This window comes from Ciona robusta, chromosome 8 (assembly GCF_009617815.1).
Source record: "Ciona robusta chromosome 8, ASM961781v2".
NCBI classification, from domain to species: Eukaryota; Metazoa; Chordata; class Ascidiacea; order Phlebobranchia; family Cionidae; genus Ciona; species Ciona robusta.
Window position 1 is genome coordinate 73,668 of NC_143242.1, and position 144,179 is coordinate 217,846.

At 36.0% G+C, this 144,179-nt stretch overlaps 3 protein-coding genes and 2 long non-coding RNA genes across 14 annotated transcripts; 3 read left to right on the forward strand and 2 right to left on the reverse strand.

Annotated features, from left to right (window-relative positions):
* Positions 1 to 18,025: 18,025 nt before the first annotated feature.
* LOC149731960 (uncharacterized) lies at positions 18,026 to 63,084 on the forward strand. The gene is made up of 2 exons (XR_016385496.1): positions 18,026 to 18,211; positions 63,040 to 63,084. It is a non-coding gene; the product is annotated as an uncharacterized LOC149731960 (long non-coding RNA).
* On the reverse strand, positions 18,378 to 24,627 carry LOC149731961 (uncharacterized). Its single transcript, XM_089882269.1, has one exon. It carries the CDS (start codon positions 23,402 to 23,404, stop codon positions 22,136 to 22,138), a length of 1,269 nt encoding a protein of 422 aa, XP_089738395.1. The 5' UTR covers positions 23,405 to 24,627; the 3' UTR covers positions 18,378 to 22,135.
* LOC149731962 (uncharacterized) lies at positions 45,022 to 45,659 on the forward strand. The gene is made up of 2 exons (XR_016385499.1): positions 45,022 to 45,581; positions 45,624 to 45,659. It is a non-coding gene; the product is annotated as an uncharacterized LOC149731962 (long non-coding RNA).
* Positions 63,085 to 73,546: 10,462 nt separating the features above from the next.
* On the forward strand, positions 73,547 to 85,346 carry LOC149731963 (uncharacterized). 10 transcript variants are annotated; one of them, XM_089883807.1, is made up of 12 exons: positions 73,561 to 74,040; positions 74,189 to 74,239; positions 74,545 to 74,601; positions 75,594 to 75,635; positions 77,737 to 77,802; positions 79,297 to 80,267; positions 80,713 to 82,041; positions 82,522 to 82,617; positions 83,037 to 83,132; positions 83,242 to 83,433; positions 83,592 to 83,681; positions 83,842 to 85,346. In XM_089883807.1, exons 1-12 carry the CDS (start codon positions 74,000 to 74,002, stop codon positions 83,868 to 83,870), a joined length of 3,060 nt encoding a protein of 1,019 aa, XP_089739933.1. In that variant the 5' UTR covers positions 73,561 to 73,999; the 3' UTR covers positions 83,871 to 85,346. The 10 variants fall into 10 exon arrangements, 9 of the variants coding, with proteins under 9 accessions (XP_089739938.1, XP_089739940.1, XP_089739939.1 ...); XM_089883810.1 differs by lacking the exon at positions 77,737 to 77,802 and having other exon boundaries at positions 73,553 to 74,040; XM_089883809.1 differs by lacking the exon at positions 74,545 to 74,601 and having other exon boundaries at positions 73,556 to 74,040.
* A 28,638-nt stretch (positions 85,347 to 113,984) lies between these two features.
* LOC149731964 (uncharacterized) lies at positions 113,985 to 116,040 on the reverse strand. Its single transcript, XM_089882974.1, has one exon. The coding sequence runs from the start codon at positions 115,254 to 115,256 to the stop codon at positions 113,985 to 113,987; it is 1,272 nt and encodes a 423-aa protein (XP_089739100.1). The 5' UTR covers positions 115,257 to 116,040.
* Between the last annotated feature and the right edge of the window lie 28,139 nt (positions 116,041 to 144,179).

A 144,179-nucleotide genomic window follows, 5' to 3' on the forward strand; every position in this document is an offset into this window, starting at 1 on the left:
TTCGAATTGAAGCACCCAACTCAGACATTTTAAGGCATTCTATTTGAATAAGGTAAGCATCTGAGCTTTGGCTCAACTATATATAAATAAAAGAGTTCTGGACCTAAAATAGTTGTTTGACCATTTATCGCGCTACACCGCACCACGTAAGAGCTATCAGACTTCACCATTATTACATACCGTTATCACATTTGTCAGACTAACACATCGGCTACATTTGCACCGGATTGGGTTCAACGTGTTTTCTTTATACGGAGACTAGTTTTCGAATTGAAGCACCCAACTCAGACATTTTAAGGCATTCTATTTGAATAAGGTAAGCATCTGAGCTTTGGCTCAACTATATATAAATAAAAGAGTTCTGGACCTAAAATACTTGTTTGACCATTTATCGCGCTACACCGCGCAACGTAAGAGCTATCGGACTTTACCATTATTACATACCGTTATCACATTTGTAAGATTAACACATCGGCTACATTTGCACAGAATTGGGTTCAAGGTGTTTTTTTTATACAAAGACCACTTTTTGAATTGAAGCACCCAACTCAGACATTTTAAGGCATTCTATTTGAATAAGGTAAGCACCTGAGCTTTGGCTCAACTATATATAAATAAAAGTGTTCTGGACCTAAAATACTTGTTTGACCATTTATCGCGCTACACCACATCGGCTACATTTGCACCGAATTGGGTTCAAAGTGTTTTCTTTATACGGAGACTACTTTTCAAATTAAAGCACCCAACTCAGACTTTTTATGGCATTCTATTTGAATAAGGTAAGCATCTGAGCTTTGGCTCAACTATATATAAATAAAAGAGTTCTGGACCTAAAATACTTGTTTGACCATTTATCGCGCTACACCGCACAACGTAAGAGCTATCGGACTTCACCATTATTACATACCGTTATCACATTTGTCAGACTAACACATCGGCTACATTTGCACCGAATTGGGTTCAAAGTGTTTTCTTTATACGGAGACTACTTTTCGAATTGAAGCACCCAACTCAGACATTTTAAGGCATTCTATTTGAATAAGGTAAGCATCTGAGCTTTGGCTCAACTATATAAAAATAAAAGAGTTCGGGACCTAAAATACTTGTTTGACCATTTATCGCGCTACACCGCACAACGTAAGAGCTATCAGACTTCACCATTATTACATACCGTTATCACATTTGTCAGACTAACACATCGGCTACATTTGCACCGAATTGGGTTCAACGTGTTTTCTTTATACGGAGACTACTTTTCGAATTAAAGGACCTAAGTCAGATATTTTAAGGTATTCTATTTAAATAAGGTAAGAATCTGAGCTTTGGCTCAACTATATATAAATAAAAGAGTTCTGGACCTAAAATACTTGTTTGACCATTTATCGCGCTACACCACATCGGCTACATTTGCACCGAATTGGGTTCAAAGTGTTTTCTTTATACGGAGACTACTTTTCGAATTGAAGCACCCAACTCAGACATTTTAAGGCATTCTATTTGAATAAGGTAAGCATCTGAGCTTTGGCTCAACTATATATAAATAAAAGAGTTCTGGACCTAAAATAGTTGTTTGACCATTTATCGCGCTACACCGCACCACGTAAGAGCTATCAGACTTCACCATTATTACATACCGTTATCACATTTGTCAGACTAACACATCGGCTACATTTGCACCGAATTGGGTTCAACGTGTTTTCTTTATACGGAGACTAGTTTTCGAATTGAAGCACCCAACTCAGACATTTTAAGGCATTCTATTTGAATAAGGTAAGCATCTGAGCTTTGGCTCAACTATATAAATAAAAGAGTTCTGGACCTAAAATACTATCGCGCTACACCCCATCGGCTACGTTTGCACCGAATTGGGTTCAAAGTGTTTTCTTTATACGGAGACTACTTTTCGAATTAAAGCACCCAACTCAGACATTTTAAGGCATTCTATTTGAATAAGGTAAGAATCTGTATTGTGGCTACTCTACTCTCAGGTTCTCTTACCGAATAGAAACGACGTTCGCTGATATTCCTGTTTTTCTGCACCTTGACAAGTCGATCTACAACACCGGAAGCACCATACAGCTCTACAACACCGGAAGCACCAACAGCTCTACAACACCGGAAGCACCAACAACTCCACAACACCGCCACAACAACAACTCCTCGACACCGGAAGAACGGTCACCTCCACAAAACCGGACGACCTACCCAGTCTGTGGATATCGCCGTTGCGGTTGGATATACTTACTCCGACAATAAAGAAGACGTCGACCGACTTAGTATCGGAACAATACCGACGAACAACCGTCATAGATCCTCTCCACGTCTCTGCACAGATTCTTCGCATTAACTTCGAAGAACGTCGAGGCAACCGAGAACACAACTGGTAGATCATCACCCCTGCATTGAATCCGGTAAATTTGTGTTATTTCCTTGATATATAAATTTAAATAATTATTTTCGGCGAAACGGTAAAAATCGAACAATAACAAACAAACATGACAACCCAACAAACCCCGGAAATTGAAATAAAACTAGAGAGAACAATCATGGTCCAACTTACTGGTACGGTAGAGCAAATGAGTGTATCAGTCTTCATGGAACTCTTTGCCGAAGGAGCTCCACTTTTCCACATCGCAGATTTTGTCGAAGGAGTAATAATGGAAAGCTACAAAGAATGTACATTTCTTCTTACCCTGAAACAAGATGCATTAGGCACATCAATCCCCCAAATTTCGGACATAATTGAATACTTTGAAACCAATAACATCAGCTTCACTTCCGAAAACGGATCTACCATGAGAATTCGGGCAGAACTTCCGAGGGCTGAACTGGAAACAATCACCCTCCACCCAATACCATGTGATGTCCCTATGAAGAAGATTCAAGACCTGATAGCCAAACATAATTGGGGTAAAATTAAATCTCACCAATTTGGTCACCATCGAAATTTTCCGTCGATTAAAAATGGATGGATCAACCTAAGAATGTCCAAAATCAATAAAGGAAACATCCCACCGGTGATTAAGATTGGCGGCAGATGGGTAACTGTAACCCGCCCAGGAGAAGAAAACGCGCCTCTTTGCAACTATTGCAAACATAGAGGCCACCTCCAAAATAAATGCCCGAAAAAGGGATTTTGTACAATTTGTGAGTGTAGTGGCCATACAACACGTAATTGTCGTATGGTTGCGCCAAGGAAAAGGGCAGTCTTCCACTCAAACAAAGGCTCCACCAGAAACCTCGCCACCCAGTCATCAAACAAAACAACACCACAACGAATATTACACCAGGAAATTCAAACATCAACCCCGATCACCCAAACCGAACAACCGGAATGGCATGTGGTCAAACGCAAAAACCAACCACAAGAAAATATTGCAAGCAGCTGGTCTATTCAAACAGAAAATCACTACCGGGTATTGGAGCTATTTGAAAACTCAAGAGATGAGATATTCATAAATTCGGCCCCTGAGATGGAACTAGAAAACATAATCAAAAATGCCCAAATAGAGAGCGGAATCCCAATCTTAAAACAACAACAAAAAATGACGAGCACGACACAAGCAAAGAATACACCGAAAAAGAACAAGACATTAAAAGGCAAAACACAAGATGAGAGTAAATCCAAAACAAACCCAGTTCAATACAAAAAGTCCGATGATGTTCAACAAAAGGCCCAAAGAACCAAAGAAATCTCCACAGATTCAAACCAAAATACAAGCGAAACCATTGACCAGGAACAAGTAGAGAACATGGAACCAAGATCATCTTTAGAAGTGTCCTTAACCCATCCACCAACACCCACTCGTTATGAATGGCCAAGAATCTTGAGCCAACATGTGAACCACCGCACGCCAAAACGCCCCCGACAAGAACATGATGGAGCAAAACTACCCGAAACATGACACAGTTGTCAACATCATAGTACCAAAGTACCCAAAGCAATACCAACGATGACATGGACAAAATGGAAAAAACAGTGAAACAAGAGAACAATCTAGTTATTGGAACATTAAACATCAATGGATTAGAAGCAAAAACATCTAAAGTAGTAAATTATATGAAACATAATAATATTGACATTCTATGCGTGCAGGAAACACATAGGCTGAACCATGAAATTGAATCTAGTTTATTTGAAAATTTCGGGTTGGTTATTTACACGAACACAATAACCTGCGCATCGTCCGATCATCACTTTCGACACGGAACCGCCATAATTGTAAAAACTCACTTGTTAACGACGCACCAGATAACCCATAAAATACTCGCCGAAAACCGTATTCAATGCATAAAAATGCAAAGAAGAAACCAAACTATCGAGCTTTTCAACATATATTTACCCCCGGGCGAAAAACATAGAAGTACACGTAAAGAACTAATCGATAAGATTGAATCCGATTTGCCGGAGGCAAATTCAGGCCCTATCTACATTATGGGGGACTTTAACATGATCCTCTCACCCCTAGATAACATGAAATATTTTGATAAAAGAAATAAGATGGATAGAAAAACATGGAGCCGACTTGCAGACCGCTTTAACATAAAAGATGCTTTTCGATACCATAGAGGTGACCGATTAGAATATACCCGTATTACAGCCAACACGGCGTCGCGTATCGATAGAATTTACGGAAACCCAGAAGGACTAGAGATCCTGACCCACATAGAGCATAAGTTTAATTATATTTCGGATCATAACAACTGTCCTATCATATCTATATTAATCGAAAATAACAAGCGTTGGGGACCTTCGTTATATAAAATGAATAACTTGGTACTACAACATAAGAGCGTGAGCGAACATTTAACAATCATGTGGGAAATATGGAAAACACAGAAACGCAGGATACTTAACGTTCTGGATTGGTGGGAAATGGGAAAAGATATGCTTAAAAATATAGTCCAAACTACTTCGCAACAAATCAAAAAGGGGGAAAAAACAAGATACATAAACGCTGTAAAACAATTGGAGCACGGTACAATAAAAACAAGTCCCATCGACATGACGCTTAGTGAGCTTGAAACTCAACAAAATATAGATCTCTACGAAGCAAAAATTAATAAAGGAGCAATTATTCGGTCTAAAATTAGGGTAATAGGGGACGATGAAAAACCAACAAGAGATTTCTTTAGATTAGAAACAGATGCACAAAAGCGAGACGCAATATATATGGTAATTAACAAAAACGGTCAAGTAACGAAAACACCGCAAGAGACGGTAGACACAATTTTCACCTTTTACAACGAGCTATGGGGTAAAGACGAAATAATCGAAAATCAAGACACCTACCTCGAGAGAATACTGCCAATTAAGATTGATCAATCAGAGATAAAATTAATGACTGCACCCATCGGAGAATTAGAAATTCATAACGCCATACAAGAATTAAATAACGATAGTTCCCCAGGGGAAGATGGAATAACCACCAAGTTTTATAAACTAATGTGGCCTTGTATAAAACAAGACATGATAGAGTTATATAACAATATATTTCCTAAAAAAGTAATGCCCCTATCAATGAGAACAGCCATAATAAAATTAATATACAAAAAGGGACCCAAAAAAAATCTAAAAAATTGGAGACCGATTGCCCTTCTAAATACGGATTACAAAATTCTAAGCAAAATTATCAGTAAGCGTTTGGAATTAGCAATTGACAGAATAATTAGCCCCAACCAAAAATGCGCAATTAAAGGTAGAACTATAGATCATTGTCTGTATAATATCTCGGCTGCCATAAACGCTGCGAAACAAACAAACGGTGCCCTTACAGTAATGGCAATAGATTTTGAAAAAGCTTTCGATCGGGTAAATCACCGCTTTATATTCAAAATCTTGAAAAAACTTAACATACCAGAACAATTAATACAATGGATTAAGATTTTGTACACGCAAATTATTAGCAAAATTGAAATAAATGGAGCACTCACGAAAGACATCTACCTAAACAGAGGCATAAGGCAAGGATGTCCCTGCTCCATGCTTTTATTTCTAATTGGATTGGAAACCCTAACACAGAATATAAATGCGAACGCAAACGTAAAAGGGTACAAAATTGGTAAAATAGAATGTAAACTAGAACAATATGCAGATGACCTGACCCTACTCATTACGGAACCTGGCTCAATAACTCACGCAATGAACGAATTAAAAAAATATGAAAATTTCTCTGGACAACAAATTAACTTGAATAAAACCCAAATTATTACCAACGATAGAGAAATGGAAAGAACGGTGCTAGAAATATTTCCGGGCGAAGCCATACAGAAAACGATAAAAGTTTTAGGAATTCATTTTAGCATTAGCGAAAACTGCACCCAAAGTAACCTGGAAAAAGCAACAAAAACAATCAATTTTTTGTTGAAAAAACATCAACATAGAAAACTTACTCTAAAAGGAAGAGTTACTTTAATTAACGCTCTTATTATGCCACAAATCCTACAAATAAGTAAACACATTGTGATCCCAAAATGCTTTATAAACCAAATTCAAAACTTACTATATAGATTTTTGTGGTATCCAAGCAAGATTGAAAAAATTAAACGAATCAAATTAATTGCCCAACGTGAGGATGGCGGTCTACTCTTCCCGCAAATTAACATAAAAATTCTCGCCGCAAAAACAACCAGAATATACCACATCTCAAGACTAGAGAAAATAGAAAATCTATGGGAAGAATGGTTCCGTTATAATTTTGGACCGACAATGAAAAATCTCAATACACGTATCTATAGCAATTCGGCTCCAAACACAATTTACCCTGATCAAATCCATCAAGAAATTAGAACATCCTTACGTATTTTACAAAGGCATGATTTCGAATTGGTCTCCGGCAAAATTAAACCTATTTATACAGTGCTATTAAAAAACTTACTATTAAAATCCCATGCGAATCGAGAACTAAAATGGGATGTTATAACATTTAATCAGCGAAACAGTAAACATTACTTTACAAACATTGAACGCGACACTAATTACCGCATTGCCCACAACGCATTTTTATATGGAGACTTTTTTCGAACCAATAATTTTAATCCTTACTACGACGGAAAAATACAAATCCGATCATGTAAATTCTGCCGACAACAAACAGATAATATTAATCACGTGATTTTTAATTGCGATAATGCCCAACAAATAATAAAAGAAATGCAAGAACTTCTAGATAAAATTCAAGAAAATCCGCCAACTCTAACAACAGACTTCATTTTTTCGAACATAAACTTAAATAAAAACGACATAGTGGCAGCCAAAATGGTTATCACATATAAAATCACAATAATAAATGAAAAACGGAAACTTGACAAAGAAAACAAAAACATTTGGCATAATGAAAAATTTCAACGTAAAATATTATGGATTGTAAAAAAACGTATTCGTTCGCTTATTCAAACCAACATATTCAAATACGGCGTTGAAAAAACATTAGTAAATTTTGGATTATCGAAAGAGTATCACCAATTACTCACGTAAAGCTCCAGTCGCGGTATGTTACACAACCTCCCCAATCGTATGTAGAGTGCGTCTTGCAGATATCACTAGTATGACTTCATCCAATCACTTCTTGGCATTTAATGCATATTTCTATTTTTAATAGTTAATGTGCTATTCAATGATTAATTATGTTATTCAAAATATGCTTTAGTGTACCATTAGATTGTATTAACACTGCGTTTTTTTTTTTTTTTTTTTTTTTTTTTTTTTCTTTCGAATGACCCTCTGTTTATTCATTCTTTAATGAGTATAGTTTTTCGCCCCACGCTGCAATGATGAGGAAATTGATTAATCCCCAAAACTAGTGTAAACTGTTTGTTACAATCACTTCTGAGCAGCTAAGGAAAGAATAAAAAAAAAAAAAAAAAAAAAAAAAAAAAACTGAGCTTTGGCTCAACTATATATAAATAAAAGAGTTCTGGACCTAAAATAGTTGTTTGACCATTTATCGCGCTACACCGCACAACGTAAGAGCTATCGGACTTTACCATTATTACATACCGTTATCACATTTGTCAGATTAACACATCAGCTACATTTGCACAGAATTGGTTTCAATGTGTTTTTTTTTATTCAAAGACCACTTTTTGAATTGAAGCACCCAACTCAGACATTTTAAGGCATTCTATTTGAATAAGGTAAGCATCTGAGCTTTGGCTCAACTATATATAAATAAAAGTGTTCTGGACCTAAAATACTTGTTTGACCATTTATCGCGCTACACCACATCGGCTACATTTGCACCGAATTGGGTTCAAAGTGTTTTCTTTATACGGAGACTACTTTTCAAATTAAAGCACCCAACTCAGACATTTTATGGCATTCTATTTGAATAAGGTAAGCATCTGAGCTTTGGCTCAACTATATATAAATAAAAGAGTTCTGGACCTAAAATACTTGTTTGACCATTTATCGCGCTACACCGCACAACGTAAGAGCTATCGGACTTCACCATTATTACATACCGTTATCACATTTGTCAGACTAACACATCGGCTACATTTGCACCGAATTGGGTTCAAAGTGTTTTCTTTATACGGAGACTACTTTTCGAATTGAAGCACCCAACTCAGACATTTTAAGGCATTCTATTTGAATAAGGTAAGCATCTGAGCTTTGGCTCAACTATAAAAAAATAAAAGAGTTCGGGACCTAAAATACTTGTTTGACCATTTATCGCGCTACACCGCACAACGTAAGAGCTATCAGACTTCACCATTATTACATACCGTTATCACATTTGTCAGACTAACACATCGGCTACATTTGCACCGAATTGGGTTCAACGTGTTTTCTTTATACGGAGACTACTTTTCGAATTAAAGGACCTAAGTCAGATATTTTAAGGTATTCTATTTAAATAAGGTAAGAATCTGAGCTTTGGCTCAACTATATATAAATAAAAGAGTTCTGGACCTAAAATACTTGTTTGACCATTTATCGCGCAACGTAAGAGCTATCGGACTTTACTATTATTACATACCGTTATCACATTTGTCAGACTAACACATCGGCTACATTTGCACCGAATTGGGTTCAAAGTGTTTTCTTTATACGGAGACGACATTTTAAGGCATTCTATTTGAATAAGGTAAGCATCTGAGCTTTGGCTCAACTATATATAAATAAAAGAGTTCTGGACCTAAAATACTTGTTTGACCATTTATCGCGCTACACCGCACAACGTAAGCATCTGAGCTTTGGCTCAACTATATATAAATAAAAGTGTTCTGGACCTAAAATACTTGTTTGACCATTTATCGCGCTACACCGCACAACGTAAGAGCTATCGGACTTTACTATTATTACATACCGTTATCACATTTTTAAGATTAACACATCGGCTACATTTGCACAGAATTGGGTTCAAGGTGTTTCCTTTATACGGAGACTACTTTTCGAATTGAACCACCCAACTCAGACATTTTAAGGCATTCTATTTGAATAAGGCAAGCATCTGAGCTTTGGCTCAACTATATATAAATAAAAGTGTTCTGGACCTAAAATACTTGTTTGACCATTTATCGCGCTACACCCCGCAACGTAAGAGCTATCGGACTTTACCATTATTACATGCACCGAATTGGGTTCAAGGTGTTTCCTTTATACGAAGACTACTTTTTGAATTAAACCAACCAAGTCAGACATTTGAAGGTATTCTATTTGAATAAGGTAAGAATCTGAGCTTTGGCTCAACTATATGTAAATAAAAGAGTTCTGGACCTAAAATACTTGTTTGACCATTTATCGCGCTACACCGCACAACGTAAGAGCTATCGGACTTCACCATTATTACATACCGTTATCACATTTGTCAGACTAACACATCGGCTACATTTGCACCGAATTGGGTTCACGGTGTTTTCTTTATACGAAGACTACTTTTTGAATTAAACCAACCAAGTCAGACATTTGAAGGTATTCTATTTGAATAAAGTAAAAATCAGAGCTTTGGCTCAACTATATATAAATAAAAGAGTTCTGGACCTAAAATACTTGTTTGACCATTTATCGCACTACACCGCACAACGTAAGAGCTATCGGACTCAGATGCTTACCTTATTCTATTTGAATAAGGTAAGCATCTGAGCTTTGGCTCAACTATATATAAATAAAGGAGTTCTGGACCTAAAATACTTGTTTGACAATTTATCGCGCTACACCGCACAACGTAAGAGCTATCGGACTTCACCATTATTACATACCGTTATCACATTTGTCAGACTAACACATCGGCTACATTTGCACCGAATTGGGTTCAAAGTGTTTTCTTTATACGGAGACTACTTTTTGAATTGAAGCACCCAACTCAGACATTTTAAGGCATTCTATTTGAATAAGGTAAGCATCTGAGCTTTGGCTCAACTATATATAAATAAAAGAGTTCGGGACCAAAAATACTTGTTCGACCATTTATCGCGCTACACCGCACAACGTAAGAGCTATCAGACTTCACCATTATTACATACCGTTATCACATTTGTCAGACTAACACATCGGCTACATTTGCACCGAATTGGGTTCAACGTGTTTTCTTTATACGGAGACTACTTTTCGAATTAAAGGACCTAAGTCAGATATTTTAAGGTATTCTATTTGAATAAGGTAAGAATCTGAGCTTTGGCTCAACTATATATAAATAAAAGAGTTCTGGACCTAAAATACTTGTTTGACCATTTATCGCGCTACACCGCGCAACGTAAGAGCTATCGGACTTTACTATTATTACATACCGTTATCACATTTGTCAGACTAACACATCGACCCCGCAACGTAAGAGCTATCGGACTTTACCATTATTACATACCGTTATCACATTTGTCAGACTAACACATCGGCTACATTTGCACCGAATTGGGTTCAGGGTGTTTTCTTTATACGAAGACTACTTTTATAAGAAAAGGACCTAAGTCAGACATTTGAAGGTATTCTATTTGAATAAGGTAAGCATCTGAGCTTTGGCTCAACTATATATAAATAAAAGTGTTCTGGACCTAAAATACTTGTTTGACCATTTATCGCGCTACACCGCGCAACGTAAGAGCTATCGGACTTTACCATTATTACATACCGTTATCACATTTGTAAGATTAACACATCGGCTACATTTGCACAGAATTGGGTTCAAGGTGTTTTTTTTATACAAAGACCACTTTTTGAATTGAAGCACCCAACTCAGACATTTTAAGGCATTCTATTTGAATAAGGTAAGCATCTGAGCTTTGGCTCAACTGTATATAAATAAAAGAGTTCTGGACCTAAAATACTTGTTTGACCATTTATCGCGCTACACCGCACAACGTAAGAGCTATCGGACTTCACCATTATTACATACCGTTATCACAATTGTCAGACTAACACATCGGCTACATTTGCACCGAATTGGGTTCAAAGTGTTTTCTTTATACGGAGACTACTTTTCGAATTAAAGGACCTAAGTCAGATATTTTAAGGTATTCTATTTGAATAAGGTAAGCATCTGAGCTTTGGCTCAACTATATATAAATAAAAGAGTTCTGGACCTAAAATACTTGTTTGACCATTTATCGCGCTACACCACATCGGCTACATTTGCACCGAATTGGGTTCAAAGTGTTTTCTTTATACGGAGACTACTTTTCGAATTGAAGCACCCAACTCAGACATTTTAAGGCATTCTATTTGAATAAGGTAAGCATCTGAGCTTTGGCTCAACTATATATAAATAAAAGAGTTCTGGACCTAAAATACTTGTTTGACCATTTATCGCGCTACACCGCGCAACGTAAGAGCTATCGGACTTTACTATTATTACATACCGTTATCACATTTGTCAGACTAACACATCGACCCCGCAACGTAAGAGCTATCGGACTTTACCATTATTACATACCGTTATCACATTTGTCAGACTAACACATCGGCTACATTTGCACCGAATTGGGTTCAGGGTGTTTTCTTTATACGAAGACTACTTTTATAAGAAAAGGACCTAAGTCAGACATTTGAAGGTATTCTATTTGAATAAGGTAAGCATCTGAGCTTTGGCTCAACTATATATAAATAAAAGTGTTCTGGACCTAAAATACTTGTTTGACCATTTATCGCGCTACACCGCGCAACGTAAGAGCTATCGGACTTTACCATTATTACATACCGTTATCACATTTGTAAGATTAACACATCGGCTACATTTGCACAGAATTGGGTTCAAGGTGTTTTTTTTATACAAAGACCACTTTTTGAATTGAAGCACCCAACTCAGACATTTTAAGGCATTCTATTTGAATAAGGTAAGCATCTGAGCTTTGGCTCAACTGTATATAAATAAAAGAGTTCTGGACCTAAAATACTTGTTTGACCATTTATCGCGCTACACCGCACAACGTAAGAGCTATCGGACTTCACCATTATTACATACCGTTATCACAATTGTCAGACTAACACATCGGCTACATTTGCACCGAATTGGGTTCAAAGTGTTTTCTTTATACGGAGACTACTTTTCGAATTAAAGGACCTAAGTCAGATATTTTAAGGTATTCTATTTGAATAAGGTAAGCATCTGAGCTTTGGCTCAACTATATATAAATAAAAGAGTTCTGGACCTAAAATACTTGTTTGACCATTTATCGCGCTACACCACATCGGCTACATTTGCACCGAATTGGGTTCAAAGTGTTTTCTTTATACGGAGACTACTTTTCGAATTGAAGCACCCAACTCAGACATTTTAAGGCATTCTATTTGAATAAGGTAAGCATCTGAGCTTTGGCTCAACTATATATAAATAAAAGAGTTCTGGACCTAAAATAGTTGTTTGACCATTTATCGCGCTACACCGCACCACGTAAGAGCTATCAGACTTCACCATTATTACATACCGTTATCACATTTGTCAGACTAACACATCGGCTACATTTGCACCGAATTGGGTTCAACGTGTTTTCTTTCTACGGAGACTAGTTTTCGAATTGAAGCACCCAACTCAGACATTTTAAGGCATTCTATTTGAATAAGGTAAGCATCTGAGCTTTGGCTCAACTATATATAAATAAAAGAGTTCTGGACCTAAAATACTTGTTTGACCATTTATCGCGCTACACCGCGCAACGTAAGAGCTATCGGACTTTACTATTATTACATACCGTTATCACATTTGTCAGACTAACACATCGACCCCGCAACGTAAGAGCTATCGGACTTTACCATTATTACATACCGTTATCACATTTGTCAGACTAACACATCGGCTACATTTGCACCGAATTGGGTTCAGGGTGTTTTCTTTATACGAAGACTACTTTTTTAAGAAAAGGACCTAAGTCAGACATTTGAAGGTATTCTATTTGAATAAGGTAAGCATCTGAGCTTTGGCTCAACTATATATAAATAAAAGTGTTCTGGACCTAAAATACTTGTTTGACCATTTATCGCGCTACACCGCGCAACGTAAGAGCTATCGGACTTTACCATTATTACATACCGTTATCACATTTGTAAGATTAACACATCGGCTACATTTGCACAGAATTGGGTTCAAGGTGTTTTTTTTATACAAAGACCACTTTTTGAATTGAAGCACCCAACTCAGACATTTTAAGGCATTCTATTTGAATAAGGTAAGCATCTGAGCTTTGGCTCAACTATATATAAATAAAAGAGTTCTGGACCTAAAATACTTGTTTGACCATTTATCGCGCTACACCGCACAACGTAAGAGCTATCGGACTTCACCATTATTACATACCGTTATCACATTTGTCAGACTAACACATCGGCTACATTTGCACCGAATTGGGTTCAAAGTGTTTTCTTTATACGGAGACTAGTTTTCGAATTGAAGCACCCAACTCAGACATTTTAAGGCATTCTATTTGAATAAGGTAAGCATCTGAGCTTTGGCTCAACTATATATAAATAAAAGAGTTCTGGACCTAAAATACTTGTTTGACCATTTATCGCGCTACACCACATCGGCTACATTTGCACCGAATTGGGTTCAAAGTGTTTTCTTTATACGGAGACTACTTTTCGAATTGAAGCACCCAACTCAGACATTTTAAGGCATTCTATTTGAATAAGGTAAGCATCTGAGCTTTGGCTCAACTATATATAAATAAAAGAGTTCTGGACCTAAAATAGTTGTTTGACCATTTATCGCGCTACACCGCACCACGTAAGAGCTATCAGACTTCACCATTATTACATACCGTTATCACATTTGTCAGACTAACACATCGGCTACATTTGCACCGAATTGGGTTCAACGTGTTTTCTTTATACGGAGACTAGTTTTCGAATTGAAGCACCCAACTCAGACATTTTAAGGCATTCTATTTGAATAAGGTAAGCATCTGAGCTTTGGCTCAACTATATATAAATAAAAGAGTTCTGGACCTAAAATACTATCGCGCTACACCCCATCGGCTACATTTGCACCGAATTGGGTTCAAAGTGTTTTCTTTATACGGAGACTACTTTTCGAATTGAAGCACCCAACTCAGACATTTTAAGGCATTCTATTTGAATAAGGTAAGCATCTGAGCTTTGGCTCAACTATATATAAATAAAAGAGTTCTGGACCTAAAATAGTTGTTTGACCATTTATCGCGCTACACCGCACAACGTAAGAGCTATCGGACTTTACCATTATTACATACCGTTATCACATTTGTCAGATTAACACATCAGCTACATTTGCACAGAATTGGTTTCAATGTGTTTTTTTTTATACAAAGACCACTTTTTGAATTGAAGCACCCAACTCAGACATTTTAAGGCATTCTATTTGAATAAGGTAAGCATCTGAGCTTTGGCTCAACTATATATAAATAAAAGTGTTCTGGACCTAAAATACTTGTTTGACCATTTATCGCGCTACACCACATCGGCTACATTTGCACCGAATTGGGTTCAACGTGTTTTCTTTATACGGAGACTACTTTTCAAATTAAAGCACCCAACTCAGACATTTTATGGCATTCTATTTGAATAAGGTAAGCATCTGAGCTTTGGCTCAACTATATACAAATAAAAGAGTTCTGGACCTAAAATACTTGTTTGACCATTTATCGCGCTACACCGCACAACGTAAGAGCTATCAGACTTCACCATTATTACATACCGTTATCACATTTGTCAGACTAACACATCGGCTACATTTGCACCGAATTGGGTTCAACGTGTTTTCTTTATACGGAGACTACTTTTCGAATTAAAGGACCTAAGTCAGATATTTTAAGGTATTCTATTTAAATAAGGTAAGAATCTGAGCTTTGGCTGAACTATATATAAATAAAAGAGTTCTGGACCTAAAATACTTGTTTGACCATTTATCGCGCAACGTAAGAGCTATCGGAATTTACTATTATTACATACCGTTATCACATTTGTCAGACTAACACATCGACCCCGCAACGTAAGAGCTATCGGACTTTACCATTATTACATACCGTTATCACATTTGTCAGACTAACACATCGGCTACATTTGCACCGAATTGGGTTCAGGGTGTTTTCTTTATACGAAGACTACTTTTTTAAGAAAAGGACCTAAGTCAGACATTTGAAGGTATTCTATTTGAATAAGGTAAGCATCTGAGCTTTGGCTCAACTATATATAAATAAAAGTTTTCTGGACCTAAAATACTTGTTTGACCATTTATCGCGCTACACCGCGCAACGTAAGAGCTATCGGACTTCACCATTATTACATACCGTTATCACATTTGTAAGATTAACACATCGGCTACATTTGCACAGAATTGGGTTCAAGGTGTTTTTTTTATACAAAGACCACTTTTTGAATTGAAGCACCCAACTCAGACATTTTAAGGCATTCTATTTGAATAAGGTAAGCATCTGAGCTTTGGCTCAACTATATATAAATAAAAGAGTTCTGGACCTAAAATACTTGTTTGACCATTTATCGCGCTACACCGCACAACGTAAGAGCTATCGGACTTCACCATTATTACATACCGTTATCACATTTGTCAGACTAACACATCGGCTACATTTGCACCGAATTGGGTTCAAAGTGTTTTCTTTATACGGAGACTAGTTTTCGAATTGAAGCACCTAACTCAGACATTTTAAGGCATTCTATTTGAATAAGGTAAGCATCTGAGCTTTGGCTCAACTATATATAAATAAAAGAGTTCTGGACCTAAAATACTTGTTTGACCATTTATCGCGCTACACCAGATCGGCTACATTTGCACCGAATTGGGTTCAAAGTGTTTTCTTTATACGGAGACTACTTTTCGAATTGAAGCACCCAACTCAGACATTTTAAGGCATTCTATTTGAATAAGGTAAGCATCTGAGCTTTGGCTCAACTATATATAAATAAAAGAGTTCTGGACCTAAAATACTTGTTTGACCATTTATCGCGCTACACCGCACAACGTAAGAGTTATCGGACTTCACCATTATTACATACCGTTATCACATTTGTCAGACTAACACATCGGCTACATTTGCACCGAATTGGGTTCAACGGCTACATTTGCACCGAATTGGGTTCAAAGTGTTTTCTTTATACGGAGACTAGTTTTCGAATTGAAGCACCCAACTCAGACATTTTAAGGCATTCTATTTGAATAAGGTAAGCATCTGAGCTTTGGCTCAACTATATATGAATAAAAGAGTTCTGGACCTAAAATACTTGTTTGACCATTTATCGCGCTACACCGCACAACGTAAGCATCTGAGCTTTGGCTCAACTATATATAAATATAAGTGTTCTGGACCTAAAATACTTGTTTGACCATTTATCGCGCTACACCGCACAACGTAAGAGCTATCGGACTTTACTATTATTACATACCGTTATCACATTTTTAAGATTAACACATCGGCTACATTTGCACAGAATTGGGTTCAAGGTGTTTCCTTTATACGGAGACTACTTTTCGAATTGAAGCACCCAACTCAGACATTTTAAGGCATTCTATTTGAATAAGGTAAGCATCTGAGCTTTGGCTCAACTATATATAAATAAAAGAGTTCTGGACCTAAAATACTTGTTTGACCATTTATCGCGCTACACCGCACAACGTAAGCATCTGAGCTTTGGCTCAACTATATATAAATAAAAGTGTTCTGGACCTAAAATACTTGTTTGACCATTTATCGCGCTACACCGCACAACGTAAGAGCTACGGCGCAGTGGAGTTGAGAACTTCAGCGGAACGTCGTAGTTGTTCGAAGCAGGTAGTAGAGCTGGTGAAGAGTAGAGGCAGTCGGGTGCTTTAATTCAAAAAGTAGTCTCCGTATAAAGTAAACACTTTGAACCCAATTCGGTGCAAATGTAGCCGATGTGTTAGTCTGACAAATGTGATAACGGTATGTAATAATGGTGAAGTCTGATAGCTCTTACGTTGTGCGGTGTAGCGCGATAAATGGTCAAACAAGTATTTTAGGTCCCGAACTCTTTTATTTATATATAGTTGAGCCAAAGCTCAGATGCTTACCTTATTCAAATAGAATGCCTTAAAATCTCTGAGTTGGGTGCTTCAATTCGAAAAGTAGTCTCCGTATAAAGAAAACACTCTGAACCCAATTCGGTGCAAATGTAGCCGATGTGTTAGTCTGACAAATGTGATAACGGTATGTAATAATGGTGAAGTCCGATAGCTCTTACGTTGTGCGGTGTAGCGCGATAAATGGTCAAACAAGTATTTTAGGTCCAGAACTCTTTTATTTATATATAGTTGAGCCAAAGCTCAGATGCTTACCTTATTCAAATAGAATGCCTTAAAATGTCTGAGTTGGGTGCTTCAATTCGAAAACTAGTCTCCGTATAAAGAAAACACTTTGAACCCAATTCGGTGCAAATGTAGCCGATGTGTTAGTCTGACAAATGTGATAACGGTATGTAATAATGGTGAAGTCCGATAGCTCTTACTTTTTGCGGTGTAGCGCGGTAAATGGTCAAACAAGTATTTTAGGTCCAGAACTCTTTTATTTATATATAGTTGAGCCAAAGCTCAGATGCTTACCTTATTCAAATAGAATGCCTTAAAATGTCTGAGTTGGGTGCTTCAATTCGAAAAGTAGTCTCCGTATAAAGAAAACACTTTGAACCCAATTCGGTGCAAATGTAGCCGATCTGATGTAGCGCGATAAATGGTCAAACAAGTATTTTAGGTCCAGAACTCTTTTATTTATATATAGTTGAGCCAAAGCTCAGATTTTTTTTTTTTTTTTTTTTTTTTTTTTTTTTTAGGTCCAGAACTCTTTTATTTATATATAGTTGAGTCAATTTTTTTTTTTTTTTTTTTTTGCTCAGAGTTTCGATCCTTTTGAATCATAGTTTCAAGTTAGGAGTCGTCATGACCTCATCATTGCAGTACACGAATTGAAAGACACATGCACACAACAATGGGCGAAAATCCTGACAGTATAAAATTAATTTGGCAAGTAGCAATTTGGCAAGTGGATTTAAATAAACTTACATCCATAGATTATATGGGAACAATTAAAATAGTGACCAGGTGAAAAGAATTTAGGTTGGAAATCATGGGATTGATTTGCTAGAGCCCGTTTTTATGGATGCTGTTTCAGTTGGAGGATATTTTTCAGTTGATCGGATGTGACCCCTTTTTGCAGTTTGGACACAAAGGATCCAAATTTGTTTTTAATTATCCATAATTTGTTTCTAACAAACTTTTTATTATTCCAGGTGTATTCATTGTCTTTGTCTAAATTTCTTTTTGCATCCATTATTTCTGATTTTGTTATTGTTAACAGTTTTATTATGCCAATCATTTTGTTTCCATCGGGGATATTGTACATTATTAGCTTTTCAGTTATTTTTGAGTTATATGTAAATATTTTATTTGCGTACATACTTATTTGGAGCATTAGTTCTTTAATTACTGGACATTTTAGTAATATATGTGTTATGTTGTCTTCTGTTGCTCTACAAAACTTGCAGTTTCTTATTTGCACTTGACCTCTGTAATAGTTTGAAGCATAGCCCTTTTTAAAATCGCCAAACCTATATGCCTTATTTGCAATCAGGTAGTTTGAGTTTCGTTCTTTATTTGTAAAAAAAGGTTTTAGTTGTTTCGAAGCACAATTTATTTTTTCCCATGAAAGTGTCGCGCCATCGATAACTATTTTGTTTTCTATTCTGGATCGACTTTGTAGCTGTTCATAGATTGGTTTTAATTTGTCATTTTCCCAAATAAAGTTTGAATTTTTCAGTTTGAATAGATTATGACGTAAAATTTTATAGAGACAGTTTGGATATATTGTGTTTGGGGCCGTATTTGTATGTAAATCCGGATTGATAATTTTAATACTGGATCCCAATTGATATCTGACCCATTCATGCCATAGTTCGGTTATCGCCTCTAATTGTGATATTTCAAAAAACCTGCTGAGTTGAGCGCTTAATACTTTTGTTTTTATGTTTGGGATTCCTCTACCACCTTTTATTTTCGGTAGTTGGAGAGTTGAGCGTTTAATATTTTCTATTTTCGATGGTGCCCAGATAAATTGAAATATTGATTGAGTCATTAGATTTTCGTATTTGGTTGGAAGGGGAATGTGTTTGCCTATATGTAAGAGTTGTGGTACGATTAGTGAATTAATTAGTAGGGCTTTTCCGTTGATTGTTAATTTTCTATGTTTATTCTTGTGCAGTATATATTTTATGGTATTCACAGCTTTTTCCCAATTTTTATCTACCGTCATCCAGCTTAAGCTAAAGAAGATCCCCAAAACTTTTATTTCTTGTTTTAAATTGTTTCCCCAGTCGACCGTTGTTAGGGCGTCTTTTGTTTCGGTATTATTACTTATTATTTGAGTTTTATTCATATTTATCTTGTGTCCTGATGCTATTTCATAGTGACCAAGTTCCTTCCTTATTTCATAGAGTGATGATGCGTTTTCAGTTAATATTGTCAAATCATCAGCATATTGAACGCATTTCGTTTCTATATTCCTTAGTTTATATCCAGTTATTTGATTGTTGCGATTTAGTTTTCTAGTTAAGATTTCCATTCCTATGATAAAGAGAGTCATGCTCAGGGGGCAACCCTGTCTTATACCTCGTTTTATTGGGATATCTTCTGTAAAAGTGCCATTAATCTCTACTTTACTTATTATATTGGTATATATAATTTTTACCCATTTAGTTATATAGGATGGGAAATCCAGTTTTTCCAATATTTTATGTAGAAAACGGTGATCCACTCTATCAAAAGCCTTTTCGAAGTCTATTGCTATTATGGTTAGTGGTTTGTTTAATGCTTGGGCTGAGTCGATCGCACTTTGTATATTATATATTGCTTTATGTATGTCTCTATTGGCAACTCCGCAATTTTGGCTAGTACTTATCAATCTGTTTAGAGTTGGTTTAATTCTGTTATTAATTATTTTGCTGAGTATTTTATAATCGTTATTCAAAAGGGATATTGGGCGCCAATTTTTTAGCTCTTGTTTATTTCCCTTTTTAAAAATTAGTTTTGTTATGGCGGTTCTCATTGAGAGTGGCATGGCTTCTTTGAGATATATATTGTGATATAATTCGGCCAGGTCGTTGGAGAATTCTTTATCCATCATTTTATATAGTTGAGGTGTGAGTCCATCACAACCTGGAGAAGAATCTTTATTTAGGGAGTTTATGGCGTTTTCTATTTCCTCCTCTGTTATTGGTCTGTTTAGGTAATCCGTTTCTTCTTTGTCCCATGTTATTGGTTCAATTTCGTTCAGGTAGTTATTCTGATGTTCTGTTTTATTTTCTATTCCCCATAGGTTGGTATAAAATGCGTGTATGTTATTGATTATTTCAGTTCTATTTTCAGTTAGTAGGCCTTGTTTCGTAACGATACTGTATATACTACATTGGGATTGCGTCGTTTTTTCAAAATGAAAAAAATCTTTTGTTGGTTGTTCTTCATTGTCGTATTTTTTTATCTTCGCCCTGATTAGAGCTCCCTGGTTTCTTTTATCTTCATATGCGTTTATACTATGTTGTAGGTTTATATATTTATGATTATTTTCAAAATTTTTATCGTTTATTTTAATGTCATTTAATCTTTTTACACATTCTATGTAACAAATTCGTTCAACGTGGCTTGTATATTTTGAAAAATCCATAGCTTCGTTTTTTATCATTATTTTCCCTTTTTCCCACCATTCCAAAATATTGAATATACATCGTTTTTGTAACCGCCAATTTTTCCAGTAGGTGTATATAGCATTTTGAAAGTCTTTGTGATTTAGCGTATTGTTATTTATTTTGTAAAAGGAGGGACCCCATTTTTTGCGTAATTCCATTGCAATTTTAACTATTGGGCAGCAGTTGTGGTCCGAAAAGTTGTTTGTCACATGATGGATATCTAAAACTAACGGAAGGATGTTTTGATTAGCATATATTCTATCTATTCTGCTGGCAGAAACAGAAGTCGTGCGGGTATATACAATTTTGTCTTTGTGTATTTTCCGATGTACGTCGTATAGCTTTTTTTCTTTTTTTATTATTCCCCATTTTTTAAGTTGCGTTTCGCCATATATTCGCGTGCTGAACGTATCAATATGTTCGGTGACGAAGTTAAAATCCCCAATTACTAGGTTTTTAGTTGTTAAATTGTGTTCTAATTTTTGTTCCAGTATGTCCAATTGTTGAATTCTCGTATATTCCGCTTTACTACCGGATTGCAAATATAAATTGTATATGCAAAAATAACCATTCTTTTCTTTTATTTTGATTTTCTGGATTCGATTTGGAATGATAATTTCATGAGATATTTCATATTGATCTGTTATATATTTTTTTATTAGACATATAGTACCTGCTCGAAATTGTGGTTCTATTTTGTCAGTTATTGTATTAGAAAAAATGTTTACGTTACAGGTTAGTTCGATTTCTTTAATCATGTGGTGAGTCATACATCGAGTTTCTTGTATGCACAAGATATCGATCTTATTTATTTTGAGGTAATTTTTGATTGCATTTATTTTAGGTTTTATACTGTTTACATTTATCGTTCCAATAATTATATGAGTCCGGGGCATATTTTCGGATGAGGCTGTTTGTTGGATATTTGAATTATTTTTGATACTAGTAGTTAGAGCCATAGTGTCTGTAAAAAGGGATCTATTAGTTTAAGTATAGTATATTAGAATTATAGATATACGGCTATAAGGTTTGGAATGTTTTCCTTCTTTTTGAGGGTGTTGAACTTTGATCGAAGAGTTCCTCCAGGCTGCCGGACGATCTTTGGATCTGGGGTGGTTCAGTTTCAATGATTTCTACCATGTTAGATGCTGTGTCCATAATATTGGAGTGGTAAAGCCTGTGGTAATTTTCAATTATTTGGATATTCGTTTCGGTCTGGTCGTCTGAATGGTCTGTAGTTGGTTCTTGGTCTTTGATTGCAGTTGGTTGATCCGGGGTTGCTGTTTCCAATGTTTCATGCATGTCTAGCTGTTTGTTTGATGCTGTTTCCTCATCAGTTTGTTTTTTTAGCATTGGGATGGGCATTCTTTTTATTTTGGGCGTTCTTTTGGGTTTGGGTGTCTTTGCCTTAAGTGGAGTGGATGTTCTTGTATTTATGGTTGTGTTTGTTCCTGCCTGCATTGAGGGAAAATGCTCCATACTGTCTATGTTTATTGTGTTCTGTAATACGTTAAACCGGTTTCTTATTTCAATTGCTGGAGTAGACTTTGGTGTTGCATGGTATTGATTGGTTTGTTTTCTCCAGGGGGTTATCGGCTGTGTTGAAGGTTTTGATCGGCAGTTTCTTAATATGTGCCCATCTGACTTGCAGAACGTACAGAAACCTTTCTTGTGGCATTTTGTCTGCACGTGACCACGTTCTTTGCAGAATCTGCACAATGGTAAGTGGGATTCTCCGGGTCTTGTTACAGTAACCCATTTTCCGCAGATTTTTGCAGTTTTCGGTATATTGTTCATGTTGATTTTGTCGAAATATATTGTAAGCCATCCATTTTTTATGTTCTTGTAGTTTCGATGATGACCAAATTCCATATTTGAGACTTTTCCCCATCTGTGTTTTTCTAATGTTGCTCTTATTTTAGGTTCGTCAATATAGCATGGAATCGGGTGCAGGGTCACTATTTCCTTTGGTGGTGTTGGTAGGTGTGCCGTAACTTTGGTTTTGTTCCCATTTTGTCCGGTGTAGTAGATGTCTTGGTTGTTATAGTAGTCCAAAATGTTCTTAATGTTTTCTGGGCTGTCGGTTTTTAGAGTGACCAGGAAAGCAGCGTCTTTGAAGGACTCCATTATCACGCCCTCTACCTCCCCGGTCAGTACTTCCAGGGGTCCTCCGTTTCCGAAGAGCTCCATGAATGTGGAGACACTAATGGGTTCTACATTTCCTTTTAACTGAATTACAATTGATCTCTTTATCTCCATTTCCAATTCCACTATTTTAATATTGGACATATTGCCAATTTTGTGGGTTTTCGATTATCAATTACGTATGCTTGAGGTTTTGCACGGGTGTCGGAAGATACGGTTGTACAGTTCAATACTGTACAACAGTATAAATACAGTTAAAACGCAGAAGGAAAAATATTTACAATAACTAAGATTATATTCAGGTTGCTATGGCTCCAAGTACTATCCTATCGGGCTCTAGCACACAAGTGTGCGGATAAACAAAACGAAAAGACAAAAAAAATGCAAAAACACAAGTCACCTGGTCGCAGGGCAGAAAATAAGAGTAGTGTAATTCAATGAACGGGTTGAGATGAGATCCAAATGTCTTGTTGTGGTTAGTCCGTAGAAGGGGTATACACCTTCTGTTGAAGTCTATATTTTGGTGGGAGTTTGAATCCAGTGATTTGATGTAGTTGATCAGAGTAGATTTTCTTTATGCTTCTTTTCGATTCTTGGGTCAAAGGCCGTCCAGTTCAAGATGCTTCGTTGGGAGCGGTGGACACTATAAGGTGGAACAGGGTGTCGATGCTCTACGGCGCAGTGGAGTTGAGAACTTCAGCGGAACGTCGTAGTTGTTCGAAGCAGGTAGTAGAGCTGATGAAGAGTAGAGGCAGGTCGTCACGTCGTGGAGATCGTCGGTCAGTATGAGCAAAAACGGTTCTATTGGGTAAGAAGCTCTGAGAGTAGAGTCGCCACAGCTCAGATGCTTACCTTATTCAAATAGAATGCCTTAAAATGTCTGAGTTGGGTGCTTTAATTCGAAAAGTAGTCTCCGTATAAAGAAAACACTTTGAACCCAATTCGGTGCAAATGTAGCCGATGTGTTAGTCTGACAAATGTGATAACGGTATGTGATAATGGTGAAGTCCGATAGCTCTTACGTTGTGCGGTGTAGCGCGATAAATGGTCAAACAAGTATTTTAGGTCCAGAACTCTTTTATTTATATATAGTTGAGCCAAAGCTCAGATTCTTACCTTATTCAAATAGAATACCTTAAAATATCTGACTTAGGTCCTTTAATTCGAAAAGTAGTCTCCGTATAAAGAAAACACGTTGAACCCAATTCGGTGCAAATGTAGCCGATGTGTTAGTCTGACAAATGTGATAACGGGATGTAATAATGGTGAAGTCTGATAGCTCTTACGTTGTGCGGTGTAGCGCGTTAAATGGTCAAACAAGTATTTTAGGTCCAGAACTCTTTTATTTATATATAGTTGAGCCAAAGCTCAGATTCTTACCTTATTCAAATAGAATGCCTAAAAATGTCTGAGTTGTGTGCTTCAATTCAAAAAGTAGTCTTCGTATAAAGAAAACACCTTTAACCCAATTCGCTGTAAATGTAGCCGATGTGTTAATCTGACATATGCGATAACGGTATGTAATAATGGTAAAGTCCGATAGCTCTTACGTTGTGCGGTGTAGCGCGATAAATAGTCAAACAAGTATTTTAGGTCCAGAACTCTTTTATTTATATATAGTTGAGCCTAAGCTCAGATTCTTACCTTATTCAAATAGAATACCTAAAAATGTCTGAGTTGTGTGCTTTAATTCAAAAAGAAGTCTCCGTATAAAGAAAACAGCTTGAACCCAATTCGGTGTAAATGTAGCCGATGTGTTAATCTGACAATTGTGATAACGGTATGTAATAATGGTAAAGTCCGATGGCTCTTACGTTGTGCGGTGTAACGCGATAATTGATCAAACAAGTATTTTAGGTCCAGAACTCTTTTATTTATATATAGTTGAGCCAAAGCTCAGATTCTTACCTTATTCAACTAGAATGCCTTAAAATGTCTGAGTTGGGTGCTTCAATTCAAAAAGTAGTCTTCGTATAAAGAAAACACCTCGAACCCAATTCGCTGCAAATGTAGCCGATGTGTTAATCTGACAAATGTGATAACGGTATGTAAGAATGGTAAAGTCCGATAGCTCTTACGTTGTGCGGTGTAGCGCGGTAAATAGTCAAACAAAAATTTTAGTTCCAGAACTCTTTTATATATATATAGTTTAGCCAAAGCTCAGATTCTTACCTTATTCAAATAGAATACCTTAAAATGTCTGACTTAGGTGCTTTAATTCAAAAAGAAGTCTTCGTATAAAGAAAACACCTTGAACCCAATTCGATGCAAATGAAGCCGATGTGTTAATCTGACAAATGTGATAACGGTATGTAATAATGGTAAAGTCCGATAGTTCTTACGTTGTGCGGTGTTGCGTGATAAATGATCAAACAAGTATTTTAGGTCCAGGACTCTTTTATTTATATATAGTTGAGCCAAAGCTCAGATTCTTACCTTATTCAAATAGAATACCTTAAAATGTCTGACTTAGGTGCTTTAATTCAAAAAGAAGTCTCCGTATAAAGAAAACACCTTGAACCCAATTCGGTGCAAATGTAGCCGATGTGTTAATCTGACAAATGTGATAACGGTATGTAATAATGGTAAAGTCCGATAGCTCTTTCGTTGTGCGGTGTAGCGCGATAATAGATGAAACAAGTATTTCAGGTCCAGAACTCTTTTATTTATATATAGTTGAGCCAAAGCTCAGATTCTTACCTTATTCAAATAGAATGCCTTAAAATGTCTGAGTTGGGTGCTTCAATTCAAAAAGTAGTCTTCGTAAAAAGAAAACACCTTGAACCCAATTCGCTGTAAATGTAGCCGATGTGTTAATCTGACAAAATGTGATAACGGTATGTAATAATGGTAAAGTCCGATAGCTCTTACGTTGTACGGTGTAGCGCGATAAATGATCAAGCAAGTATTTTAGGTCCAGAACTCTTTTATTTATATATAGTTGAGCTAAAGCTCAGATTCTTACCTTATTCAAATAGAATGCCTAAAAATGTCTGAGTTGTGTGCTTCAATTCAAAAAGTAGTCTTCGTATAAAGAAAACACCTTTAACCCAATTCGCTGTAAATGTAGCCGATGTGTTAGTCTGACAAATGTGATAACGGTATGTAATAATGGTGAAGTCTGATAGCTCTTACGTTGTGCGGTGTAGCGCGATAAATGGTGAAACAAGTATTTTAGGTCCAGGACTCATTTATTTATATATAGTTGAGCCAAAGCTCAGATGCTTACCTTATTCAAATAGAATGCCTTAAAATGTCTGAGTTGGGTGCTTCAATTCAAAAAGTGGTCTTTGTATAAAAAAAACACCTTGAAACCAATTCTGTGCAAATGTAGCCGATGTGTTAGTCTGACAAATGTGATAACGGTATGTAATAATGGTGAAGTCTGATAGCTCTTACGTTGTGCGGTGTAGCGCGATAAATGGTCAAACAAGTATTTTAGATAAATGGTCAAACAAGTATTTTAGGTCCAGAACTCTTTTATTTATATATAGTTGAGCCAATGCTCAGATGCTTACCTTATTCAAATAGAATGCCTTAAAATGTCTGAGTTGGGTGCTTCAATTCAAAAAGTGGTCTTTGTATAAAAAAAACACCTTGAACCCAATTCTGTGCAAATGTAGCCGATGTGTTAATCTTACAAATGTGATAACGGTATGTAATAATAGTAAAGTCCGATTGCTCTAACGTTGTGCGGTGTAGCGCGATAAATGGTCAAACAAGTATTTTAGGTCCAGAACTCTTTTATTTATATATAGTTAACCAAAGCTCAGATGCCAACCTTATTCAAATAGAATGCCTTAAAATATCTGACTTAGGTCCTTTAATTCGAAAAGTAGTCTCCGTATAAAGAAAACACTTTGAACCCAATTCGGTGCAAATGTAGCCGATGTGTTAGTCTGACAAATGTGATAACGGTATGTAATAATGGTGAAGTCCGATAGCTCTTACGTTGTGCGGTGTAGCGCGATAAATGGTCAAACAAGTATTTTAGGTCCAGAACTCTTTTAATTAAATATAGTTGAGCCTAAGCTCAGATTCTTACCTTATTCAAATAGAATGCCTAAAAATGTCTGAGTTGTGTGCTTCAATTCAAAAAGAAGTCTCCGTATAAAGAAAACAGCTTGAACCCAATTCGGTGTAAATGTAGCCGATGTGTTAGTCTGACAAATGTGATAACGGTATGTAATAATGGTGAAGTCTGATAGCTCTTACGTTGTGCGGTGTAGCGCGATAAATGGTCAAACAAGTATTTTAGATAAATGGTCAAACAAGTATTTTAGGTCCAGAACTCTTTTATTTATATATAGTTGAGCCAAAGCTCAGATGCTTACCTTATTCAAATAGAATGCCTTAAAATGTCTGAGTTGGGTGCTTCAATTCAAAAAGTGGTCTTTGTATAAAAAAAACACCTTGAACCCAATTCTGTGCAAATGTAGCCGATGTGTTAATCTTACAAATGTGATAACGGTATGTAATAATAGTAAAGTCCGATTGCTCTAACGTTGTGCGGTGTAGCGCGATAAATGGTCAAACAAGTATTTTAGGTCCAGAACTCTTTTATTTATATATAGTTGAGCCAAAGCTCAGATGCTTACCTTATTCAAATAGAATGCCTTAAAATATCTGACTTAGGTCCTTTAATTCGAAAAGTAGTCTCCGTATAAAGAAAACACTTTGAACCCAATTCGGTGCAAATGTAGCCGATGTGTTAGTCTGACAAATGTGATAACGGTATGTAATAATGGTGAAGTCCGATAGCTCTTACGTTGTGCGGTGTAGCGCGATAAATGGTCAAACAAGTATTTTAGGTCCAGAACTCTTTTATTTATATATAGTTGAGCCAAAGCTCAGATGCTTACCTTATTCAAATAGAATGCCTTAAAATATCTGACTTAGGTCCTTTAATTCAAAAAGAAGTCTCCGTATAAAGAAAACAGCTTGAACCCAATTCGGTGTAAATGTAGCCGATGTGTTAATCTGACAATTTTGATAACGGTATGTAATAATGGTAAAGTCCGATGGCTCTTACGTTGTGCGGTGTAAGGCGATAATTGATCAAACAAGTATTTTAGGTCCAGAACTCTTTTATTTATATATAGTTGAGCCAAAGCTCAGATTCTTACCTTATTCAAATAGAATGCCTAAAAATGTCTGAGTTGTGTGCTTCAATTCAAAAAGTAGTCTTCGTATAAAGAAAACACCTTTAACCCAATTCGCTGTAAATGTAGCCGATGTGTTAATCTGACATATGCGATAACGGTATGTAATAATGGTAAAGTCCGATAGCTCATACGTTGTTTAGTCCGATAGCTCTTACGATGGTGAAGTCCGATAGCTCTTACGTTGTGCGGTGTAGCGCGATAAATGGTCAAACAAGTATTTTAGGTCCAGAACTCTTTTATTTATATATAGTTGAGCCAAAGCTCAGATGCTTACCTTATTCAAATAGAATGCCTTAAAATATCTGACTTAGGTCCTTTAATTCAAAAAGAAGTCTCCGTATAAAGAAAACAGCTTGAACCCAATTCGGTGTAAATGTAGCCGATGTGTTAATCTGACAATTTTGATAACGGTATGTAATAATGGTAAAGTCCGATGGCTCTTACGTTGTGCGGTGTAAGGCGATAATTGATCAAACAAGTATTTTAGGTCCAGAACTCTTTTATTTATATATAGTTGAGCCAAAGCTCAGATTCTTACCTTATTCAAATAGAATGCCTAAAAATGTCTGAGTTGTGTGCTTCAATTCAAAAAGTAGTCTTCGTATAAAGAAAACACCTTTAACCCAATTCGCTGTAAATGTAGCCGATGTGTTAATCTGACATATGCGATAACGGTATGTAATAATGGTAAAGTCCGATAGCTCTTACGTTGTGCGGTGTAGCGCGATAAATAGTCAAACAAGTATTTTAGGTCCAGAACTCTTTTATTTATATATAGTTGAGCCTAAGCTCAGATTCTTACCTTATTCAAATAGAATACCTAAAAATGTCTGAGTTGTGTGCTTTAATTCAAAAAGAAGTCTCTGTATAAAGAAGACAGCTTGAACCCAATTCGGTGTAAATGTAGCCGATGTGTTAATCTGACAATTGTGATAACGGTATGTAATAATGGTAAAGTCCGATGGCTCTTACGTTGTGCGGTGTAACGCGATAATTGATCAAACAAGTATTTTAGGTCCAGAACTCTTTTATTTATATATAGTTGAGCCAAAGCTCAGATTCTTACCTTATTCAACTAGAATGCCTTAAAATGTCTGAGTTGGGTGCTTCAATTCAAAAAGTAGTCTTCGTATAAAGAAAACACCTCGAACCCAATTCGCTGCAAATGTAGCCGATGTGTTAATCTGACAAATGTGATAACGGTATGTAAGAATGGTAAAGTCCGATAGCTCTTACGTTGTGCGGTGTAGCGCGGTAAATAGTCAAACAAAAATTTTAGTTCAAGAACTCTTTTATATATATATAGTTTAGCCAAAGCTCAGATTCTTACCTTATTCAAATAGAATACCTTAAAATGTCTGACTTAGGTGCTTTAATTCAAAAAGAAGTCTTCGTATAAAGAAAACACCTTGAACCCAATTCGATGCAAATGAAGCCGATGTGTTAATCTGACAAATGTGATAACGGTATGTAATAATGGTTAAGTCCGATAGTTCTTACGTTGTGCGGTGTTGCGTGATAAATGATCAAACAAGTATTTTAGGTCCAGAACTTTTTTATTTAAATATAGTTGAGCCTAAGCTCAGATTCTTACCTTATTTAAATAAAATGCCTAAAAATGTCTGAGTTGTGTGCTTTAATTCAAAAAGTAGTCTTCGTATAAAGAAAACACCTTTAACCCAATTCGCTGTAAATGTAGCCGATGTGTTAATCTGACAAATGTGATAACGGTATGTAATAATGGTAAAGTCCGATAGCTCTTACGTTGTGCGGTGTAGCGCGATAAATCATCAAACAAGTATTTTAGGTCCAGAACTCTTTTATTTATATATAGTTGAGCCAAAGCTCAGATTCTTACCTTATTCAAATAGAATGCCTAAAAATGTCTGAGTTGTGTGCTTCAATTCAAAAAGTAGTCTTCGTATAAAGAAAACACCTTTAACCCAATTCGCTGTAAATGTAGCCGATGTGTTAATCTGACAAATGTGATAACGGTATGTAATAATGGTAAAGTCCGATAGCTCTACGTTGTGCGGTGTAGCGCGATAAATGATCAAACAAGCATTTTAGGTCCAGAACTCTTTTATTTATATATAGTTGAGCCAAAGCTCAGATTCTTACCTTATTCAAATAGAATGCCTAAAAATGTCTGAGTTGTGTGCTTCAATTCAAAAAGTAGTCTTCGTATAAAGAAAACACCTTGAACCCAATTCGCTGCAAATGTAGCCGATGTGTTAATCTAACAAATGTGATAACGGTATGTAATAATGGTAAAGTCCGATAGCTCTTACGTTGTGCGGTGTAGCGCGATAAACAGTCAAACAAAAATTTTAGTTCCAGAACTCATTTATTTATATAAAGTTGAGCCAAAGCTCAGATTCTTACCTTATTCAAATAGAATACCTTAAAATGTCTGACTTAGGTGCTTTAATTCAAAAAGAAGTCTCCGTATAAAGAAAACACCTTGAACCCAATTCGGTGCAAATGTAGCCGATGTGTTAATCTGACAAATGTGATAACGGTATGTAATAATGGTAAAGTCCGATAGCTCTTTCGTTGTGCGGTGTAGCGCGATAATAGATGAAAAAAGTATTTCAGGTCCAGAACTCTTTTGATTATATATAGTTGAGCCAAAGCTCAGATTCTTACCTTATTCAAATAGAATGCCTAAAAATGTCTGAGTTGTGTGCTTCAATTCAAAAAGTAGTCTTCGTATAAAGAAAACACCTTTAACCCAATTCGCTGTAAATGTAGCCGATGTGTTAATCTGACAAATGTGATAACGGTATGTAATAAAGGTAAAGTCCGATAGCTCTTACGTTGTGCGGTGTAGCGCGATTAATCATCAAACAAGTATTTTAGGTCCAGAGCTCTTTTATTTATATATAGTTGAGCCAAAGCTCAGATTCTTACCTTATTCAAATAGAATGCCTTAAAATGTCTGAGTTGGGTGCTTCAATTCAAAAAGTAGTCTTCGTATAAAGAAAACACCTTGAACCCAATTCGCTGCAAATGTAGCCGATGTGTTAATCTGACAAATGTGATAACGGTATGTAATAATGGTAAAGTCCGATAGCTCTTACGTTGTGCGGTGTAGCGCGATAAATAGTCAAACAAGTATTTTAGGTCCAGAACTCTTTTATTTATATATAGTTGAGCCAAAGCTCAGATTCTTACCTTATTCAAATAGAATGCCTTAAAATGTCTGAGTTGGGTGCTTCAATTCAAAAAGTAGTCTTCGTAAAAAGAAAACACCTTGAACCCAATTCGCTGTAAATGTAGCCGATGTGTTAATCTGACAAAATGTGATAACGGTATGTAATAATGGTAAAGTCCGATAGCTCTTACGTTGTACGGTGTAGCGCGATAAATGATCAAGCAAGTATTTTAGGTCCAGAACTCTTTTATTTATATATAGTTGAGCTAAAGCTCAGATTCTTACCTTATTCAAATAGAATGCCTAAAAATGTCTGAGTTGTGTGCTTCAATTCAAAAAGTAGTCTTCGTATAAAGAAAACACCTTTAACCCAATTCGCTGTAAATGTAGCCGATGTGTTAATCTGACAAATGTGATAACGGTATGTAATAATGGTGAAGTCTGATAGCTCTTACGTTGTGCGGTGTAGCGCGATAAATGGTGAAACAAGTATTTTAGGTCCAGGACTCATTTATTTATATATAGTTGAGCCAAAGCTCAGATGCTTACCTTATTCAAATAGAATGCCTTAAAATGTCTGAGTTGGGTGCTTCAATTCAAAAAGTGGTCTTTGTATAAAAAAACACCTTGAAACCAATTCTGTGCAAATGTAGCCGATGTGTTAGTCTGACAAATGTGATAACGGTATGTAATAATGGTGAAGTCTGATAGCTCTTACGTTGTGCGGTGTAGCGCGATAAATGGTCAAACAAGTATTTTAGATAAATGGTCAAACAAGTATTTTAGGTCCAGAACTCTTTTATTTATATATAGTTGAGCCAAAGCTCAGATGCTTACCTTATTCAAATAGAATGCCTTAAAATGTCTGAGTTGGGTGCTTCAATTCAAAAAGTGGTCTTTGTATAAAAAAAACACCTTGAACCCAATTCTGTGCAAATGTAGCCGATGTGTTAATCTTACAAATGTGATAACGGTATGTAATAATAGTAAAGTCCGATTGCTCTAACGTTGTGCGGTGTAGCGCGATAAATGGTCAAACAAGTATTTTAGGTCCAGAACTCTTTTATTTATATATAGTTGAGCTAAAGCTCAGATTCTTACCTTATTCAAATAGAATGCCTAAACATGTCTGAGTTGTGTGCTTCAATTCAAAAAGTAGTCTTCGTATAAAGAAAACACCTTTAACCCAATTCGCTGTAAATGTAGCCGATGTGTTAATCTGACAAATGTGATAACGGTATGTAATAATGGTGAAGTCTGATAGCTCTACGTTGTGCGGTGTAGCGCGATAAATGGTGAAACAAGTATTTTAGGTCCAGGACTCATTTATTTATATATAGTTGAGCCAAAGCTCAGATGCTTACCTTATTCAAATAGAATGCCTTAAAATGTCTGAGTTGGGTGCTTCAATTCAAAAAGTGGTCTTTGTATAAAAAAAACACCTTGAAACCAATTCTGTGCAAATGTAGCCGATGTGTTAGTCTGACAAATGTGATAACGGTATGTAATAATGGTGAAGTCTGATAGCTCTTACGTTGTGCGGTGTAGCGCGATAAATGGTCAAACAAGTATTTTAGATAAATGGTCAAACAAGTATTTTAGGTCCAGAACTCTTTTATTTATATATAGTTGAGCCAAAGCTCAGATGCTTACCTTATTCAAATAGAATGCCTTAAAATGTCTGAGTTGGGTGCTTCAATTCAAAAAGTGGTCTTTGTATAAAAAAAACACCTTGAACCCAATTCTGTGCAAATGTAGCCGATGTGTTAATCTTACAAATGTGATAACGGTATGTAATAATAGTAAAGTCCGATTGCTCTAACGTTGTGCGGTGTAGCGCGATAAATGGTCAAACAAGTATTTTAGGTCCAGAACTCTTTTATTTATATATAGTTGAGCCAAAGCTCAGATGCTTACCTTATTCAAATAGAATGCCTTAAAATATCTGACTTAGGTCCTTTAATTCGAAAAGTAGTCTCCGTATAAAGAAAACACTTTGAACCCAATTCGGTGCAAATGTAGCCGATGTGTTAGTCTGACAAATGTGATAACGGTATGTAATAATGGTGAAGTCCGATAGCTCTTACGTTGTGCGGTGTAGCGCGATACATGGTCAAACAAGTATTTTAGGTCCAGAACTCTTTTATTTATATATAGTTGAGCCAAAGCTCAGATGCTTACCTTATTCAAATAGAATGCCTTAAAATATCTGACTTAGGTCCTTTAATTCAAAAAGAAGTCTCCGTATAAAGAAAACAGCTTGAACCCAATTCGGTGTAAATGTAGCCGATGTGTTAATCTGACAATTGTGATAACGGTATGTAATAATGGTAAAGTCCGATGGCTCTTACGTTGTGCGGTGTAACGCGATAATTGATCAAACAAGTATTTTAGGTCCAGAACTCTTTTATTTATATATAGTTGAGCCAAAGCTCAGATTCTTACCTTATTCAACTAGAATGCCTTAAAATGTCTGAGTTGGGTGCTTCAATTCAAAAAGTAGTCTTCGTATAAAGAAAACACCTCGAACCCAATTCGCTGCAAATGTAGCCGATGTGTTAATCTGACAAATGTGATAACGGTATGTAAGAATGGTAAAGTCCGATAGCTCTTACGTTGTGCGGTGTAGCGCGGTAAATAGTCAAACAAAAATTTTAGTTCCAGAACTCTTTTATATATATATAGTTTAGCCAAAGCTCAGATTCTTACCTTATTCAAATAGAATACCTTAAAATGTCTGACTTAGGTGCTTTAATTCAAAAAGAAGTCTTCGTATAAAGAAAACACCTTGAACCCAATTCGATGCAAATGAAGCCGATGTGTTAATCTGACAAATGTGATAACGGTATGTAATAATGGTAAAGTCCGATAGTTCTTACGTTGTGCGGTGTTGCGTGATAAATGATCAAACAAGTATTTTAGGTCCAGAACTTTTTTATTTAAATATAGTTGAGCCTAAGCTCAGATTCTTACCTTATTTAAATAAAATGCCTAAAAATGTCTGAGTTGTGTGCTTTAATTCAAAAAGTAGTCTTCGTATAAAGAAAACACCTTTAACCCAATTCGCTGTAAATGTAGCCGATGTGTTAATCTGACAAATGTGATAACGGTATGTAATAATGGTAAAGTCCGATAGCTCTTACGTTGTGCGGTGTAGCGCGATAAATCATCAAACAAGTATTTTAGGTCCAGAACTCTTTTATTTATATATAGTTGAGCCAAAGCTCAGATTCTTACCTTATTCAAATAGAATGCCTAAAAATGTCTGAGTTGTGTGCTTCAATTCAAAAAGTAGTCTTCGTATAAAGAAAACACCTTTAACCCAATTCGCTGTAAATGTAGCCGATGTGTTAATCTGACAAATGTGATAACGGTATGTAATAATGGTAAAGTCCGATAGCTCTACGTTGTGCGGTGTAGCGCGATAAATGATCAAACAAGCATTTTAGGTCCAGAACTCTTTTATTTATATATAGTTGAGCCAAAGCTCAGATTCTTACCTTATTCAAATAGAATGCCTAAAAATGTCTGAGTTGTGTGCTTCAATTCAAAAAGTAGTCTTCGTATAAAGAAAACACCTTGAACCCAATTCGCTGCAAATGTAGCCGATGTGTTAATCTAACAAATGTGATAACGGTATGTAATAATGGTAAAGTCCGATAGCTCTTACGTTGTGCGGTGTAGCGCGATAAACAGTCAAACAAAAATTTTAGTTCCAGAACTCATTTATTTATATAAAGTTGAGCCAAAGCTCAGATTCTTACCTTATTCAAATAGAATACCTTAAAATGTCTGACTTAGGTGCTTTAATTCAAAAAGAAGTCTCCGTATAAAGAATACACCTTGAACCCAATTCGGTGCAAATGTAGCCGATGTGTTAATCTGACAAATGTGATAACGGTATGTAATAATGGTAAAGTCCGATAGCTCTTTCGTTGTGCGGTGTAGCGCGATAATAGATGAAACAAGTATTTCAGGTCCAGAACTCTTTTGATTATATATAGTTGAGCCAAAGCTCAGATTCTTACCTTATTCAAATAGAATGCCTTAAAATGTCTGAGTTGGGTGCTTCAATTCAAAAAGTAGTCTTCGTATAAAGAAAACACCTCGAACCCAATTCGCTGCAAATGTAGCCGATGTGTTAATCTGACAAATGTGATAACGGTATGTAAGAATGGTAAAGTCCGATAGCTCTTACGTTGTGCGGTGTAGCGCGGTAAATAGTCAAACAAAAATTTTAGTTCCAGAACTCATTTATATATATATAGTTTAGCCAAAGCTCAGATTCTTACCTTATTCAAATAGAATACCTTAAAATGTCTGACTTAGGTGCTTTAATTCAAAAAGAAGTCTTCGTATAAAGAAAACACCTTGAACCCAATTCGATGCAAATGAAGCCGATGTGTTAATCTGACAAATGTGATAACGGTATGTAATAATGGTAAAGTCCGATAGTTCTTACGTTGTGCGGTGTTGCGTGATAAATGATCAAACAAGTATTTTAGGTCCAGAACTTTTTTATTTAAATATAGTTGAGCCTAAGCTCAGATTCTTACCTTATTTAAATAAAATGCCTAAAAATGTCTGAGTTGTGTGCTTTAATTCAAAAAGTAGTCTTCGTATAAAGAAAACACCTTTAACCCAATTCGCTGTAAATGTAGCCGATGTGTTAATCTGACAAATGTGATAACGGTATGTAATAATGGTAAAGTCCGATAGCTCTTACGTTGTGCGGTGTAGCGCGATAAATCATCAAACAAGTATTTTAGGTCCAGAACTCTTTTATTTATATATAGTTGAGCCAAAGCTCAGATTCTTACCTTATTCAAATAGAATGCCTAAAATGTCTGAGTTGTGTGCTTCAATTCAAAAAGTAGTCTTCGTATAAAGAAAACACCTTTAACCCAATTCGCTGTAAATGTAGCCGATGTGTTAATCTGACAAATGTGATAACGGTATGTAATAATGGTAAAGTCCGATAGCTCTACGTTGTGCGGTGTAGCGCGATAAATGATCAAACAAGCATTTTAGGTCCAGAACTCTTTTATTTATATATAGTTGAGCCAAAGCTCAGATTCTTACCTTATTCAAATAGAATGCCTAAAAATGTCTGAGTTGTGTGCTTCAATTCAAAAAGTAGTCTTCGTATAAAGAAAACACCTTGAACCCAATTCGCTGCAAATGTAGCCGATGTGTTAATCTAACAAATGTGATAACGGTATGTAATAATGGTAAAGTCCGATAGCTCTTACGTTGTGCGGTGTAGCGCGAGAAACAGTCAAACAAAAATTTTAGTTCCAGAACTCATTTATTTATATAAAGTTGAGCCAAAGCTCAGATTCTTACCTTATTCAAATAGAATACCTTAAAATGTCTGACTTAGGTGCTTTAATTCAAAAAGAAGTCTCCGTATAAAGAAAACACCTTGAACCCAATTCGGTGCAAATGTAGCCGATGTGTTAATCTGACAAATGTGATAACGGTATGTAATAATGGTAAAGTCCGATAGCTCTTTCGTTGTGCGGTGTAGCGCGATAATAGATGAAACAAGTATTTCAGGTCCAGAACTCTTTTGATTATATATAGTTGAGCCAAAGCTCAGATTCTTACCTTATTCAAATAGAATGCCTAAAAATGTTTGAGTTGTGTGCTTCAATTCAAAAAGTAGTCTTCGTATAAAGAAAACACCTTTAACCCAATTCGCTGTAAATGTAGCCGATGTGTTAATCTGACAAATGTGATAACGGTATGTAATAATGGTAAAGTCCGATAGCTCTTACGTTGTGCGGTGTAGCGCGATTAATCATCAAACAAGTATTTTAGGTCCAGAGCTCTTTTATTTATATATAGTTGAGCCAAGGCTCAGATTCTTACCTTATTCAAATAGAATGCCTTAAAATGTCTGAGTTGGGTGCTTCAATTCAAAAAGTAGTCTTCGTATAAAGAAAACACCTTGAACCCAATTCGCTGCAAATGTAGCCGATGTGTTAATCTTACAAATGTGATAACGGTATGTAATAATGGTAAAGTCCGATAGCTCTTACGTTGTGCGGTGTAGCGCGATAAATAGTCAAACAAGTATTTTAGGTCCAGAACTCTTTTATTTATATATAGTTGAGCCAAAGCTCAGATTCTTACCTTATTCAAATAGAATGCCTTAAAATGTCTGAGTTGGGTGCTTTAATTCAAAAAGTAGTCTTCGTAAAAGAAAACACCTTGAACCCAATTCGCTGTAAATGTAGCCGATGTGTTAATCTGACAAAATGTGATAACGGTATGTAATAATGGTAAAGTCCGATAGCTCTTACGTTGTGCGGTGTAGCGCGATAAATGATCAAACAAGCATTTTAGGTCCAGAACTCTTTTATTTATATATAGTTGAGCCAAAGCTCAGATTCTTACCTTATTCAAATAGAATGCCTAAAAATGTCTGAGTTGTGTGCTTCAATTCAAAAAGTAGTCTTCGTATAAAGAAAACACCTTGAACCCAATTCGCTGCAAATGTAGCCGATGTGTTAATCTAACAAATGTGATAACGGTATGTAATAATGGTAAAGTCCGATAGCTCTTACGTTGTGCGGTGTAGCGCGATAAACAGTCAAACAAAAATTTTAGTCCAGAACTCATTTATTTATATAAAGTTGAGCCAAAGCTCAGATTCTTACCTTATTCAAATAGAATACCTTAAAATGTCTGACTTAGGTGCTTTAATTCAAAAAGAAGTCTCGTATAAAGAAAACACCTTGAACCCAATTCGGTGCAAATGTAGCCGATGTGTTAATCTGACAAATGTGATAACGGTATGTAATAATGGTAAAGTCCGATAGCTCTTTCGTTGTGCGGTGTAGCGCGATAATAGATGAAACAAGTATTTCAGGTCCAGAACTCTTTTGATTATATATAGTTGAGCCAAAGCTCAGATTCTTACCTTATTCAAATAGAATGCCTAAAAATGTCTGAGTTGTGTGCTTCAATTCAAAAAGTAGTCTTCGTATAAAGAAAACACCTTTAACCCAATTCGCTGTAAATGTAGCCGATGTGTTAATCTGACAAATGTGATAACGGTATGTAATAATGGTAAAGTCCGATAGCTCTTACGTTGTGCGGTGTAGCGCGATTAAATCATCAAACAAGTATTTTAGGTCCAGAGCTCTTTTATTTATATATAGTTGAGCCAAAGCTCAGATTCTTACCTTATTCAAATAGAATGCCTTAAAATGTCTGAGTTGGGTGCTTCAATTCAAAAAGTAGTCTTCGTATAAAGAAAACACCTTGAACCCAATTCGCTGCAAATGTAGCCGATGTGTTAATCTGACAAATGTGATAACGGTATGTAATAATGGTAAAGTCCGATAGCTCTTACGTTGTGCGGTGTAGCGCGATAAATAGTCAAACAAGTATTTTAGGTCCAGAACTCTTTTATTTATATATAGTTGAGCCAAAGCTCAGATTCTTACCTTATTCAAATAGAATGCCTTAAAATGTCTGAGTTGGGTGCTTCAATTCAAAAAGTAGTCTTCGTATAAAGAAAACACCTTGAACCCAATTCGCTGTAAATGTAGCCGATGTGTTAATCTGACAAATGTGATAACGGTATGTAATAATGGTGAAGTCTGATAGCTCTTACGTTGTGCGGTGTAGCGCGATAAATGGTGAAACAAGTATTTTAGGTCCAGGACTCATTTATTTATATATAGTTGAGCCAAAGCTCAGATGCTTACCTTATTCAAATAGAATGCCTTAAAATGTCTGAGTTGGTGCTTCAATTCAAAAAGTGGTCTTTGTATAAAAAAACACCTTGAACCAATTCTGTGCAAATGTAGACGATGTGTTAGTCTGACAAATGTGATAACGGTATGTAATAATGGTGAAGTCTGATAGCTCTTACGTTGTGCGGTGTAGCGCGATAAATGGTCAAACAAGTATTTTAGATAAATGGTCAAACAAGTATTTTAGGTCCAGAACTCTTTTATTTATATATAGTTGAGCCAAAGCTCAGATGCTTACCTTATTCAAATAGAATGCCTTAAAATGTCTGAGTTGGGTGCTTCAATTCAAAAAGTGGTCTTTGTATAAAAAAAACACCTTGAACCCAATTCTGTGCAAATGTAGCCGATGTGTTAATCTTACAAATGTGATAACGGTATGTAATAATAGTAAAGTCCGATTGCTCTAACGTTGTGCGGTGTAGCGCGATAAATGGTCAAACAAGTATTTTAGGTCCAGAACTCTTTTATTTATATATAGTTGAGCCAAAGCTCAGATTTTTTTTTTTTTTTTTTTCTTCTTTATTATAATCAACCTCATCATTGCGGTATGCGAAAGAGGGGTAAGCACAAACAACAATGGGTGGGAAAAAGGACAATGAAGAGCACAACTTATTGTGGTAACTTGGATTTTGGTGGTTGAAGGGCACAAATTGTTGTGGTAAGTTGGATTGTGGTAATTGTACAATTGTACTGTAGGTTAAGCAATTAAATCATCGCAAAGTTTATATTCAGTAATTTTGGTCTTGGCGCGATCAGAGCGGTTGAAATGGATTATCCCTGTATTTTATTTATTATTTATTTTATTTTTATTTTTTTTTAAATTAAATGTGTTCAACGTTTTTTCTCTACCGTATTTAAGAATACTGTTTTGTACCATAATCTGCATTTCTTTTTGACTACCCATAAAACCTTTCGTTGGAATTTGGTGTTGTACCAAATGTACTTATTTGCCTTGTCTAGTTTTTCTTTTTCCTTAATCAGTGTCGATTTGTAAGCGTTTATAATTTTAGCGCAAAGAGGGTTATTTATGTCTTGGTTATATAATACGAAGTTTCTATTTAAGCACGTTTGCGTTTCTTGCGCTTTGTTAATGAGGTTTTGCAACTCACGCAAAATAGCCTTTGCGTTCTCACAATCGTACAGCAAATGCGCTATATTATCTACGTTCGCGCGGCAAAATTTACAATTACGAATTTGTATTTCGCCGTTAAAGTACGGGTGAAAGTTATGTTTTTTAAAGAAGTCTCCATATAAGAACGCGTTATGTGCGATTTTAAAGTTTATATCACGTTCTCGGTTATCAAATAACATTTTGCTTGCGGATGAGCTAAAAGTAACGCGATTCCAATTAAAGGGACTAGTTTTCTGGATGTGAACGTTTTCTGGCGCGTTGTTAGACAGGAGGGCCATATAAATGGGTTTAATTTTGCTTGAGGCCAATTCAAAATCTTTTCTGATAAGGGTTTGGAATGTTGCCCTAATTATTTCGTGTGTTTTGTCTGGATATACCGTGTTCGGTGCTGAGTTACTATATAGTTTCGGATTCAGCATTTTCATCGTAGAGCCAAAGTTGTACCTGAACCATTCGTGCCACAATGAGGAGGTCTTTTCCAATTTCGAGATGAAATATATACGCGAGGTTTTTGCAGCCAGTAGTTTTAGTCTCAGATTAGGAAACAGCAGACCCCCCGCCCCTTGTGTAGCGAATAATTTATGTCTATTTATTTTTTCCAATTTACTAGGAAACCATAGGAATTTAAATAACTTATTTTGGGTATTTTTAATAAATTGTTTGGGTACCAGGATGTGTTTAGTAATTTGTAGTATCTGAGGCATGAGCAGTGCGTTTATTAATAGTACGCGGCCTTTCAGGGTTAAATTCCTTTCTTTATGTTTATTGATTAGAAAGTCTATGGCCTTGGTTGCCTTGGACAAGTTTTTTCCGACACATAATTCCGTTAAGCTAAAGTAGATTCCAAGTATTTGGACGGTGGGTTTAATTGTTTCGCTTGGGAATGTTTTTAAAATTATTTTTCGTGAGCTGTCGTCGTTGGTAATAATTTGCGTTTTGTTCTTATTAATTTTTTGCCCTGATGCACTTTCGTATGCTTCCAATTCCTTTAGTACGTGTGGTATCGATTGCGGATCTCTAATATGGATTGTCATATCGTCAGCATATTGTTCTTTGCTTCGATATTATTCAATTTAAATCCGTAAATTTGATCATTGCCATTTATCTTTCGTGTGAGTGTTTCCATGCCGATTAAGAAGAGTAACATTGAACAAGGACACCCTTGCCTTATTCCTCTTCTAATGTGTATTTCTTCAGTATAGGCGCCATTAACCTCAATTTTACTTACCGTGTTTGTGTTTAGGATGCTGATCCACTTAATTATCGCCTCTGGCATACCCAATTTTGTCAAGGTTGCTCGTATGAATTGATGATCGACCCTATCGAAGGCTTTTTCGAAGTCTATCGCCATAAGGGTAAGTTTCATATTCCTGGATTTGGCGGCTTCTATAATGGTAGTGATATTATACAGGCATTGGTCAATTGTCCGGCCCTTTATCGCACATTTTTGATTTAGGCTGATGATTTTATTTATGACTATTTCTAGTCGTTTGCTAATAATTTTGCTTAGTAATTTGTAGTCCGTGTTTAACAGGGATATAGGTCGCCAGTTCTTAATTTCCGTTTTTTCACCCTTTTTGTAAATAAGTTTGATCACTGCTGTTCGCATGGATTTTGGCATGGTCCTTTGCAAGTATATATTATTATAAAGTTCTACGAGTTCGTGTTTTATAAAGGGCCACATTTCTTTGTATAATTTAGCCGTAATACCGTCATATCCGGGTGAGCTATCACTATTCATTTCCTGTAGCGCTGTTTGGGTTTCGAGTTCTGTGATGGTGCAATTAACATTTTGTGTTCTATGTTATCTAATTCAATCGCACTTAGGTTGTTTAAATAGTCGTTTTGATTTCTAGTTATTGGATCTTTACCCCATAAGTTGTTGTAAAAGGAGAAAATTGTGTTCAGGGTGTTCTGCGCAGTTTCAGTTAATTCTCCGGTTTCAGTTTTTACGGTATAAAGCGTGTCTCCTTTTTTTTCATCTGTTTCCAATTTAAAAAAACGTTTAATAAATGTTTCATCATTTTCCATTACTTTTATTTTTGATCGTATTATTGCGCCTCTATTTAACTTGTCCTCGTATTTTTCTATGTTATACCGCAACTCGTGTTCTCTAGAGCTAATTTTATTCGTTGACAAGTTTATTTGGTCCAGTTCTTTCACTGCACTGGCGTATCTTTCTTTTTCTCCCCGCCTTAGCTGTTGCGAGATGCTCTGAACAGCATTTCTTATCATGTTTTTACCTTGTTCCCACCATTCTAAGGGATTATTAACATGTCGTTTTCTAGTTTTCCACATTTCCCATATTATTCTGACATGTTCAATCACTCCCGAATGATTTAGTACCATATTATTTATTTTGTATGCGGAGGGACCCCACCTTTTATTAGTCTCAATATTTATCGTCATTATTGGGCAGTTGTTGTGGTCAGAGATGTAGTTATATCTATGTTCAAAAAACGTCATGAGAAGTAGTGCGCTCGGGTTCGCGTATATTCTATCTAGTCTTGACGCGAAAACCGGTGTTATGCGAGTAAACTCGATACGGTTTCCAAAGCGGTATCGAAAAGTATCCTTTAATTCGTGTTTTGTTTGTAGGCGTAGCCATGCTTTTCGATCTTTCTTTTTTCTGGTATTATATGGGGTCATGGTGTCCAGGGGGCTTAGGATCATGTTAAAATCTCCAGTTATAAAGAGTGGGTTTAACCTGTCATCCAGCGAAGTGGGTACGATTTTGGTTATTAGGCTTTCACGCATCATCATTTGATTGTACCCCGAACCAGACGGAAGGTAAACGTTAATTATATACATTTTTTGGTTTTTACGCTCTAAGGTAATGCTGTGTATGCGGTCTGCGGTTATTATTTGGTGCGATATCTTATGCGACGATAATAGATGTTTTTTAATGAGTATTGCCGTTCCTTGACGAAAATTAGTATCTGCGTTTAGATTATTCTTGGTGTTCCAGTATGCGGTAAACCCCTTATTGTCTACAGCTGTGTTAAGGAATGTCTCGTTTAGCTGTGAGTCTCTTGGATACATAGTATATCAATATCATTAGAGCTAATATAATGTAGGATTTTCACTAACTTGTGTGAAAAACCATTCACATTTAGTGTACCGATCTTTAGCAGTTGGCTAACGCTCTGTATTTCTTCCATTGTTCATTTTAAAGAGGGGTTTTGAACATTTGGGTACCGGGGTACTAGATGGGTGATAGAGGGGATCTTCACTATGTTGTCCTTCGGTTTTCTTCAGATTCTTTTCGAGGTCTCTTGTTTGGGGTTCTGGTTGTTATCTCGCAGGGTTTTGGCCAATTATGTCGGACTGTGTCTGGTGGGTCTGAGAGGAGGAGACAGGCTTCGTCCATATAATGGTTCGTACTATTTGATTCAATTGTTATTCGTGTTCCATTGTTGGGAGCTGGTTTGGGTGTTGACTGACCGGTGCATATGATTCCTTCTGTAGTCGGTGTGGTTTCCCTTATCCTGTAAGATTGTTTGGCATGCGAGGGGCTAGGTTCGGGCGTTTTGTTTCTGATTTGGTTATTGGCTACTTCCTTGTCGAAAATGATCTGTTGGCGGGGTTGTTGTGGGGATCTAGGTGCTCGCTGTTTTTTGGGGGTTTCAACTCGGTTGAGGTCCGGTTCTAGTTCCAATTCTGGGGCGGAAGTCATACAAAGCATGTCTTCTTCCTGGGACGTATCAAACAGTTGTAATATGTTGTAGTGGTTTTCCACCGGAAGTGACCAATTTACCTCGCCTACTTTGCTTTGTCGTGGGATGCCTTTTACAGTTGACCAGTTCAAATGCTCATTTTTTGGGTTGCTGGGTGTCGAAGTTTGACTTTTGGGTGTGAGGCCAGATGTTTGGGGTGATGTCGTATCATGTTGAAATTGATGTAATAGCTCCTTGTTGTTTTTGAGGCTGTTGTAAATACCGCTCGTTTCCGTGGTGCAATTGAGCGACAGTTCCTTGTAGGGTGTCCGCTACAATTACAGTTAGTGCAGTATCCCTTTCTGGGGCATTTGTTTTGTAGGTGCCCGCGATGTTTGCAGTAGTTACATAACGGGGAGTTCTCTTCGCCAGGTCTAGTCACCGTTATCCATCTGCCTCCGATTTTGATAACAGGCGGGATGTTTCTCCTGATGATGGTGCTCATTCGCAAATTAATCCACCCGTTCTTGATGGAAGGGAAGTTGCGATGGTGGCCATATTGGAAAGATTTAATTTCTCCCCATTTGCAGTTGTTGACTATCTCCTTAATTTTTGTTATAGGGATGTCGCACGGTATCGGGTGAAGCGTGATTGATTCCAGTTCCGATCTTGGTAATTCTGCTCTAATTCTCATTGTTGATCCGTTTTCTGAAGTGAAGCTTATATTGTTTTCGTCGAAATATTTGATGATTGCAGGGATGGATGGAATTTGAGAACCTAACGCTTCTTCTTTTAAGGTGAGGAGAAAAGTACACTCCTTGAAGCTCTCCATGATGACTCCTTCGACGGAGTCGGCGATATGTGACAGGGGAGCGCCTCAGCGAACAGCTCCATAAACACTGAAACGCTCATGTGTTCAACAGTTCCGGTGAGTTGCACCATAACGGTTCGTTTCAGCTCGATCTCGAATTCAGGTGTTGTGGTTGCCATTGAAGTCTCAGCAGTAGGTGTACAGGGTTTAAAAAAGGTAATATTATTGGGCGGATTGCGTGTGCGCGGCGGTTTACCGGAGACTCACAGGCTATTTAATGCGCTCTGATCGCGATTTTAGACTAAGGGGCGAAAGTTACATATACTAACACAGAAAGTTAGGGTAAGACTATAACAATGGCAAATAATTTAGTATTTACAATAGAATGGCTAACCCAGTTACTATAGTGATCACAGTCACCTGAGGTTCCAACTTTAAGTTAGAACGTGAAGGATTGCAGTTGTTCAACCGTAGATCAACGCTTTGTTGCGGGTCGGTGGTGTGAGCAGTACGTTGCAGCAGGTCAGGGTTACAGGTGGTTCAGTAGGACAGAGTGGTGCAGAGCAGGTGGTCCAGATGATCAAAGTGGTGTAGAGCAGGTAGTCCAGCGGGTTGTGGTGGTGCAGAGCAGGTGGTGCAGAGCAGGTGGTGCAGGGCAGGTAGTGCAGAGCAGGTGGTGCAGAGCAGGTGATCCAGAGCAGGTAGTAGAATCCAGGCGTTGTTGTCGGTAGAGTGCAGGTTTCGATGATCAGTAGTTGCAGGAACACGTGACGTTTCTATTCGGTAAGAGAACCTGAGAGTAGAGTAGCCACAATACAGATTCTTACCTTATTCAAATAGAATACCTAAAAATGTCTGAGTTGTGTGCTTTAATTCAAAAAGAAGTCTCTGTATAAAGAAGACAGCTTGAACCCAATTCGGTGTAAATGTAGCCGATGTGTTAATCTGACAATTGTGATAACGGTATGTAATAATGGTAAAGTCCGATGGCTCTTACGTTGTGCGGTGTAACGCGATAATTGATCAAACAAGTATTTTAGGTCCAGAACTCTTTTATTTATATATAGTTGAGCCAAAGCTCAGATTCTTACCTTATTCAAATAGAATGCCTTAAAATGTCTGAGTTGTGTGCTTCAATTCAAAAAGTAGTCTTCGTATAAAGAAAACACCTTGAACCCAATTCGCTGCAAATGTAGCCGATGTGTTAATCTAACAAATGTGATAACGGTATGTAATAATGGTAAAGTCCGATAGCTCTTACGTTGTGCGGTGTAGCGCGATAAACAGTCAAACAAATTTTAGTTCCAGAACTCATTTATTTATATAAAGTTGAGCCAAAGCTCAGATTCTTACCTTATTCAAATAGAACCTTAAAATGTCTGACTTAGGTGCTTAATTCAAAAAGAAGTCTCCGTATAAAGAAAACACCTTGAACCCAATTCGGTGCAAATGTAGCCGATGTGTTAATCTGACAAATGTGATAACGGTATGTAATAATGGTAAAGTCCGATAGCTCTTTCGTTGTGCGGTGTAGCGCGATAATAGATGAAACAAGTATTTCAGGTCCAGAACTCTTTTGATTATATATAGTTGAGCCAAAGCTCAGATTCTTACCTTATTCAAATAGAATGCCTAAAAATGTCTGAGTTGTGTGCTTCAATTCAAAAAGTAGTCTTCGTATAAAGAAAACACCTTTAACCCAATTCGCTGTAAATGTAGCCGATGTGTTAATCTGACAAATGTGATAACGGTATGTAATAATGGTAAAGTCCGATAGCTCTTACGTTGTGCGGTGTAGCGCGATAAATAGTCAAACAAGTATTTTAGGTCCAGAACTCTTTTATTTATATATAGTTGAGCCAAAGCTCAGATTTTTACCTTATTCAAATAGAATGCCTTAAAATGTCTGAGTTGGGTGCTTCAATTCAAAAAGTAGTCTTCGTAAAAAGAAAACACCTTGAACCCAATTCGCTGTAAATGTAGCCGATGTGTTAATCTGACAAAATGTGATAACGGTATGTAATAATGGTAAAGTCCGATAGCTCTTACGTTGTACGGTGTAGCGCGATAAATGATCAAGCAAGTATTTTAGGTCCAGAACTCTTTTATTTATATATAGTTGAGCTAAAGCTCAGATTCTTACCTTATTCAAATAGAATGCCTAAAAATGTCTGAGTTGTGTGCTTCAATTCAAAAAGTAGTCTTCGTATAAAGAAAACACCTTTAACCCAATTCGCTGTAAATGTAGCCGATGTGTTAATCTGACAAATGTGATAACGGTATGTAATAATGGTGAAGTCTGATAGCTCTTACGTTGTGCGGTGTAGCGCGATAAATGGTGAAACAAGTATTTTAGGTCCAGGACTCATTTATTTATATATAGTTGAGCCAAAGCTCAGATGCTTACCTTATTCAAATAGAATGCCTTAAAATGTCTGAGTTGGGTGCTTCAATTCAAAAAGTGGTCTTTGTATAAAAAAACACCTTGAAACCAATTCTGTGCAAATGTAGCCGATGTGTTAGTCTGACAAATGTGATAACGGTATGTAATAATGGTGAAGTCTGATAGCTCTTACGTTGTGCGGTGTAGCGCGATAAATGGTCAAACAAGTATTTTAGGTCAAACAAGTATTTTAGGTCCAGAACTCTTTTATTTATATATAGTTGAGCCAAAGCTCAGATGCTTACCTTATTCAAATAGAATGCCTTAAAATGTCTGAGTTGGGTGCTTCAATTCAAAAAGTGGTCTTTGTATAAAAAAAACACCTTGAACCCAATTCTGTGCAAATGTAGCCGATGTGTTAATCTTACAAATGTGATAACGGTATGTAATAATAGTAAAGTCCGATTGCTCTAACGTTGTGCGGTGTAGCGCGATAAATGGTCAAACAAGTATTTTAGGTCCAGAACTCTTTTATTTATATATAGTTGAGCTAAAGCTCAGATTCTTACCTTATTCAAATAGAATGCCTAAAAATGTCTGAGTTGTGTGCTTCAATTCAAAAAGTAGTCTTCGTATAAAGAAAACACCTTTAACCCAATTCGCTGTAAATGTAGCCGATGTGTTAATCTGACAAATGTGATAACGGTATGTAATAATGGTGAAGTCTGATAGCTCTTACGTTGTGCGGTGTAGCGCGATAAATGGTGAAACAAGTATTTTAGGTCCAGGACTCATTTATTTATATATAGTTGAGCCAAAGCTCAGATGCTTACCTTATTCAAATAGAATGCCTTAAAATGTCTGAGTTGGGTGCTTCAATTCAAAAAGTGGTCTTTGTATAAAAAAAACACCTTGAAACCAATTCTGTGCAAATGTAGCCGATGTGTTAGTCTGACAAATGTGATAACGGTATGTAATAATGGTGAAGTCTGATAGCTCTTACGTTGTGCGGTGTAGCGCGATAAATGGTCAAACAAGTATTTTAGATAAATGGTCAAACAAGTATTTTAGGTCCAGAACTCTTTTATTTATATATAGTTGAGCCAAAGCTCAGATGCTTACCTTATTCAAATAGAATGCCTTAAAATGTCTGAGTTGGGTGCTTCAATTCAAAAAGTGGTCTTTGTATAAAAAAAACACCTTGAACCCAATTCTGTGCAAATGTAGCCGATGTGTTAATCTTACAAATGTGATAACGGTATGTAATAATAGTAAAGTCCGATTGCTCTAACGTTGTGCGGTGTAGCGCGATAAATGGTCAAACAAGTATTTTAGGTCCAGAACTCTTTTATTTATATATAGTTGAGCCAAAGCTCAGATGCTTACCTTATTCAAATAGAATGCCTTAAAATATCTGACTTAGGTCCTTTAATTCGAAAAGTAGTCTCCGTATAAAGAAAACACATTGAACCCAATTCGGTGCAAATGTAGCCGATGTGTTAGTCTGACAAATGTGATAACGGTATGTAATAATGGTGAAGTCCGATAGCTCTTACGTTGTGCGGTGTAGCGCGATAAATGGTCAAACAAGTATTTTAGGTCCAGAACTCTTTTATTTATATATAGTTGAGCCAAAGCTCAGATGCTTACCTTATTCAAATAGAATGCCTTAAAATATCTGACTTAGGTCCTTTAATTCAAAAAGAAGTCTCCGTATAAAGAAAACAGCTTGAACCCAATTCGGTGTAAATGTAGCCGATGTGTTAATCTGACAATTGTGATAACGGTATGTAATAATGGTAAAGTCCGATGGCTCTTACGTTGTGCGGTGTAAGGCGATAATTGATCAAACAAGTATTTTAGGTCCAGAACTCTTTTATTTATATATAGTTGAGCCAAAGCTCAGATTCTTACCTTATTCAAATAGAATGCCTAAAAATGTCTGAGTTGTGTGCTTCAATTCAAAAAGTAGTCTTCGTATAAAGAAAACACCTTTAACCCAATTCGCTGTAAATGTAGCCGATGTGTTAATCTGACATATGCGATAACGGTATGTAATAATGGTAAAGTCCGATAGCTCTTACGTTGTGCGGTGTAGCGCGATAAATAGTCAAACAAGTATTTTAGGTCCAGAACTCTTTTATTTATATATAGTTGAGCCTAAGCTCAGATTCTTACCTTATTCAAATAGAATACCTAAAAATGTCTGAGTTGTGTGCTTTAATTCAAAAAGAAGTCTCCGTATAAAGAAAACAGCTTGAACCCAATTCGGTGTAAATGTAGCCGATGTGTTAATCTGACAATTGTGATAACGGTATGTAATAATGGTAAAGTCCGATGGCTCTTACGTTGTGCGGTGTAACGCGATAATTGATCAAACAAGTATTTTAGGACCAGAACTCTTTTATTTATATATAGTTGAGCCAAAGCTCAGATTCTTACCTTATTCAACTAGAATGCCTTAAAATGTCTGAGTTGGGTGCTTCAATTCAAAAAGTAGTCTTCGTATAAAGAAAACACCTCGAACCCAATTCGCTGCAAATGTAGCCGATGTGTTAATCTGACAAATGTGATAACGGTATGTAAGAATGGTAAAGTCCGATAGCTCTTACGTTGTGCGGTGTAGCGCGGTAAATAGTCAAACAAAAATTTTAGTTCCAGAACTCTTTTATATATATATAGTTTAGCCAAAGCTCAGATTCTTACCTTATCCAAATAGAATACCTTAAAATGTCTGACTTAGGTGCTTTAATTCAAAAAGAAGTCTTCGTATAAAGAAAACACCTTGAACCCAATTCGATGCAAATGAAGCCGATGTGTTAATCTGACAAATGTGATAACGGTATGTAATAATGGTAAAGTCCGATAGTTCTTACGTTGTGCGGTGTTGCGTGATAAATGATCAAACAAGTATTTTAGGTCCAGAACTTTTTTATTTAAATATAGTTGAGCCTAAGCTCAGATTCTTACCTTATTTAAATAAAATGCCTAAAAATGTCTGAGTTGTGTGCTTTAATTCAAAAAGTAGTCTTCGTATAAAGAAAACACCTTTAACCCAATTCGCTGTAAATGTAGCCGATGTGTTAATCTGACAAATGTGATAACGGTATGTAATAATGGTAAAGTCCGATAGCTCTTACGTTGTGCGGTGTAGCGCGATAAATCATCAAACAAGTATTTTAGGTCCAGAACTCTTTTATTTATATATAGTTGAGCCAAAGCTCAGATTCTTACCTTATTCAAATAGAATGCCTAAAATGTCTGAGTTGTGTGCTTCAATTCAAAAAGTAGTCTTCGTATAAAGAAAACACCTTTAACCCAATTCGCTGTAAATGTAGCCGATGTGTTAATCTGACAAATGTGATAACGGTATGTAATAATGGTAAAGTCCGATAGCTCTACGTTGTGCGGTGTAGCGCGATAAATGATCAAACAAGCATTTTAGGTCCAGAACTCTTTTATTTATATATAGTTGAGCCAAAGCTCAGATTCTTACCTTATTCAAATAGAATGCCTAAAAATGTCTGAGTTGTGTGCTTCAATTCAAAAAGTAGTCTTCGTATAAAGAAAACACCTTGAACCCAATTCGCTGCAAATGTAGCCGATGTGTTAATCTAACAAATGTGATAACGGTATGTAATAATGGTAAAGTCCGATAGCTCTTACGTTGTGCGGTGTAGCGCGATAAACAGTCAAACAAAAATTTTAGTTCCAGAACTCATTTATTTATATAAAGTTGAGCCAAAGCTCAGATTCTTACCTTATTCAAATAGAATACCTTAAAATGTCTGACTTAGGTGCTTTAATTCAAAAAGAAGTCTCCGTATAAAGAAAACACCTTGAACCCAATTCGGTGCAAATGTAGCCGATGTGTTAATCTGACAAATGTGATAACGGTATGTAATAATGGTAAAGTCCGATAGCTCTTTCGTTGTGCGGTGTAGCGCGATAATAGATGAAACAAGTATTTCAGGTCCAGAACTCTTTTGATTATATATAGTTGAGCCAAAGCTCAGATTCTTACCTTATTCAAATAGAATGCCTAAAAATGTCTGAGTTGTGTGCTTCAATTCAAAAAGTAGTCTTCGTATAAAGAAAACACCTTTAACCCAATTCGCTGTAAATGTAGCCGATGTGTTAATCTGACAAATGTGATAACGGTATGTAATAATGGTAAAGTCCGATAGCTCTTACGTTGTGCGGTGTAGCGCGATAAATCATCAAACAAGTATTTTAGGTCCAGAACTTTTTTATTTAAATATAGTTGAGCCTAAGCTCAGATTCTTACCTTATTTAAATAAAATGCCTAAAAATGTCTGAGTTGTGTGCTTTAATTCAAAAAGTAGTCTTCGTATAAAGAAAACACCTTTAACCCAATTCGCTGTAAATGTAGCCGATGTGTTAATCTGACAAATGTGATAACGGTATGTAATAATGGTAAAGTCCGATAGCTCTTACGTTGTGCGGTGTAGCGCGATAAATCATCAAACAAGTATTTTAGGTCCAGAACTCTTTTATTTATATATAGTTGAGCCAAAGCTCAGATTCTTACCTTATTCAAATAGAATGCCTAAAAATGTCTGAGTTGTGTGCTTCAATTCAAAAAGTAGTCTTCGTATAAAGAAAACACCTTTAACCCAATTCGCTGTAAATGTAGCCGATGTGTTAATCTGACAAATGTGATAACGGTATGTAATAATGGTAAAGTCCGATAGCTCTACGTTGTGCGGTGTAGCGCGATAAATGATCAAACAAGCATTTTAGGTCCAGAACTCTTTTATTTATATATAGTTGAGCCAAAGCTCAGATTCTTACCTTATTCAAATAGAATGCCTAAAAATGTCTGAGTTGTGTGCTTCAATTCAAAAAGTAGTCTTCGTATAAAGAAAACACCTTGAACCCAATTCGCTGCAAATGTAGCCGATGTGTTAATCTAACAAATGTGATAACGGTATGTAATAATGGTAAAGTCCGATAGCTCTTACGTTGTGCGGTGTAGCGCGATAAACAGTCAAACAAAAATTTTAGTTCCAGAACTCATTTATTTATATAAGTTGAGCCAAAGCTCAGATTCTTACCTTATTCAAATAGAATACCTTAAAATGTCTGACTTAGGTGCTTTAATTCAAAAAGAAGTCTCCGTATAAAGAAAACACCTTGAACCCAATTCGGTGCAAATGTAGCCGATGTGTTAATCTGACAAATGTGATAACGGTATGTAATAATGGTAAAGTCCGATAGCTCTTTCGTTGTGCGGTGTAGCGCGATAATAGATGAAACAAGTATTTCAGGTCCAGAACTCTTTTGATTATATATAGTTGAGCCAAAGCTCAGATTCTTACCTTATTCAAATAGAATGCCTAAAAATGTCTGAGTTGTGTGCTTCAATTCAAAAAGTAGTCTTCGTATAAAGAAAACACCTTTAACCCAATTCGCTGTAAATGTAGCCGATGTGTTAATCTGACAAATGTGATAACGGTATGTAATAATGGTAAAGTCCGATAGCTCTTACGTTGTGCGGTGTAGCGCGATTAATCATCAAACAAGTATTTTAGGTCCAGAGCTCTTTTATTTATATATAGTTGAGCCAAAGCTCAGATTCTTACCTTATTCAAATAGAATGCCTTAAAATGTCTGAGTTGGGTGCTTCAATTCAAAAAGTAGTCTTCGTATAAAGAAAACACCTTGAACCCAATTCGCTGCAAATGTAGCCGATGTGTTAATCTGACAAATGTGATAACGGTATGTAATAATGGTAAAGTCCGATAGCTCTTACGTTGTGCGGTGTAGCGCGATAAATAGTCAAACAAGTATTTTAGGTCCAGAACTCTTTTATTTATATATAGTTGAGCCAAAGCTCAGATTCTTACCTTATTCAAATAGAATGCCTTAAAATGTCTGAGTTGGGTGCTTCAATTCAAAAAGTAGTCTTCGTAAAAAGAAAACACCTTGAACCCAATTCGCTGTAAATGTAGCCGATGTGTTAATCTGACAAAATGTGATAACGGTATGTAATAATGGTGAAGTCTGATAGCTCTTACGTTGTGCGGTGTAGCGCGATAAATGGTGAAACAAGTATTTTAGGTCCAGGACTCATTTATTTATATATAGTTGAGCCAAAGCTCAGATGCTTACCTTATTCAAATAGAATGCCTTAAAATGTCTGAGTTGGGTGCTTCAATTCAAAAAGTGGTCTTTGTATAAAAAAAACACCTTGAAACCAATTCTGTGCAAATGTAGCCGATGTGTTAGTCTGACAAATGTGATAACGGTATGTAATAATGGTGAAGTCTGATAGCTCTTACGTTGTGCGGTGTAGCGCGATAAATGGTCAAACAAGTATTTTAGATAAATGGTCAAACAAGTATTTTAGGTCCAGAACTCTTTTATTTATATATAGTTGAGCCAAAGCTCAGATGCTTACCTTATTCAAATAGAATGCCTTAAAATGTCTGAGTTGGGTGCTTCAATTCAAAAAGTGGTCTTTGTATAAAAAAAAACACCTTGAACCCAATTCTGTGCAAATGTAGCCGATGTGTTAATCTTACAAATGTGATAACGGTATGTAATAATAGTAAAGTCCGATTGCTCTAACGTTGTGCGGTGTAGCGCGATAAATGGTCAAACAAGTATTTTAGGTCCAGAACTCTTTTATTTATATATAGTTGAGCCAAAGCTCAGATGCTTACCTTATTCAAATAGAATGCCTTAAAATATCTGACTTAGGTCCTTTAATTCGAAAAGTAGTCTCCGTATAAAGAAAACACTTTGAACCCAATTCGGTGCAAATGTAGCCGATGTGTTAGTCTGACAAATGTGATAACGGTATGTAATAATGGTGAAGTCCGATAGCTCTTACGTTGTGCGGTGTAGCGCGATAAATGGTCAAACAAGTATTTTAGGTCCAGAACTCTTTTATTTATATATAGTTGAGCCAAAGCTCAGATGCTTACCTTATTCAAATAGAATGCCTTAAAATATCTGACTTAGGTCCTTTAATTCAAAAAGAAGTCTCCGTATAAAGAAAACAGCTTGAACCCAATTCGGTGTAAATGTAGCCGATGTGTTAATCTGACAATTGTGATAACGGTATGTAATAATGGTAAAGTCCGATGGCTCTTACGTTGTGCGGTGTAAGGCGATAATTGATCAAACAAGTATTTTAGGTCCAGAACTCTTTTATTTATATATAGTTGAGCCAAAGCTCAGATTCTTACCTTATTCAAATAGAATGCCTAAAAATGTCTGAGTTGTGTGCTTCAATTCAAAAAGTAGTCTTCGTATAAAGAAAACACCTTTAACCCAATTCGCTGTAAATGTAGCCGATGTGTTAATCTGACATATGCGATAACGGTATGTAATAATGGTAAAGTCTGATAGCTCTTTCGTTGTGCGGTGTAGCGCGATAAATGATCAAACAAGCATTTTAGGTCCAGAACTCTTTTATTTATATATAGTTGAGCCTAAGCTCAGATTCTTACCTTATTCAAATAGAATGCCTAAAAATGTCTGAGTTGTGTGCTTCAATTCAAAAAGTAGTCTTCGTATAAAGTAAACACGTTGAACCCAATTCGCTGCAAATGTAGCCGATGTGTTAATCTAACAAATGTGATAACGGTATGTAATAATGGTAAAGTCCGATAGCTCTTACGTTGTGCGGTGTAGCGCGATAAATAGTCAAACAAGTATTTTAGGTCCAGAACTCTTTTATTTATATATAGTTGAGCCTAAGCTCAGATTCTTACCTTATTCAAATAGAATACCTAAAAATGTCTGAGTTGTGTGCTTTAATTCAAAAAGAAGTCTCCGTATAAAGAAAACAGCTTGAACCCAATTCGGTGTAAATGTAGCCGATGTGTTAATCTGACAATTGTGATAACGGTATGTAATAATGGTAAAGTCCGATGGCTCTTACGTTGTGCGGTGTAACGCGATAATTGATCAAACAAGTATTTTAGGTCCAGAACTCTTTTATTTATATATAGTTGAGCCAAAGCTCAGATTCTTACCTTATTCAACTAGAATGCCTTAAAATGTCTGAGTTGGGTGCTTCAATTCAAAAAGTAGTCTTCGTATAAAGAAAACACCTCGAACCCAATTCGCTGCAAATGTAGCCGATGTGTTAATCTGACAAATGTGATAACGGTATGTAAGAATGGTAAAGTCCGATAGCTCTTACGTTGTGCGGTGTAGCGCGGTAAATAGTCAAACAAAAATTTTAGTTCCAGAACTCTTTTATATATATATAGTTTAGCCAAAGCTCAGATTCTTACCTTATTCAAATAGAATACCTTAAAATGTCTGACTTAGGTGCTTTAATTCAAAAAGAAGTCTTCGTATAAAGAAAACACCTTGAACCCAATTCGATGCAAATGAAGCCGATGTGTTAATCTGACAAATGTGATAACGGTATGTAATAATGGTAAAGTCCGATAGTTCTTACGTTGTGCGGTGTTGCGTGATAAATGATCAAACAAGTATTTTAGGTCCAGAACTTTTTTATTTAAATATAGTTGAGCCTAAGCTCAGATTCTTACCTTATTTAAATAAAATGCCTAAAAATGTCTGAGTTGTGTGCTTTAATTCAAAAAGTAGTCTTCGTATAAAGAAAACACCTTTAACCCAATTCGCTGTAAATGTAGCCGATGTGTTAATCTGACAAATGTGATAACGGTATGTAATAATGGTAAAGTCCGATAGCTCTTACGTTGTGCGGTGTAGCGCGATAAATCATCAAACAAGTATTTTAGGTCCAGAACTCTTTTATTTATATATAGTTGAGCCAAAGCTCAGATTCTTACCTTATTCAAATAGAATGCCTAAAAATGTCTGAGTTGTGTGCTTCAATTCAAAAAGTAGTCTTCGTATAAAGAAAACACCTTTAACCCAATTCGCTGTAAATGTAGCCGATGTGTTAATCTGACAAATGTGATAACGGTATGTAATAATGGTTAAGTCCGATAGCTCTACGTTGTGCGGTGTAGCGCGATAAATGATCAAACAAGCATTTTAGGTCCAGAACTCTTTTATTTATATATAGTTGAGCCAAAGCTCAGATTCTTACCTTATTCAAATAGAATGCCTAAAAATGTCTGAGTTGTGTGCTTCAATTCAAAAAGTAGTCTTCGTATAAAGAAAACACCTTTAACCCAATTCGCTGTAAATGTAGCCGATGTGTTAATCTGACAAATGTGATAACGGTATGTAATAATGGTGAAGTCTGATAGCTCTTACGTTGTGCGGTGTAGCGCGATAAATGGTGAAACAAGTATTTTAGGTCCAGGACTCATTTATTTATATATAGTTGAGCCAAAGCTCAGATGCTTACCTTATTCAAATAGAATGCCTTAAAATGTCTGAGTTGGGTGCTTCAATTCAAAAAGTGGTCTTTGTATAAAAAAAACACCTTGGAACCAATTCTGTGCAAATGTAGCCGATGTGTTAGTCTGACAAATGTGATAACGGTATGTAATAATGGTGAAGTCTGATAGCTCTTACGTTGTGCGGTGTAGCGCGATAAATGGTCAAACAAGTATTTTAGATAAATGGTCAAACAAGTATTTTAGGTCCAGAACTCTTTTATTTATATATAGTTGAGCCAAAGCTCAGATGCTTACCTTATTCAAATAGAATGCCTTAAAATGTCTGAGTTGGGTGCTTCAATTCAAAAAGTGGTCTTTGTATAAAAAAAACACCTTGAACCCAATTCTGTGCAAATGTAGCCGATGTGTTAATCTGACATATGCGATAACGGTATGTAATAATGGTAAAGTCCGATAGCTCTTACGTTGTGCGGTGTAGCGCGATAAATAGTCAAACAAGTATTTTAGGTCCAGAACTCTTTTATTTATATATAGTTGAGCCTAAGCTCAGATTCTTACCTTATTCAAATAGAATACCTAAAAATGTCTGAGTTGTGTGCTTTAATTCAAAAAGAAGTCTCCGTATAAAGAAAACAGCTTGAACCCAATTCGGTGTAAATGTAGCCGATGTGTTAATCTGACAATTGTGATAACGGTATGTAATAATGGTAAAGTCCGATGGCTCTTACGTTGTGCGGTGTAACGCGATAATTGATCAAACAAGTATTTTAGGACCAGAACTCTTTTATTTATATATAGTTGAGCCTAAGCTCAGATTCTTACCTTATTTAAATAAAATGCCTAAAAATGTCTGAGTTGTGTGCTTTAATTCAAAAAGTAGTCTTCGTATAAAGAAAACACCTTTAACCCAATTCGCTGTAAATGTAGCCGATGTGTTAATCTGACAAATGTGATAACGGTATGTAATAATGGTAAAGTCCGATAGCTCTTACGTTGTGCGGTGTAGCGCGATAAATCATCAAACAAGTATTTTAGGTCCAGAACTCTTTTATTTATATATAGTTGAGCCAAAGCTCAGATGCTTACCTTATTCAAATAGAATGCCTTAAAATATCTGACTTAGGTCCTTTAATTCGAAAAGTAGTCTCCGTATAAAGAAAACACTTTGAACCCAATTCGGTGCAAATGTAGCCGATGTGTTAGTCTGACAAATGTGATAACGGTATGTAATAATGGTGAAGTCCGATAGCTCTTACGTTGTGCGGTGTAGCGCGATAAATGGTCAAACAAGTATTTTAGGTCCAGAACTCTTTTATTTATATATAGTTGAGCCAAAGCTCAGATGCTTACCTTATTCAAATAGAATGCCTTAAAATATCTGACTTAGGTCCTTTAATTCAAAAAGAAGTCTCCGTATAAAGAAAACAGCTTGAACCCAATTCGGTGTAAATGTAGCCGATGTGTTAATCTGACAATTGTGATAACGGTATGTAATAATGGTAAAGTCCGATGGCTCTTACGTTGTGCGGTGTAAGGCGATAATTGATCAAACAAGTATTTTAGGTCCAGAACTCTTTTATTTATATATAGTTGAGCCAAAGCTCAGATTCTTACCTTATTCAAATAGAATGCCTAAAAATGTCTGAGTTGTGTGCTTCAATTCAAAAAGTAGTCTTCGTATAAAGAAAACACCTTTAACCCAATTCGCTGTAAATGTAGCCGATGTGTTAATCTGACATATGCGATAACGGTATGTAATAATGGTAAAGTCCGATAGCTCTTACGTTGTGCGGTGTAGCGCGATAAATAGTCAAACAAGTATTTTAGGTCCAGAACTCTTTTATTTATATATAGTTGAGCCTAAGCTCAGATTCTTACCTTATTCAAATAGAATACCTAAAAATGTCTGAGTTGTGTGCTTTAATTCAAAAAGAAGTCTCCGTATAAAGAAAACAGCTTGAACCCAATTCGGTGTAAATGTAGCCGATGTGTTAATCTGACAATTGTGATAACGGTATGTAATAATGGTAAAGTCCGATGGCTCTTACGTTGTGCGGTGTAACGCGATAATTGATCAAACAAGTATTTTAGGTCCAGAACTCTTTTATTTATATATAGTTGAGCCAAAGCTCAGATTCTTACCTTATTCAACTAGAATGCCTTAAAATGTCTGAGTTGGGTGCTTCAATTCAAAAAGTAGTCTTCGTATAAAGAAAACACCTCGAACCCAATTCGCTGCAAATGTAGCCGATGTGTTAATCTGACAAATGTGATAACGGTATGTAAGAATGGTAAAGTCCGATAGCTCTTACGTTGTGCGGTGTAGCGCGGTAAATAGTCAAACAAAAATTTTAGTTCCAGAACTCTTTTATATATATATAGTTTAGCCAAAGCTCAGATTCTTACCTTATTCAAAAAGAATACCTTAAAATGTCTGACTTAGGTGCTTTAATTCAAAAAGAAGTCTTCGTATAAAGAAAACACCTTGAACCCAATTCGATGCAAATGAAGCCGATGTGTTAATCTGACAAATGTGATAACGGTATGTAATAATGGTAAAGTCCGATAGTTCTTACGTTGTGCGGTGTTGCGTGATAAATGATCAAACAAGTATTTTAGGTCCAGAACTTTTTTATTTAAATATAGTTGAGCCTAAGCTCAGATTCTTACCTTATTTAAATAAAATGCCTAAAAATGTCTGAGTTGTGTGCTTTAATTCAAAAAGTAGTCTTCGTATAAAGAAAACACCTTTAACCCAATTCGCTGTAAATGTAGCCGATGTGTTAATCTGACAAATGTGATAACGGTATGTAATAATGGTAAAGTCCGATAGCTCTTACGTTGTGCGGTGTAGCGCGATAAATCATCAAACAAGTATTTTAGGTCCAGAACTCTTTTATTTATATATAGTTGAGCCAAAGCTCAGATTCTTACCTTATTCAAATAGAATGCCTAAAAATGTCTGAGTTGTGTGCTTCAATTCAAAAAGTAGTCTTCGTATAAAGAAAACACCTTTAACCCAATTCGCTGTAAATGTAGCCGATGTGTTAATCTGACAAATGTGATAACGGTATGTAATAATGGTAAAGTCCGATAGCTCTACGTTGTGCGGTGTAGCGCGATAAATGATCAAACAAGCATTTTAGGTCCAGAACTCTTTTATTTATATATAGTTGAGCCAAAGCTCAGATTCTTACCTTATTCAAATAGAATGCCTAAAAATGTCTGAGTTGTGTGCTTCAATTCAAAAAGTAGTCTTCGTATAAAGAAAACACCTTGAACCCAATTCGCTGCAAATGTAGCCGATGTGTTAATCTAACAAATGTGATAACGGTATGTAATAATGGTAAAGTCCGATAGCTCTTACGTTGTGCGGTGTAGCGCGATAAACAGTCAAACAAAAATTTTAGTTCCAGAACTCATTTATTTATATAAAGTTGAGCCAAAGCTCAGATTCTTACCTTATTCAAATAGAATACCTTAAAATGTCTGACTTAGGTGCTTTAATTCAAAAAGAAGTCTCCGTATAAAGAAAACACCTTGAACCCAATTCGGTGCAAATGTAGCCGATGTGTTAATCTGACAAATGTGATAACGGTATGTAATAATGGTAAAGTCCGATAGCTCTTTCGTTGTGCGGTGTAGCGCGATAATAGATGAAACAAGTATTTCAGGTCCAGAACTCTTTTGATTATATATAGTTGAGCCAAAGCTCAGATTCTTACCTTATTCAAATAGAATGCCTAAAAATGTCTGAGTTGTGTGCTTCAATTCAAAAAGTAGTCTTCGTATAAAGAAAACACCTTTTACCCAATTCGCTGTAAATGTAGCCGATGTGTTAATCTGACAAATGTGATAACGGTATGTAATAATGGTAAAGTCCGATAGCTCTTACGTTGTGCGGTGTAGCGCGATTAATCATCAAACAAGTATTTTAGGTCCAGAGCTCTTTTATTTATATATAGTTGAGCCAAAGCTCAGATTCTTACCTTATTCAAATAGAATGCCTTAAAATGTCTGAGTTGGGTGCTTCAATTCAAAAAGTAGTCTTCGTATAAAGAAAACACCTTGAACCCAATTCGCTGCAAATGTAGCCGATGTGTTAATCTGACAAATGTGATAACGGTATGTAATAATGGTAAAGTCCGATAGCTCTTACGTTGTGCGGTGTAGCGCGATAAATAGTCAAACAAGTATTTTAGGTCCAGAACTCTTTTATTTATATATAGTTGAGCCAAAGCTCAGATTCTTACCTTATTCAAATAGAATGCCTTAAAATGTCTGAGTTGGGTGCTTCAATTCAAAAAGTAGTCTTCGTAAAAAGAAAACACCTTGAACCCAATTCGCTGTAAATGTAGCCGATGTGTTAATCTGACAAAATGTGATAACGGTATGTAATAATGGTAAAGTCCGATAGCTCTACGTTGTGCGGTGTAGCGCGATAAATGATCAAACAAGCATTTTAGGTCCAGAACTCTTTTATTTATATATAGTTGAGCCAAAGCTCAGATTCTTACCTTATTCAAATAGAATGCCTAAAAATGTCTGAGTTGTGTGCTTCAATTCAAAAAGTAGTCTTCGTATAAAGAAAACACCTTGAACCCAATTCGCTGCAAATGTAGCCGATGTGTTAATCTAACAAATGTGATAACGGTATGTAATAATGGTAAAGTCCGATAGCTCTTACGTTGTGCGGTGTAGCGCGATAAACAGTCAAACAAAAATTTTAGTTCCAGAACTCATTTATTTATATAAAGTTGAGCCAAAGCTCAGATTCTTACCTTATTCAAATAGAATACCTTAAAATGTCTGACTTAGGTGCTTTAATTCAAAAAGAAGTCTCCGTATAAAGAAAACACCTTGAACCCAATTCGGTGCAAATGTAGCCGATGTGTTAATCTGACAAATGTGATAACGGTATGTAATAATGGTAAAGTCCGATAGCTCTTTCGTTGTGCGGTGTAGCGCGATAATAGATGAAACAAGTATTTCAGGTCCAGAACTCTTTTGATTATATATAGTTGAGCCAAAGCTCAGATTCTTACCTTATTCAAATAGAATGCCTAAAAATGTCTGAGTTGTGTGCTTCAATTCAAAAAGTAGTCTTCGTATAAAGAAAACACCTTTTACCCAATTCGCTGTAAATGTAGCCGATGTGTTAATCTGACAAATGTGATAACGGTATGTAATAATGGTAAAGTCCGATAGCTCTTACGTTGTGCGGTGTAGCGCGATTAATCATCAAACAAGTATTTTAGGTCCAGAGCTCTTTTATTTATATATAGTTGAGCCAAAGCTCAGATTCTTACCTTATTCAAATAGAATGCCTTAAAATGTCTGAGTTGGGTGCTTCAATTCAAAAAGTAGTCTTCGTATAAAGAAAACACCTTGAACCCAATTCGCTGCAAATGTAGCCGATGTGTTAATCTGACAAATGTGATAACGGTATGTAATAATGGTAAAGTCCGATAGCTCTTACGTTGTGCGGTGTAGCGCGATAAATAGTCAAACAAGTATTTTAGGTCCAGAACTCTTTTATTTATATATAGTTGAGCCAAAGCTCAGATTCTTACCTTATTCAAATAGAATGCCTTAAAATGTCTGAGTTGGGTGCTTCAATTCAAAAAGTAGTCTTCGTAAAAAGAAAACACCTTGAACCCAATTCGCTGTAAATGTAGCCGATGTGTTAATCTGACAAAATGTGATAACGGTATGTAATAATGGTGAAGTCTGATAGCTCTTACGTTGTGCGGTGTAGCGCGATAAATGGTGAAACAAGTATTTTAGGTCCAGGACTCATTTATTTATATATAGTTGAGCCAAAGCTCAGATGCTTACCTTATTCAAATAGAATGCCTTAAAATGTCTGAGTTGGGTGCTTCAATTCAAAAAGTGGTCTTTGTATAAAAAAAACACCTTGAAACCAATTCTGTGCAAATGTAGCCGATGTGTTAGTCTGACAAATGTGATAACGGTATGTAATAATGGTGAAGTCTGATAGCTCTTACGTTGTGCGGTGTAGCGCGATAAATGGTCAAACAAGTATTTTAGATAAATGGTCAAACAAGTATTTTAGGTCCAGAACTCTTTTATTTATATATAGTTGAGCCAAAGCTCAGATGCTTACCTTATTCAAATAGAATGCCTTAAAATGTCTGAGTTGGGTGCTTCAATTCAAAAAGTGGTCTTTGTATAAAAAAAACACCTTGAACCCAATTCTGTGCAAATGTAGCCGATGTGTTAATCTTACAAATGTGATAACGGTATGTAATAATAGTAAAGTCCGATTGCTCTAACGTTGTGCGGTGTAGCGCGATAAATGGTCAAACAAGTATTTTAGGTCCAGAACTCTTTTATTTATATATAGTTGAGCCAAAGCTCAGTTTTTTTTTTTTTTTTTTTTTTTTTTTTTTTTTTTTTTTTTTAGTTCCACAACTCATTTATTTATATATAGTTGAGCCAAAGCTCAGTTTTTTTTTTTTTTTTTTTTTTTTTTTTAGCTGCTCAGAAGTGATTGTAACAAACAGTTTACACTAGTTTTGGGGATTAATCAATTTCCTCATCATTGCAGCGTGGGGCGAAAAAACTATACACATTAAAGAATGAATAAACAGAGGGTCATTCGAAAGAAAAAAAAAAAAAAAAAAAAAAAAAAAAAAAAAAAAGCGCAGTGTTAATACAATCTAATGGTACACTAAAGCATATTTTGAATAACATAATTAATCATTGAATAGCACATTAACTATTAAAAGTAGAAATATGCATTAAATGCCAAGAAGTGATTGGATGAAGTCATACTAGTGATATCTGCAAGACGCACTCTACATACGATTGGGGAGGTTGTGTAACATACCGCGACTGGAGCTTTACGTGAGTAATTGGTGATAATCTTTCGATAATCCAAAATTTACTAATGTTTTTTTCGACGCCGTATTTGAATATGTTGGTTTGAATAAGCGAACGAATTCGTTTTTTTACAATCCATAATATTTTACGTTGAAATTTTTCATTATGCCAAATGTTTTTGTTTTCTTTGTCAAGTTTCCGTTTTTCATTTATTATTGTGATTTTATATGTGATAACCATTTTGGCTGCCAGTATGTCATTTTTATTTAAGTTTATGTTCGAAAAAATGAAGTCTTTTGTTAGAGTTGGCGGATTTTCTTGAATTTTATCTAGAAGTTCTTGCATTTCTTTTATTATTTGTTGGGCATTATCGCAATTAAAAATCACGTGATTAATGTTATCTGTTTGTTGTCGGCAGAATTTACATGATCGGATTTGTATTTTTCCGTCGTAGTAAGGATTAAAATTATTGGTTCGAAAGAAGTCTCCATATAAAAATGCGTTGTGGGCAATGCGGTAATTAGTGTCGCGTTCAATGTTTGTAAAGTAATGTTTACTGTTTCGCTGATTAAATGTTATAACATCCCATTTTAGTTCTCGATTCGCATGGGATTTTAATAGTAAGTTTTTTAATAGCACTGTATAAATAGGTTTAATTTTGCCGGAGACCAATTCGAAATCATGCCTTTGTAAAATACGTAAGGATGTTCTAATTTCTTGATGGATTTGATCAGGGTAAATTGTGTTTGGAGCCGAATTGCTATAGATACGTGTATTGAGATTTTTCATTGTAGGTCCAAAATTATAACGGAACCATTCTTCCCATAGATTTTCTATTTTCTCTAGTCTTGAGATGTGGTATATTCTGGTTGTTTTTGCGGCGAGAATTTTTATGTTAATTTGCGGGAAGAGTAGACCGCCATCCTCACGTTGGGCAATTAATTTGATTCGTTTAATTTTTTCAATCTTGCTTGGATACCACAAAAATCTATATAGTAAGTTTTGAATTTGGTTTATAAAGCATTTTGGGATCACAATGTGTTTACTTATTTGTAGGATTTGTGGCATAATAAGAGCGTTAATTAAAGTAACTCTTCCTTTTAGAGTAAGTTTTCTATGTTGATGTTTTTTCAACAAAAAATTGATTGTTTTTGTTGCTTTTTCCAGGTTACTTTGGGTGCAGTTTTCGCTAATGCTAAAATAAATTCCTAAAACTTTTATCGTTTTCTGTATGGCTTCGCCCGGAAATATTTCTAGCACCGTTCTTTCCATTTCTCTATCGTTGGTAATAATTTGGGTTTTATTCAAGTTAATTTGTTGTCCAGAGAAAGTTTCATATTTTTTTAATTCGTTCATTGCGTGAATTATTGAGCCAGGTTCCGTAATGAGTAGGGTCAGGTCATCTGCATATTGTTCTAGTTTACATTCTATTTTACCAATTTTGTACCCTTTTACGTTTACGTTCGCATTTATATTCTGTGTTAGGGTTTCCAATCCAATTAGAAATAAAAGCATGGAGCAGGGACATCCTTGCCTTATGCCTCTGTTTAGGTAGATGTCTTTCGTGAGTGCTCCATTTATTTCAATTTTGCTAATAATTTGCGTGTACAAAATCTTAATCCATTGTATTAATTGTTCTGGTATGTTAAGTTTTTTCAAGATTTTGAATATAAAGCGGTGATTTACCCGATCGAAAGCTTTTTCAAAATCTATTGCCATTACTGTAAGGGCACCGTTTGTTTGTTTCGCAGCGTTTATGGCAGCCGAGATATTGTACAGACAATGATCTATAGTTCTACCTTTAATTGCGCATTTTTGGTTGGGGCTAATTATTCTGTCAATTGCTAATTCCAAACGCTTACTGATAATTTTGCTTAGAATTTTGTAATCCGTATTTAGAAGGGCAATCGGTCTCCAATTTTTTAGATTTTTTTTGGGTCCCTTTTTGTATATTAATTTTATTATGGCTGTTCTCATTGATAGGGGCATTACTTTTTTAAGAAATATATTGTTATATAACTCTATCATGTCTTGTTTTATACAAGGCCACATTAGTTTATAAAACTTGGTGGTTATTCCATCTTCCCCTGGGGAACTATCGTTATTTAATTCTTGTATGGCGTTATGAATTTCTAATTCTCCGATGGGTGCAGTCATTAATTTTATCTCTGATTGATCAATCTTAATTGGCAGTATTCTCTCGAGGTAGGTGTCTTGATTTTCGATTATTTCGTCTTTACCCCATAGCTCGTTGTAAAAGGTGAAAATTGTGTCTACCGTCTCTTGCGGTGTTTTCGTTACTTGACCGTTTTTGTTAATTACCATATATATTGCGTCTCGCTTTTGTGCATCTGTTTCTAATCTAAAGAAATCTCTTGTTGGTTTTTCATCGTCCCCTATTACCCTAATTTTAGACCGAATAATTGCTCCTTTATTAATTTTTGCTTCGTAGAGATCTATATTTTGTTGAGTTTCAAGCTCACTAAGCGTCATGTCGATGGGACTTGTTTTTATTGTACCGTGCTCCAATTGTTTTACAGCGTTTATGTATCTTGTTTTTTCCCCCTTTTTGATTTGTTGCGAAGTAGTTTGGACTATATTTTTAAGCATATCTTTTCCCATTTCCCACCAATCCAGAACGTTAAGTATCCTGCGTTTCTGTGTTTTCCATATTTCCCACATGATTGTTAAATGTTCGCTCACGCTCTTATGTTGTAGTACCAAGTTATTCATTTTATATAACGAAGGTCCCCAACGCTTGTTATTTTCGATTAATATAGATATGATAGGACAGTTGTTATGATCCGAAATATAATTAAACTTATGCTCTATGTGGGTCAGGATCTCTAGTCCTTCTGGGTTTCCGTAAATTCTATCGATACGCGACGCCGTGTTGGCTGTAATACGGGTATATTCTAATCGGTCACCTCTATGGTATCGAAAAGCATCTTTTATGTTAAAGCGGTCTGCAAGTCGGCTCCATGTTTTTCTATCCATCTTATTTCTTTTATCAAAATATTTCATGTTATCTAGGGGTGAGAGGATCATGTTAAAGTCCCCCATAATGTAGATAGGGCCTGAATTTGCCTCCGGCAAATCGGATTCAATCTTATCGATTAGTTCTTTACGTGTACTTCTATGTTTTTCGCCCGGGGGTAAATATATGTTGAAAAGCTCGATAGTTTGGTTTCTTCTTTGCATTTTTATGCATTGAATACGGTTTTCGGCGAGTATTTTATGGGTTATCTGGTGCGTCGTTAACAAGTGAGTTTTTACAATTATGGCGGTTCCGTGTCGAAAGTGATGATCGGACGATGCGCAGGTTATTGTGTTCGTGTAAATAACCAACCCGAAATTTTCAAATAAACTAGATTCAATTTCATGGTTCAGCCTATGTGTTTCCTGCACGCATAGAATGTCAATATTATTATGTTTCATATAATTTACTACTTTAGATGTTTTTGCTTCTAATCCATTGATGTTTAATGTTCCAATAACTAGATTGTTCTCTTGTTTCACTGTTTTTTCCATTTTGTCCATGTCATCGTTGGTATTGCTTTGGGTACTTTGGTACTATGATGTTGACAACTGTGTCATGTTTCGGGTAGTTTTGCTCCATCATGTTCTTGTCGGGGGCGTTTTGGCGTGCGGTGGTTCACATGTTGGCTCAAGATTCTTGGCCATTCATAACGAGTGGGTGTTGGTGGATGGGTTAAGGACACTTCTAAAGATGATCTTGGTTCCATGTTCTCTACTTGTTCCTGGTCAATGGTTTCGCTTGTATTTTGGTTTGAATCTGTGGAGATTTCTTTGGTTCTTTGGGCCTTTTGTTGAACATCATCGGACTTTTTGTATTGAACTGGGTTTGTTTTGGATTTACTCTCATCTTGTGTTTTGCCTTTTAATGTCTTGTTCTTTTTCGGTGTATTCTTTGCTTGTGTCGTGCTCGTCATTTTTTGTTGTTGTTTTAAGATTGGGATTCCGCTCTCTATTTGGGCATTTTTGATTATGTTTTCTAGTTCCATCTCAGGGGCCGAATTTATGAATATCTCATCTCTTGAGTTTTCAAATAGCTCCAATACCCGGTAGTGATTTTCTGTTTGAATAGACCAGCTGCTTGCAATATTTTCTTGTGGTTGGTTTTTGCGTTTGACCACATGCCATTCCGGTTGTTCGGTTTGGGTGATCGGGGTTGATGTTTGAATTTCCTGGTGTAATATTCGTTGTGGTGTTGTTTTGTTTGATGACTGGGTGGCGAGGTTTCTGGTGGAGCCTTTGTTTGAGTGGAAGACTGCCCTTTTCCTTGGCGCAACCATACGACAATTACGTGTTGTATGGCCACTACACTCACAAATTGTACAAAATCCCTTTTTCGGGCATTTATTTTGGAGGTGGCCTCTATGTTTGCAATAGTTGCAAAGAGGCGCGTTTTCTTCTCCTGGGCGGGTTACAGTTACCCATCTGCCGCCAATCTTAATCACCGGTGGGATGTTTCCTTTATTGATTTTGGACATTCTTAGGTTGATCCATCCATTTTTAATCGACGGAAAATTTCGATGGTGACCAAATTGGTGAGATTTAATTTTACCCCAATTATGTTTGGCTATCAGGTCTTGAATCTTCTTCATTGGGACATCACATGGTATTGGGTGGAGGGTGATTGTTTCCAGTTCAGCCCTCGGAAGTTCTGCCCGAATTCTCATGGTAGATCCGTTTTCGGAAGTGAAGCTGATGTTATTGGTTTCAAAGTATTCAATTATGTCCGAAATTTGGGGGATTGATGTGCCTAATGCATCTTGTTTCAGGGTAAGAAGAAATGTACATTCTTTGTAGCTTTCCATTATTACTCCTTCGACAAAATCTGCGATGTGGAAAAGTGGAGCTCCTTCGGCAAAGAGTTCCATGAAGACTGATACACTCATTTGCTCTACCGTACCAGTAAGTTGGACCATGATTGTTCTCTCTAGTTTTATTTCAATTTCCGGGGTTTGTTGGGTTGTCATGTTTGTTTGTTATTGTTCGATTTTTACCGTTTCGCCGAAAATAATTATTTAAATTTATATATCAAGGAAATAACACAAATTTACCGGATTCAATGCAGGGGTGATGATCTACCAGTTGTGTTCTCGGTTGCCTCGACGTTCTTCGAAGTTAATGCGAAGAATCTGTGCAGAGACGTGGAGAGGATCTATGACGGTTGTTCGTCGGTATTGTTCCGATACTAAGTCGGTCGACGTCTTCTTTATTGTCGGAGTAAGTATATCCAACCGCAACGGCGATATCCACAGACTGGGTAGGTCGTCCGGTTTTGTGGAGGTGACCGTTCTTCCGGTGTCGAGGAGTTGTTGTTGTGGCGGTGTTGTGGAGTTGTTGGTGCTTCCGGTGTTGTAGAGCTGTTGGTGCTTCCGGTGTTGTAGAGCTGTATGGTGCTTCCGGTGTTGTAGATCGACTTGTCAAGGTGCAGAAAAACAGGAATATCAGCGAACGTCGTTTCTATTCGGTAAGAGAACCTGAGAGTAGAGTAGCCACAATACAGATTCTTACCTTATTCAAATAGAATGCCTTAAAATATCTGACTTAGGTCCTTTAATTCGAAAAGTAGTCTCCGTATAAAGAAAACACTTTGAACCCAATTCGGTGCAAATGTAGCCGATGTGTTAGTCTGACAAATGTGATAACGGTATGTAATAATGGTGAAGTCCGATAGCTCTTACGTTGTGCGGTGTAGCGCGATAAATGGTCAAACAAGTATTTTAGGTCCAGAACTCTTTTATTTATATATAGTTGAGCCAAAGCTCAGATGCTTACCTTATTCAAATAGAATGCCTTAAAATATCTGACTTAGGTCCTTTAATTCAAAAAGAAGTCTCCGTATAAAGAAAACAGCTTGAACCCAATTCGGTGTAAATGTAGCCGATGTGTTAATCTGACAATTGTGATAACGGTATGTAATAATGGGTATATTCACCTGTACATTTCTAATGGGCTATAAAATTTTTGCTTTCAAAATTGCTTTATAAGGCAAAATTTTGCCTCATATGCCAATATTTTGCTTCCGAGGCAACTAGCGTTTCTCTCGCGTGCAAAAAAAATTGCCATCAACATAATGCAAAATGCATGGCAAAAAATATTTTTACCTCCAACACTAGATGACGCCAGTAAGTAAAATGTTTCATACTCGAGGCAAAATTATCATCCAATGCAAAATTTATTTTTAAAGGCAATATTTATATTTGTCACAAAATATCGATTCAAAAGCAATTTTTTAATCCCAATGCCTTTTTGTCGGTTGAATAATTTTTGCTTTTAAAGCCAAAATTTTGATCTGAAAGCAAATTTTTTTAATTCCGATTTTTTTTGCATTTGGAAATATTGATTCTAAACCTAACATTACAAATACAAAGCAATTTAATTCAATAAAAAAAAATGCTCTTAAGATTTAAAGTTTTGATCTGAAAGCAAATGTTTGGATTACAAAGCATTTTTCGTTTCAAGACTTTTCGCATTTGAAGTCAAAATGTTGATTCGAAAGCAATAATTTTTGGTTCGAATGCATTTACTAGCTTGAATAAATTTTTGCGTTTGAAATCAATATTTAGATCTGGATACGATTGTTATTATTCCAAGAGGTTTATGCAACTACAAATAAAGTATGAAGATGTTTGGAATCGGTTTTTAATTATAACGTGTCAAGTAGTATAAAAAACTATTTTGTTTCAAATAAAGTGTCATCTTCGAGTCGCATAGGTTTCATTTTCCGTACGTCGGGAATCTCGTTAATGTACAACTTCGTTATTGTGGAAACGGCTTTTTATATCATATTTTTTTGGAGTTAAGCTTTTTAAATTGAAATATTTCAAGGTTGTCGTAAGCATCTTTAAAATAGGAATTGATCCATACATCATATTGCGACTAGAATAACGCACGTTATTCCATTGTATCAATTTAACTATACGCGTTTCTGCAAGATGAAATTATAGTCAGTGGATAAAGCTTTCCTGCTGTCAGTCTTCAGAGTGAAACTGCTTCGATTTAACTTAGCTTCAGGTTGTCGCTTGCCGAATAAAAATAGAAATTGTGTTATGGCTTATTTGTTAATCTCGAGCAGGATTAACAAAAATTATATCAATTCAACTACGTAAGCGACATGAATTTCGTATTACTGGCATGCGACAGTGGAGTTAATGTAGCTATTGAGTTCATTGATTTTAGGAATTAATGTGCGTCGATTTATCGTTGTCCTGAACAGAATATATGTACGAGTGGACTTTTTTACCTTAATCGTTACATTCGGGTGAGAAAATAAACATTAACTTGGTTTCAATTCGCAAACGGAAGAATCGCGTAAAGTGCTCGGCGCGGCCCTGCCCGCCCGTCCGTGCTTAAAAATGGTTTTAGATTACTTGTAGTGCATATCGTTTATTTAAGGTCAAAACACAATTTGTTTATTTAAGGTCAAAACACATTTGTATAAAGAAAGCATATTTACATTTAAATTCAAAAGAATCATGGACTCTAATCATTTTATTGCGTGAAATTTTGTTTTGCCTCTGAAATCAAAGTTTTTGATCTGAAAGCAAATGTTTGGATTACAAAGCATTTTTCGTTTCAAGACTTTTCGCATTTGAAGTCAAAATGTTGATTCGAAAGCAATAATTTTTGGTTCGAATGCATTTTTACTAGCTTGAATCAATTTTTGCGTTTGAAATCAATATTTTGATCTGGATACGATTGTTATTATTCCAAGAGGTTTATGCAACTACAAATAAAGTATGAAGATGTTTGGAATTGGTTTTTAATTATAACGTGTCAAGTAGTATAAAAAAACTATTTTGTTTCAAATAAAGTGTCATCTTCGAGTCGCATGGGTTTCATTTTCCGTACATCGGAATCTCGTTAATGTACAGCCTCGTTATTATGGAAACGGCATTTTATATCATTTTTTATGGAGTTAAGCTTTTTAAATTGAAATATTTCAAGGTTCTCGTAAGCATCTTTAAAATAGGAATTGATCCATACATCATATTGCGGCTAGAATAACGCACGTTATTCCATTGTATCAATTTAACTATACGCGTTTCTGCAAGATGAAATTATAGTCAGTGGATAAAGCTTTCCTGTCAGTCTTCAGAGAAAAACTGCTTCGATTTAACTTAGCTTCAGGTTGTCGCTTGCCGAATAAAAATACAAATTGTGTTATGGCTTATTTGTTAATTTCGGGCAAGATTAACAAAAATTATATCAATTCAACTACGTAAGCGACATGAATTTCGTATTACTGGCATGCGACAGTGGAGTTAATGTAGCTATTGAGTTCATTGGTTTTAGGAATTAATGTGCGTCGATTTATCGTTGTCCTGAACAGAATATATGTACGAGTGGACTTTTTTACCTTAATCGTTACATTCGGGTGAGAAAATAAACATTAACTTGGTTTCAATTCGCAAACGGAAGAATCGCGTAAAGTGCTCGGCGCGGCCCTGCCCGCCCGTCCGTGCTTAAAAATGGTTTTAGATTACTTGTAGTGCATATCGTTTATTTAAGGTCAAAACACAATTTGTTTATTTAAGGTCAAAACACATTTGTATAAAGAAAACATATTTACATTTAAATTCAAAAGAATTAAAGACTCTAATCATTTTATTGCGTGAAATTTTGTTTTGCCTCTGAAATCAAAGTTTTTGATCCGAAAGCAAATGTTTGGATTACAAAGCATTTTTCGTTTTAAGACTTTTCGCATTTGAAGTCAAAATGTTGATTCGAAAGCAATAATTTTTGGTTCGAATGCATTTACTAGCTTGAATCAATTTTTGCGTTTGAAATCAATATTTTGATCTGGATACGATTGTTATTATTCCAAGAGGTTTATGCAACTACAAATAAAGTATGAAGATGTTTGGAATCGGTTTTTAATTATAACGTGTCAAGTAGTATAAAAAAACTATTTTGTTTCAAATAAAGTGTCATCTTCGAGTCGCATGGGTTTCATTTTCCGTACGTCGGGAATCTCGTTAATGTACAGCCTCGTTATTATGGAAACGGCTTTTTATATCATTTTTTTATGGAGTTAAGCTTTTTAAATTGAAATATTTCAAGGTTCTCGTAAGCATCTTTAAAATAGGAATTGATCCATACATCATATTGCGGCTAGAATAACGCACGTTATTCCATTGTATCAATTTAACTATACGCGTTTCTGCAAGATGAAATTATAGTCAGTGGATAAAGCTTTCCTGCTGTCAGTCTTCAGAGTGAAACTGCTTCGATTTAACTTAGCTTCAGGTTGTCGCTTGCCGAATAAAAATACAAATTGTGTTATGGCTTATTTGTTAATTTCGGGCAAGATTAACAAAAATTATGTCAATTCAACTACGTAAGCGACATGAATTTCGTATTACTGGCATGCGACAGTGGAGTTAATGTAGCTATTGAGTTCATTGATTTTAGGAATTAATGTGCGTCGATTTATCGTTGTCCTGAACAGAATATATGTACGAGTGGACTTTTTTACCTTAATCGTTACATTCGGGTGAGAAAGTAAACGTTAACTTGGTTTCAATTCGCAAACGGAAGAATCGCGTAAAGTGCTCGGCGCGGCCCTGCCCGCCCGTCTGTGCTTAAAAATGGTTTTAGATTACTTGTAGTGCATATCGTTTATTTAAGGTCAAAACACAATTTGTTTATTTAAGGTCAAAACACATTTGTATAAAGAAAACATATTTACATTTAAATTCAAAAGAATCAAGGACTTTAATCATTTTATTGCGTGAAATTTTGTTTTGCCTCTGAAATCAAAGGTTTTGATCTGAAAGCAAAGGTTTGGATTACAAAGCATTTTTCGTTTCAAGACTTTTTGCATTTGAAGTCAAAATGTTGATTCGAAAGCAATAATTTTTGGTTCGAATGCATTTACTAGCTTGAATCAATTTTTGCGTTTGAAATCAATATTTTGATCTGGATACGATTGTTATTATTCCAAGAGGTTTATGCAACTACAAATAAAGTATGAAGATATTTGGAATCGGTTTTTAATTATAACGTGTTAAGTAGTATAAAAAAACTATTTTGTTTCAAATAAAGTGTCATCTTCGAGTCGCATGGGTTTCATTTTCCGTACGTCGGGAATCTCGTTAATGTACAGCCTCGTTATTATGGAAACGGCTTTTTATATCATTTTTTTCGCGTTTCCGCAAGGTGAAATTATAGTTAGTGGATAAAGCTTTCTTGTCAGTCTTCTGAGAAAAACTGCTTCGATTTAACTTGGCTTCAGGTGTCGCTTGACAAACAAATAAATAAACTTCTATGAATATATAAACCTTTAGGCAGCACTGTTTATGTTCTAGAATATTTACTTTATGTCGTCAGAATGGCATTCATTGTTTTTGTTCGGTTTTTCATTTTTTAGTAGTTGCGCAATATAGTTAGCTACAATTTGATGGATGTTAGAGATTTGTACACGGCTTTGTAAAGTTTAGTATTTGCATATCATTTCGCGTTATGTTGAAAGCTCAGTCTAAAGAATTGAAGATAAACCCACGGTAAGTTAAGTTGACTGCTTTTTGTTAAAGGATGCTTGATTTTCGTATTTTTTTCTTTAATTTATTAAAGGCACATTAAATAGTACAGATGGCTAGGCCATCAACACAATTTACGACTTAATGATCAATTAATTTGTGAATATTTTAGTTTTTCCGACTCTGAAAGTGAGAATTTTGATACGGACACTGTTCCTACCAGGTACAAATTATGGTTATGCCGCAAATCTTAAGTATAACCTCTTTAAATATTGTTTTAGCATTTAAGTTAAAATATGTTTAGCCTATATACCTACTAAATAATGATTTCTTTGTTTTTTCGTATAACTTAAACTTCAGATTATATTTAACAGGTGAAATGCACCCTGATCCTACTATTCTTTAGAATTTTGCTATCGCCATCGCAGATGGCAGATCATAACGCTTTTACTGTTTATTAAAAAATATATAATGTAGAGGAAGAAGAGATTTGGTAGGCTAATGTATATGTATATTTATTTCTCTTAGTTGTACTAAAGTTCAAGATTGGTTTGCCAAGAATGATCAAGAAAAAAACATTTTTAGGTAAAACGGACCCCTTTAAATATCGCAGTACACCAGTGCCTCCAGTGCAATAAAGCCTGTGAAACTAATGTATCGCCACGTTTACATTGTTTTGAGCTGAACGACATAATAAATGTTTATGACATCACAACACAACACATATAAAAACTGTACAAGCATTTATTTATTAATTGAATAGTACACAACTATACATATATGTACTCACGAACAAAACATTGAATAGTACACAACTATACATATATGTACTCACGAACAAAACATAAAACTAATAAATTACAAAATATCTGCCCCTTCTTCTGTATGTCAGTTCCCAGGTAGGTTCCTATAATTAATTTTACCAACGTGGCAGCCTCGGTTGTCGTCAACCTCACCGTCACTTATTGTGAGGTCGACGACAACCGTTATAAAACGGGTGCCTTGTTGCATGCATCTCGTGGTCGCTTGCGAGCTGCCACGTTGGTAAAATTAATTATAGGAACCTACCTGGGAACTGACATACAGAAGAAGGGGCAGATATTTTGTAATTTATTAGTTTTATGTTTTGTTCGTGAGTACGTATATGTATAGTTGTGTACTATTCAATTAATAAATAAATGCTTGTACAGTTTTTATATGTGTTGTGTTGTGATGTCATAAACATTTATTATGTCGTTCAGCTCAAAACAATGTAAACGTGGCGATACATTAGTTTCACAGGCTTTATTGCACTGGAGGCACTGGTGTACTGCGGTATTTAAAGGGGTCCGGTAAAACTGCTTGTCTATTATTTTAATGTTATGTAAAATCCGGGGCTTGTGTACTGTAATTGCTGATCATTGATTTTACTTTTGGAAATTTACTGTTAGCTACCGGCCTACTGCTGTTTAAAGAATAATGATAATGGTATATGTATTTGTATTTATATATATATGATAAAGATGGCATTAGATATCTTGGTTGTTTAAGGAAGCAATATAAGTTTGTAACAGACTTTGCTTTTCTATATTTTATAGTTTGATTTCTTCATCTGATGAATTGGAACCTTTGGATGCCAGGTATGTGAAGTTTATGTAATTCTGGAATATAGTAAAGTGGGGTAATAAATAACAATGGGGTACTTGGGGTCACTGGCATCGATTTATATGGTGCAGGGTATGCAGGCCTACCCTGAGAATTTTGCAGGTTTTTTTTACCCCAAATTTCCTTATGGGAAGGGGTAAAAAAACAACTTTGTTTTTTTTCTGTTTTTGTTTTTTCTACCCCAACCAATATTAACTTTGTGGTAAAATTAATTTTAAAGTTATGTATGTAAATTATTTTAATTTAATTAATGATTTAATTGATTTTAAAGGTAATTAAGTATCAAAAACAGATGTTTTAGAGCTTTGCCTACATTTTCTGATGATATAATTTAAGTTTTTGGTTAAGACTGTTTAGTTACTGGTCATTTTTATGATTATGTTGCTGAATTTAGTTTAGATAAAGTCAATATGTCATTTAGATTTTCAACAGCCTTTATAATTTAAGTAAATCAAGTGTAATGCTCTGGTTATTTCTTGTGCTTTGTATAGGTTATTTAACTTATGGGCTTTATTTTTAGTCTAATAAATGTTATTTGCGGGTAAGCTTATGTTTAAAAGGAAGTACTGAAGTAAAAATAATAAATTATAAAGGAAAATAAAAGCATTAGAACAAGGCTGTTAAAAGTATGTATATTTTGCTTTGGGGAAAAAAGAGGAAAAGTTGAGGTTTCTGAGAAAATATAGACTGCATAATACTTAAGTTGTATGACTAATATTTGTATTATTTCTTTGTACTTCCATTGTTAATTTTTTTGTACTTCCATTGTTAATTTTTTTGTACTTCCATTGTTAATTTTTTTTTCTTTAGAAGTAAAGTTGCTTTTGAAACCATTGTTTTTTATTGCCCCGCAAATGTTTTTCTTACCCCAAAGCGTGGGGAATAAAAAACAACACAAAATTTGGAATAAAATTTTAAGTAATCATAGAAATCCTACAATCTTTTTTGGCCTTCAAGAGTTCAAGGTATGATGAATACTTCCTCCAGACTAAAAATATTTTTTTTAGTTTATTACTTGGGGAGAAAATTGAATGTTTATGTTTTCTGTTTTTTATTACTCCACTTGACTATATATGTTAATTAAACATATAAAGGCTTTAAAAATTTGCGTCTTAAATAGGGCTGTGGGTTTTCCCATTTTTTTAATGCTGCCCACTGCAGGCCCTGTAATTCTAATAAAAGTGTCTTGTTTGTCGCTTTTCTTTCTTGTATTTATGGGTCTTCAAAGTAAAAATAATGCTTTCCTGTTTGTATTCAAACCTGTATTATCGTGCCTGCCGGTTAAATAATGAACGTGTGAATTGCTATTATGACGCAAATAATGAACGTGTAATTTGCTATTATGTCACAATTAAATGCCAGGCTTTAACAATCGAAATTGATGACATAATCGCCGTTGTAGGGCACGATCAAAGCCATCAACATCGCTACGCTGTCTGTCTTATCGCGAAACCCCAATCAACGAATGCTGACACGCACTTTCATGTAAATAAGACATAAGTTATGTATGTCAGTAAGTTATGTATGACGGATGACGTAATAATCCCGGTAACAACTTAAACTTTCTGTTAGCTGTTTACGGAATAGCTTCGGTTAAAAAACTTTTTCACAGCCCTAGTTTTAATATATTTCTCGCCCTCCGTAAACGACGTTACGTTACATGGCCGCGAAATCGCTTATTCAATCACTTTACAATAGTTTATTACCTGATTTTGTTCAGTGCTACTTACTTATGCTTAGTTTACCATTGTGGATTAGTTTACCATTGTTAGCGCTGTAATGTAATGTAAAGCATTAAAATCATGTGTTGGCGCGAGTGGTTAAACTCGCGTATACCGTATTTTCTGTGAAATGGATGAGTTCATATTCATAATAAACATGGCCTCTTCTGCCATTTAAAAAATTAGGGCCTATGGTTGTTCTTGTTGTAATTGTGCTTGGGCTACACTCGAGTGAAGAATTTAAGCTTCATATCTTATATAGTTATCTTGGAAATTATCAAAGTTATTTTTTAATGCAGTACAAACATGTTTAGTCATTAGTTTTGCTCGATAGCTGATTATTGTTACATTTTAGAATTTATGAATATGATGAAAGACACCGTTTAATGAAACGAAAAAGATGTGATGATTCAATCTGCAGGTGCAGTTTTTTAATATATATAAATTAATTATTAATATATATATAATATATATATATTTATTTTTCCCCTAGGCATGTAAAAAACAAAAATTCGGCCGATACCGGGTTTGCAGTTCCATACTTTTCCGGCACTTTTCCCCGCGCATGCGTTCTGACGTCAAATGTTGCTGCTCTATCTATAACCCCGCCTTCGTGTGCCGCTTTTACCACGTACGAGGCTTTTGGATATAAACCAACGATTTTTGTGCGGTCCTTATCGTAGCGTAGAATTTAATTAAAACGCATCAATCATGTTTCATCTTTTCCTGATGAAAGTCTGATTGCCGCGACAATTTGGCAACACACAGGTAACAGTCACAGCGCTAAAAGTTTGGCGGTAAAAATAAAGTTTTGCTTATAAATAGGCTTTTTTAAATAAATACGGCATAGTGTTATTTATAATACCCGCGACAAACCTTGTCCGGTCAACGTTGTAATTATTACCAGAAGCTAGTTTAAGCAAGGAATACTATGCTATCGGATTGCTTTCTTTGGTTTATTAAAACTGTATAACTAATCGGCAATTAACAACCACAGTTAAAAAAAACTTACACGTTACCACGGGCAACGAATTTTCTTTTTGAGAATTACCAGAAATTTAGGAGTGCTTTAAGATTATCTGTGTTAAGTGTTTATTGTTATATTTCGTAATACACTGATCTACACTCTCCGAACATACAGGAGTTTAAATATTGGTTCGTATTGTTATGTATTACATTACTTAGTCACAATCCCTATTATGGCGCAATCAAATAACGTAAATGTATTACGACATAGCTAGTTATTTTGTCACAATTGCCATTGTCTCCTCATAAATGCCGGATTTATGACAATATAAAGCTGTTTGTTACGTCAGAACTGCAGGAATAGTTAATTACGTATATGTTAACATGAAACGAAATGTTACACGGCCATCGAAGTAAATAAATTCCGGGTATAGTTTGTTGATTGTGGTACTGGCAGACGCGCCGATTTCCTAAATGTTTGGGTTATGAGGAGCGCAACAGCACGTTGACTATGACATATCTGCCAATAAATATGTGCCGGACATTTGTATTTCTTTCCGCTGGCTATTTGCAACCTAAACTTGGCACTGCCTTTTCTACAGTTGCGTGTAGAATAATTATTTTTGCCCGTTAAACAGACGATAATAAACAACCTATATATATGCCAGAAGTAGCGCTACTCAGCCAAGCAGAATGTTCTTTACGAAATAATTGGAATTCACTTTTCACACATGTAATCATTGCATATTTGCATTAATAAGGATTGTTTTAGGTTTAGCTGAAGCGTTAGAAACTTCGCAACGTGGCACACACTGCAAATATTTCGAGTTATGCGCCACATACCAAGGATCGGCGCCAATGAGTACTAGTATTAGTTTACTGCTTTTAAGCTGTTTGTGACATTCCTGTTTATTCGTGCAACTAAGAACTAACTATACAATATTTTCAGTGTCAGCACTTTGTCAAGTCGAGATGGCTCAAGTTCAAAGTACAACAGAGGTGGACATCATGATGAAGAAACAAGTGGAGATAGCTCAAGTTCAAGGTACAACAGAAGAAGTCATGATAAAGAAACAAGTGGAGATAGCTCAAGTTCAAGGTATAACAGAAGAAGTCATGATAAAGAAACAAGTGGAGATAGCTCAAGTTCAAAGTACAAAAGAAGAAGACATGATAAAGAAACAAGTGGAGATAGCTCAAGTTCAAAGTACAAAAGAAGAAGTCATGATAAAGAAAGAAGTGGAGATAGCTCAAGTTCAAAGTACAAAAGAAGAAGACATGATAAAGAAAGAAGTCGAGATAGCTCAAGTTCAAAGTACAACAGAAATAGACATGATAAAGAAAGAAGTAGGGATAGCTCAAGTTTAAAGTACAACAGAAATAGACATTATGATAAAGAAAGAAATCGAGATAGCTCAAGTTCAAAGTACAACAGAAGAAGACATGATAAAGAAAGAAATCGAGATAGCTCAAGTTCAAAGTACAACAGAAGAAGATATGATAAAGAAAGAAGTGGAGATAGCTCAAGTTCAAAGTACCAAAGAAGAAGACATGATAAAGAAAGAAGTCGAGATAGCTCAAGTTCAATGTACAACAGAAGAAGACATGATAAAGAAAGAAGTGGAGATAGCTCAAGTTCAAAGTACAAAAGAAGAAGACATGATAAAGAAAGAAGTGGAGATAGCTCAAGTTCAAAGTACAAAAGAAGAAGACATGATAAAGAAAGAAGTCGAGATAGCTCAAGTTCAAAGTACAACAAAAGAAGACATGATAAAGAAACAAGTGGAGATAGCTCAAGTTCCAAGTACAACAGAAGAAGACATGATAAAGAAAGAAGTCGAGATAGTTCAAGTTCAAGGTACAACAGAAGAAGTCATGATAAAGAAAATTTCTATTCGGAAAATGCCTGTAAAAAGACATGTAAGTGTTTTTTGTTTACATCTTGCTTATTTTGTGTTGATTTAAATTTACTGCTGGTTCTGTCAGCTGTCAGCGCTTATAAAAATTTCTATTGTAGCTGGCAAGCGCAGTATTTTTGTAGCTTATTTATCTCCGGGAAATCACTCCCAAAGCAATGAAACATACATTTTATAATTTCATTGTATTTACTGGTTTTTGACCACTTGAGTATGGTTTGTCAAAACTCTGGATATTTAGTTTTTCTCAGTTGCAAATTATTGATTGGTTACACCAACCGTACTAAAACCACAAAATGTAACAGAACATTTTAATAGCTTTGTACTACCAAAGTAGGCCAGTTAAAATAATTGATTATAATTGTATTTTGTGCTTTAACTTTGTGGATGCAGCACTTTGTTCATGATCTTGTTTTGTATAGTGATGTTTTATATTAAAATGTTTTCAGATACAAGAAAATGGAGACCTTGTCACTTATGCTCACGCTGGTACAAAAATGTTGGGTACCATCACGGAAAATACCATCCGGGTGTTGACAAAAATGATTTTTTTTATGGTAACAAAGCAAAAGTCTTGGGAATCGGCAAATACAAAAATTTCAAAGGTTTTGAATGTCCTTGGTGCAAGAGAGTACTACTGAACCTTGACAAACATGTGGAGCGGGTACATAAGGATCAAGATATGTACAGTCCTGAGTTCTTAAATGCAAAGAAGCACTTAGCATGTGGTGGGAAATCTCTGTCTTATTGCATTCAACAATACCAAATATATTTATCTGAAACTGGGGTTGGGAAGCGACAACAAACTAGTCTTTCGGTTGCCAAGAGCTACGGAAACCAGGTGAGAGCGCTTATACCTGATATTGAAACTCTTCAAAAGCCCCTAAAAGTGTACAACAACCTTAAAGGAAAGATAACTGGCGAAGGAAAAGATTCAACAAGATATGCTTACATAGCAACGTTGCTTAATTTCATTAAGTTCTATAAAGTTCATGAATATCGGTTAGTTGATCCGAAAAAGATTGATTTATTATATATGGAAGCCAAAGATTGGGAGGCAAGACAAAAAAAAATAAAGAAGAAGCGTGAGTTTATTGTAAAGGAAAAGTCTAGAAAAAAAATTGCTGGCATTCAGAACGCATACGAAGCAATACTTATTTATGAAAATTCAACAGAATGCAGAAGAGTTAGAAGCTTAGTAAATAATTCCAAAATTATCAAAAAGAATCTTGAACTACTTTATGCCAACTTGTTCTGTCGTGTTATTTGCAAACTGGGTTGTAGACCAAGTGTCTTTACTGGGATGACAATATCAGAACTCAATCAGCATGAAAAGACAGCCGATAACAATTACTCTATTTTAGTTAAAAAACAGAAGGATGTTCAACCTGCATGCCTGGTTGTTAACGAAATGGAGTTCAAGGATATTAAAAGAATTTCAAAAGTGGCATGGCAATACACAGAGCAAAAACCTTCTTTAGAGAGTGTGGTGTTTCCATCATTGGTAGGAAATGGGTGTTCCCTGAGCAGTCCTGAATTTAGCCGGTTATTTAAATTAGCATCCAGTGTAGTGTTTAATCACACATCATTAACTGCTACAGACATCCGCAAAATTATTCAGACTTTAGTGAGAGACGAGCCTTTAAACGTTCAAGTTGCTGTTGCAAAAGCGTCTGGGCATTCTGTTCAAGTTGCTGATCAAGTGTACAATGTTAGCCATCCTCATGAATCCGTAGAAAAAGCGAGGAGGTTATTGGAGGAAAGGGCAGTTGTTAAGGGTAGGCTTTATTATTGGTTTGTTTATTTTTCTTTCTGGAAATTTTATTTCAAATAGTTAGTATGGAAATATGGTAGCACCGTAGTTAGCGCGTCTGCCTCAAACCCAGAGGTAATGGGTTTAAGGCTCCATGTTGCTACCATTGTGGGCATGTGTGTTTTGGGAAAGAAAAAGAATCTTAATGGCAATTGCCCCAGGTCAGTGGTTAATGGGTTATCCAAATTGTCAGCCACATTTAAAAAAATTACAAAAATGATAATAACTCATACAGGTATGTTAGAACTCTTTTTGCAACGACTGTTGTTGCCACCTGAAAATAAATAACTCACTTTCATGGGTTGTTATGACTAATGACTATGTTAGGTTATACTTGAGTAAACCTTTTTGGTGATAACAGCACTAAAAATGTTACACAAATTTGTGAGTGGTTGTACTTGTCAACCCCTGCTCTCTGGGTTTTCTTTAATTTATATTTTCACAGTTTCAGATGGTAAAACCTCAGAGCTTCTGGTTCAGGAAGAAGATCTCGGCTTAACAGACAAAACGCTACCATTGATAGATGATACAAATAATGAAAGTATGTTTTTTGTAAATTTGCTAATTGTATAATTCTTTTTATACTTATTTTTAAGCCATCTATTATTAGTACAGTTTGTAACTTTTTAAGGTGAAATAGTATGGATTTCAAAGTTATGCATAGGTATGATAAAAGAAGGAAAGAATTGTTGGATTGAGACTCATTCAGTTGATATTTTTATTGTTGTTTGAGTTATAAACTTGAGTGGTTGACAATTTTGTTTCATATATAAAGGCTACTATAGAAATCTAAAACCACCAGAGTGAGTGACCAGACCGTGTCCTAATGTCCTATAACTTGTAAAATGTTGATTTTGCTCCAATAATTAATGTGTTACTGAACTTGCCTAGTTCTAGGTGTAAATGGTTGTACTTGTCAACCCCTGCTCTCTGGGTTGTCTTTAATTTATATCTCCACAGTTTCAGATGATAAAACCTCAGAGCTTCTGGTTCAGGAAGAAGATCTCGGCTTAACAGACAAAACGCTACCATTGATAGATGATACAAATAATGAAAGTATGTTTTTTGTAAATTTGCTAATTGTTATATTCCTTATGCAATATGCATATATTATAGCAATAACGCAGTAAAACAAGGTTTTGGTAATTTTTTTCCTTGTGTGCAGTTGAATTCATTCGCGTGAGATTTGAGGATGACGGGGAGTTTGTTATATTATATCGAACAAAAGATGTGAGGCGTATAGGTTCAAGAGTAGGAGTCAGGTTCCTCAGTGAAATAAAAACTGGAGACAAGTGTAAGGCACGTTGGCCTGGTGACAAACAATTCTATTTGGCCACAAGGGTTAATATGAAAGAAGGTATTTTTGTAAATTAAATTTCATTTTAACTTATATTGTTAATAAACATAGCTTTAGTAAATGCATAAACTATATATACATCAAAATTATTATTTAATGTCGGACTGAGCTACAATTTAAAAAATTTAGCTTAAAACTGCTCATATTTATGTCATCAGGTGCCTCAAACTTCGAAGGGCAGTCAGACTCTGAGCTTCCAAACTCCCCAATGAACTCACCTAAAAAACTTAGGAAGTTAGCCTGTAAAAGTGAGTGCATTGGTCTTAAATCTGTCTTTTACAATCTGTTTTTTAAACATATTTAAGGCTTTCATATTTGCTAAAACCAACGGTATTGTACATAAGAAATATACCAGCTTATTTTTAATTGAATGCTTCTTTATTTAAGCTAACTTTTTTATATACCCAGAGTCCCTTCTTGGTTCCCATACCCCGTAGTGGAAGATATTGTAAGATGGAGGGTTACTTCTCTTCTGTTCAGACGCTTTTCTCTGTGTGTATTGAGGATGTTATCTAAAATTGTTTCAAAAAATTATTTTTTTTCACTATTTTATTGTTTAAAGTCGGTGTGTGTTGGGGTTAGGGGTTAAAGTCGGATTTTATTGTTTAAAGTTGGTGTGTATTCAATATTTTATGGTTTAAAGTTGGTGTGTATTCGATATTTTATGGTTTAAAGTCGGTGTGTATTCGATATTTTATGGTTTAAAGTTGGTGTGTATTTGATATTTTATGGTTTAAAGTCGGTGTGTATTTGATATTTTATGGTTGAAAGTCGGTGTGTATTTGATATTTTATGGTTTAAAGTCGGTGTGTATTCGATATTTTATGGTTTGTAGTCGGTGTGTATTCGATATTTTATGGTTTAAAGTCGGTGTGTATTCAATATTTTATGGTTTAAAGTCGGTGTGTATTCGATATTTTATGGTTTAAAGTTGGTGTGTATTCGATATTTTATGGTTTAAAGTCGGTGTGTATTCGATATTTTATGGTTTAAAGTTGGTGTGTATTCGATATTTTATGGTTTAAAGTCGGTGTGTATTCGATATTTTATGGTTTAAAGTCGGTGTGTATTCGATATTTTATGGTTTAAAGTCGGTGTGTATTCGATATTTTATGGTTTAAAGTCGGTGTGTATTCGATATTTTATGGTTTAAAGTTGGTGTGTATTCAATATTTTATGGTTTAAAGTTGGTGTGTATTTGATATTTTATGGTTTAAAGTTGGTGTGTATTCGATATTTTATGGTTTAAAGTCGGTGTGTATTCGATATTTTATGGTTTAAAGTCGGTGTGTATTCGATATTTTATGGTTTAAAGTCGGTGTGTATTTGATATTTTATGGTTTAAAGTTGGTGTGTATTCGATATTTTATGGTTTAAAGTCGGTGTGTATTCGATATTTTATGGTTTAAAGTCGGTGTGTATTCGATATTTTATGGTTTAAAGTCGGTGTGTATTTGATATTTTATGGTTTAAAGTTGGTGTGTGTTCGATATTTTATGGTTTAAAGTTGGTGTGTATTCGATATTTTATGGTTTAAAGTCGGTGTGTATTCGATATTTTATGGTTTAAAGTCGGTGTGTATTCGATATTTTATGGTTTAAAGTTGGTGTGTATTCGATATTTTATGGTTTAAAGTTGGTTTGTATTTGATATTTTATGGTTTAAAGTTGGTGTGTATTCGATATTTTGTGGTTTAAAGTTGGTTTGTATTTGATATTTTATGGTTTAAAGTTGGTGTGTATGCGTGACGTTATTTACAATTGTTTCACAAAATTTTTTTGGAATCTGCATTTAGCCGAGCGTTTAATAACTGCATATGTTTTATGGTTTAATAATAACCGACCATGTAAGATTGTGACACTATTATACCTAGCAATCATTTAATCGTGTAAATACACTTGAACCTGTAAGAATATTGTGGTTATTCTTATTCTCAGTCAGTGGCGCACCAAGACGAAAGGAGGGGGGTCACTTCGTCGCCATGTTACATATTCTCGTCGTTTGTAACGGGAGCCAGTTCGCGATCGTAAAAGGAGGGTTTATTCGTCTTGCTCCCCCTGGTTGCGCCACTGTTCCCAGATACAAAACCTGTATAACGCACCACCTAGTGCTAAATTTGGTTCAATAAGCACCTAACAATTAAACTCTTAAAAGTATTAAAATCTTCATCGTTCTCTGTTATATGTCGTTTCTGGCATATTGATTGCCATAAAACATTTTTGTAAGATGTAGATCTCTACCTCCATGTACTGGTCATAATTTTTGATAGTAAATTGAAATCAAAAATTTTGCTTTATGGTTGAAGGCAAAAGATTTTATCCCCCCAAAAAACAGGAGGCAAAAAGTAATCATCTTAAATCGATTTTTTGCCTCTGAACATAATATAGGTAAAGTCCGATAGCTCTTACGTTGTGCGGTGTAGCGCGATAAATAGTCAAACAAGTATTTTAGGTCCAGAACTCTTTTATTTATATATAGTTGAGCCTAAGCTCAGATTCTTACCTTATTCAAATAGAATACCTAAAAATGTCTGAGTTGTGTGCTTTAATTCAAAAAGAAGTCTCCGTATAAAGAAAACAGCTTGAACCCAATTCGGTGTAAATGTAGCCGATGTGTTAATCTGACAATTGTGATAACGGTATGTAATAATGGTAAAGTCCGATGGCTCTTACGTTGTGCGGTGTAACGCGATAATTGATCAAACAAGTATTTTAGGTCCAGAACTCTTTTATTTATATATAGTTGAGCCAAAGCTCAGATTCTTACCTTATTCAACTAGAATGCCTTAAAATGTCTGAGTTGGGTGCTTCAATTCAAAAAGTAGTCTTCGTATAAAGAAAACACCTCGAACCCAATTCGCTGCAAATGTAGCCGATGTGTTAATCTGACAAATGTGATAACGGTATGTAAGAATGGTAAAGTCCGATAGCTCTTACGTTGTGCGGTGTAGCGCGGTAAATAGTCAAACAAAAATTTTAGTTCCAGAACTCTTTTATATATATATAGTTTAGCCAAAGCTCAGATTCTTACCTTATTCAAATAGAATACCTTAAAATGTCTGACTTAGGTGCTTTAATTCAAAAAGAAGTCTTCGTATAAAGAAAACACCTTGAACCCAATTCGATGCAAATGAAGCCGATGTGTTAATCTGACAAATGTGATAACGGTATGTAATAATGGTAAAGTCCGATAGTTCTTACATTGTGCGGTGTTGCGTGATAAATGATCAAACAAGTATTTTAGGTCCAGAACTTTTTTATTTAAATATAGTTGAGCCTAAGCTCAGATTCTTACCTTATTTAAATAAAATGCCTAAAAATGTCTGAGTTGTGTGCTTTAATTCAAAAAGTAGTCTTCGTATAAAGAAAACACCTTTAACCCAATTCGCTGTAAATGTAGCCGATGTGTTAATCTGACAAATGTGATAACGGTATGTAATAATGGTAAAGTCCGATAGCTCTTACGTTGTGCGGTGTAGCGCGATAAATCATCAAACAAGTATTTTAGGTCCAGAACTCTTTTATTTATATATAGTTGAGCCAAAGCTCAGATTCTTACCTTATTCAAATAGAATGCCTAAAAATGTCTGAGTTGTGTGCTTCAATTCAAAAAGTAGTCTTCGTATAAAGAAAACACCTTTAACCCAATTCGCTGTAAATGTAGCCGATGTGTTAATCTGACAAATGTGATAACGGTATGTAATAATGGTAAAGTCCGATAGCTCTACGTTGTGCGGTGTAGCGCGATAAATGATCAAACAAGCATTTTAGGTCCAGAACTCTTTTATTTATATATAGTTGAGCCAAAGCTCAGATTCTTACCTTATTCAAATAGAATGCCTAAAAATGTCTGAGTTGTGTGCTTCAATTCAAAAAGTAGTCTTCGTATAAAGAAAACACCTTGAACCCAATTCGCTGCAAATGTAGCCGATGTGTTAATCTAACAAATGTGATAACGGTATGTAATAATGGTAAAGTCCGATAGCTCTTACGTTGTGCGGTGTAGCGCGATAAACAGTCAAACAAAAATTTTAGTTCCAGAACTCATTTATTTATATAAAGTTGAGCCAAAGCTCAGATTCTTACCTTATTCAAATAGAATACCTTAAAATGTCTGACTTAGGTGCTTTAATTCAAAAAGAAGTCTCCGTATAAAGAAAACACCTTGAACCCAATTCGGTGCAAATGTAGCCGATGTGTTAATCTGACAAATGTGATAACGGTATGTAATAATGGTAAAGTCCGATAGCTCTTTCGTTGTGCGGTGTAGCGCGATAATAGATGAAACAAGTATTTCAGGTCCAGAACTCTTTTGATTATATATAGTTGAGCCAAAGCTCAGATTCTTACCTTATTCAAATAGAATGCCTAAAAATGTCTGAGTTGTGTGCTTCAATTCAAAAAGTAGTCTTCGTATAAAGAAAACACCTTTAACCCAATTCGCTGTAAATGTAGCCGATGTGTTAATCTGACAAATGTGATAACGGTATGTAATAATGGTAAAGTCCGATAGCTCTTACGTTGTGCGGTGTAGCGCGATTAATCATCAAACAAGTATTTTAGGTCCAGAGCTCTTTTATTTATATATAGTTGAGCCAAAGCTCAGATTCTTACCTTATTCAAATAGAATGCCTTAAAATGTCTGAGTTGGGTGCTTCAATTCAAAAAGTAGTCTTCGTATAAAGAAAACACCTTGAACCCAATTCGCTGCAAATGTAGCCGATGTGTTAATCTGACAAATGTGATAACGGTATGTAATAATGGTAAAGTCCGATAGCTCTTACGTTGTGCGGTGTAGCGCGATAAATAGTCAAACAAGTATTTTAGGTCCAGAACTCTTTTATTTATATATAGTTGAGCCAAAGCTTAGATTCTTACCTTATTCAAATAGAATGCCTTAAAATGTCTGAGTTGGGTGCTTCAATTCAAAAAGTAGTCTTCGTAAAAAGAAAACACCTTGAACCCAATTCGCTGTAAATGTAGCCGATGTGTTAATCTGACAAAATGTGATAACGGTATGTAATAATGGTGAAGTCTGATAGCTCTTACGTTGTGCGGTGTAGCGCGATAAATGGTGAAACAAGTATTTTAGGTCCAGGACTCATTTATTTATATATAGTTGAGCCAAAGCTCAGATGCTTACCTTATTCAAATAGAATGCCTTAAAATGTCTGAGTTGGGTGCTTCAATTCAAAAAGTGGTCTTTGTATAAAAAAAACACCTTGAAACCAATTCTGTGCAAATGTAGCCGATGTGTTAGTCTGACAAATGTGATAACGGTATGTAATAATGGTGAAGTCTGATAGCTCTTACGTTGTGCGGTGTAGCGCGATAAATGGTCAAACAAGTATTTTAGATAAATGGTCAAACAAGTATTTTAGGTCCAGAACTCTTTTATTTATATATAGTTGAGCCAAAGCTCAGATGCTTACCTTATTCAAATAGAAAGCCTTAAAATGTCTGAGTTGGGTGCTTCAATTCAAAAAGTGGTCTTTGTATAAAAAAAACACCTTGAACCCAATTCTGTGCAAATGTAGCCGATGTGTTAATCTTACAAATGTGATAACGGTATGTAATAATAGTAAAGTCCGATAGTTCTTACGTTGTGCGGTGTTGCGTGATAAATGATCAAACAAGTATTTTAGGTCCAGAACTTTTTTATTTAAATATAGTTGAGCCTAAGCTCAGATTCTTACCTTATTTAAATAAAATGCCTAAAAATGTCTGAGTTGTGTGCTTTAATTCAAAAAGTAGTCTTCGTATAAAGAAAACACCTTTAACCCAATTCGCTGTAAATGTAGCCGATGTGTTAATCTGACAAATGTGATAACGGTATGTAATAATGGTAAAGTCCGATAGCTCTTACGTTGTGCGGTGTAGCGCGATAAATCATCAAACAAGTATTTTAGGTCCAGAACTCTTTTATTTATATATAGTTGAGCCAAAGCTCAGATTCTTACCTTATTCAAATAGAATGCCTAAAAATGTCTGAGTTGTGTGCTTCAATTCAAAAAGTAGTCTTCGTATAAAGAAAACACCTTTAACCCAATTCGCTGTAAATGTAGCCGATGTGTTAATCTGACAAATGTGATAACGGTATGTAATAATGGTAAAGTCCGATAGCTCTACGTTGTGCGGTGTAGCGCGATAAATGATCAAACAAGCATTTTAGGTCCAGAACTCTTTTATTTATATATAGTTGAGCCAAAGCTCAGATTCTTACCTTATTCAAATAGAATGCCTAAAAATGTCTGAGTTGTGTGCTTCAATTCAAAAAGTAGTCTTCGTATAAAGAAAACACCTTGAACCCAATTCGCTGCAAATGTAGCCGATGTGTTAATCTAACAAATGTGATAACGGTATGTAATAATGGTAAAGTCCGATAGCTCTTACGTTGTGCGGTGTAGCGCGATAAACAGTCAAACAAAAATTTTAGTTCCAGAACTCATTTATTTATATAAAGTTGAGCCAAAGCTCAGATTCTTACCTTATTCAAATAGAATACCTTAAAATGTCTGACTTAGGTGCTTTAATTCAAAAAGAAGTCTCCGTATAAAGAAAACACCTTGAACCCAATTCGGTGCAAATGTAGCCGATGTGTTAATCTGACAAATGTGATAACGGTATGTAATAATGGTAAAGTCCGATAGCTCTTTCGTTGTGCGGTGTAGCGCGATAATAGATGAAACAAGTATTTCAGGTCCAGAACTCTTTTGATTATATATAGTTGAGCCAAAGCTCAGATTCTTACCTTATTCAAATAGAATGCCTAAAAATGTCTGAGTTGTGTGCTTCAATTCAAAAAGTAGTCTTCGTATAAAGAAAACACCTTTAACCCAATTCGCTGTAAATGTAGCCGATGTGTTAATCTGACAAATGTGATAACGGTATGTAATAATGGTAAAGTCCGATAGCTCTTACGTTGTGCGGTGTAGCGCGATTAATCATCAAACAAGTATTTTAGGTCCAGAGCTCTTTTATTTATATATAGTTGAGCCAAAGCTCAGATTCTTACCTTATTCAAATAGAATGCCTTAAAATGTCTGAGTTGGGTGCTTCAATTCAAAAAGTAGTCTTCGTATAAAGAAAACACCTTGAACCCAATTCGCTGCAAATGTAGCCGATGTGTTAATCTGACAAATGTGATAACGGTATGTAATAATGGTAAAGTCCGATAGCTCTTACGTTGTGCGGTGTAGCGCGATAAATAGTCAAACAAGTATTTTAGGTCCAGAACTCTTTTATTTATATATAGTTGAGCCAAAGCTCAGATTCTTACCTTATTCAAATAGAATGCCTTAAAATGTCTGAGTTGGGTGCTTCAATTCAAAAAGTAGTCTTCGTAAAAAGAAAACACCTTGAACCCAATTCGCTGTAAATGTAGCCGATGTGTTAATCTGACAAAATGTGATAACGGTATGTAATAATGGTGAAGTCTGATAGCTCTTACGTTGTGCGGTGTAGCGCGATAAATGGTGAAACAAGTATTTTAGGTCCAGGACTCATTTATTTATATATAGTTGAGCCAAAGCTCAGATGCTTACCTTATTCAAATAGAATGCCTTAAAATGTCTGAGTTGGGTGCTTCAATTCAAAAAGTGGTCTTTGTATAAAAAAAACACCTTGAAACCAATTCTGTGCAAATGTAGCCGATGTGTTAGTCTGACAAATGTGATAACGGTATGTAATAATGGTGAAGTCTGATAGCTCTTACGTTGTGCGGTGTAGCGCGATAAATGGTCAAACAAGTATTTTAGATAAATGGTCAAACAAGTATTTTAGGTCCAGAACTCTTTTATTTATATATAGTTGAGCCAAAGCGCAGATGCTTACCTTATTCAAATAGAATGCCTTAAAATGTCTGAGTTGGGTGCTTCAATTCAAAAAGTGGTCTTTGTATAAAAAAAACACCTTGAACCCAATTCTGTGCAAATGTAGCCGATGTGTTAATCTTACAAATGTGATAACGGTATGTAATAATAGTAAAGTCCGATTGCTCTAACGTTGTGCGGTGTAGCGCGATAAATGGTCAAACAAGTATTTTAGGTCCAGAACTCTTTTATTTATATATAGTTGAGCCAAAGCTCAGATGCTTACCTTATTCAAATAGAATGCCTTAAAATATCTGACTTAGGTCCTTTAATTCGAAAAGTAGTCTCCGTATAAAGAAAACACTTTGAACCCAATTCGGTGCAAATGTAGCCGATGTGTTAGTCTGACAAATGTGATAACGGTATGTAATAATGGTGAAGTCCGATAGCTCTTACGTTGTGCGGTGTAGCGCGATAAATGGTCAAACAAGTATTTTAGGTCCAGAACTCTTTTATTTATATATAGTTGAGCCAAAGCTCAGATGCTTACCTTATTCAAATAGAATGCCTTAAAATATCTGACTTAGGTCCTTTAATTCAAAAAGAAGTCTCCGTATAAAGAAAACAGCTTGAACCCAATTCGGTGTAAATGTAGCCGATGTGTTAATCTGACAATTGTGATAACGGTATGTAATAATGGTAAAGTCCGATGGCTCTTACGTTGTGCGGTGTAAGGCGATAATTGATCAAACAAGTATTTTAGGTCCAGAACTCTTTTATTTATATATAGTTGAGCCAAAGCTCAGATTCTTACCTTATTCAAATAGAATGCCTAAAAATGTCTGAGTTGTGTGCTTCAATTCAAAAAGTAGTCTTCGTATAAAGAAAACACCTTTAACCCAATTCGCTGTAAATGTAGCCGATGTGTTAATCTGACAAATGTGATAACGGTATGTAATAATGGTAAAGTCCGATAGCTCTACGTTGTGCGGTGTAGCGCGATAAATGATCAAACAAGCATTTTAGGTCCAGAACTCTTTTATTTATATATAGTTGAGCCAAAGCTCAGATTCTTACCTTATTCAAATAGAATGCCTAAAAATGTCTGAGTTGTGTGCTTCAATTCAAAAAGTAGTCTTCGTATAAAGAAAACACCTTGAACCCAATTCGCTGCAAATGTAGCCGATGTGTTAATCTAACAAATGTGATAACGGTATGTAATAATGGTAAAGTCCGATAGCTCTTACGTTGTGCGGTGTAGCGCGATAAACAGTCAAACAAAAATTTTAGTTCCAGAACTCATTTATTTATATAAAGTTGAGCCAAAGCTCAGATTCTTACCTTATTCAAATAGAATACCTTAAAATGTCTGACTTAGGTGCTTTAATTCAAAAAGAAGTCTCCGTATAAAGAAAACACCTTGAACCCAATTCGGTGCAAATGTAGCCGATGTGTTAATCTGACAAATGTGATAACGGTATGTAATAATGGTAAAGTCCGATAGCTCTTTCGTTGTGCGGTGTAGCGCGATAATAGATGAAACAAGTATTTCAGGTCCAGAACTCTTTTGATTATATATAGTTGAGCCAAAGCTCAGATTCTTACCTTATTCAAATAGAATGCCTAAAAATGTCTGAGTTGTGTGCTTCAATTCAAAAAGTAGTCTTCGTATAAAGAAAACACCTTTTACCCAATTCGCTGTAAATGTAGCCGATGTGTTAATCTGACAAATGTGATAACGGTATGTAATAATGGTAAAGTCCGATAGCTCTTACGTTGTGCGGTGTAGCGCGATTAATCATCAAACAAGTATTTTAGGTCCAGAGCTCTTTTATTTATATATAGTTGAGCCAAAGCTCAGATTCTTACCTTATTCAAATAGAATGCCTTAAAATGTCTGAGTTGGGTGCTTCAATTCAAAAAGTAGTCTTCGTATAAAGAAAACACCTTGAACCCAATTCGCTGCAAATGTAGCCGATGTGTTAATCTGACAAATGTGATAACGGTATGTAATAATGGTAAAGTCCGATAGCTCTTACGTTGTGCGGTGTAGCGCGATAAATAGTCAAACAAGTATTTTAGGTCCAGAACTCTTTTATTTATATATAGTTGAGCCAAAGCTCAGATTCTTACCTTATTCAAATAGAATGCCTTAAAATGTCTGAGTTGGGTGCTTCAATTCAAAAAGTAGTCTTCGTAAAAAGAAAACACCTTGAACCCAATTCGCTGTAAATGTAGCCGATGTGTTAATCTGACAAAATGTGATAACGGTATGTAATAATGGTAAAGTCCGATAGCTCTACGTTGTGCGGTGTAGCGCGATAAATGATCAAACAAGCATTTTAGGTCCAGAACTCTTTTATTTATATATAGTTGAGCCAAAGCTCAGATTCTTACCTTATTCAAATAGAATGCCTAAAAATGTCTGAGTTGTGTGCTTCAATTCAAAAAGTAGTCTTCGTATAAAGAAAACACCTTGAACCCAATTCGCTGCAAATGTAGCCGATGTGTTAATCTAACAAATGTGATAACGGTATGTAATAATGGTAAAGTCCGATAGCTCTTACGTTGTGCGGTGTAGCGCGATAAACAGTCAAACAAAAATTTTAGTTCCAGAACTCATTTATTTATATAAAGTTGAGCCAAAGCTCAGATTCTTACCTTATTCAAATAGAATACCTTAAAATGTCTGACTTAGGTGCTTTAATTCAAAAAGAAGTCTCCGTATAAAGAAAACACCTTGAACCCAATTCGGTGCAAATGTAGCCGATGTGTTAATCTGACAAATGTGATAACGGTATGTAATAATGGTAAAGTCCGATAGCTCTTTCGTTGTGCGGTGTAGCGCGATAATAGATGAAACAAGTATTTCAGGTCCAGAACTCTTTTGATTATATATAGTTGAGCCAAAGCTCAGATTCTTACCTTATTCAAATAGAATGCCTAAAAATGTCTGAGTTGTGTGCTTCAATTCAAAAAGTAGTCTTCGTATAAAGAAAACACCTTTAACCCAATTCGCTGTAAATGTAGCCGATGTGTTAATCTGACAAATGTGATAACGGTATGTAATAATGGTAAAGTCCGATAGCTCTTACGTTGTGCGGTGTAGCGCGATTAATCATCAAACAAGTATTTTAGGTCCAGAGCTCTTTTATTTATATATAGTTGAGCCAAAGCTCAGATTCTTACCTTATTCAAATAGAATGCCTTAAAATGTCTGAGTTGGGTGCTTCAATTCAAAAAGTAGTCTTTGTATAAAGAAAACACCTTGAACCCAATTCGCTGCAAATGTAGCCGATGTGTTAATCTGACAAATGTGATAACGGTATGTAATAATGGTAAAGTCCGATAGCTCTTACGTTGTGCGGTGTAGCGCGATAAATAGTCAAACAAGTATTTTAGGTCCAGAACTCTTTTATTTATATATAGTTGAGCCAAAGCTCAGATTCTTACCTTATTCAAATAGAATGCCTTAAAATGTCTGAGTTGGGTGCTTCAATTCAAAAAGTAGTCTTCGTAAAAAGAAAACACCTTGAACCCAATTCGCTGTAAATGTAGCCGATGTGTTAATCTGACAAAATGTGATAACGGTATGTAATAATGGTGAAGTCTGATAGCTCTTACGTTGTGCGGTGTAGCGCGATAAATGGTGAAACAAGTATTTTAGGTCCAGGACTCATTTATTTATATATAGTTGAGCCAAAGCTCAGATGCTTACCTTATTCAAATAGAATGCCTTAAAATGTCTGAGTTGGGTGCTTCAATTCAAAAAGTGGTCTTTGTATAAAAAAAACACCTTGAAACCAATTCTGTGCAAATGTAGCCGATGTGTTAGTCTGACAATTGTGATAACGGTATGTAATAATGGTAAAGTCCGATGGCTCTTACGTTGTGCGGTGTAAGGCGATAATTGATCAAACAAGTATTTTAGGTCCAGAACTCTTTTATTTATATATAGTTGAGCCAAAGCTCAGATTCTTACCTTATTCAAATAGAATGCCTAAAAATGTCTGAGTTGTGTGCTTCAATTCAAAAAGTAGTCTTCGTATAAAGAAAACACCTTTAACCCAATTCGCTGTAAATGTAGCCGATGTGTTAATCTGACATATGCGATAACGGTATGTAATAATGGTAAAGTCCGATAGCTCTTACGTTGTGCGGTGTAGGGCGATAAATAGTCAAACAAGTATTTTAGGTCCAGAACTCTTTTATTTATATATAGTTGAGCCTAAGCTCAGATTCTTACCTTATTCAAATAGAATACCTAAAAATGTCTGAGTTGTGTGCTTTAATTCAAAAAGAAGTCTCCGTATAAAGAAAACAGCTTGAACCCAATTCGGTGTAAATGTAGCCGATGTGTTAATCTGACAATTGTGATAACGGTATGTAATAATGGTAAAGTCCGATGGCTCTTACGTTGTGCGGTGTAACGCGATAATTGATCAAACAAGTATTTTAGGTCCAGAACTCTTTTATTTATATATAGTTGAGCCAAAGCTCAGATTCTTACCTTATTCAAATAGAATGCCTTAAAATGTCTGAGTTGGGTGCTTCAATTCAAAAAGTAGTCTTCGTAAAAAGAAAACACCTTGAACCCAATTCGCTGTAAATGTAGCCGATGTGTTAATCTGACAAAATGTGATAACGGTATGTAATAATGGTGAAGTCTGATAGCTCTTACGTTGTGCGGTGTAGCGCGATAAATGGTGAAACAAGTATTTTAGGTCCAGGACTCATTTATTTATATATAGTTGAGCCAAAGCTCAGATGCTTACCTTATTCAAATAGAATGCCTTAAAATGTCTGAGTTGGGTGCTTCAATTCAAAAAGTGGTCTTTGTATAAAAAAAACACCTTGAAACCAATTCTGTGCAAATGTAGCCGATGTGTTAGTCTGACAAATGTGATAACGGTATGTAATAATGGTGAAGTCTGATAGCTCTTACGTTGTGCGGTGTAGCGCGATAAATGGTCAAACAAGTATTTTAGATAAATGGTCAAACAAGTATTTTAGGTCCAGAACTCTTTTATTTATATATAGTTGAGCCAAAGCGCAGATGCTTACCTTATTCAAATAGAATGCCTTAAAATGTCTGAGTTGGGTGCTTCAATTCAAAAAGTGGTCTTTGTATAAAAAAAACACCTTGAACCCAATTCTGTGCAAATGTAGCCGATGTGTTAATCTTACAAATGTGATAACGGTATGTAATAATAGTAAAGTCCGATTGCTCTAACGTTGTGCGGTGTAGCGCGATAAATGGTCAAACAAGTATTTTAGGTCCAGAACTCTTTTATTTATATATAGTTGAGCCAAAGCTCAGATGCTTACCTTATTCAAATAGAATGCCTTAAAATATCTGACTTAGGTCCTTTAATTCGAAAAGTAGTCTCCGTATAAAGAAAACACTTTGAACCCAATTCGGTGCAAATGTAGCCGATGTGTTAGTCTGACAAATGTGATAACGGTATGTAATAATGGTGAAGTCCGATAGCTCTTACGTTGTGCGGTGTAGCGCGATAAATGGTCAAACAAGTATTTTAGGTCCAGAACTCTTTTATTTATATATAGTTGAGCCAAAGCTCAGATGCTTACCTTATTCAAATAGAATGCCTTAAAATATCTGACTTAGGTCCTTTAATTCAAAAAGAAGTCTCCGTATAAAGAAAACAGCTTGAACCCAATTCGGTGTAAATGTAGCCGATGTGTTAATCTGACAATTGTGATAACGGTATGTAATAATGGTAAAGTCCGATGGCTCTTACGTTGTGCGGTGTAAGGCGATAATTGATCAAACAAGTATTTTAGGTCCAGAACTCTTTTATTTATATATAGTTGAGCCAAAGCTCAGATTCTTACCTTATTCAAATAGAATGCCTAAAAATGTCTGAGTTGTGTGCTTCAATTCAAAAAGTAGTCTTCGTATAAAGAAAACACCTTTAACCCAATTCGCTGTAAATGTAGCCGATGTGTTAATCTGACAAATGTGATAACGGTATGTAATAATGGTAAAGTCCGATAGCTCTACGTTGTGCGGTGTAGCGCGATAAATGATCAAACAAGCATTTTAGGTCCAGAACTCTTTTATTTATATATAGTTGAGCCAAAGCTCAGATTCTTACCTTATTCAAATAGAATGCCTAAAAATGTCTGAGTTGTGTGCTTCAATTCAAAAAGTAGTCTTCGTATAAAGAAAACACCTTGAACCCAATTCGCTGCAAATGTAGCCGATGTGTTAATCTAACAAATGTGATAACGGTATGTAATAATGGTAAAGTCCGATAGCTCTTACGTTGTGCGGTGTAGCGCGATAAACAGTCAAACAAAAATTTTAGTTCCAGAACTCATTTATTTATATAAAGTTGAGCCAAAGCTCAGATTCTTACCTTATTCAAATAGAATACCTTAAAATGTCTGACTTAGGTGCTTTAATTCAAAAAGAAGTCTCGTATAAAGAAAACACCTTGAACCCAATTCGGTGCAAATGTAGCCGATGTGTTAATCTGACAAATGTGATAACGGTATGTAATAATGGTAAAGTCCGATAGCTCTTTCGTTGTGCGGTGTAGCGCGATAATAGATGAAACAAGTATTTCAGGTCCAGAACTCTTTTGATTATATATAGTTGAGCCAAAGCTCAGATTCTTACCTTATTCAAATAGAATGCCTAAAAATGTCTGAGTTGTGTGCTTCAATTCAAAAAGTAGTCTTCGTATAAAGAAAACACCTTTTACCCAATTCGCTGTAAATGTAGCCGATGTGTTAATCTGACAAATGTGATAACGGTATGTAATAATGGTAAAGTCCGATAGCTCTTACGTTGTGCGGTGTAGCGCGATTAATCATCAAACAAGTATTTTAGGTCCAGAGCTCTTTTATTTATATATAGTTGAGCCAAAGCTCAGATTCTTACCTTATTCAAATAGAATGCCTTAAAATGTCTGAGTTGGGTGCTTCAATTCAAAAAGTAGTCTTCGTATAAAGAAAACACCTTGAACCCAATTCGCTGCAAATGTAGCCGATGTGTTAATCTGACAAATGTGATAACGGTATGTAATAATGGTAAAGTCCGATAGCTCTTACGTTGTGCGGTGTAGCGCGATAAATAGTCAAACAAGTATTTTAGGTCCAGAACTCTTTTATTTATATATAGTTGAGCCAAAGCTCAGATTCTTACCTTATTCAAATAGAATGCCTTAAAATGTCTGAGTTGGTGCTTCAATTCAAAAAGTAGTCTTCGTAAAAAGAAAACACCTTGAACCCAATTCGCTGTAAATGTAGCCGATGTGTTAATCTGACAAAATGTGATAACGGTATGTAATAATGGTAAAGTCCGATAGCTCTACGTTGTGCGGTGTAGCGCGATAAATGATCAAACAAGCATTTTAGGTCCAGAACTCTTTTATTTATATATAGTTGAGCCAAAGCTCAGATTCTTACCTTATTCAAATAGAATGCCTAAAAATGTCTGAGTTGTGTGCTTCAATTCAAAAAGTAGTCTTCGTATAAAGAAAACACCTTGAACCCAATTCGCTGCAAATGTAGCCGATGTGTTAATCTAACAAATGTGATAACGGTATGTAATAATGGTAAAGTCCGATAGCTCTTACGTTGTGCGGTGTAGCGCGATAAACAGTCAAACAAAAATTTTAGTTCCAGAACTCATTTATTTATATAAAGTTGAGCCAAAGCTCAGATTCTTACCTTATTCAAATAGAATACCTTAAAATGTCTGACTTAGGTGCTTTAATTCAAAAAGAAGTCTCCGTATAAAGAAAACACCTTGAACCCAATTCGGTGCAAATGTAGCCGATGTGTTAATCTGACAAATGTGATAACGGTATGTAATAATGGTAAAGTCCGATAGCTCTTTCGTTGTGCGGTGTAGCGCGATAATAGATGAAACAAGTATTTCAGGTCCAGAACTCTTTTGATTATATATAGTTGAGCCAAAGCTCAGATTCTTACCTTATTCAAATAGAATGCCTAAAAATGTCTGAGTTGTGTGCTTCAATTCAAAAAGTAGTCTTCGTATAAAGAAAACACCTTTAACCCAATTCGCTGTAAATGTAGCCGATGTGTTAATCTGACAAATGTGATAACGGTATGTAATAATGGTAAAGTCCGATAGCTCTTACGTTGTGCGGTGTAGCGCGATTAATCATCAAACAAGTATTTTAGGTCCAGAGCTCTTTTATTTATATATAGTTGAGCCAAAGCTCAGATTCTTACCTTATTCAAATAGAATGCCTTAAAATGTCTGAGTTGGGTGCTTCAATTCAAAAAGTAGTCTTCGTATAAAGAAAACACCTTGAACCCAATTCGCTGCAAATGTAGCCGATGTGTTAATCTGACAAATGTGATAACGGTATGTAATAATGGTAAAGTCCGATAGCTCTTACGTTGTGCGGTGTAGCGCGATAAATAGTCAAACAAGTATTTTAGGTCCAGAACTCTTTTATTTATATATAGTTGAGCCAAAGCTCAGATTCTTACCTTATTCAAATAGAATGCCTTAAAATGTCTGAGTTGGGTGCTTCAATTCAAAAAGTAGTCTTCGTAAAAAGAAAACACCTTGAACCCAATTCGCTGTAAATGTAGCCGATGTGTTAATCTGACAAAATGTGATAACGGTATGTAATAATGGTGAAGTCTGATAGCTCTTACGTTGTGCGGTGTAGCGCGATAAATGGTGAAACAAGTATTTTAGGTCCAGGACTCATTTATTTATATATAGTTGAGCCAAAGCTCAGATGCTTACCTTATTCAAATAGAATGCCTTAAAATGTCTGAGTTGGGTGCTTCAATTCAAAAAGTGGTCTTTGTATAAAAAAACACCTTGAAACCAATTCTGTGCAAATGTAGCCGATGTGTTAGTCTGACAAATGTGATAACGGTATGTAATAATGGTGAAGTCTGATAGCTCTTACGTTGTGCGGTGTAGCGCGATAAATGGTCAAACAAGTATTTTAGATAAATGGTCAAACAAGTATTTTAGGTCCAGAACTCTTTTATTTATATATAGTTGAGCCAAAGCTCAGATGCTTACCTTATTCAAATAGAATGCCTTAAAATGTCTGAGTTGGGTGCTTCAATTCAAAAAGTGGTCTTTGTATAAAAAAAACACCTTGAACCCAATTCTGTGCAAATGTAGCCGATGTGTTAATCTTACAAATGTGATAACGGTATGTAATAATAGTAAAGTCCGATTGCTCTAACGTTGTGCGGTGTAGCGCGATAAATGGTCAAACAAGTATTTTAGGTCCAGAACTCTTTTATTTATATATAGTTGAGCCAAAGCTCAGATGCTTACCTTATTCAAATAGAATGCCTTAAAATATCTGACTTAGGTCCTTTAATTCGAAAAGTAGTCTCCGTATAAAGAAAACACTTTGAACCCAATTCGGTGCAAATGTAGCCGATGTGTTAGTCTGACAAATGTGATAACGGTATGTAATAATGGTGAAGTCCGATAGCTCTTACGTTGTGCGGTGTAGCGCGATAAATGGTCAAACAAGTATTTTAGGTCCAGAACTCTTTTATTTATATATAGTTGAGCCAAAGCTCAGATGCTTACCTTATTCAAATAGAATGCCTTAAAATATCTGACTTAGGTCCTTTAATTCAAAAAGAAGTCTCCGTATAAAGAAAACAGCTTGAACCCAATTCGGTGTAAATGTAGCCGATGTGTTAATCTGACAATTGTGATAACGGTATGTAATAATGGTAAAGTCCGATGGCTCTTACGTTGTGCGGTGTAAGGCGATAATTGATCAAACAAGTATTTTAGGTCCAGAACTCTTTTATTTATATATAGTTGAGCCAAAGCTCAGATTCTTACCTTATTCAAATAGAATGCCTAAAAATGTCTGAGTTGTGTGCTTCAATTCAAAAAGTAGTCTTCGTATAAAGAAAACACCTTTAACCCAATTCGCTGTAAATGTAGCCGATGTGTTAATCTGACATATGCGATAACGGTATGTAATAATGGTAAAGTCCGATAGCTCTTACGTTGTGCGGTGTAGCGCGATAAATAGTCAAACAAGTATTTTAGGTCCAGAACTCTTTTATTTATATATAGTTGAGCCTAAGCTCAGATTCTTACCTTATTCAAATAGAATACCTAAAAATGTCTGAGTTGTGTGCTTTAATTCAAAAAGAAGTCTCCGTATAAAGAAAACAGCTTGAACCCAATTCGGTGTAAATGTAGCCGATGTGTTAATCTGACAATTGTGATAACGGTATGTAATAATGGTAAAGTCCGATGGCTCTTACGTTGTGCGGTGTAACGCGATAATTGATCAAACAAGTATTTTAGGTCCAGAACTCTTTTATTTATATATAGTTGAGCCAAAGCTCAGATTCTTACCTTATTCAACTAGAATGCCTTAAAATGTCTGAGTTGGGTGCTTCAATTCAAAAAGTAGTCTTCGTATAAAGAAAACACCTCGAACCCAATTCGCTGCAAATGTAGCCGATGTGTTAATCTGACAAATGTGATAACGGTATGTAAGAATGGTAAAGTCCGATAGCTCTTACGTTGTGCGGTGTAGCGCGGTAAATAGTCAAACAAAAATTTTAGTTCCAGAACTCTTTTATATATATATAGTTTAGCCAAAGCTCAGATTCTTACCTTATTCAAATAGAATACCTTAAAATGTCTGACTTAGGTGCTTTAATTCAAAAAGAAGTCTTCGTATAAAGAAAACACCTTGAACCCAATTCGATGCAAATGAAGCCGATGTGTTAATCTGACAAATGTGATAACGGTATGTAATAATGGTAAAGTCCGATAGTTCTTACGTTGTGCGGTGTTGCGTGATAAATGATCAAACAAGTATTTTAGGTCCAGAACTTTTTTATTTAAATATAGTTGAGCCTAAGCTCAGATTCTTACCTTATTTAAATAAAATGCCTAAAAATGTCTGAGTTGTGTGCTTTAATTCAAAAAGTAGTCTTCGTATAAAGAAAACACCTTTAACCCAATTCGCTGTAAATGTAGCCGATGTGTTAATCTGACAAATGTGATAACGGTATGTAATAATGGTAAAGTCCGATAGCTCTTACGTTGTGCGGTGTAGCGCGATAAATCATCAAACAAGTATTTTAGGTCCAGAACTCTTTTATTTATATATAGTTGAGCCAAAGCTCAGATTCTTACCTTATTCAAATAGAATGCCTAAAAATGTCTGAGTTGTGTGCTTCAATTCAAAAAGTAGTCTTCGTATAAAGAAAACACCTTTAACCCAATTCGCTGTAAATGTAGCCGATGTGTTAATCTGACAAATGTGATAACGGTATGTAATAATGGTAAAGTCCGATAGCTCTACGTTGTGCGGTGTAGCGCGATAAATGATCAAACAAGCATTTTAGGTCCAGAACTCTTTTATTTATATATAGTTGAGCCAAAGCTCAGATTCTTACCTTATTCAAATAGAATGCCTAAAAATGTCTGAGTTGTGTGCTTCAATTCAAAAAGTAGTCTTCGTATAAAGAAAACACCTTGAACCCAATTCGCTGCAAATGTAGCCGATGTGTTAATCTAACAAATGTGATAACGGTATGTAATAATGGTAAAGTCCGATAGCTCTTACGTTGTGCGGTGTAGCGCGATAAACAGTCAAACAAAAATTTTAGTTCCAGAACTCATTTATTTATATAAAGTTGAGCCAAAGCTCAGATTCTTACCTTATTCAAATAGAATACCTTAAAATGTCTGACTTAGGTGCTTTAATTCAAAAAGAAGTCTCCGTATAAAGAAAACACCTTGAACCCAATTCGGTGCAAATGTAGCCGATGTGTTAATCTGACAAATGTGATAACGGTATGTAATAATGGTAAAGTCCGATAGCTCTTTCGTTGTGCGGTGTAGCGCGATAATAGATCAAACAAGTATTTTAGGTCCAGAACTCTTTTATTTATATATAGTTGAGCCAAAGCTCAGATTCTTACCTTATTCAACTAGAATGCCTTAAAATGTCTGAGTTGGGTGCTTCAATTCAAAAAGTAGTCTTCGTATAAAGAAAACACCTCGAACCCAATTCGCTGCAAATGTAGCCGATGTGTTAATCTGACAAATGTGATAACGGTATGTAAGAATGGTAAAGTCCGATAGCTCTTACGTTGTGCGGTGTAGCGCGGTAAATAGTCAAACAAAAATTTTAGTTCGAGAACTCTTTTATATATATATAGTTTAGCCAAAGCTCAGATTCTTACCTTATTCAAATAGAATACCTTAAAATGTCTGACTTAGGTGCTTTAATTCAAAAAGAAGTCTTCGTATAAAGAAAACACCTTGAACCCAATTCGATGCAAATGAAGCCGATGTGTTAATCTGACAAATGTGATAACGGTATGTAATAATGGTAAAGTCCGATAGTTCTACGTTGTGCGGTGTAGCGCGATAAATCATCAAACAAGTATTTTAGGTCCAGAACTCTTTTATTTATATATAGTTGAGCCAAAGCTCAGATTCTTACCTTATTCAAATAGAATGCCTAAAAATGTCTGAGTTGTGTGCTTCAATTCAAAAAGTAGTCTTCGTATAAAGAAAACACCTTTAACCCAATTCGCTGTAAATGTAGCCGATGTGTTAATCTGACAAATGTGATAACGGTATGTAATAATGGTAAAGTCCGATAGCTCTACGTTGTGCGGTGTAGCGCGATAAATGATCAAACAAGCATTTTAGGTCCAGAACTCTTTTATTTATATATAGTTGAGCCAAAGCTCAGATTCTTACCTTATTCAAATAGAATGCCTAAAAATGTCTGAGTTGTGTGCTTCAATTCAAAAAGTAGTCTTCGTATAAAGAAAACACCTTGAACCCAATTCGCTGCAAATGTAGCCGATGTGTTAATCTAACAAATGTGATAACGGTATGTAATAATGGTAAAGTCCGATAGCTCTTACGTTGTGCGGTGTAGCGCGATAAACAGTCAAACAAAAATTTTAGTTCCAGAACTCATTTATTTATATAAAGTTGAGCCAAAGCTCAGATTCTTACCTTATTCAAATAGAATACCTTAAAATGTCTGACTTAGGTGCTTTAATTCAAAAAGAAGTCTCCGTATAAAGAAAACACCTTGAACCCAATTCGGTGCAAATGTAGCCGATGTGTTAATCTGACAAATGTGATAACGGTATGTAATAATGGTAAAGTCCGATAGCTCTTTCGTTGTGCGGTGTAGCGCGATAATAGATGAAACAAGTATTTCAGGTCCAGAACTCTTTTGATTATATATAGTTGAGCCAAAGCTCAGATTCTTACCTTATTCAAATAGAATGCCTAAAAATGTCTGAGTTGTGTGCTTCAATTCAAAAAGTAGTCTTCGTATAAAGAAAACACCTTTAACCCAATTCGCTGTAAATGTAGCCGATGTGTTAATCTGACAAATGTGATAACGGTATGTAATAATGGTAAAGTCCGATAGCTCTTACGTTGTGCGGTGTAGCGCGATTAATCATCAAACAAGTATTTTAGGTCCAGAGCTCTTTTATTTATATATAGTTGAGCCAAAGCTCAGATTCTTACCTTATTCAAATAGAATGCCTTAAAATGTCTGAGTTGGGTGCTTCAATTCAAAAAGTAGTCTTCGTATAAAGAAAACACCTTGAACCCAATTCGCTGTAAATGTAGCCGATGTGTTAATCTGACAAAATGTGATAACGGTATGTAATAATGGTGAAGTCTGATAGCTCTTACGTTGTGCGGTGTAGCGCGATAAATGGTGAAACAAGTATTTTAGGTCCAGGACTCATTTATTTATATATAGTTGAGCCAAAGCTCAGATGCTTACCTTATTCAAATAGAATGCCTTAAAATGTCTGAGTTGGGTGCTTCAATTCAAAAAGTGGTCTTTGTATAAAAAAACACCTTGAAACCAATTCTGTGCAAATGTAGCCGATGTGTTAGTCTGACAAATGTGATAACGGTATGTAATAATGGTGAAGTCTGATAGCTCTTACGTTGTGCGGTGTAGCGCGATAAATGGTCAAACAAGTATTTTAGATAAATGGTCAAACAAGTATTTTAGGTCCAGAACTCTTTTATTTATATATAGTTGAGCCAAAGCTCAGATGCTTACCTTATTCAAATAGAATGCCTTAAAATGTCTGAGTTGGGTGCTTCAATTCAAAAAGTGGTCTTTGTATAAAAAAAACACCTTGAACCCAATTCTGTGCAAATGTAGCCGATGTGTTAATCTTACAAATGTGATAACGGTATGTAATAATAGTAAAGTCCGATAGTTCTTACGTTGTGCGGTGTTGCGTGATAAATGATCAAACAAGTATTTTAGGTCCAGAACTTTTTTATTTAAATATAGTTGAGCCTAAGCTCAGATTCTTGCCTTATTTAAATAAAATGCCTAAAAATGTCTGAGTTGTGTGCTTTAATTCAAAAAGTAGTCTTCGTATAAAGAAAACACCTTTAACCCAATTCGCTGTAAATGTAGCCGATGTGTTAATCTGACAAATGTGATAACGGTATGTAATAATGGTAAAGTCCGATAGCTCTTACGTTGTGCGGTGTAGCGCGATAAATCATCAAACAAGTATTTTAGGTCCAGAACTCTTTTATTTATATATAGTTGAGCCAAAGCTCAGATTCTTACCTTATTCAAATAGAATGCCTAAAAATGTCTGAGTTGTGTGCTTCAATTCAAAAAGTAGTCTTCGTATAAAGAAAACACCTTTAACCCAATTCGCTGTAAATGTAGCCGATGTGTTAATCTGACAAATGTGATAACGGTATGTAATAATGGTAAAGTCCGATAGCTCTACGTTGTGCGGTGTAGCGCGATAAATGATCAAACAAGCATTTTAGGTCCAGAACTCTTTTATTTATATATAGTTGAGCCAAAGCTCAGATTCTTACCTTATTCAAATAGAATGCCTAAAAATGTCTGAGTTGTGTGCTTCAATTCAAAAAGTAGTCTTCGTATAAAGAAAACACCTTGAACCCAATTCGCTGCAAATGTAGCCGATGTGTTAATCTAACAAATGTGATAACGGTATGTAATAATGGTAAAGTCCGATAGCTCTTACGTTGTGCGGTGTAGCGCGATAAACAGTCAAACAAAAATTTTAGTTCCAGAACTCATTTATTTATATAAAGTTGAGCCAAAGCTCAGATTCTTACCTTATTCAAATAGAATACCTTAAAATGTCTGACTTAGGTGCTTTAATTCAAAAAGAAGTCTCCGTATAAAGAAAACACCTTGAACCCAATTCGGTGCAAATGTAGCCGATGTGTTAATCTGACAAATGTGATAACGGTATGTAATAATGGTAAAGTCCGATAGCTCTTTCGTTGTGCGGTGTAGCGCGATAATAGATGAAACAAGTATTTCAGGTCCAGAACTCTTTTGATTATATATAGTTGAGCCAAAGCTCAGATTCTTACCTTATTCAAATAGAATGCCTAAAAATGTCTGAGTTGTGTGCTTCAATTCAAAAAGTAGTCTTCGTATAAAGAAAACACCTTTAACCCAATTCGCTGTAAATGTAGCCGATGTGTTAATCTGACAAATGTGATAACGGTATGTAATAATGGTAAAGTCCGATAGCTCTTACGTTGTGCGGTGTAGCGCGATTAATCATCAAACAAGTATTTTAGGTCCAGAGCTCTTTTATTTATATATAGTTGAGCCAAAGCTCAGATTCTTACCTTATTCAAATAGAATGCCTTAAAATGTCTGAGTTGGGTGCTTCAATTCAAAAAGTAGTCTTCGTATAAAGAAAACACCTTGAACCCAATTCGCTGCAAATGTAGCCGATGTGTTAATCTGACAAATGTGATAACGGTATGTAATAATGGTAAAGTCCGATAGCTCTTACGTTGTGCGGTGTAGCGCGATAAATAGTCAAACAAGTATTTTAGGTCCAGAACTCTTTTATTTATATATAGTTGAGCCAAAGCTCAGATTCTTACCTTATTCAAATAGAATGCCTTAAAATGTCTGAGTTGGGTGCTTCAATTCAAAAAGTAGTCTTCGTAAAAAGAAAACACCTTGAACCCAATTCGCTGTAAATGTAGCCGATGTGTTAATCTGACAAAATGTGATAACGGTATGTAATAATGGTGAAGTATGATAGCTCTTACGTTGTGCGGTGTAGCGCGATAAATGGTGAAACAAGTATTTTAGGTCCAGGACTCATTTATTTATATATAGTTGAGCCAAAGCTCAGATGCTTACCTTATTCAAATAGAATGCCTTAAAATGTCTGAGTTGGGTGCTTCAATTCAAAAAGTGGTCTTTGTATAAAAAAAACACCTTGAAACCAATTCTGTGCAAATGTAGCCGATGTGTTAGTCTGACAAATGTGATAACGGTATGTAATAATGGTGAAGTCTGATAGCTCTTACGTTGTGCGGTGTAGCGCGATAAATGGTCAAACAAGTATTTTAGATAAATGGTCAAACAAGTATTTTAGGTCCAGAACTCTTTTATTTATATATAGTTGAGCCAAAGCGCAGATGCTTACCTTATTCAAATAGAATGCCTTAAAATGTCTGAGTTGGGTGCTTCAATTCAAAAAGTGGTCTTTGTATAAAAAAAACACCTTGAACCCAATTCTGTGCAAATGTAGCCGATGTGTTAATCTTACAAATGTGATAACGGTATGTAATAATAGTAAAGTCCGATTGCTCTAACGTTGTGCGGTGTAGCGCGATAAATGGTCAAACAAGTATTTTAGGTCCAGAACTCTTTTATTTATATATAGTTGAGCCAAAGCTCAGATGCTTACCTTATTCAAATAGAATGCCTTAAAATATCTGACTTAGGTCCTTTAATTCAAAAAGAAGTCTCCGTATAAAGAAAACACTTTGAACCCAATTCGGTGTAAATGTAGCCGATGTGTTAATCTGACAATTGTGATAACGGTATGTAATAATGGTAAAGTCCGATGGCTCTTACGTTGTGCGGTGTAAGGCGATAATTGATCAAACAAGTATTTTAGGTCCAGAACTCTTTTATTTATATATAGTTGAGCCAAAGCTCAGATTCTTACCTTATTCAAATAGAATGCCTAAAAATGTCTGAGTTGTGTGCTTCAATTCAAAAAGTAGTCTTCGTATAAAGAAAACACCTTTAACCCAATTCGCTGTAAATGTAGCCGATGTGTTAATCTGACATATGCGATAACGGTATGTAATAATGGTAAAGTCCGATAGCTCTTACGTTGTGCGGTGTAGCGCGATAAATAGTCAAACAAGTATTTTAGGTCCAGAACTCTTTTATTTATATATAGTTGAGCCTAAGCTCAGATTCTTACCTTATTCAAATAGAATACCTAAAAATGTCTGAGTTGTGTGCTTTAATTCAAAAAGAAGTCTCCGTATAAAGAAAACAGCTTGAACCCAATTCGGTGTAAATGTAGCCGATGTGTTAATCTGACAATTGTGATAACGGTATGTAATAATGGTAAAGTCCGATGGCTCTTACGTTGTGCGGTGTAACGCGATAATTGATCAAACAAGTATTTTAGGTCCAGAACTCTTTTATTTATATATAGTTGAGCCAAAGCTCAGATTCTTACCTTATTCAACTAGAATGCCTTAAAATGTCTGAGTTGGGTGCTTCAATTCAAAAAGTAGTCTTCGTATAAAGAAAACACCTCGAACCCAATTCGCTGTAAATGTAGCCGATGTGTTAATCTGACAAATGTGATAACGGTATGTAAGAATGGTAAAGTCCGATAGCTCTTACGTTGTGCGGTGTAGCGCGGTAAATAGTCAAACAAAAATTTTAGTTCCAGAACTCTTTTATATATATATAGTTTAGCCAAAGCTCAGATTCTTACCTTATTCAAATAGAATACCTTAAAATGTCTGACTTAGGTGCTTTAATTCAAAAAGAAGTCTTCGTATAAAGAAAACACCTTGAACCCAATTCGATGCAAATGAAGCCGATGTGTTAATCTGACAAATGTGATAACGGTATGTAATAATGGTAAAGTCCGATAGTTCTTACGTTGTGCGGTGTTGCGTGATAAATGATCAAACAAGTATTTTAGGTCCAGAACTTTTTTATTTAAATATAGTTGAGCCTAAGCTCAGATTCTTACCTTATTTAAATAAAATGCCTAAAAATGTCTGAGTTGTGTGCTTTAATTCAAAAAGTAGTCTTCGTATAAAGAAAACACCTTTAACCCAATTCGCTGTAAATGTAGCCGATGTGTTAATCTGACAAATGTGATAACGGTATGTAATAATGGTAAAGTCCGATAGCTCTTACGTTGTGCGGTGTAGCGCGATAAATCATCAAACAAGTATTTTAGGTCCAGAACTCTTTTATTTATATATAGTTGAGCCAAAGCTCAGATTCTTACCTTATTCAAATAGAATGCCTAAAAATGTCTGAGTTGTGTGCTTCAATTCAAAAAGTAGTCTTCGTATAAAGAAAACACCTTTAACCCAATTCGCTGTAAATGTAGCCGATGTGTTAATCTGACAAATGTGATAACGGTATGTAATAATGGTAAAGTCCGATAGCTCTACGTTGTGCGGTGTAGCGCGATAAATGATCAAACAAGCATTTTAGGTCCAGAACTCTTTTATTTATATATAGTTGAGCCAAAGCTCAGATTCTTACCTTATTCAAATAGAATGCCTAAAAATGTCTGAGTTGTGTGCTTCAATTCAAAAAGTAGTCTTCGTATAAAGAAAACACCTTGAACCCAATTCGCTGCAAATGTAGCCGATGTGTTAATCTAACAAATGTGATAACGGTATGTAATAATGGTAAAGTCCGATAGCTCTTACGTTGTGCGGTGTAGCGCGATAAACAGTCAAACAAAAATTTTAGTTCCAGAACTCATTTATTTATATAAAGTTGATTTTTTTTTTTTTTTTTTTTTTTTTTTTTTCGCTCAGAGTATATGTTCTATGTAGAACCTAGCGTTCTCAATTTAGAGTCATGATCTCATCATTGCGATATGCGAAATAGAAAGGTTTACGCACACAACAATTGGCAATAATTGGTAAAGGCATTTAGGATTTATTAATCTGTATAGGGTCATATTGTAAATGAGAAATTGTAGGAAAGTCGACCAGGTGACTTGGTGAATAATTGTTTCAGCTGAAAGTTAAAAAGTGGAAATAAGGATCGTCTAGTCTAAGCCTGCTTTACCTGTAAGATCTCTTTTAGTTTGTTAGTGTCGTATTTTTGCTTTTGTTTGTTAATAAAGATTCCAAATTTGTGTTTTATCACCCACAGTTGTTTGCGGGAGAATTCTTTATTATTCCATACGTACTTGTTTTCTATATCCAATTTTTTTTTGCTTTTATTAATTCTATTTTTGTTATTGTTATCAGTTTCCGTAATCCGATCATTTCCTTTTCTTTTTCTTCCGGGGTGTTGTATAGAATAAGATTTTCTGATGGTTTGCAAGGGTAGTTGAATATTTGATTTGCATAAGTGCATATTTGTTTTATTATTTCTATGGATACCGGACATTTTGTTAGCAGATGAGTAATATTGTCAATGTCAGTTCGGCAAAATTTGCAGTTTCTAACTTCTACTTCTCCATTATAGTAGTTTGTTGCGAAGGATTTTCTAAAATCTCCAAATCGAAAGGCTTTATTTGCAATCAGGTAGTTGTAATTTCGCTCAACGTTAGTGAAAAAGGGTTTTAGGTTTTTGGAGTTACAATTTATTTCTTTCCAGGGTATTTGTTTTCCATTGACGGTTATATTGTTGCTGGTCCCTTTGAGAGCTTGCAGCGCTTCATATATTGGTTTGAGTTTATTGCTTTCCCATTTGAATTCCGCTTTTTTAAGTTCAAGAGTTTTTTTCCGAATCATGTTATACAATGGGATTGGGTAAGATGAATTTGGAGCAGCGTTGGTATAGAGTTTTGGATTGATTGTTTTTATTCCGGTGCCTAGTTGATATCTTATCCATTCATGCCATATTTCTTTCGGTTTTTCGAGTTTTGTTATTAGGTAAATGCGACTGAGCTGGGCACTAATTATTTTTAATTTTATATTTGGAATTGCTTTTCCTCCTTTATCTTTTGGAAGCTCCATAGTTGTTCTTTTTATATTTTCTATTTTTGATCCCCATACAAAATGGAACATCGATCTTGTTATTTGTTTTTCATATTTTATCGGTAGGGGAATATGTTTACCGATATGTATGAGTTGGGGGACGATCAAAGAGTTAATAAGCAAGGCTTTGCCATCTAGTGTCAGTTGTCTATTTTGGTTAGTGAATAAGATGTGGTTTATTGTGTTTTTAGCTTTTTCCCAGTTTTGTTTGGTCGTGTCATTGGATAGGCTGAAGTTTATTCCAAGTATTTTAATTTGAGGTCTTATACTTTCATTCCAGTTCGTTGGGGTAAGGAGGTTTATTGCGTCAAGTTCGTTAGATAATATTTGAGTTTTATCCATATTAATTTTATGGCCTGATATATTTTCATAGCTAATTAATTCTTGTTTAATTTCTGCTACACATTTTGCGTTGTTCGTAAATATTGTTAGATCATCCGCATATTGTACGCATTTCGTTTCTATATTTCTAAGTTTATAACCGGTTATATTAGTATTTTGGTATATTTTTCTAGTTAAGATTTCCATACCAATTATAAATAGAGTCATGCTCACTGGGCATCCCTGTCTAATGCCGCGCTTGATGGTAATTTCAGGGGTGGAGGCACCATTGATCTCAATTATGCTTATGGTTTGCCTATATAATATTTTGATCCAATTCTCTATATACGGGGGGAAATTTAGCCTATTTATTATTGTAAAGAGGAAATCGTGGTCGACTCTATCAAAGGCTTTTTGGAAGTCTATAGCTATTGCGGTAAGTGATTTCTTGTGAGTTCGGGAAGAATCTATAATACTTTGGATGTTGTATATTGCGTGGTGAATATCCCTACCTTCAACTCCGCAGTTTTGACTTTCGCTAATTATATTATATAATATTGGTTTGATTCTATTGTTTATTATTTTACTAAGTATTTTATAATCATTGTTTAATAGGGATATAGGTCGCCAGTTTTTTATATCGCATTTTTCACCTTTTTTAAATACAAGTTTGGTAACAGCTGTCCGCATGGTTTTGGGCATAATTTGTTTAATATATATGTTATGAAATAGTTCAGCTATATCTTCGTAAATATCGTTTTCCATTATTTTATAAAATAGGCCAGTAATACCGTCACAGCCTGGTGAGGAGTCGTTATTCAGCGATTCTATTGCTATTTTTATTTCATCTGTTGAGATTGGCTTGTTTAATAGTTCGTATTCTTCTAGGTCCCATTTTATTGGTTCCAAATCTTTTAGATAATGGTCTTGTCCTGATATTATTTCTGCGTTTCCCCATAGCTTTTGGTAAAAATTTTGTACGATTTGAATTATTTGCGATTTTTTTTTCGGTTAGGTTGCCCATATGATCTTTTAGTTTTATAATACTGTTTCTATTTTGGTTTGCTTTCTCAAATTGGAAAAAATCCTTTGAGGGCCGTTCCTCATTGTCAAATCGTGGTACTTTTGCTCTTATGATAGCACCTGTATTTAGTTTTTCTTCGTATGAGTTAACATTATTTAAAAGTTGGATATATATTTCCGTCTGACGATATTCCTTGCCAAGTCTTCTTAGTTCTGTTAATTTTTGGACGGATTGTTGGTATCGCTCTTTTTCTAGTGCGCTTATAACTTGTGAGAAGTTTATAATTTCATTTTTTATCATTAGTTTGCCGTTTTCCCACCATATAAGGGCGTTCATGAATTTACGTTTGTGCTTTCTCCAGTTTTCCCAGATAATATGTAAGATATCTAATAGGTCATGATGTTTTAATATCCGATTGTTGATTTTATAGAAAGATGGTCCCCATTGCTTTTTTGCTTCTATTGCTATAGATACAAGTGGACAATTGTTGTGGTCTGAGAATAGATTTTTAACATGGGCAGCATTTATTACTAGTGGTAGAAGATTATTATTTGCGTAGATTCTATCAATACGTCGAGCTGAAGTCGAGGTGATACGCGTATAGACGATTTGGTCTTTATGCATTTTTCTATGTATATCAGTGAGTCTGAACTTTTTTTCTATGTTCCGCCATTTTTTTCGCTCTTTTTCGTCATACAGGTAATTATGTTTAGTGTCTATTCGTTCAGTCACAAAATTGAAGTCTCCCAAAAATAGATTTTTAGTAAATAAATTGTACTCCAAATTTGTTTCCAAAGTTTCCAGTTGTTTTATTCGTTGCTTACAGTCATTACCTGGTTGCAAATATATATTATAAATGTTAAGTTCAATTCTTCGATTTTTGATATTTATTTTTTGAATTCTATTTGGTATAATTTCGTTATGTATGATTTTATACTGGTCAAGAATATATTTCTTTACTATTATTAAAGTCCCTTTTTTAAAGTTGTTACTTTTTTTGTCAATAATTGTATTGGTATATGTTTTAGCGTCGCATATTTTCTCTATATTCTTAATCATTTGGGTGGTCATGCATCTAACTTCTTGAAGACATAGGATGTTGATTTTGTTTGTATTCATGTAATTATTCATAGGGTAAACTTTATTGTTTATACTATTTATATTAAGGGTCCCAACTACTATATTATATTTAAATTCGCCCGCCGTCGTGATCTAATGAGAGAGACCGTTCGTTATTTAGGAGATTTGAGGCTGATTCGCTGCTGTTGAAGTATTTGGGCAAAGCTAAATTAGATTTGGGAGGGACGTATATATAATTGTTTCTGTTATATAAAATCGGTGTTTCATCCTGGAGAGGTTCTTGGCCGTTTGGACGGCGTTTTGGGATCTTCATTGAGGTTTTGAAGAGCTTGTATTCTTCTTCTTATATCAGGGGGGTCTTCTGCTATCATTGCGTCGCAGAAATCCCCAATTCTTTGTTGTCCAAGTTCAAGAAAATTTGAATGGTATTCACCAGGGTCGTATATTCTTTGAATGTCGAAGGTTGGGCTGTCTTTATCCTGATCTGTAGTTAAGTTTTCTTGCTGTTCAGAGCTTGGAGTGCTTTCTGTTGCCGTACTTATGTTTGGTTGTTGTCTTGTGGTTGGTTGGACGAATAATGTGGCTAATTCAGTTGGTTCTATATTGTCTCCTTTTATTTCCTGGCCTTCTTGACTTTGTGATTTTGTTTTTGTTATCTTGCACTTTGGTTTTCTTTGTGGTTTTGGGGTTGACGTTGCAGGAAATTGGTTGAGGCTTGAGCTGTTGGTTTGAGCATTCTGTAGTACGTCGAAACGGTTTTGGATAAATGTTGGGTTTTCCGGGTTGCTTTGTTTCTTTTTGTTTTTTGTAACCAGAGTCCATGCTTGGGGTGGGTCGTTGGGAGCAGTCGATGGTTTTGATCTGCAGTTTCGAAGGAGGTGGCCCTCACTTTTGCAAAATGTGCAGAAGCCTTTTTTGGGACAGCGTGTCTGTACATGCCCACGCTCTTTGCAGAAGCGGCATAGTGGGAGGTGAGATTCTCCTGGTCGTGTAACTGTTGCCCATTTTCCGCAGATCTTCAGGACTTTTGGTAGATTGTTGACATTCAATTTATCAAAATGAACGTTTAACCATCCATTTTTTATATTTTTAAAGTTTCGGTGAAATCCAAATTCCATGTTTGCAATTTTTCCCCATCTGTTTCTTTCAAGTAATAGTTTGATTTTTGATTCGTCTATATAACACGGGACTGGGTGAAGCGTGACGGTTTCTCTCGGGGGTGTTGGTAGACTCGCTGTAATCCGCATTGTATTTCCGCTTTCGGTAGTGAATTCCAGATTTTCCGAGTTTATGTGGTCGATTATTAAAGGTATACTGGTTGCGAATTGGTTTTTGATGGTGAGAAGAAAAGAGACATCCTTGAACGACTCCGTAATTACGCCATCTATTTGAGAGACCAGAGCCTCCAAAGGTTGGTCATTTCCAAATAATTCCATAAAAGTGGAAACACTGATGTGTTCAATGTTTCCTTTTAATTGAACGATAAAGGATCTTTTAATTTCGGATTCTAATTCTAAGACGTTCAGGTTTGCCATTTTTATTTTTTGGGGGAGTTTCAGGGGTTGATTCCAGGTTATAGATTGTAGTAGAGGTGATAGCGAGTAAAAATGGATATACAAATTATGCAATGGAGCTTTTTTACACACAGATTTTTTTTTTAGGAAGATAGTAGGGCGGAGGATAAAAACAGCAGCGAATCGCGGTTGTCTCTTTGCGCGTAATATTTAGACTAAGACTAGACTTGAAAGGGTGGCTACCAAAAAAAGGATAATTGTAAAGAAATGAGAAAAAACACAGTGTCACCTGGTCGAGGAGCAGAGTAGATGAAGTTGTTCTGGTATATAGGTAATCCGTTGGTTTCAATCGATTAAGAGGTTATACATCCGATAGTCCAAAAGGGTTGCAGTTGATTCGAGGATGAGGGTATTCACAGCTTTATGACAGCAGAAAAGCGCAAGACAGGCGCCTCTAGTCGCTCTTGCTTTTTCGTTTCTGCGTCTTTTATGAAGCCGAGAAATTGGAAATTCCCGTCGTCGACACCGAGGAGCAGCAGGGAGGTCGCCGAAGAGTCCTCGAAGAGTGGTCGTGAGGTGGAGGTCGTCCAAAGGAGGGCAGTAGATGTTTCTTCGGGCGGTCGTCGGTGTGTCGTCGGTGAAGTCGTCGGTAATTCGCAGCCAGAATTATTTGAAGGTAATTTAATCTGATTGTAGAGTAGCCACAGATCAGATTGTTACCTTATTCAAATAGAATACCTTAAAATGTCTGACTTAGGTGCTTTAATTCAAAAAGAAGTCTCCGTATAAAGAAAACACCTTGAACCCAATTCGGTGCAAATGTAGCCGATGTGTTAATCTGACAAATGTGATAACGGTATGTAATAATGGTAAAGTCCGATAGCTCTTTCGTTGTGCGGTGTAGCGCGATAAATGGTCAAACAAGTATTTTAGATAAATGGTCAAACAAGTATTTTAGGTCCAGAACTCTTTTATTTATATAAAGTTGAGCCAAAGCTCAGATTCTTACCTTATTCAAATAGAATACCTTAAAATGTCTGACTTAGGTGCTTTAATTCAAAAAGAAGTCTCCGTATAAAGAAAACACCTTGAACCCAATTCGGTGCAAATGTAGCCGATGTGTTAATCTGACAAATGTGATAACGGTATGTAATAATGGTAAAGTCCGATAGCTCTTTCGTTGTGCGGTGTAGCGCGATAATAGATGAAACAAGTATTTCAGGTCCAGAACTCTTTTGATTATATATAGTTGAGCCAAAGCTCAGATTCTTACCTTATTCAAATAGAATGCCTAAAAATGTCTGAGTTGTGTGCTTCAATTCAAAAAGTAGTCTTCGTATAAAGAAAACACCTTTAACCCAATTCGCTGTAAATGTAGCCGATGTGTTAATCTGACAAATGTGATAACGGTATGTAATAATGGTAAAGTCCGATAGCTCTTACGTTGTGCGGTGTAGCGCGATTAATCATCAAACAAGTATTTTAGGTCCAGAGCTCTTTTATTTATATATAGTTGAGCCAAAGCTCAGATTCTTACCTTATTCAAATAGAATGCCTTAAAATGTCTGAGTTGGGTGCTTCAATTCAAAAAGTAGTCTTCGTATAAAGAAAACACCTTGAACCCAATTCGCTGCAAATGTAGCCGATGTGTTAATCTGACAAATGTGATAACGGTATGTAATAATGGTAAAGTCCGATAGCTCTTACGTTGTGCGGTGTAGCGCGATAAATAGTCAAACAAGTATTTTAGGTCCAGAACTCTTTTATTTATATATAGTTGAGCCAAAGCTCAGATTCTTACCTTATTCAAATAGAATGCCTTAAAATGTCTGAGTTGGGTGCTTCAATTCAAAAAGTAGTCTTCGTAAAAAGAAAACACCTTGAACCCAATTCGCTGTAAATGTAGCCGATGTGTTAATCTGACAAAATGTGATAACGGTATGTAATAATGGTAAAGTCCGATAGCTCTTACGTTGTACGGTGTAGCGCGATAAATGATCAAGCAAGTATTTTAGGTCCAGAACTCTTTTATTTATATATAGTTGAGCTAAAGCTCAGATTCTTACCTTATTCAAATAGAATGCCTAAAAATGTCTGAGTTGTGTGCTTCAATTCAAAAAGTAGTCTTCGTATAAAGAAAACACCTTTAACCCAATTCGCTGTAAATGTAGCCGATGTGTTAATCTGACAAATGTGATAACGGTATGTAATAATGGTGAAGTCTGATAGCTCTTACGTTGTGCGGTGTAGCGCGATAAATGGTGAAACAAGTATTTTAGGTCCAGGACTCATTTATTTATATATAGTTGAGCCAAAGCTCAGATGCTTACCTTATTCAAATAGAATGCCTTAAAATGTCTGAGTTGGGTGCTTCAATTCAAAAAGTGGTCTTTGTATAAAAAAAACACCTTGAAACCAATTCTGTGCAAATGTAGCCGATGTGTTAGTCTGACAAATGTGATAACGGTATGTAATAATGGTGAAGTCTGATAGCTCTTACGTTGTGCGGTGTAGCGCGATAAATGGTCAAACAAGTATTTTAGATAAATGGTCAAACAAGTATTTTAGGTCCAGAACTCTTTTATTTATATATAGTTGAGCCAAAGCTCAGATGCTTACCTTATTCAAATAGAATGCCTTAAAATGTCTGAGTTGGGTGCTTCAATTCAAAAAGTGGTCTTTGTATAAAAAAAACACCTTGAACCCAATTCTGTGCAAATGTAGCCGATGTGTTAATCTTACAAATGTGATAACGGTATGTAATAATAGTAAAGTCCGATTGCTCTAACGTTGTGCGGTGTAGCGCGATAAATGGTCAAACAAGTATTTTAGGTCCAGAACTCTTTTATTTATATATAGTTGAGCCAAAGCTCAGATGCTTACCTTATTCAAATAGAATGCCTAAAAATGTCTGAGTTGTGTGCTTCAATTCAAAAAGAAGTCTCCGTATAAAGAAAACAGCTTGAACCCAATTCGGTGTAAATGTAGCCGATGTGTTAGTCTGACAAATGTGATAACGGTATGTAATAATGGTGAAGTCTGATAGCTCTTACGTTGTGCGGTGTAGCGCGATAAATGGTCAAACAAGTATTTTAGATAAATGGTCAAACAAGTATTTTAGGTCCAGAACTCTTTTATTTATATATAGTTGAGCCAAAGCTCTTTTTTTTTTTTTTTTTTTTTTTTTTTTTTTTTTTTTTTTTTTTTTTTTTTTTTTTTAATTCCTACCGCTCAGAGTACTTTGGAGTTTGTTCATCGCAGATTCCATTTTGGGATTAATTTATAATCAACCTCATCATTGCGGTATGCGAAAGATGGGTAAGCACAAACAACAATGGGTGGGAAAAAGGACAATGAAGAGCACAACTTATTGTGGTAACTTGGATTGTGGTGGTTGAAGGGCACAAATTGTTGTGGTAAGTTGGATTGTGGTAATTGTACAATTGTACTGTAGGTTATGCAATTAAATCATCGCAAAGTTTATATTCAGTAATTTTGGTCTTGGCGCGATCAGAGCGGTTGAAAGGGATTATCCCTGTATTTTATTTATTACTTATTTTATTTTTATTTTTCTAAGATTAAATGTGTTCAACGTTTTTTCTCTACCGTATTTAAGAATACTGTTTTGTACCATAATTCTACATTTCTTTTTGACTACCCATAAAACCTTTCGTTGGAATTTGGTGTTGTACCAAATGTACTTATTTGCCTTGTCTAGTTTTTCTTTTTCCTTAATCAGTGTCGATTTGTAAGCGTTTATAATTTTAGCGCAAAGAGGGTTATTTATGTCTTGGTTATATAATACGAAGTTTCTATTTAAGCACGTTTGCGTTTCTTGCGCTTTGTTAATGAGGTTTTGCAACTCACGCAAAATAGCCTTTGCGTTCTCACAATCGTACAGCAAATGCGCTATATTATCTACGTTCGCGCGGCAAAATTTACAATTACGAATTTGTATTTCGCCGTTAAAGTACGGGTGAAAGTTATGTTTTTTAAAGAAGTCTCCATATAAGAACGCGTTATGTGCGATTTTAAAGTTTATATCACGTTCTCGGTTATCAAATAACATTTTGCTTGCGGATGAGCTAAAAGTAACGCGATTCCAATTAAAGGGACTAGTTTTCTGGATGTGAACGTTTTCTGGCGCGTTGTTAGACAGGAGGGCCATATAAATGGGTTTAATTTTGCTTGAGGCCAATTCAAAATCTTTTCTGATAAGGGTTTGGAATGTTGCCCTAATTATTTCGTGTGTTTTGTCTGGATATACCGTGTTCGGTGCTGAGTTACTATATAGTTTCGGATTCAGCATTTTCATCGTAGAGCCAAAGTTGTACCTGAACCATTCGTGCCACAATGAGGAGGTCTTTTCCAATTTCGAGATGAAATATATACGCGAGGTTTTTGCAGCCAGTAGTTTTAGTCTCAGATTAGGAAACAGCAGACCCCCCGCCCCTTGTGTAGCGAATAATTTATGTCTATTTATTTTTTCCAATTTACTAGGAAACCATAGGAATTTAAATAACTTATTTTGGGTATTTTTAATAAATTGTTTGGGTACCAGGATGTGTTTAGTAATTTGTAGTATCTGAGGCATGAGCAGTGCGTTTATTAATAGTACGCGGCCTTTCAGGGTTAAATTCCTTTCTTTATGTTTATTGATTAGAAAGTCTATGGCCTTGGTTGCCTTGGACAAGTTTTTTCCGACACATAATTCCGTTAAGCTAAAGTAGATTCCAAGTATTTGGACGGTGGGTTTAATTGTTTCGCTTGGGAATGTTTTTAAAATTATTTTTCGTGAACTGTCGTCGTTGGTAATAATTTGCGTTTTGTTCTTATTAATTTTTTGCCCTGATGCACTTTCGTATGCTTCCAATTCCTTTAGTACGTGTGGTATCGATTGCGGATCTCTAATATGGATTGTCATATCGTCAGCATATTGTTCTAGCTTGCCTTCGATATTATTCAATTTAAATCCGTAAATTTGATCATTGCCATTTATCTTTCGTGTGAGTGTTTCCATGCCGATTAAGAAGAGTAACATTGAACAAGGACACCCTTGCCTTATTCCTCTTCTAATGTGTATTTCTTCAGTATAGGCGCCATTAACCTCAATTTTACTTACCGTGTTAGTGTTTAGGATGCTGATCCACTTAATTATCGCCTCTGGCATACCCAATTTTGTCAAGGTTGCTCGTATGAATTGATGATCGACCCTATCGAAGGCTTTTTCGAAGTCTATCGCCATAAGGGTAAGTTTCATATTCCTGGATTTGGCGGCTTCTATAATGGTAGTGATATTATACAGGCATTGGTCAATTGTCCGGCCCTTTATCGCACATTTTTGATTTGGGCTGATGATTTTATTTATGACTATTTCTAGTCGTTTGCTAATAATTTTGCTTAGTAATTTGTAGTCCGTGTTTAACAGGGATATAGGTCGCCAGTTCTTAATTTCCGTTTTTTCACCCTTTTTGTAAATAAGTTTGATCACTGCTGTTCGCATGGATTTTGGCATGGTCCTTTGCAAGTATATATTATTATAAAGTTCTACGAGTTCGTGTTTTATAAAGGGCCACATTTCTTTGTATAATTTAGCCGTAATACCGTCATATCCGGGTGAGCTATCACTATTCATTTCCTGTAGCGCTGTTTGGGTTTCGAGTTCTGTGATGGGTGCAATTAACATTTTGTGTTCTATGTTATCTAATTCAATCGCACTTAGGTTGTTTAAATAGTCGTTTTGATTTCTAGTTATTGGATCTTTACCCCATAAGTTGTTGTAAAAGGAGAAAATTGTGTTCAGGGTGTTCTGCGCAGTTTCAGTTAATTCTCCGGTTTCAGTTTTTACGGTATAAAGCGTGTCTCCTTTTTTTTCATCTGTTTCCAATTTAAAAAAACGTTTAATAAATGTTTCATCATTTTCCATTACTTTTATTTTTGATCGTATTATTGCGCCTCTATTTAACTTGTCCTCGTATTTTTCTATGTTATACCGCAACTCGTGTTCTCTAGAGCTAATTTTATTCGTTGACAAGTTTATTTGGTCCAGTTCTTTCACTGCACTGGCGTATCTTTCTTTTTCTCCCCGCCTTAGCTGTTGCGAGATGCTCTGAACAGCATTTCTTATCATGTTTTTACCTTGTTCCCACCATTCTAAGGGATTATTAACATGTCGTTTTCTAGTTTTCCACATTTCCCATACTATTCTGACATGTTCAATCACTCCCGAATGATTTAGTACCATATTATTTATTTTGTATGCGGAGGGACCCCACCTTTTATTAGTCTCAATATTTATCGTCATTATTGGGCAGTTGTTGTGGTCAGAGATGTAGTTATATCTATGTTCAAAAAACGTCATGAGAAGTAGTGCGCTCGGGTTCGCGTATATTCTATCTAGTCTTGACGCGAAAACCGGTGTTATGCGAGTAAACTCGATACGGTTTCCAAAGCGGTATCGAAAAGTATCCTTTAATTCGTGTTTTGTTTGTAGGCGTAGCCATGCTTTTCGATCTTTCTTTTTTCTGGTATTATATGGGGTCATGGTGTCCAGGGGGCTTAGGATCATGTTAAAATCTCCAGTTATAAAGAGTGGGTTTAACCTGTCATCCAGCGAAGTGGGTACGATTTTGGTTATTAGGCTTTCACGCATCATCATTTGATTGTACCCCGAACCAGACGGAAGGTAAACGTTAATTATATACATTTTTTGGTTTTTACGCTCTAAGGTAATGCTGTGTATGCGGTCTGCGGTTATTATTTGGTGCGATATCTTATGCGACGATAATAGATGTTTTTTAATGAGTATTGCCGTTCCTTGACGAAAATTAGTATCTGCGTTTAGATTATTCTTGGTGTTCCAGTATGCGGTAAACCCCTTATTGTCTACAGCTGTGTTAAGGAATGTCTCGTTTAGCCTGTGAGTCTCTTGGATACATAGTATATCAATATCATTAGAGCTAATATAATGTAGGATTTTCACTAACTTGTGTGAAAAACCATTCACATTTAGTGTACCGATCTTTAGCAGTTGGCTAACGTTCTGTATTTCTTCCATTGTTCATTTTAAAGAGGGGTTTTGAACATTTGGGTACCGGGGTACTAGATGGGTGATAGAGGGGATCTTCACTATGTTGTCCTTCGGTTTTCTTCAGATTCTTTTCGAGGTCTCTTGTTTGGGGTTCTGGTTGTTATCTCGCAGGGTTTTGGCCAATTATGTCGGACTGTGTCTGGTGGGTCTGAGAGGAGGAGACAGGCTTCGTCCATATAATGGTTCGTACTAGTTGATTCAATTGTTATTCGTGTTCCATTGTTGGGAGCTGGTTTGGGTGTTGACTGACCGGTGCATATGATTCCTTCTGTAGTCGGTGTGGTTTCCCTTATCCTGTAAGATTGTTTGGCATGCGAGGGGCTAGGTTCGGGCGTTTTGTTTCTGATTTGGTTATTGGCTACTTCCTTGTCGAAATTGATCTGTTGGCGGGGTTGTTGTGGGGATCTAGGTGCTCGCTGTTTTTTGGGGGTTTCAACTCGGTTGAGGTCCGGTTCTAGTTCCAATTCTGGGGCGGAAGTCATACAAAGCATGTCTTCTTCCTGGGACGTATCAAACAGTTGTAATATGTTGTAGTGGTTTTCCACCGGAAGTGACCAATTTACCTCGCCTACTTTGCTTTGTCGTGGGATGCCTTTTACAGTTGACCAGTTCAAATGCTCATTTTTTGGGTTGCTGGGTGTCGAAGTTTGACTTTTGGGTGTGAGGCCAGATGTTTGGGGTGATGTCGTATCATGTTGAAATTGATGTAATAGCTCCTTTGTTGTTTTTGAGGCTGTTGTAAATACCGCTCGTTTCCGTGGTGCAATTGAGCGACAGTTCCTTGTAGGGTGTCCGCTACAATTACAGTTAGTGCAGTATCCCTTTCTGGGGCATTTGTTTTGTAGGTGCCCGCGATGTTTGCAGTAGTTACATAACGGGGAGTTCTCTTCGCCAGGTCTAGTCACCGTTATCCATCTGCCTCCGATTTTGATAACAGGCGGGATGTTTCTCTTGATGATGGTGCTCATTCGCAAATTAATCCACCCGTTCTTGATGGAAGGGAAGTTGCGATGGTGGCCATATTGGAAAGATTTAATTTCTCCCCATTTGCAGTTGTTGACTATCTCCTTAATTTTTGTTATAGGGATGTCGCACGGTATCGGGTGAAGCGTGATTGATTCCAGTTCCGATCTTGGTAATTCTGCTCTAATTCTCATTGTTGATCCGTTTTCTGAAGTGAAGCTTATATTGTTTTCGTCGAAATATTTGATGATTGCAGGGATGGATGGAATTTGAGAACCTAACGCTTCTTCTTTTAAGGTGAGGAGAAAAGTACACTCCTTGAAGCTCTCCATGATGACTCCTTCGACGGAGTCGGCGATATGTGACAGGGGAGCGCCCTCAGCGAACAGCTCCATAAACACTGAAACGCTCATGTGTTCAACAGTTCCGGTGAGTTGCACCATAACGGTTCGTTTCAGCTCGATCTCGAATTCAGGTGTTGTGGTTGCCATTGAAGTCTCAGCAGTAGGTGTACAGGGTTTAAAAAAGGTAATATTATTGGGCGGATTGCGTGTGCGCGGCGGTTTACCGGAGACTCACAGGCTATTTAATGCGCTCTGATCGCGATTTTAGACTAAGGGGCGAAAGTTACATATACTAACACAGAAAGTTAGGGTAAGACTATAACAATGGCAAATAATTTAGTATTTACAATAGAATGGCTAACCCAGTTACTATAGTGATCACAGTCACCTGAGGTTCCAACTTTAAGTTAGAACGTGAAGGATTGCAGTTGTTCAACCGTAGATCAACGCTTTGTTGCGGGTCGGTGGTGTGAGCAGTACGTTGCAGCAGGTCAGGGTTACAGGTGGTTCAGTAGGACAGAGTGGTGCAGAGCAGGTGGTCCAGATGATCAAAGTGGTGTAGAGCAGGTAGTCCAGCGGGTTGTGGTGGTGCAGAGCAGGTGGTGCAGGGCAGGTAGTGCAGAGCAGGTGGTGCAGAGCAGGTGATCCAGAGCAGGTAGTAGAATCCAGGCGTTGTTGTCGGTAGAGTGCAGGTTTCGATGATCAGTAGTTGCAGGAACACGTGACGTTTCTATTCGGTAAGAGAACCTGAGAGTAGAGTAGCCACAACTCAGATTCTTACCTTATTCAAATAGAATGCCTTAAAATGTCTGAGTTGGGTGCTTCAATTCAAAAAGTGGTCTTTGTATAAAAAAAACACCTTGAACCCAATTCGGTGCAAATGTAGCCGATGTGTTAATCTTACAAATGTGATAACGGTATGTAATAATAGTAAAGTCCGATTGCTCTAACGTTGTGCGGTGTAGCGCGATAAATGGTCAAACAAGTATTTTAGGTCCAGAACTCTTTTATTTATATATAGTTGAGCCAAAGCTCAGATGCTTACCTTATTCAAATAGAATGCCTTAAAATATCTGACTTAGGTCCTTTAATTCGAAAAGTAGTCTCCGTATAAAGAAAACACTTTGAACCCAATTCGGTGCAAATGTAGCCGATGTGTTAGTCTGACAAATGTGATAACGGTATGTAATAATGGTGAAGTCCGATAGCTCTTACGTTGTGCGGTGTAGCGCGATAAATGGTCAAACAAGTATTTTAGGTCCAGAACTCTTTTATTTATAAATAGTTGAGCCAAAGCTCAGATGCTTACCTTATTCAAATAGAATGCCTTAAAATATCTGACTTAGGTCCTTTAATTCAAAAAGAAGTCTCCGTATAAAGAAAACAGCTTGAACCCAATTCGGTGTAAATGTAGCCGATGTGTTAATCTGACAATTGTGATAACGGTATGTAATAATGGTAAAGTCCGATGGCTCTTACGTTGTGCGGTGTAAGGCGATAATTGATCAAACAAGTATTTTAGGTCCAGAACTCTTTTATTTATATATAGTTGAGCCAAAGCTCAGATTCTTACCTTATTCAAATAGAATGCCTAAAAATGTCTGAGTTGTGTGCTTCAATTCAAAAAGTAGTCTTCGTATAAAGAAAACACCTTTAACCCAATTCGCTGTAAATGTAGCCGATGTGTTAATCTGACATATGTGATAACGGTATGTAATAATGGTAAAGTCCGATAGCTCTTACGTTGTGCGGTGTAGCGCGATAAATAGTCAAACAAGTATTTTAGGTCCAGAACTCTTTTATTTATATATAGTTGAGCCTAAGCTCAGATTCTTACCTTATTCAAATAGAATACCTAAAAATGTCTGAGTTGTGTGCTTTAATTCAAAAAGAAGTCTCCGTATAAAGAAAACAGCTTGAACCCAATTCGGTGTAAATGTAGCCGATGTGTTAATCTGACAATTGTGATAACGGTATGTAATAATGGTAAAGTCCGATGGCTCTTACGTTGTGCGGTGTAACGCGATAATTGATCAAACAAGTATTTTAGGTCCAAAACTCTTTTATTTATATATAGTTGAGCCAAAGCTCAGATTCTTACCTTATTCAACTAGAATGCCTTAAAATGTCTGAGTTGGGTGCTTCAATTCAAAAAGTAGTCTTCGTATAAAGAAAACACCTCGAACCCAATTCGCTGCAAATGTAGCCGATGTGTTAATCTGACAAATGTGATAACGGTATGTAAGAATGGTAAAGTCCGATAGCTCTTACGTTGTGCGGTGTAGCGCGGTAAATAGTCAAACAAAAATTTTAGTTCCAGAACTCTTTTATATATATATAGTTGAGCCAAAGCTCAGATTCTTACCTTATTCAAATAGAATACCTTAAAATGTCTGACTTAGGTGTTTTAATTCAAAAAGAAGTCTTCGTATAAAGAAAACACCTTGAACCCAATTCGATGCAAATGTAGCCGATGTGTTAATCTGACAAATGTGATAACGGTATATAATAATGGTAAAGTCCGATAGTTCTTACGTTGTGCGGTGTTGCGTGATAAATGATCAAACAAGTATTTTAGGTCCAGAACTTTTTTATTTAAATATAGTTGAGCCTAAGCTCAGATTCTTACCTTATTTAAATAGAATGCCTAAAAATGTCTGAGTTGTGTGCTTCAATTCAAAAAGTAGTCTTCGTATAAAGAAAACACCTTTAACCCAATTCGCTGTAAATGTAGCCGATGTGTTAATCTGACAAATGTGATAACGGTATGTAATAATGGTAAAGTCCGATAGCTCTTACGTTGTGCGGTGTAGCGCGATAAATCATCAAACAAGTATTTTAGGTCCAGAGCTCTTTTATTTATATATAGTTGAGCCAAAGCTCAGATTCTTACCTTATTCAAATAGAATACCTTAAAATGTCTGACTTAGGTGGTTCAATTCAAAAAGAAGTCTCCGTATAAAGAAAACACTTTGAACCCAATTCGGTGCAAATGTAGCCGATGTGTTAATCTGACAAATGTGATAACGGTATGTAATAATGGTAAAGTCCGATAGCTCTTACGTTGTGCGGTGTAGCGCGATAAATAGTCAAACAAAAATTTTAGGTCCTGAACTCTTTTATTCTTATAGTTAAGCCAAAGCTCAAATTCTTACCTTTTTCAAATAGAATGCCTAAAAATGTCTGAGTTGTGTGCTTCAATTCAAAAAGTAGTCTTCGTATAAAGGAAACACCTTGAACCCAATTCGCTGCAAATGTAGCCAATGTGTTAATCTGACAAATGTGATAACGGTATGTAATAATGGTATAGTCCGATAGCTCTTTCGTTGTGCGGTGTAGCGCGATAATAGATCAAACAAGTATTTCAGGTCCAGAACTCTTTTGATTATATATAGTTGAGCCAAAGCTCAGATTCCTACCTTATTCAAACAGAATGCCTTAAAATGTATGAGTTGGGTGCTTCAATTCAAAAAGTAGTCTTCGTAAAAAGAAAACACCTTGAACCCAATTCGCTGTAAATGTAGCCGATGTGTTAATCTGACAAATGTGATAACGGTATGTAATAATGGTAAAGTCCGATAGCTCTTTCGTTGTGCGGTGTAGCGCGACAATAGATCAAACAAGTATTTCAGGTCCAGAACTCTTTTGATTATATATAGTTGAGCCAAAGCTCAGATTCTTACCTTATTCAAATTGAAGACCTTAAAATGTCTGACTTAGGTGGTTCAATTCATAAAGAAGTCTCCGTATAAAGAAAACACCTTGAACCCAATTCGGTGCAAATGTAGCCGATGTGTTAATCTGACAAATGTGATAACGGTATGTAATAATGGTAAAGTCCGATAGCTCTTACGTTGTGCGGTGTAGCGCGATAAATCATCAAACAAGTATTTTAGGTCCAGAGCTCTTTTATTTATATATAGTTGAGCCAAAGCTCTTTTTTTTTTTTTTTTTTTTTTTTTTTTTTTTTTTATATTTTAACCGCTCAGAGTACTTTGGAGTTTGTTCATCGCAGATTCCATTTTGGGATTAATTTATAATCAACCTCATCATTGCGGTATGCGAAAGAGGGGTAAGCACAAACAACAATGGGTGGGAAAAAGGACAATGAAGAGCACAACTTATTGTGGTAACTTGGATTTTGGTGGTTGAAGGGCACAAATTGTTGTGGTAAGTTGGATTGTGGTAATTGTACAATTGTACTGTAGGTTAAGCAATTAAATCATCGCAAAGTTTATATTCAGTAATTTTGGTCTTGGCGCGATCAGAGCGGTTGAAATGGATTATCCCTGTATTTTATTTATTATTTATTTTATTTTTATTTTTTTTTAAATTAAATGTGTTCAACGTTTTTTCTCTACCGTATTTAAGAATACTGTTTTGTACCATAACTCTGCATTTCTTTTTGACTACCCATAAAACCTTTCGTTGGAATTTGGTGTTGTACCAAATGTACTTATTTGCCTTGTCTAGTTTTTCTTTTTCCTTAATCAGTGTCGATTTGTAAGCGTTTATAATTTTAGCGCAAAGAGGGTTATTTATGTCTTGGTTATATAATACGAAGTTTCTATTTAAGCACGTTTGCGTTTCTTGCGCTTTGTTAATGAGGTTTTGCAACTCACGCAAAATAGCCTTTGCGTTCTCACAATCGTACAGCAAATGCGCTATATTATCTACGTTCGCGCGGCAAAATTTACAATTACGAATTTGTATTTCGCCGTTAAAGTACGGGTGAAAGTTATGTTTTTTAAAGAAGTCTCCATATAAGAACGCGTTATGTGCGATTTTAAAGTTTATATCACGTTCTCGGTTATCAAATAACATTTTGCTTGCGGATGAGCTAAAAGTAACGCGATTCCAATTAAAGGGACTAGTTTTCTGGATGTGAACGTTTTCTGGCGCGTTGTTAGACAGGAGGGCCATATAAATGGGTTTAATTTTGCTTGAGGCCAATTCAAAATCTTTTCTGATAAGGGTTTGGAATGTTGCCCTAATTATTTCGTGTGTTTTGTCTGGATATACCGTGTTCGGTGCTGAGTTACTATATAGTTTCGGATTCAGCATTTTCATCGTAGAGCCAAAGTTGTACCTGAACCATTCGTGCCACAATGAGGAGGTCTTTTCCAATTTCGAGATGAAATATATACGCGAGGTTTTTGCAGCCAGTAGTTTTAGTCTCAGATTAGGAAACAGCAGACCCCCCGCCCCTTGTGTAGCGAATAATTTATGTCTATTTATTTTTTCCAATTTACTAGGAAACCATAGGAATTTAAATAACTTATTTTGGGTATTTTTAATAAATTGTTTGGGTACCAGGATGTGTTTAGTAATTTGTAGTATCTGAGGCATGAGCAGTGCGTTTATTAATAGTACGCGGCCTTTCAGGGTTAAATTCCTTTCTTTATGTTTATTGATTAGAAAGTCTATGGCCTTGGTTGCCTTGGACAAGTTTTTTCCGACACATAATTCCGTTAAGCTAAAGTAGATTCCAAGTATTTGGACGGTGGGTTTAATTGTTTCGCTTGGGAATGTTTTTAAAATTATTTTTCGTGAGCTGTCGTCGTTGGTAATAATTTGCGTTTTGTTCTTATTAATTTTTTGCCCTGATGCACTTTCGTATGCTTCCAATTCCTTTAGTACGTGTGGTATCGATTGCGGATCTCTAATATGGATTGTCATATCGTCAGCATATTGTTCTAGCTTGCCTTCGATATTATTCAATTTAAATCCGTAAATTTGATCATTGCCATTTATCTTTCGTGTGAGTGTTTCCATGCCGATTAAGAAGAGTAACATTGAACAAGGACACCCTTGCCTTATTCCTCTTCTAATGTGTATTTCTTCAGTATAGGCGCCATTAACCTCAATTTTACTTACCGTGTTTGTGTTTAGGATGCTGATCCACTTAATTATCGCCTCTGGCATACCCAATTTTGTCAAGGTTGCTCGTATGAATTGATGATCGACCCTATCGAAGGCTTTTTCGAAGTCTATCGCCATAAGGGTAAGTTTCATATTCCTGGATTTGGCGGCTTCTATAATGGTAGTGATATTATACAGGCATTGGTCAATTGTCCGGCCCTTTATCGCACATTTTTGATTTAGGCTGATGATTTTATTTATGACTATTTCTAGTCGTTTGCTAATAATTTTGCTTAGTAATTTGTAGTCCGTGTTTAACAGGGATATAGGTCGCCAGTTCTTAATTTCCGTTTTTTCACCCTTTTTGTAAATAAGTTTGATCACTGCTGTTCGCATGGATTTTGGCATGGTCCTTTGCAAGTATATATTATTATAAAGTTCTACGAGTTCGTGTTTTATAAAGGGCCACATTTCTTTGTATAATTTAGCCGTAATACCGTCATATCCGGGTGAGCTATCACTATTCATTTCCTGTAGCGCTGTTTGGGTTTCGAGTTCTGTGATGGGTGCAATTAACATTTTGTGTTCTATGTTATCTAATTCAATCGCACTTAGGTTGTTTAAATAGTCGTTTTGATTTCTAGTTATTGGATCTTTACCCCATAAGTTGTTGTAAAAGGAGAAAATTGTGTTCAGGGTGTTCTGCGCAGTTTCAGTTAATTCTCCGGTTTCAGTTTTTACGGTATAAAGCGTGTCTCCTTTTTTTTCATCTGTTTCCAATTTAAAAAAACGTTTAATAAATGTTTCATCATTTTCCATTACTTTTATTTTTGATCGTATTATTGCGCCTCTATTTAACTTGTCCTCGTATTTTTCTATGTTATACCGCAACTCGTGTTCTCTAGAGCTAATTTTATTCGTTGACAAGTTTATTTGGTCCAGTTCTTTCACTGCACTGGCGTATCTTTCTTTTTCTCCCCGCCTTAGCTGTTGCGAGATGCTCTGAACAGCATTTCTTATCATGTTTTTACCTTGTTCCCACCATTCTAAGGGATTATTAACATGTCGTTTTCTAGTTTTCCACATTTCCCATATTATTCTGACATGTTCAATCACTCCCGAATGATTTAGTACCATATTATTTATTTTGTATGCGGAGGGACCCCACCTTTTATTAGTCTCAATATTTATCGTCATTATTGGGCAGTTGTTGTGGTCAGAGATGTAGTTATATCTATGTTCAAAAAACGTCATGAGAAGTAGTGCGCTCGGGTTCGCGTATATTCTATCTAGTCTTGACGCGAAAACCGGTGTTATGCGAGTAAACTCGATACGGTTTCCAAAGCGGTATCGAAAAGTATCCTTTAATTCGTGTTTTGTTTGTAGGCGTAGCCATGCTTTTCGATCTTTCGTTTTTCTGGTATTATATGGGGTCATGGTGTCCAGGGGGCTTAGGATCATGTTAAAATCTCCAGTTATAAAGAGTGGGTTTAACCTGTCATCCAGCGAAGTGGGTACGATTTTGGTTATTAGGCTTTCACGCATCATCATTTGATTGTACCCCGAACCAGACGGAAGGTAAACGTTAATTATATACATTTTTTGGTTTTTACGCTCTAAGGTAATGCTGTGTATGCGGTCTGCGGTTATTATTTGGTGCGATATCTTATGCGACGATAATAGATGTTTTTTAATGAGTATTGCCGTTCCTTGACGAAAATTAGTATCTGCGTTTAGATTATTCTTGGTGTTCCAGTATGCGGTAAACCCCTTATTGTCTACAGCTGTGTTAAGGAATGTCTCGTTTAGCCTGTGAGTCTCTTGGATACATAGTATATCAATATCATTAGAGCTAATATAATGTAGGATTTTCACTAACTTGTGTGAAAAACCATTCACATTTAGTGTACCGATCTTTAGCAGTTGGCTAACGCTCTGTATTTCTTCCATTGTTCATTTTAAAGAGGGGTTTTGAACATTTGGGTACCGGGGTACTAGATGGGTGATAGAGGGGATCTTCACTATGTTGTCCTTCGGTTTTCTTCAGATTCTTTTCGAGGTCTCTTGTTTGGGGTTCTGGTTGTTATCTCGCAGGGTTTTGGCCAATTATGTCGGACTGTGTCTGGTGGGTCTGAGAGGAGGAGACAGGCTTCGTCCATATAATGGTTCGTACTATTTGATTCAATTGTTATTCGTGTTCCATTGTTGGGAGCTGGTTTGGGTGTTGACTGACCGGTGCATATGATTCCTTCTGTAGTCGGTGTGGTTTCCCTTATCCTGTAAGATTGTTTGGCATGCGAGGGGCTAGGTTCGGGCGTTTTGTTTCTGATTTGGTTATTGGCTACTTCCTTGTCGAAAATGATCTGTTGGCGGGGTTGTTGTGGGGATCTAGGTGCTCGCTGTTTTTTGGGGTTTCAACTCGGTTGAGGTCCGGTTCTAGTTCCAATTCTGGGGCGGAAGTCATACAAAGCATGTCTTCTTCCTGGGACGTATCAAACAGTTGTAATATGTTGTAGTGGTTTTCCACCGGAAGAGACCAATTTACCTCGCCTACTTTGCTTTGTCGTGGGATGCCTTTTACAGTTGACCAGTTCAAATGCTCATTTTTTGGGTTGCTGGGTGTCGAAGTTTGACTTTTGGGTGTGAGGCCAGATGTTTGGGGTGATGTCGTATCATGTTGAAATTGATGTAATAGCTCCTTGGTTGTTTTTGAGGCTGTTGTAAATACCGCTCGTTTCCGTGGTGCAATTGAGCGACAGTTCCTTGTAGGGTGTCCGCTACAATTACAGTTAGTGCAGTATCCCTTTCTGGGGCATTTGTTTTGTAGGTGCCCGCGATGTTTGCAGTAGTTACATAACGGGGAGTTCTCTTCGCCAGGTCTAGTCACCGTTATCCATCTGCCTCCGATTTTGATAACAGGCGGGATGTTTCTCCTGATGATGGTGCTCATTCGCAAATTAATCCACCCGTTCTTGATGGAAGGGAAGTTGCGATGGTGGCCATATTGGAAAGATTTAATTTCTCCCCATTTGCAGTTGTTGACTATCTCCTTAATTTTTGTTATAGGGATGTCGCACGGTATCGGGTGAAGCGTGATTGATTCCAGTTCCGATCTTGGTAATTCTGCTCTAATTCTCATTGTTGATCCGTTTTCTGAAGTGAAGCTTATATTGTTTTCGTCGAAATATTTGATGATTGCAGGGATGGATGGAATTTGAGAACCTAACGCTTCTTCTTTTAAGGTGAGGAGAAAAGTACACTCCTTGAAGCTCTCCATGATGACTCCTTCGACGGAGTCGGCGATATGTGACAGGGGAGCGCCTTCAGCGAACAGCTCCATAAACACTGAAACGCTCATGTGTTCAACAGTTCCGGTGAGTTGCACCATAACGGTTCGTTTCAGCTCGATCTCGAATTCAGGTGTTATGGTTGCCATTGAAGTCTCAGCAGTAGGTGTACAGGGTTTAAAAAAAGGTAATATTATTGGGCGGATTGCGTGTGCGCGGCGGTTTACCGGAGACTCACAGGCTATTTAATGCGCTCTGATCGCGATTTTAGACTAAGGGGCGAAAGTTACATATACTAACACAGAAAGTTAGGGTAAGACTATAACAATGGCAAATAATTTAGTATTTACAATAGAATGGCTAACCCAGTTACTATAGTGATCACAGTCACCTGAGGTTCCAACTTTAAGTTAGAACGTGAAGGATTGCAGTTGTTCAACCGTAGATCAACGCTTTGTTGCGGGTCGGTGGTGTGAGCAGTACGTTGCAGCAGGTCAGGGTTACAGGTGGTTCAGTAGGACAGAGTGGTGCAGAGCAGGTGGTCCAGATGATCAAAGTGGTGTAGAGCAGGTAGTCCAGCGGGTTGTGGTGGTGCAGAGCAGGTGGTGCAGGGCAGGTAGTGCAGAGCAGGTGGTGCAGAGCAGGTGATCCAGAGCAGGTAGTAGAATCCAGGCGTTGTTGTCGGTAGAGTGCAGGTTTCGATGATCAGTAGTTGCAGGAACACGTGACGTTTCTATTCGGTAAGAGAACCTGAGAGTAGAGTAGCCACAATACAGATTCTTACCTTATTCAAATAGAATGCCTTAAAATGTCTGAGTTGGGTGCTTCAATTCAAAAAGTGGTCTTTGTATAAAAAAAACACCTTGAACCCAATTCTGTGCAAATGTAGCCGATGTGTTAATCTTACAAATGTGATAACGGTATGTAATAATGGTAAAGTCCGATAGCTCTTACGTTGCGCGGTGTAGCGCGATAAATGGTCAAACAAGTATTTTAGGTCCAGAACACTTTTATTTATATATAGTTGAGCCAAAGCTCAGATGCTTACCTTATTCAAATAGAATACCTTCAAATGTCTGACTTAGGTCCTTTTCTTATAAAAGTAGTCTTCGTATAAAGAAAACACTCTGAACCCAATTCGGTGCAAATGTAGCCGATGTGTTAGTCTGACAAATGTGATAACGGTATGTAATAATGGTAAAGTCCGATAGCTCTTACGTTGCGGGGTCGATGTGTTAGTCTGACAAATGTGATAACGGTATGTAATAATAGTAAAGTACGATAGCTCTTACGTTGCGCGGTGTAGCGCGATAAATGGTCAAACAAGTATTTTAAGTCCAGAACTCTTTTATTTATATATAGTTGAGCCAAAGCTCAGATTCTTACCTTATTCAAATAGAATACCTTAAAATATCTGACTTAGGTCCTTTAATTCGAAAAGTAGTCTCCGTATAAAGAAAACATGTTGAACCCAATTCGGTGCAAATGTAGCCGATGTGTTAGTCTGACAAATGTGATAACGGTATGTAATAATGGTGAAGTCTGATAGCTCTTACGTTGTGCGGTGTAGCGCGATAAATGGTCGAACAAGTATTTTTGGTCCCGAACTCTTTTATTTATATATAGTTGAGCCAAAGCTCAGATGCTTACCTTATTCAAATAGAATGCCTTAAAATGTCTGAGTTGGGTGCTTCAATTCAAAAAGTAGTCTCCGTATAAAGCAAACACTTTGAACCCAATTCGGTGCAAATGTAGCCGATGTGTTAGTCTGACAAATGTGATAACGGTATGTAATAATGGTGAAGTCCGATAGCTCTTACGTTGTGCGGTGTAGCGCGATAAATGGTCAAACAAGTATTTTAGGTCCAGAACTCCTTTATTTATATATAGTTGAGCCAAAGCTCAGATGCTTACCTTATTCAAATAGAATAAGGTAAGCATCTGAGTCCGATAGCTCTTACGTTGTGCGGTGTAGCGCGATAAATGGTCAAACAAGTATTTTAGGTCCAGAACTCTTTTATTTATATATAGTTGAGCCAAAGCTCAGATGCTTACCTTATTCAAATAGAATGCCTTAAAATGTCTGAGTTGGGTGCTTCAATTCAAAAAGTGGTCTTTGTATAAAAAAAACACCTTGAACCCAATTCTGTGCAAATGTAGCCGATGTGTTAATCTTACAAATGTGATAACGGTATGTAATAATGGTAAAGTCCGATAGCTCTTACGTTGCGCGGTGTAGCGCGATAAATGGTCAAACAAGTATTTTAGGTCCAGAACACTTTTATTTATATATAGTTGAGCCAAAGCTCAGATGCTTACCTTATTCAAATAGAATACCTTCAAATGTCTGACTTAGGTCCTTTTCTTAAAAAAGTAGTCTTCGTATAAAGAAAACACCCTGAACCCAATTCGGTGCAAATGTAGCCGATGTGTTAGTCTGACAAATGTGATAACGGTATGTAATAATGGTAAAGTCCGATAGCTCTTACGTTGCGGGGTCGATGTGTTAGTCTGACAAATGTGATAACGGTATGTAATAATAGTAAAGTCCGATAGCTCTTACGTTGCGCGGTGTAGCGCGATAAATGGTCAAACAAGTATTTTAGGTCCAGAACTCTTTTATTTATATATAGTTGAGCCAAAGCTCAGATGCTTACCTTATTCAAATAGAATGCCTTAAAATGTCTGAGTTGGGTGCTTCAATTCGAAAACTAGTCTCCGTATAAAGAAAACACGTTGAACCCAATTCGGTGCAAATGTATCCGATGTGTTAGTCTGACAAATGTGATAACGGTATGTAATAATGGTGAAGTCTGATAGCTCTTACGTGGTGCGGTGTAGCGCGATAAATGGTCAAACAACTATTTTAGGTCCAGAACTCTTTTATTTATATATAGTTGAGCCAAAGCTCAGATGCTTACCTTATTCAAATAGAATGCCTTAAAATGTCTGAGTTGGGTGCTTCAATTCGAAAAGTAGTCTCCGTATAAAGAAAACACTTTGAACCCAATTCGGTGCAAATGTAGTCAAACAAGTATTTTAGGTCCAGAACTCTTTTATTTATATATAGTTGAGCCAAAGCTCAGATGCTTACCTTATTCAAATAGAATACCTTAAAATATCTGACTTAGGTCCTTTAATTCGAAAAGTAGTCTCCGTATAAAGAAAACACTTTGAACCCAATTCGGTGCAAATGTAGCCGATGTGTTAGTCTGACAATTGTGATAACGGTATGTAATAATGGTGAAGTCCGATAGCTCTTACGTTGTGCGGTGTAGCGCGATAAATGGTCAAACAAGTATTTTAGGTCCAGAACTCTTTTATTTATATATAGTTGAGCCAAAGCTCAGATGCTTACCTTATTCAAATAGAATGCCTTAAAATGTCTGAGTTGGGTGCTTCAATTCAAAAAGTGGTCTTTGTATAAAAAAAACACCTTGAACCCAATTCTGTGCAAATGTAGCCGATGTGTTAATCTTACAAATGTGATAACGGTATGTAATAATGGTAAAGTCCGATAGCTCTTACGTTGCGCGGTGTAGCGCGATAAATGGTCAAACAAGTATTTTAGGTCCAGAACACTTTTATTTATATATAGTTGAGCCAAAGCTCAGATGCTTACCTTATTCAAATAGAATACCTTCAAATGTCTGACTTAGGTCCTTTTCTTATAAAAGTAGTCTTCGTATAAAGAAAACACCCTGAACCCAATTCGGTGCAAATGTAGCCGATGTGTTAGTCTGACAAATGTGATAACGGTATGTAATAATGGTAAAGTCCGATAGCTCTTACGTTGCGGGGTCGATGTGTTAGTCTGACAAATGTGATAACGGTATGTAATAATAGTAAAGTCCGATAGCTCTTACGTTGCGCGGTGTAGCGCGATAAATGGTCAAACAAGTAGTTTAGGTCCAGAACTCTTTTATTTATATATAGTTGAGCCAAAGCTCAGATTCTTACCTTATTCAAATAGAATACCTTAAAATATCTGACTTAGGTCCTTTAATTCGAAAAGTAGTCTCCGTATAAAGAAAACACGTTGAACCCAATTCGGTGCAAATGTAGCCGATGTGTTAGTCTGACAAATGTGATAACGGTATGTAATAATGGTGAAGTCTGATAGCTCTTACGTTGTGCGGTGTAGCGCGATAAATGGTCAAACAAGTATTTTTGGTCCCGAACTCTTTTATTTATATATAGTTGAGCCAAAGCTCAGATGCTTACCTTATTCAAATAGAATGCCTTAAAATGTCTGAGTTGGGTGCTTTAATTCGAAAAGTAGTCTCCGTATAAAGAAAACACTTTGAACCCAATTCGGTGCAAATGTAGCCGATGTGTTAGTCTGACAAATGTGATAACGGTATGTAATAATGGTGAAGTCCGACAGCTCTTACGTTGTGCGGTGTAGCGCGATAAATGGTCAAACAAGTATTTTAGGTCCAGAACTCCTTTATTTATATATAGTTGAGCCAAAGCTCAGATGCTTACCTTATTCAAATAGAATAAGGTAAGCATCTGAGTCCGATAGCTCTTACGTTGTGCGGTGTAGTGCGATAAATGGTCAAACAAGTATTTTAGGTCCAGAACTCTTTTATTTATATATAGTTGAGCCAAAGCTCTGATTCTTACTTTATTCAAATAGAATACCTTCAAATGTCTGACTTGGTTGGTTTAATTCAAAAAGTAGTCTTCGTATAAAGAAAACACCCTGAACCCAATTCGGTGCAAATGTAGCCGATGTGTTAGTCTGACAAATGTGATAACGGTATGTAATAATGGTGAAGTCCGATAGCTCTTACGTTGTGCGGTGTAGCGCGATAAATGGTCAAACAAGTATTTTAGGTCCAGAACTCTTTTATTTACATATAGTTGAGCCAAAGCTCAGATTCTTACCTTATTCAAATAGAATACCTTCAAATGTCTGACTTGGTTGGTTTAATTCAAAAAGTAGTCTTCGTATAAAGGAAACACCTTGAACCCAATTCGGTGCATGTAATAATGGTAAAGTCCGATAGCTCTTACGTTGCGGGGTGTAGCGCGATAAATGGTCAAACAAGTATTTTAGGTCCAGAAAACTTTTATTTATATATAGTTGAGCCAAAGCTCAGATGCTTGCCTTATTCAAATAGAATGCCTTAAAATGTCTGAGTTGGGTGGTTCAATTCGAAAAGTAGTCTCCGTATAAAGGAAACACCTTGAACCCAATTCTATGCAAATGTAGCCGATGTGTTAATCTTAAAAATGTGATAACGGTATGTAATAATAGTAAAGTCCGATAGCTCTTACGTTGTGCGGTGTAGCGCGATAAATGGTCAAACAAGTATTTTAGGTCCAGAACACTTTTATTTATATATAGTTGAGCCAAAGCTCAGATGCTTACGTTGTGCGGTGTAGCGCGATAAATGGTCAAACAAGTATTTTAGGTCCAGAACTCTTTTATTTATATATAGTTGAGCCAAAGCTCAGATGCTTACCTTATTCAAATAGAATGCCTTAAAATGTCGTCTCCGTATAAAGAAAACACTCTGAACCCAATTCGGTGCAAATGTAGCCGATGTGTTAGTCTGACAAATGTGATAACGGTATGTAATAATGGTAAAGTCCGATAGCTCTTACGTTGTGCGGTGTAGCGCGATAAATGGTCAAACAAGTATTTTTGGTCCCGAACTCTTTTATTTATATATAGTTGAGCCAAAGCTCAGTTTTTTTTTTTTTTTTTTTTTTTTTTTTTTTTTAGCTGCTCAGAAGTGATTGTAACAAACAGTTTACACTAGTTTTGGGGATTAATCAATTTCCTCATCATTGCAGCGTGGGGCGAAAAAACTATACACATTAAAGAATGAATAAACAGAGGGTCATTCGAAAAAAAAAAAAAAAAAAAAAAAAAAAAAAAAAAAAACGCAGTGTTAATACAATCTAATGGTACACTAAAGCATATTTTGAATAACATAATTAATCATTGAATAGCACATTAACTATTAAAAGTAGAAATATGCATTAAATGCCAAGAAGTGATTGGATGAAGTCATACTAGTGATATCTGCAAGACGCACTCTACATACGATTGGGGATGTTGTGTAACATACCGCGACTGGAGCTTTACGTGAGTAATTGGTGATAATCTTTCGATAATCCAAAATTTACTAATGTTTTTTCGACGCCGTATTTGAATATGTTGGTTTGAATAAGCGAACGAATTCGTTTTTTTACAATCCATAATATTTTACGTTGAAATTTTTCATTATGCCAAATGTTTTTGTTTTCTTTGTCAAGTTTCCGTTTTTCATTTATTATTGTGATTTTATATGTGATAACCATTTTGGCTGCCAGTATGTCATTTTTATTTAAGTTTATGTTCGAAAAAATGAAGTCTTTTGTTAGAGTTGGCGGATTTTCTTGAATTTTATCTAGAAGTTCTTGCATTTCTTTTATTATTTGTTGGGCATTATCGCAATTAAAAATCACGTGATTAATGTTATCTGTTTGTTGTCGGCAGAATTTACATGATCGGATTTGTATTTTTCCGTCGTAGTAAGGATTAAAATTATTGGTTCGAAAGAAGTCTCCATATAAAAATGCGTTGTGGGCAATGCGGTAATTAGTGTCGCGTTCAATGTTTGTAAAGTAATGTTTACTGTTTCGCTGATTAAATGTTATAACATCCCATTTTAGTTCTCGATTCGCATGGGATTTTAATAGTAAGTTTTTTAATAGCACTGTATAAATAGGTTTAATTTTGCCGGAGACCAATTCGAAATCATGCCTTTGTAAAATACGTAAGGATGTTCTAATTTCTTGATGGATTTGATCAGGGTAAATTGTGTTTGGAGCCGAATTGCTATAGATACGTGTATTGAGATTTTTCATTGTAGGTCCAAAATTATAACGGAACCATTCTTCCCATAGATTTTCTATTTTCTCTAGTCTTGAGATGTGGTATATTCTGGTTGTTTTTGCGGCGAGAATTTTTATGTTAATTTGCGGGAAGAGTAGACCGCCATCCTCACGTTGGGCAATTAATTTGATTCGTTTAATTTTTTCAATCTTGCTTGGATACCACAAAAATCTATATAGTAAGTTTTGAATTTGGTTTATAAAGCATTTTGGGATCACAATGTGTTTACTTATTTGTAGGATTTGTGGCATAATAAGAGCGTTAATTAAAGTAACTCTTCCTTTTAGAGTAAGTTTTCTATGTTGATGTTTTTTCAACAAAAAATTGATTGTTTTTGTTGCTTTTTCCAGGTTACTTTGGGTGCAGTTTTCGCTAATGCTAAAATAAATTCCTAAAACTTTTATCGTTTTCTGTATGGCTTCGCCCGGAAATATTTCTAGCACCGTTCTTTCCATTTCTCTATCGTTGGTAATAATTTGGGTTTTATTCAAGTTAATTTGTTGTCCAGAGAAAGTTTCATATTTTTTTAATTCGTTCATTGCGTGAATTATTGAGCCAGGTTCCGTAATGAGTAGGGTCAGGTCATCTGCATATTGTTCTAGTTTACATTCTATTTTACCAATTTTGTACCCTTTTACGTTTACGTTCGCATTTATATTCTGTGTTAGGGTTTCCAATCCAATTAGAAATAAAAGCATGGAGCAGGGACATCCTTGCCTTATGCCTCTGTTTAGGTAGATGTCTTTCGTGAGTGCTCCATTTATTTCAATTTTGCTAATAATTTGCGTGTACAAAATCTTAATCCATTGTATTAATTGTTCTGGTATGTTAAGTTTTTTCAAGATTTTGAATATAAAGCGGTGATTTACCCGATCGAAAGCTTTTTCAAAATCTATTGCCATTACTGTAAGGGCACCGTTTGTTTGTTTCGCAGCGTTTATGGCAGCCGAGATATTGTACAGACAATGATCTATAGTTCTACCTTTAATTGCGCATTTTTGGTTGGGGCTAATTATTCTGTCAATTGCTAATTCCAAACGCTTACTGATAATTTTGCTTAGAATTTTGTAATCCGTATTTAGAAGGGCAATCGGTCTCCAATTTTTTAGATTTTTTTTGGGTCCCTTTTTGTATATTAATTTTATTATGGCTGTTCTCATTGATAGGGGCATTACTTTTTTAAGAAATATATTGTTATATAACTCTATCATGTCTTGTTTTATACAAGGCCACATTAGTTTATAAAACTTGGTGGTTATTCCATCTTCCCCTGGGGAACTATCGTTATTTAATTCTTGTATGGCGTTATGAATTTCTAATTCTCCGATGGGTGCAGTCATTAATTTTATCTCTGATTGATCAATCTTAATTGGCAGTATTCTCTCGAGGTAGGTGTCTTGATTTTCGATTATTTCGTCTTTACCCCATAGCTCGTTGTAAAAGGTGAAAATTGTGTCTACCGTCTCTTGCGGTGTTTTCGTTACTTGACCGTTTTTGTTAATTACCATATATATTGCGTCTCGCTTTTGTGCATCTGTTTCTAATCTAAAGAAATCTCTTGTTGGTTTTTCATCGTCCCCTATTACCCTAATTTTAGACCGAATAATTGCTCCTTTATTAATTTTTGCTTCGTAGAGATCTATATTTTGTTGAGTTTCAAGCTCACTAAGCGTCATGTCGATGGGACTTGTTTTTATTGTACCGTGCTCCAATTGTTTTACAGCGTTTATGTATCTTGTTTTTTCCCCCTTTTTGATTTGTTGCGAAGTAGTTTGGACTATATTTTTAAGCATATCTTTTCCCATTTCCCACCAATCCAGAACGTTAAGTATCCTGCGTTTCTGTGTTTTCCATATTTCCCACATGATTGTTAAATGTTCGCTCACGCTCTTATGTTGTAGTACCAAGTTATTCATTTTATATAACGAAGGTCCCCAACGCTTGTTATTTTCGATTAATATAGATATGATAGGACAGTTGTTATGATCCGAAATATAATTAAACTTATGCTCTATGTGGGTCAGGATCTCTAGTCCTTCTGGGTTTCCGTAAATTCTATCGATACGCGACGCCGTGTTGGCTGTAATACGGGTATATTCTAATCGGTCACCTCTATGGTATCGAAAAGCATCTTTTATGTTAAAGCGGTCTGCAAGTCGGCTCCATGTTTTTCTATCCATCTTATTTCTTTTATCAAAATATTTCATGTTATCTAGGGGTGAGAGGATCATGTTAAAGTCCCCCATAATGTAGATAGGGCCTGAATTTGCCTCCGGCAAATCGGATTCAATCTTATCGATTAGTTCTTTACGTGTACTTCTATGTTTTTCGCCCGGGGGTAAATATATGTTGAAAAGCTCGATAGTTTGGTTTCTTCTTTGCATTTTTATGCATTGAATACGGTTTTCGGCGAGTATTTTATGGGTTATCTGGTGCGTCGTTAACAAGTGAGTTTTACAATTATGGCGGTTCCGTGTCGAAAGTGATGATCGGACGATGCGCAGGTTATTGTGTTCGTGTAAATAACCAACCCGAAACTTTCAAATAAACTAGATTCAATTTCATGGTTCAGCCTATGTGTTTCCTGCACGCATAGAATGTCAATATTATTATGTTTCATATAATTTACTACTTTAGATGTTTTTGCTTCTAATCCATTGATGTTTAATGTTCCAATAACTAGATTGTTCTCTTGTTTCACTGTTTTTTCCATTTTGTCCATGTCATCGTTGGTATTGCTTTGGGTACTTTGGTACTATGATGTTGACAACTGTGTCATGTTTCGGGTAGTTTTGCTCCATCATGTTCTTGTCGGGGGCGTTTTGGCGTGCGGTGGTTCACATGTTGGCTCAAGATTCTTGGCCATTCATAACGAGTGGGTGTTGGTGGATGGGTTAAGGACACTTCTAAAGATGATCTTGGTTCCATGTTCTCTACTTGTTCCTGGTCAATGGTTTCGCTTGTATTTTGGTTTGAATCTGTGGAGATTTCTTTGGTTCTTTGGGCCTTTTGTTGAACATCATCGGACTTTTTGTATTGAACTGGGTTTGTTTTGGATTTACTCTCATCTTGTGTTTTGCCTTTTAATGTCTTGTTCTTTTTCGGTGTATTCTTTGCTTGTGTCGTGCTCGTCATTTTTTGTTGTTGTTTTAAGATTGGGATTCCGCTCTCTATTTGGGCATTTTTGATTATGTTTTCTAGTTCCATCTCAGGGGCCGAATTTATGAATATCTCATCTCTTGAGTTTTCAAATAGCTCCAATACCCGGTAGTGATTTTCTGTTTGAATAGACCAGCTGCTTGCAATATTTTCTTGTGGTTGGTTTTTGCGTTTGACCACATGCCATTCCGGTTGTTCGGTTTGGGTGATCGGGGTTGATGTTTGAATTTCCTGGTGTAATATTCGTTGTGGTGTTGTTTTGTTTGATGACTGGGTGGCGAGGTTTCTGGTGGAGCCTTTGTTTGAGTGGAAGACTGCCCTTTTCCTTGGCGCAACCATACGACAATTACGTGTTGTATGGCCACTACACTCACAAATTGTACAAAATCCCTTTTTCGGGCATTTATTTTGGAGGTGGCCTCTATGTTTGCAATAGTTGCAAAGAGGCGCGTTTTCTTCTCCTGGGCGGGTTACAGTTACCCATCTGCCGCCAATCTTAATCACCGGTGGGATGTTTCCTTTATTGATTTTGGACATTCTTAGGTTGATCCATCCATTTTTAATCGACGGAAAATTTCGATGGTGACCAAATTGGTGAGATTTAATTTTACCCCAATTATGTTTGGCTATCAGGTCTTGAATCTTCTTCATTGGGACATCACATGGTATTGGGTGGAGGGTGATTGTTTCCAGTTCAGCCCTCGGAAGTTCTGCCCGAATTCTCATGGTAGATCCGTTTTCGGAAGTGAAGCTGATGTTATTGGTTTCAAAGTATTCAATTATGTCCGAAATTTGGGGGATTGATGTGCCTAATGCATCTTGTTTCAGGGTAAGAAGAAATGTACATTCTTTGTAGCTTTCCATTATTACTCCTTCGACAAAATCTGCGATGTGGAAAAGTGGAGCTCCTTCGGCAAAGAGTTCCATGAAGACTGATACACTCATTTGCTCTACCGTACCAGTAAGTTGGACCATGATTGTTCTCTCTAGTTTTATTTCAATTTCCGGGGTTTGTTGGGTTGTCATGTTTGTTTGTTATTGTTCGATTTTTACCGTTTCGCCGAAAATAATTATTTAAATTTATATATCAAGGAAATAACACAAATTTACCGGATTCAATGCAGGGGTGATGATCTACCAGTTGTGTTCTCGGTTGCCTCGACGTTCTTCGAAGTTAATGCGAAGAATCTGTGCAGAGACGTGGAGAGGATCTATGACGGTTGTTCGTCGGTATTGTTCCGATACTAAGTCGGTCGACGTCTTCTTTATTGTCGGAGTAAGTATATCCAACCGCAACGGCGATATCCACAGACTGGGTAGGTCGTCCGGTTTTGTGGAGGTGAC

Bases quoted from the DNA above. Each gene is read 5' to 3' on its own strand.
- LOC149731963 (XM_089883807.1), top strand. From the start codon at position 74,000: ATGTTGAAAGCTCAGTCTAAAGAATTGAAGATAAACCCACG. The intron at 74,240-74,544 runs GTACAAATTATG...TATTTCTCTTAG, and splicing joins ACGGACACTGTTCCTACCAG to TTGTACTAAAGTTCAAGATT. The intron at 83,682-83,841 runs GTGAGTGCATTG...TTATATACCCAG, and splicing joins TAGGAAGTTAGCCTGTAAAA to AGTCCCTTCTTGGTTCCCAT.
- LOC149731961 (XM_089882269.1), bottom strand. From the start codon at position 23,404: ATGTCCAATATTAAAATAGTGGAATTGGAAATGGAGATAAAGAGATCA.
- LOC149731964 (XM_089882974.1), bottom strand. From the start codon at position 115,256: ATGGCAAACCTGAACGTCTTAGAATTAGAATCCGAAATTAAAAGATCC.